The 109,318-nt window shown below is 41.7% G+C and overlaps 1 protein-coding gene and 1 long non-coding RNA gene across 3 annotated transcripts; both read left to right on the top strand.

The window, feature by feature from the left end:
• Positions 1–15,752: 15,752 nt before the first annotated feature.
• On the top strand, positions 15,753–18,005 carry LOC149976631 (uncharacterized). The gene is made up of 2 exons (XR_016487209.1): positions 15,753–16,146; positions 16,833–18,005. It is a non-coding gene; the product is annotated as an uncharacterized LOC149976631 (long non-coding RNA).
• Positions 18,006–27,643: 9,638 nt separating this feature from the next.
• On the top strand, positions 27,644–97,884 carry si:ch211-180a12.2 (uncharacterized). 2 transcript variants are annotated; one of them, XM_036946698.2, is made up of 13 exons: positions 27,644–27,756; positions 36,097–36,408; positions 36,764–37,066; positions 47,945–48,253; positions 48,749–48,859; positions 68,961–69,122; positions 70,570–70,803; positions 72,339–72,389; positions 72,678–72,932; positions 83,700–84,041; positions 84,296–84,574; positions 84,988–85,260; positions 97,533–97,884. In XM_036946698.2, the coding sequence occupies exons 1-13, from the start codon at positions 27,705–27,707 to the stop codon at positions 97,562–97,564; spliced, it is 2,715 nt and encodes a 904-aa protein (XP_036802593.2). In that variant the 5' UTR covers positions 27,644–27,704; the 3' UTR covers positions 97,565–97,884. The 2 variants fall into 2 exon arrangements, with proteins under 2 accessions (XP_036802593.2, XP_036802592.2); XM_036946697.2 differs by having other exon boundaries at positions 70,468–70,803.
• The last annotated feature ends 11,434 nt before the right edge of the window (positions 97,885–109,318 follow it).

The raw sequence follows: 109,318 nt of genomic DNA, 5'->3' as shown, positions 1-109,318 counted from the left end.
TACTCATTCAAGGGCTTTTCTTTATTTTTACTATTTTCTACATTGTAGAATAATAGTGAAGACATCAAAACTATGAAATAACACATATGGAATCATGTAGTAACCAAAAAAGTGTTAAACGAATCGAAATATAATTTATATTTGAGATTCTTCAAATGGCCACCCTTTGCCTTGATGACAGCTTTCCACACTCTTGGCATTATCTCAACCAGCTTCATGAAAAAGTCACCTGGAATGCATTTCCATTAACAGGTGTGCCTTCTTTAAAGTGAATTTGTGGAATTTCTTTCCTTCTTAAAGAGTTTGAGCCCATCAGTTGTGTTGTGACAAGGTAGGGGGGTATACAGAAGATTGCCCTATTTGGTAAAAGACCATAGTATGGCAAGAACAGCTCAAATAAGGAAGGTGAAACAACAATCCATCATTACTTTTAGACATGAAGGTCAGTCAATACGGAACATTTCAAGAAAGTGCAGTCACAAAAACATTGAGCCCTATGATGAAACTTGCTTTTATGAGGACAGCCACAGGAATGGAAGACCCAGAGTTACCTCGGCTGCAGAGGATAAGTTCATTAGAGTTATCAGCCTCAGAAATTGCAGAGTTCAATAACAGACACATCTCAACATCAACTGTTCAGAGTAGACTGCGTGAATCAGGCATTCATGGTTGAATTGCTGCAAAGAAACCACTACTAACGGACAACAATAAGAAGAAGAGACTTGCTTGGGCCACGAAACACGAGCAATGGACATTTGACCAATGGAAAATTGTAGAATCATGCTAGAATCATGTAGTACCCAAAAAATATATTTTTGATTTTTTAAAGGAGCCACCCTTTGCCTTTGACAGCTTTGCACACTCTTGGCATTCTCTCAACCACCCTCACCTGGAATGCTTTTCCAACAGTCTTGAAGGATGCTTAGCACATGTTGGTTGCTTTTCCTTCACTCTGTGGGCTAATTCATCTCAATTTAGTTGAGGTCAGGTGATTGTGGAGGCCAGGTCATCTGATGCAGCACTCCATCACTCTCCTTCTTAGTCAAATAGCCCTTACGCAGCCTGGAGGTGTGTTGGGTCATTGGCCGCTAATAAAAAGATGAGGATTCCATCAGCTTTCTATAGGCTAGGCCTACTATATTTATTTCTCAACTTTCCTAATATTAAGCACATTGCTTATATTTACAACAGGAGTATAGCCTACCTGGCTGGCATGAAAATAAACCACGGGGAAAAGCGTCCTCCATTTGATATTTAAGTGTCACGTTCTGACCTTTATTTTCCTTTGTTTTGTCTTTATTTAATATGGTCAGGGCGTGAGTTGGGGTGGGCAGTCTATGTTTTGTGTTTCTATGTTTGTGTTTCTGTTTCGGCCTAGTATGGTTCTCAATCAGAGGCAGGAGTTAGTTGTCTCTGATTGAGAATCAAATCAAATCAAATTTTATTTGTCACATACACATGGTTAGCAGATGTTAATGCGAGTGTAGCGAAATGCTTGTGCTTCTAGTTCCGACAATGTAGTAATAACCAACAAGTAATCTAACTAACAATTCCAAAACTACTGTCTTATACACAGTGTAAGGGGATAAAGAATATGTACATAAGGATATATGAATGAGTGATGGTACAGAGCAGCATAGGCAGGATACAGTAGATGGTATCGAGTACAGTATATACATGAGGTGAGTATGTAAACAAAGTGGCATAGTTAAAGTGGCTAGTGATACATGTATTACATAAGGATGCAGTCGATGATATAGAGTACAGTATATACGTATGCATATGAGATGAATAATGTAGGGTAAGTAACATTATATAAGGTAGCATTGTTTAAAGTGGCTAATGATATATTTACATAATTTCCCATCAATTCCCATTATTAAAGTGGCTGGAGTTGAGTCAGTGTCAGTGTCAGTGTGTTGGCAGCAGCCACTCAATGTTAGTGGTGGCTGTTTAACAGTCTGATGGCCTTGAGATAGAAGCTGTTTTTCAGTCTCTCGGTCATACTTAGGTAGCCTGGGTTTCACTGTTGGTTTGTGGGTGTTTGTTTCCGTGTCTGTATTTGTCGCCACACGGTACTGTTTCGGTTTGGTTATTCACGTCATCGTTTATTGTTTTTGTATTCTTAGTGTTCAGTTTATGTTTTTAAAATAAAATGAACACTTTAAAATGAACACTTACCACGGCGCATCTTGGTCCGATCCTTACTCCTCTTCAGACGAAGAGGAGGAAATCTGCCATTACATTAAGTGCATAGTGTAGCCCATTGTTAGATTACTTGTTAGATATTACTGCACTGTCAGAACTAGAAGCACAAGCATTTCGCTACACTCGCATTAACGTCTGCTAACCATGTGTATGTGACCAATAAAATTTGATTTGATTTGAGATGACGTACTATTTCCCGCTGCCCCTGTTTCGATACAAGTGCATGATAATGGTCCATTCTAAATCAAAACAAATGTCACACATATTATTTAGTATATGTAAAGACAAGATTAAATCAAGAATAATCTGATGGTTGACAATATTAACCTATCACTTGTGAATTGTATATTATCACTTGTGAATGATGCCAAGCATAAAAAAAAAAAAAAAATTTAGCGACTTTTTTAATCATAGTTGCACACAATCATGTAGCCTAGCCCATAGGCCTATATGTTTTAATAAGGTTTGTATTCCAACTAAATTGGCCAAATAACCTCTTGAAATAAAGCACATTAATCCACTTTACAAGAGGTGTAGAGCCTAGCTGGCATATAAATTGTAAGAAGCCTGTGAGTTTCAAGTTTGGGGAAGATCATTTTTACCATAAAAATGCACCGTTATAATAAAAGTATTACATGCATGATTGCATTTGCTGTCACTTTTGATAATGGTGTTTTCTGCTAATGTAACATTTGCGCTTACAGCCTATGTGTGCATTGGTGCGCTTATAATGTGAAGAAATAGCCTAATAGTTTATCAACATTTTAAGCTAAATGTTCTGATCTGTTGTGTCAGCCACATTGCATAAAACATTTTTTTTGATACTAATGGTTGTATAAACTTGGGATCTATCGCATCCCACAACTGTCCCAGACTATGTTTGGAATATTTATTTCTCGCACAGAATAGAATAGGTCGACTTTTGTACTATCGGGGATAGTAGATTGACATAGGCTAGTGCTTTTGCTGTTTGTTAGGCATACTCATCTTGTTGGTTGACGAAAAGTAAATGTGGACAGTTCTTCCAATATCTTCAATATACACCTCGTAATTGAATAAGGAAAAACGCAGTTACATCCCCGATTTGTCTGTCTCCACTTGTAAGCCTATGAAAAAGAACCTATCACTTGACAGAAAGCCATGTGAGTGAGAGGCGCTTCTGATTGTGCAGCACATCTAGGGAGAAGGCATGGATCTTTTTATGGTGGATTATGGCCACAAAGGTGATGCCTCCGTGAAATTCTAGGCATTATCAAGTGCTTGTCAAATTGTGAATGAGAGACTATTGGAGTGTGCACAGCCTGTGCAAAAAAACAAAGCAGAGCTCATGCCTTTCAAGCAACTTTTTTCAAACCATCATTGGAGTCTCATCATACAGCCCAACGTTTGTAGAACAAATAAAGTTACATGAATAACTCTAAAGTAAGAATATAGGAGTACCCATTTCTTTGGTAACCGCTCAACACAGAATAGCTGCATGTGCGCACTCCCTCAAATCGTCTGGAGAAAATATGTAGATTTTATGTTTTTTTTGTATTCTTCATACTATAAAATAACATGAAATGATGTCACGGAATTATAGGCAAATATTGTCTGCTAAATGAACTAGTGTAGCCCACAGCCATTTGGCATAGCCACATCAGGACCTAACATAAGGACAGCTTCTGCTGAAATAGACTACATTTTCTTCATATCATGCTTCTTTAGACCTGTCTAAAACAAATAATGGATTTATTGTGAAGGAGTAGGCTATATTACATGGATTTATTCTACTTTTGAAAATGACACACATAGCTTGTAGGCTATGTGTGTAAGCCAGGAAATGCTAAATGTGTTTGTTAATTAACGGTCAATTACCGTGAGACCGATAGTTATTTTCTTGACAATCCCCGGCTGATGAAATTTAGTGACTGCCACAGCCCTAGTTATAACAATATATTACTGATTCATAAAATGTTTTGTTCATTAGTTTCATAGAATGATTAATCCTCTCCCGAGTGGCGCAGCGCTCTAAGGCACTGCATCGCTGTGCTTGGGGTGTCACTACAGCCCCTGGTTCAATCCCAAGCTGTGTCACAGCTGGCCGTGACCGGGAGACCCATGAGGCGGCGCACAATTGTCCAGCGTCGTCAGGTTAGGGGAGGGTTTGGCCACCCGGGATTTCCTTGTCCAATCACTCTCTAGCGACCCCTTGTGGTGAGCCAGGCTTATGCAGGCTGAATTTGGTCGCCAGCTGGATGGTGTTTCCTCCGATGCATTGGTGTGGCTGGCTTCTGGGTTAAACGAGCAGTATGTCAAGAAGCAGGTTTGGCAGGTTTTTATTTTGAAGGACGCATAGCTCTCGACATCCCAAGTCTGTAGGGGAGTTGCAGCGATTGGACAAGACTGTCACTACCAATTTGCTATCATAAAATTGGGAGGAAAAGTGCCTAAAAAAAAGATTATTCCTGACATTCACGTTTTTGTCAAATTGCTAGTTTGTTTCTTTGGTACCACAAATGTAAACATTACGTTTCATTACCCTGGTTGTGGAGCGGAAAGTTATATTTTCACGGTTCACGCTACATAGTGATGTTATATACTGTATATATCATAGAAGAGTATAATTGTCTTTAGGACAGCTGTTTTTTTAGTCAAGACTTTTGTGTTTTGTAATGTAATATGTAATTGTTGTACTGTATGTGTGTTTACAGTTTTGTTTAATGTTGTGTTAGTGTATGTAAGTTGTTTTGTCTGAAACATTGTTTCCCCTGCTGCTATTGGACCAGGTCTCTCTTGAAAAAGAGATATTATCTCAATGAGAAAAACCTGTATAAATAAAGGTTAAATAAAATAAAAAATAATAACCTTGTTCACTTTAAGTGCATTAATAAAGTTTCTTGACACTGCCAAACAGAGAGATTGTAGGAACTACCAGCCTGACAGCAAGAACATGGAGAAAAATGGGGAGAAAAAGAGAAAAGAAGAGCTGGGGGAGACATGACCTGTGTTGATGTTAGGGGCAGTGGTTGTTGCCGGGAAGGAGAAGTCAATGACCATCTTATTAAAAAAGTACCCGAATCTGGAAGTTTTGGCAAAAACATGAATCTCAGTCGCTCAAGAATTGGTACCATTTACATGCTCATTCATTGTTATCACTCCAGTCTTGAACCATGCTTGGCTGGACTTACAGAACAGTGGGCCACCTGTAGAGCAAACAACATTAAATGAGAATCACTTAAACAGGGAGAGAATATTCCTGACCTGCACCCACATTCACAGCCTACCTCACCACACAGCAATGACAAGGACATATCAGTAACACCTTACTTAAAGCATCTCGGTAATCATGGGTTGCATGTTTAGTCACAATACTGTTTTGAACATTCGTTTTAGGATTGATGCCCGACTGAGCATTCTACTCAATGAGCACTGATGAAGATTTGCATTACAGTGCCTTGGAAAATTATTTATACAGAAAACCTTTTGTCATCATTTTTAAGTTGCCAAATTTAGTTTAGATGCAGTATAAATCAGATCAAATTTGATTGGTCACATACACATGGTAAGCAGATGTTATTGCGAGTGTAGTGAAATGCTTGCGCTTGTAGTTCCAACAGTTCAGCAATATCTATCAAGTAATATCTAACAATTCTACAACAAATACCCAATACACACATCTAAGTAAAGGAATGGAGTAAGACTATATAAATATTATTATTATACCTTTATTTCAACAAGGAACACAGACTGAGACCAAGGTCTCTTTTACAGCTGGGCCCTGCGTATACATGTTTACACATACAGTTTAGCTACAATGAAGAAATTACAGAAGACAAGCAATCAAAAAATACAACAGCAGATTGTTACATTCACATACAGGTTATTCCCCTAATAGCACACGAACTTGCATTACCCGAAGCAGTTACAAGCAATACTAAAATAAAAATCCTCCAATAAATGTTTAAAATGGGCAAGGGGTGTCACGGCTTCAAAAAGTAGTGAGTGCAGGAGTCAGGCGCAGAGAGCAGGGTAGTTCAAAAGATGTGGATCTGTAATATTCCCAAAAAAACAGAGAGACGGTCACACTACACACACAAGGGCACGTAAAGTCCCAGTCCAAACAAACAGGACGAAACTGATCGGAACAAAGAAACCACAAGAATAATCAAACACCATAAACAGAAAAACAAGCCCGCACAAAAGCCGACGGGCCAACAGGGTTTAAATAGTCCACAACCAAAACCTAAACACGAAACAGGTGCAACAAATCAGACACAACTAAATGAAACAAAAAAAGGGGATCGGTGGCAGCTAGTAGGCTGGCTATGACGACCGCCGACCCCCGCCCGAACAGGAAGAGGCATCATCTTCAGTGGGATTCGTGAGAAGGGGGACAAGAGTCTCAAGTTAAAGTTTGGTCTGCAGGCTATTCCATAAGCAAGGAGCGAAACAGGAAAAGGCAGCCATACCCAACTCTGTGGAGATCGCAGGGGCCTCAAGTGCAATCCTTAATTATAATTCTAATGTTGATAAGTGATGAAAAATAAGAAGGTAGTTTATTCAGAAGTGCTTTAGAGACAAACACGAAAGCATGCTGTTCTCCTCTCATGGACAGCGAAGTCCAACTCACATTTGGATATAAAACACAGTGGTGAGTTCTGTAGCTAGCACCCGTAATACATTTAAGTGCGCAATGATAAATACAATCCAGCGGTTTAAGTGTGAATGCCGTAGCATGCATGTAAATAATATCCCCATAATCTATAACAGACATAAAAGTAGCTTGCACAATTTGTCTTCTATTTGTGGAGGACAAACATGTCCTGTTTCTATAGAGGAAGCCTAGCTTGGTTTTTAGTCATTTACAAAGTTTGTAAAAATGCATTTTAAAAGACAGATTATCATCCAGCCACAACCCTAATCATTTACAATGTGGCAAAAAAGTATTTAGTCAGCCACCAATTTTGCAAGTTCTCCCACTTAAAAAGATGAGAGAGGCCTGTAATTTTCATCATAGGTACACTTCAACTATGACAGACAAAATGAGAAAAAAAATCCAGAAAATCACATTGTAGGATTTTTAATGAATTTATTTGCAAATTATGGTGGAAAATAAGTATTTGGTCACCTACAAACAAGCCAGATTTCTGGCTCTCACAGACCTGTAACTTGTTCTTTAAGAGGCTCGGTGGAAAATAAGTATTTTGTCAATAACAAAAGTTTATCTCAATACTTTGTTATATACCCTTTGTTGGCAATGACAGTGGTCAAACGTTTTCTGTAAGTCTTCACAAGGTTTTCACACACTGTTGCTGGTATTTTGGCCAATTTCTCCATGCAGATCTCCTCTAGAGCAGTGATGTTTTGGGGCTGTTGCTGGGCAACATGGACTTTCAACTCCCTCCAAAGATTTTCTATGGGGTTGAGATCTGGAGACTGGCTAGGCAACTCCAGGACCTTGAAATGCTTCTTACGAAGCCACTCCTTCGTTGCCCGCGCGGTGTGTTTGGGATCATTGTCATGCTGAAAGACCCAGCCACGTTTCATCTTCAATGCCCTTGCTGATGGAAGGAGGTTTTCACTCAAAATCTCACGATACATGGCCCCATTCATTCTTTCCTTTACACGGATCAGTCGTCCTGGTCCCTTTGCAGAAAAACAGCCCCAAAGCATGATGTTTCCACCCCCATGCTTCACAGTAAGTATGGTGTTCTTTGGATGCAACTCAGCATTCTTTATCCTCCAAACATGAGTTGCGTTTTACCAAAAAGTTATATTTTGGTTTCATCTGACCATATGACATTCTCCCAATCTTCTTCTGCATCATCCAAATGCTCTGTAGCAAACTTCAGACAGGCCTGGACATGAACTGTATTGATTTCTTCAAACCTATTGCAGATTCAGTCTTCCCAGCCTGGTGCAGGTCTACAATTTCGTTTCTGGTGTCCTTTGACAGCTCTTTGGTCTTGGCCATAGTGGAGTTTGGAGTGTGACTGTTTGAGGTTGTGGACAGGTGTCTTTAATACTGATAACAAGTTCAAACAGGTGCCATTAATACAGGTAACGAATGGAGGACAGCGGAGCCTCTTAAAGAAGAAGTTACAGGTCTGTGAGAGCCAGAAATCTGGCTTGTTTGTAGGTGACCAAATACTTATTTTCCACCATAATTTGCAAATAAATTCATAAAAAATCCTACAATGTGATTTTATGGATTTTTTTCTCATTTTGTCTGTCATAGTTGAAGTGTACCTATGATGAAAATTACAGGCCTCTCTCATCTTTTTTAAGTGGGACATCTTGCACAGTTGGTGGCTGACTAAATACTTTTTTGCCCCACTGTATATGCAGAACCTGATTAATAATTCAAGAGCCATCTAAGCTCGTAAGTGCAAGTGTATTTTTAACCAACGTTTTGGACTTGTGTTTTCTTTGCATTTAAAACAAGTTTCAACTGTAAAAAATAACCTTGTAATATCTTAAAATATGTCTCCAGCTACGATAAAGCTTAGTCCTCCGTTAAAGCAATAGAGTAATGTACAGTTGAAGTCGGAAGTTTACATACACCTTAGGCAAATACATTTCAACTCAGTTTTTCACAATTCCTGACATTTAATCAGAGTAAAAATTCTCTGTCTTAGGTCAGTTAGGATAACCACTTTAATTTAAGAATGTGAAATGTCAGAATAATAGTTGAGAAAATGATTTATTTCAGCTTTTATTTCTTTCATCACATTCCCAGTGGGTCAGAAGTTTACTACATACACTCAATTAGTATTTCGTAGCATTGCCTTTAAATTGTTTAACTTGGGCCAAATGTTTCAGGTAGCCTTCCACAACCTTCCCACAATAAGTTGGATGATTTTTGGCCCATTCCTCCTGACAGAGCTGGTGTAACTGAGTCAGGTTTTGTAGGCCACTTTGCTCGCATACTCTTTTTCAGTTCTGCCCACACATTTTCTATAGGAATGAGGTCAGGGCTTTGTGATGGCCACTCCAATACCTTGACTTTGTTGTCCTTAAACCATTTTGCTTAACTTTGAAAGTATGCTTGGGGTCATTATCCATTTGGAAGACCCATTTGCAACCAAGCTTTAATCTTCTGACTGATGTCTTGAGATGTTGCTTTAATATATCCACACAATTGTCCTACCTCATGATGCCATCTATTTTGTGAAGTGCACCAGACCTCCTGCAGCAAAGCACCCCCACAACATGATGCTGCCACCCCCGTGCTTCACGGTTGGGATGGTGTTCTTCTTTCAACTTGCAAGCCTCCCCCTTTTTCCTCCGTACATAACAATGGTCATTATGGCCAAACAGTTCTATTTTGGTTCATCAGACTAGAGGACATTTCTTCAAAAAGTACAATCTTTGTCATAATGTGCAGTTGCAAACCATAGTCTAGCTTTTTTATGGTAGTTTTGGAGCAGTGACTTCTTCCTTGCTGGGCGGCCATTCAGGTTATGTCTAAATTTGATTTGTTTTATTGTGGATATAGATACTTTTGTGCCTGTTTCCTCCAGCATCTTCACAAGGTCCTTTGCTGTTGTTCTGGCATTGATTTGCACTTATCGCACCAAAGTACGTTCATCTCTAGGAGAAAGAACACGTCACCTTTCTGAGCGGTATGACGGCTGCGTGGTCCCATGGTGTTTATACTTGCGTACTATTGTTTGTACAGATGAACGTGGTCTGGTTCATCCCAAGGATGAACCAGACTTGTGGAGGTCTACAATTTTTTTCTGAGGTCTTGGCTGATATCTTTTGATTATCCCATGATGTCAAGCAAAGAGGCCCTCAGTTTGAAGGTATGCCTTGAAATACATCCACAGGTACACCTCCAATTGACTCAAATTATGTCAATTAGCTTATCAGAAGCTTCTAAAGCCATGAAATCATTTTTGGGAATTTTCCAAGTTGTTTAAATGCAAAGTCAACTTAGTGTATGTAAACTTCTGACCCACTGGAATTGTGATACAGTGAATTATAAGTGAAATAATCTGTCTGTTAACAATTGTTGGAAAAATTACTTGTGTCATGCACACAGTAGATGTCCTAACCGACTTGCCAAAACTATAATTTGTTAACAAGACATTTGTGGAGTGGTTGAAAAATGAGTTTTAATGACTCCAACCTAAGTGCAAGTAAACTTCCCAACTTCAACTGTACATGACAGTGTCATCAGCATATAGATTAATTTATACTTTCTTACCTCATCACCGATATTGTTTTTGTTGAGAGTAAACAGTAATGAACCAAGTATAGAAACGTGTGGCACCCCTTTAACCAACTCCAATGGCTCTGACTAGATGCCGTAGACTCTAACAGCCTGACTTCTATCCTTTAGCTAGTCATGAAACCAACGACAGGCATCCGATCCCAGTCCTATTGATGACAGTTTACGCAAAAGTATTGCATAGTCTACAGTGTCAAAATCTTTAGACAAATCTATGAACAAAGGGGGCACAGTACTTTCAATTATCTAGGGCATTAGCAATATCATTTACAACACGTATAATGGCCATAGTGGTACTGTGTTTAGGTCTGAAGCCAGATTGATTGCTAGAAAGAGTATTGTTAACAGTTAAAAATGATTGTAGTTGCCTATTCACCAATGGCTCAATAATTTTTGCCAAACAGGAGAGCTTAGAGATGGGACAATAAATATCAAATTCACTACCATCACCTCCCTTGAGGAGTGGTAAAACAAAATATGTTTTCCAAGCTTTAGGGATCTTTCCTACGACTGTTTGATTAAAGATGTGCGTCACTGCACAAGACCTCATCTTCTGTGACTTTTTGGAAATTAAAAACCGTCTTACTGTTTTCCACATCAGCTGGGGGCCGAGGGGCTGAAACAATAGACCGGTCAGGATCATATAGGCCATTTTTTCTTCTTTCAAAAAGAAAACCAGCAGAAATAAAGTGCCTATTAAAAACACCACAAATTTCAGTCTAGTCACTGACGATCCCAGATTCCGATATAATTTGCTTTGACAGGGACGTCGAGGAGTTTCTTCGTTTAAGTGAGTTAACGGTTTTCCAGAATTTAGAGGGATCACCAGCAGACTCTGTCATAGCACTAAGAATATACCTAGATTTTGCCTTTTTTGTTCCTCCGGTCAATTTATTTCTCAATTGCCTAAAAAGGAGCCAATCAGCTGTTTTACCAGTTTTCCTCGCCAAGGCCCATGCTTGATTCTTTTGCAGGAAAGGGATTTTCAAATCAGAGGAGAAACAAGGATTAGTTAGATTTTTTTACCCTAAGTCGCTTTAATGGGGCGTGTTTATCCGCCAAGGAGGTAAACATTTATGAAAAGAACATGTATGGCAATAACTCCACCTTTACCCACTCTGTCTGCTCTGTAGATATTTTGTACCCAGCTAACAGAACATCTGAGTCTGGAACAGAGACACAGAGCCAGGATACAGATATAATCAATATGTCAGCATTTGATTGTGAGACCAATATTTCAATAACATCTAACTTTTGGATCGAGCTTCTAGCATTCAAATAAATAATGTTTGGGGCTAGTAGTAGGGCTGTTTCGTTGTAAATTGTTTAGATGGCGGGGGATCCACTTGCTTCCGGGCAGAGTTGTTTGTTCCTTTGGGGCCAGCGGCAAAGACCTCCTACTCTTCCAATACCCGGTATCTGTTTCCCAGTTCCAAGGCATCACATTGCCTTGTCGTTTTCCTGCCAGGGTTTTTTGGTTTCCGTACAGTAATCCAATGACAGAGCGGCAGGCTAAAATGCAATAGATACTATAGAATAGAGTATATACATATGAGATGAGTAATGCAAGATATGTGAACATTATTAAAGTGGCATTTAACATTAGCTAGCTAGCTAAGATTGAGGGGACATCACCAGACTTTAGTTACTAGCTATTTTTGAGGAACTTAAGTCGTATCCTACTAATATTTGGCTACTTTAGCAATGTCATCGCATTTCCAGGGAGTGGCGTCAGTTCAGCTAAACCTAGGGTATGGCAAGGTTTGGTGTGGGAGGGGGTGGAAGGAATTATTTTAAAAGCTAATTTACTGCATTTCTACACAATTTCAATACTCAAAAATGCTATTTGGAAAACATGTCACCTTTTATAAACACATTTCATACAATTCTACTACGCTTTATATGACTGGAGACATGAGCAACATGTTTTTTTATACGACAGAAATTGGTAGCCTTGTTCCGTCTTCTGCCTCTAGGTCACCAGGCTGCTCGTCAGGGCGCACACCTGTCACCAGCATCAAGCGCATAAAGACACTCACCTGGACTCCATCACCTCCTTGTTTACCTGCCCTATATATGTCACTCCCGTTGGTTTTTTCCCCAGTCGTCATTGTTGCTGTTTCATGTCAGTGCGCTGTTTGCGTTTCTTGTTTTGTTCTTTTATTTATTAAATGTATTCACTACCTGAACTTGCTTCCCGACTCTCAGCGTACATTGTTACAAGCCTACTCTGCTGACACTAAAAAAACAGATTAGTAAAAATGACTTTGTCTTGAACATCTAACCTAGGCCTACGAAAAGGGGAGACACAAATTGTACAATATGATGTCAATCTAGCTCGGAGGAGGAACTAATTCTCCCCCAAAAAAGTTTTCTCCAAATGTAATTCAATTTACTGTAGGGGAAGCGTATCTTTTCCTAGCCTGTTTGGCACTCCGCATATGCCAACAGCTGTTGGCTAGGCTTACAAGGCCTACATCAAATTCAAAGCAATCTGTCTAAACGGCTGACTGGCAAAGCAAACTGTCTGGCACAGCCGCTGCTCTCTGCTTTCCAAAGGTAAGAGAAAGTTGGCGCTGGGTGGCAGCTTCTCTCTGAGCGATACTCCACATGGTCCTAAAGCCAGCCATAAACAGCCATTGCACTCTTATAGGGATTTGATTGATTTTACTCAACTTTTTTGAAGCCGTCTTTAAACATTTTGTTCTTTAGCTGGCATACCCACCTGACACCTGTTTTCAGGTCACTATAGTGTAAATTAGCCTGTGTTCAGAATGACTGGGTTTAGAGCTTAAGAACCTTCATAACAATGGCATGACGCGGCCGAGTGACGGAGGTGCTACCTATGAATAACGCTTTATAACTTGTACATACTTTTTTGAAGAAACAAACATGAGAAGTATGGGTAACACTTAAAGTATCCATTTGTGAGCCTTTATAATGTCTTAAAACAAGGCTTATAATATACAGCATGTAATGCCTCTCTATGCATAAAATTGGCAACTGTCTCAAACTGGATGTTATTTTATCTCGATCATTAAGAGCTCTTTATAATACATTATTAAGGGATCATACATGACGAGTCTTACAATGCATTATAACTGCATCATACTGCATTTATACCTGGATGCTTTAACTGAAGTAACCCTTGTTACCTGCTCTAGGTTCATTGCTCCAGTGCAGATGTTCTCAGTGGAGGAGATGTTGCCACAGCTCATCACAGTCTGCTGCTCTCATAATCCTGTCCCGGTGCAATTCACTTGGATATTTGAATTTACTTGGGTTAACATCAGTTAATATACACTATATATACAAAAGTATGTGGACACGCCCATCAAATTACTGGATTTGGCTATTTCAGCCACATCCATTGCTAACAGAGGTATAAAATCGAGCACACAGCCATGCAATCTCTATAGACAAACATTGACAGTATAATGAATGGCCTTACTGAATCACTCAGTGACTTTCAATGTTGCATAGGATGCCACCTTTCCAACAAGTCAGTACATCAAATTTCTGCCCTGCTAGAGCGGCCCCGGTCAACTGTAAGTGCTGTTATTGTGAAGTGTAAACGTCTAGGAACAACAACAGATCAGTGGTAGGCCACACAAGCTTACAGAACGGGACCGCCGAGTGTTGAAGTGTGTAGCGCATAAAAGTAGTCTCTGTCCTTGGTTGCAACACTAATTATCGAGTTCCAAACTACCTCTGTAAGAAACTTCAGCACAATAACTGTTTGTCTAGAGCTTCATGAAATGGGATTCCATGGCTGAGCAGCCGCACACAAGCCTAAGATCACCATGCGCAATGCCAAGCGTCAGCTGAAGTGGTATAAAGCTTGAGTAAAGGGTCTGAATACTTATGTAAATATGATATTTCCATTTTTATTTTTAATACATCTGCAAACATTTCTAAAAACCTTTTCTTGCTATGTCATTATGGGGTACTGTATGTAAATGATGAGGGGAAAAAACAACGTAATACATTTAAGAATAAGGCTTTATCGTAACAAAATGTGGAAAAAGTCGAGGGATTTGAATACTTTCCGAATGCACTGTATATACAGACATTTTTAGCAGGACGTAACATATCAAATCAAATGTTATTTGTAACATTCTTTGTAAACAACAGGTGTAGACTAACAGTGAAATGCTTATTTACGGGCCCTTCTCAACAAGGCAGAAAGAAAAATGTAAAAATAATAACACAAGGAATAAATTCACAATGAGTGGCTATATATCTTGGCTATATACACGGGGTACCATTATCGAGTCAATGTGAAGGGGTATAGTGACCAGGCAACACGATAGATAATAAGCAGTATCAGCAGAGTATGTGATGAATCAAAAGTGGTGTCAATCCAGATTGTCCGGGTAGCTACTTAGTTAAGTATTTAGCAGTCTTACGGCTTGGGGTTAAGAAGCTGTTCAGCTTCCTTTTGGTTCCTGGCTATTTTTAGGGCCTTCCTCTGACACTGCCTGGTATAGAGGTCCTGGATGATAGGACTTTTGGCCCCCGTGATGCACTGGTCTGTACACACTACCCTCTGTAGAGCCTTGCGGTCGATTGCCAAGCAGTTGCCATACCAAGTCGTTAGGAATCCAGTCAAGAAGCTCTCAATTGTGCAGCTGCCCATGCCAAATCTTTTCAGCCTCCTGATGGAGAAGCGACGCTCTCATGCCTTCTTCACGACTGTGTTGGTGTGTGTGGACCGTGTTAATTCCTTAGTGATGTGGACACAGAGAAACTTGAAGCTCTTGAACCACTCCACTACAGCCCCGTCGATGTGGATGGCGGAGTGCTCAGATGTCCGTTTCCTGTAGTCAGCTCTTTTGTCTTGCTGACGTTGAGAGAGAGGTTGTTGTCCTGTCACCGCTGAACTATTTTTTTCTACTGTCAAACAAAAGGCACAATGTATTTCTGAATAAGAAGTCCAGTTTTTATATCAGTTTCTATGTTCGCTCATCCACATGTGTTTTAACCCTTTCATGCGTGAGTTCCAAATATCTCTAACGGTCGCCCCAGCGTGAGTTTTTTTATGCATGTGATGTTAGAATGTCCTCTCCATTCCAGAATGTGATTGATATGTAACAGTACATTTTATCCGCGCTGCCCTCAAACTAAAGCACACAGACTGTTTATATGTATAGGTTGTTTTAACTTCAATTTCAAATGATTTTCTAACAAGTTTTTATTTTCTAAAAACAGTTTGAATTTAGGTGTGTTCCGCCTCCTCATTCATTCACATAAAATTAGTCATTTTTACTTTTGCGGATAATTACATTTTTGGGACATTTCTGACACGGACAAAATTCCCCAAGCACTTCCCAATTGTTTGTGCAGTTCACGTCTGCAGCTCATCTCCCGTCTGCACACGTGTTCACATTTTCCATTCCACATTTCTATTGTAGCGTACTGCATGTATGGAGCATAATATATTTGTGTATATTCTTTATCACCGCGGACACGTGAGGTAACGTTACTCATTGTATAACCTTTATGGTGTTATAGTCAATCGTGCTTATGTAGCCACATTCTTCTATTAGCTCTGTAAAACAATGCTAAATGCGTCAGAGAAGTATTATCTTGTGTTGCATTTTGAAGCTACCATGGCCTCATGACTCCCAAGTGGCGCAGCGGTCTATGGCACTACATCTCAGTGCTAGAGGCGTCACTACAGACTCCCTGGTTCAAATCCAGGCTGCGTTTCTATCAAAGTAAGTGCCTTATTACGTTATAATAGTTATAATAATAGTTTCCGTATGCCGTTTCTGCTGTAGCTGTAGATCATAATATATTCCTTATAACTGCGGACACGTGAGGTAACGTTACACATTTTATAACCTTTGTGGTGTTATTGTCAATCATGCTTACCTAGCTACATTATTCTATTAGCTCTGTAAAACAATGCTAGTTGCGTCAGAAAACTATTAGCTTGTGTTGTATTTTGAAGCTACCCTGGCCTTATGACTCTCAAGTGGCGCAGCGGTCTATGGCACTACAGACACCCTGGTTCAAATCCAGGCTGTATCACAACTGGCTGTGATTGGGAGTCCCATAGTGCAGTGCACAATTGGCCCAGCGTTGTCCGAGTGGCCGGTGTAGGCCATCATTGTAAATAATAATTTGTTCTTAAATTACTTGCCTAGTTAAATAAATAAAAATATGACCATGGTTTGTTTATATGGTCTATTCAGCATAGCTCTGTTCTGCCCTGCCTTGCCCCCTTGTGGAGCTCAAAAGTTAGTTTCTTACTGTTATAACTCAAATCTGTGATTTTGTCAATGCAATAAACTATTTTTTATAGCAGTGTTTATTATGTTACTTCTTTGTAGTATTGTTTTATTGCTATATCCTTATATTGTATTCTAATGAATAATTCCTCTTTATTCTGTACTTTCAGAAACCAGAAACATTATTTGCCAATATTATAACTGGAGCTGGACATCTTTGGAGCTGAAGAATGAGGACAGCTTTTGTATGCTAACGTACACTCTTTAACAGTTTTACTGGATGAAAACACAGCAAGAAAACACATATGCCAATATGTAATAGTAATCTATTTTATTGCAGTATTGGTAGTTGGTTCAACAACTTGTTTTACTAGAGGACAAAAAACTGAATATGCATAACCCATATTTAATATTCATGCAGTGACTGAACAACAACTGCATTTCCACCCCCATCTCTAAAGGCATAGTATCATGGCAAGTCACATGTCAGATCACCTGTCAGGTCAGTCAGTCACTTATTGCTGCAGATGCTGGAAGAGTGTGGGACTGCTGTACCAATTGTCCACGTACAAAGTGTGTCCCTTGCCGAGATGAGGAGCCAGCATGGTCATCACCACGGACCCGGACACCCCAAGCCCCTCATAATGTTGGATGTCAGTGGTGGACCCTGTGTAAACCAGTATTCTCTTAGGGAGTTCTTCTTTACTATTCCAATGAGAAGGACTGTCACCAGGAAGGTATACATTTCACTAATTGTGGTTGTCACCCATTTAGCGAGTTTCCCCCTCACTCCTGTCTCTCTCTTCTCCTGTAGCTCTAAGGCATAGCGATTGGTCTCCTCAACTATGTCTCCCACCAGCTCCTCTGTCAGAAACAACTTGAAGCACTCTGCCTCAGTTGGAAATGGCAAGGGGCGTTGCACTCCAGACTGGGACTCGTCAAAGCAAACAGCAGGGCCAGGAGGGGAGAAATGACTGGTGGCCTTCCAGCTACCACAGAACTCCTGTACTTTATCCACTGTCGGTCTGCCTCCATCACCACCAGCATCTTCAAAGGGAACTGGTACTTCCTCAATGGACAAGGGAAATTCAGATTCAGGGTTCTCAATGACTACAAGGTTGGGGGGCAGCTCCTCTGTCAGATTCTGATTCCTGACTTTCATTTAAAAAAATCTCCAGAATTTCCACATTTGTGAGTTGTCTCCTTTTGAAAGACATTGTTAATGCTACAGCTTAGCTCACTAGCAACATACATAAACAACAACACTGAATGGCGCAGAGTGGGAGGTTATGTGGTTGACTGCCAGCACGTGCCACTTGTATCAATAAATCACTATCAGAAAATGTTTTGTGTGGCAATTGTTTGTGTATTTACGGTTTTATTCACATGTTTTCAATTCTAGGTGACAAATCATGCATTCCGATTCTTGCACAGATTGTAATGGGCACATATTATGTGTGTAAAATACTTTTTTGAAGGTTGTACTGATTATGATGAGCTAAGCTAATTCCAGCTGTGTAGCCATGTTTGTTGACATACAATGCATTCTGGGATTCAAGTCTGTTTGACCAAAGATGTTATAACAAAATGAGGTGAGTAAGAGTTCACAAATTTTTTGAGGACTTCCGGAAATTAATGATGGGATGTGAACGACGGTAGATGACACACCCCTTCAACATGCATACTATAAACAGACCAAACTCATCTCGTCTTCTCTTATTATCTTCGGTTTCTGTGAGGAAAAAATGCATGGCTGCGCGCTGAAACTAATCGTCGGATTACTTTCGATTTCTATAAAGTGTTTTACCTAGTTATTTCGATCAATGGTGAGCTCACCCGTGATGTGATTAATTATATATTGCTATTAGCTAATTCATATTGTAGTTTATGTCAGCCGAGAGTTAGAAAATATGACTGCTTGTGTTGGGTCAATCTTTCCTCAGCGCTAGGACAAATGTAGCCTACATTTTTCCGGTTAGGATGATTGTGTTATGCTATATTTACTTCTGTGAATATCTGAACAATGCATCCAAAAATAAACTGCTGACATTCTGGACATAACTTTGTAAAGACTGTGTTTGTGTAAATAGTTTCTGAAAAAAAGTGTGGTCAGCTCAAACGCTGATTGTTGCGTCATTCGAAACTGCCGTTCTAAACGAGCATTCTAAATGAGTGTTCTAAACACACGGGTGTGATCGTACGCTTCAGGGACCACTGTAGAACGATCACACCCGTGTGATGGTACGTGTGAAAGGGTTAAATGCCAAAGTATTTCTATGAGGGGAATCACTCAATTTGGGCACCATTCAATGTGCAGATATTAATGTCTGTGCACAAAGTCTGATTACACTGTGCTGTACTCTTCTGCCTACTCTGTGAAACAGGCTATAGCTGATATTTGTCATACAAAAAGCTATTGTTGACAAACCGGTACTGAATACAGATAAAACAATGTAATGCTATTTTCAATAGCCCACAACATTGACTGCACAGACATTAAAACTTGTCATGGCTAGGCGTTCCCCTAGGGGAACTCCCCCCCCCATTCAGCTGAAAAGGTGGCGCGGGAAATTCAAAAAATATTATTTAGAAATATTTAACTTTCACACATTAACAAGTCCAATACAGCAAATGAAAGATAAACATCTTGTTAATCTACCCATCGTGTCCGATTTTTGTTTTACAGCGAAAACATAACATATATTTATGTTAGATCACCACCAAATTCAAAAACACACAGCCATTTTTCACAGCCAAAGATAGTCACAAAAGCAGAATTATAGATAAAATGAATCACTAACCTTTGATTATCTCCATCACTCATAGGACATCATGTTATACATGTATTGTGTGTTTTGTTCGATAATGTGCATATATACAGTATATATATAAAAAATCTCAGTTTACATTGGCGCGTTACGTGCAGTAATGTTTTGATTCCAAAACATCTGGTGATTTTGCAGAAATACTCACAATAAACATTGATAAAAGATGCAAGTGTTATTCACAGAATTAAAGATAAACGTATCCTCTATGCAACAGATTCTCTACGCTGTGACAGATTTCAAAAAAACTTTATGGAAAAGTAATAATCTGAGAACGGCGCTCAGAACCCAAAGAAATAGCCGCCATTTTGGCGTCAACAGAAGCTACAAAAAACAGTATAAATATTCACTTACCTTTGAATATCTTCATCAGAAGGCAGTTCCAGGAATTCCAGTTTGAAAATAAATGACTGATTTGTTCCATAAAGTTCCATAAAGCCCATCATTTAGCCGCTTGTTCAGCCCAGCATTCAAACCTCAAAAAGCACGAGCAAATTCCTCCAGACAAAAACTCAAAAAGTTCCGTTACAGATCGTAGAAACAAGTCACATGATGTATGCAATCCATATTTAGGATGTTTTAAACATTAATCAGCAATAAGCTTCCAACCGGAGAATTTCATTGTCTGAAGAAATGCATTGGAACGTGAGGACACTCTCTCGTGACCGCGCGCAATGACAACGAGGCTTTCTGCCAGACCACTCACTCAAAGAGCTATTATGAACTCCTCCTTTATAGTAGTATCATACAACCAGAATCTAAAGACGGTGACATCTTGTGGAAGCCCTAGGAAGTGCATGCACATCCACATCTAAAATGGACATCAAATGGCACTGTTTTCAAAATCGAGTTCTCACTTCCTGTTTGGATTTCTTCTCAGGTTTTTGTCTGCCATATGAGTTCTGTTATACTCACAGACATAATTCAAACCGTTTTAAAAACGTCAGAGTGTTTTCTATCCACCAGTAATAATAATATGCATATATTCCCATTTGGGAAAGAGTAGGAGGCAGTTTACTCTGGGCACGCCTTTCATCCAAAAGTGAAAATGCTGTCCCCTAGCCCCAACAGGATTTATTAATATCTGCACATTGAATGGTGCCCAACTTGACCGAGTCCTCTCATATACAGTGCCTCAGAAAGTATTCATACCCTTTTACTTTTTCCACATTTTGGAATAGGTTGTTACAACCTGAATTCAAAACCGATGCAATATTTTTTTTCCTACACATAATACCCCATAATTGTGAAAACATGCTTTTGAAAATGAAATACAGAAATAAATCATTTACATAAATAGTCAATACTTTGTAGAATGACCTTTGGTGGTGATTACAGCTGTGAGCCTTTTTGGGTAAGAGTCTAAGAGCTTTGCACACCTGGATTGTATGATATTTATCCATTATTCTTGAAAATATTCTTCAAGCTCTGGAAAATTATACACAAGCACTGTTTGGTGTGGTGGTAACAAATTCACCTTTTGATTAGACAACCGGAGCTCGAATTGCAGACAGCATCATCATTCATGAAATCTCATTCTACTCAATATAAATACATTGTGATTTAGATTTGGTATCAGACTAACTTTTCTTATGATATTGTTTGCAGAGCATACAGGCTGGCAGCTTATCGCCAGTTCACCCTATGGGGACAAGGGACATTTGGAAGAGGTGTACGGGCATGTCATCCCTTTGTTTGTCATCTCTTCCGTAAGGCGCACATACCCAGAAGTAAAAGGAATTTACATAGGGTTTGAGTTTGTATCAGAACTCAGGATAAGACCCAGACGCAGACAGCTAGAGCCACAGATGTTTATTGACCCAAACAGGGGGCAGGCAAAAGACAGGTCAAAGTCAGGCAGGGGTCCGTAATTCAGGGCAGAGTCAATAAGGTACAGAACAGCATGCAGGCTCGGGGTCAGGATGGGCAGAGGTTCGTAAACGGGTCAGAGTCAGGCAGGTACAGAACGGCAGGCAGGCTCGGGTTCAGGGCAGGCAGAATGGTCAGAACCTGGGGAAACTAGGAAACAGAACTTGAGAAAGCAGGGAGATGGGAAACCACGCCTGTAAGACCTGACACAAGACAAGACAAACTGGCAACAGACAAACAGGGGACACTGGGGATGAGGAAAATGGGAGACACCAGGAGGGGTGTGGAGACAAGCACAAAGACAGTTGAAACAGATCTAGGTGTGACAGTTTGAATAGAACCAGTTAATTTAGTAAATCTAGCCTTCTGTAATTTTTTTAAGATAGAATGCCTGAGCCTTATGTAAAAATATAATTAGTTAGCTTGCCCACTATAACAAGTTCAAGTGTAACCAGAGAAACCTGCTTTAAAAATCTGTTTGAGCCCATCAGTTGTGTTGTGACAAGGTAGGATTGTATACAGAAGATAGCCCTATTTGGTAAAAGACCAACTCCATATTATGGCAAGAACAGCTCAAATAAGCAAAGAGAAATGAGAATCCATCATTATTACTTTAAGACATGAAGGTCAGTAAATACATTTCAAGAACTTTGAAAGTTTCTTCAAGATTTCAAATAAAAATTACAGTTAAGAATCAGTTAACTGATTCTTAACTGAATTGGTTCTTAACTGATTCCATATGTGTTTTTTCATAGTTGTGATGTCTTCACTATTATTCTACAATGTAGACAATTGTAAAAATAAAGAAAAATACTGGAATGAGTAGGTGTTCAAACTTTTAACTGGTACTTGCTTAATTAATTTGATACATTTTATGGTGTTTCTATTCCATGAAAAACCAAAAAACCTCTTGGTTTCTTTTAGAATGGAGCGGAAAATATGGTGCTGTACAACGTGATGGTAGGCAGTACAGTACTGGGCTATTTAGCTAAAGAATCCCTGTGTTGTGCAGAGAACAGCGATGGAGAGGAAGGAGTAGGCTGTCTTTGTTCTTAACTGATTCCATATTTGTTATTTTTATGGTTGTGATGTCTTCACAACATAGTTGTGATGTCTACTACAGAATGCGGGACAAGTGGGAGACCGAGGTTCAAATTCCCGCTTGTTTTCATTTAACCTAGAGTGAGCGAGAAAAAGGCCATTCTTGAACATGGGGTGAGACATTCTCACTAATTTGTAAATAAAGCCAGTGAAACGTGATGGTCGGGAGTAGGCAACAGGATTGCAAGATTGTAAATTGTTTGCCTTCATTAGACATTACTCAACACAAGTGAGACTCATTTCGCCTACGGTAGGTCTACAGTATATTGAAAAATAATTTTTTCAATGACGTAACTCTCCGCCTATAATTACATTTTGAGGATTGGAGGACTCTAAATAAATATCTAAGGGGCACTTTCCATTAGGATCTGTGAGAATATCTGAGAATATCTAAGGGGATTTTATATCATTCTAAATTAATTAATAATAATAATAATCACTTTGTTTAAAAAGTTACAATATTTTTTTCATTTAACCTAGAGTGAGCAAGAAAAAGGCAAAACAAGCAGACATCACTTGCTTATATTCAGTCAACACATATCTCAAGAATATAATGGCATACTTGAACAAGTTATTATAATTTTTATGTTATTTCCTTTCCCGGAAAGGGGATGTATCTCAGTGGTAGAGTGCATGCTTTGCATGTATGACGTCCTGGGTTCAATCCCCAGCTTCTCTTAAATAGTTTTACATTTTCATTTACACAACTCCTACTTTCCAGAATGTTGAAATTCTAAGGAGGAAACAGAGATGTGCTAAGTCATTTGGTCTTGTAATCTGAAGAGCATGCGTTCAATCCCTGTTTGTATATTTATAGGACAGAAGTGGTATTGTTTGTATTTTTATTGAATATCCCGAAACAGAGAATGAACTAAAGAGAAGAAAACAGAAAACAACAAAGCAAAAAAATATATAAAACAAAATAATACATTTAAAACAAAAGACATTAAGGTCAACTAAAATCATAACAGCAATGCCAATTGTATATGTTTGTGTGCATGTCTGGCACTATTACATGTGCCAGCATGCACATGTAATAGTATATGTATATGTTTATTTGAATGAGAGTGTGTGTATATGCATGTGTACAAACACCTGCACGGCATCAGCCTCAGGCAATCCGGCATTAGTTGAAAAACACTGCCCCTCAGTGTAATTCAAACTGACTTGTAATTGTGTTTTATTTTTACTTAAAAATAAATAAAAAAACGTTTTTCTTTGACCATCATTCTATCTCCCACACAGCAACTCCACTCACACGTGTCTCCAATTCCACATCCCAACCCTCAGCTTCCCTCAGCCCATCCCATCGATCTCTGCTGGCCACCCACTTCGGGTTTCTACGCAACCCATATCTTTCAACTATGCTGTGATGCGTTGTTTAATATATCAACTCATACACCCTGTACCATGGAATCTGTACATCAAAAATCTCTTCCCAACTATTTTGCAATCTGTATGGCACAGTTGTCAACATCCTGGTCCTCAAATGAAACTGGTATACTTTCCTATTTATGCTATTTTTATTCCCCCACCAATTTTGATCCTTTATATTGGGCAGACAGACCAGTTCACTACCTCCTCCCGCTGCCACATGCCTCCTCCATTTTTGGGGTAATGCTGTAATCAATTGGTTGTGCTCTAGGATTGAGCAGACCTTCCCGTACAATTCTGATAACTCCATGAAGGACATAACTCTACCATTCCAATTTACAATATAATTTAAGAACAAAATACCCTTTTCAGACATTTACCATAAATACAGGTATTTTATCAACCAGCACATTTGAGTTCAGCCATAATATTTGTTCTATCTTTTCAGGGGGATGAAACTGAAATTGTAGCCAGCTCTGCAATGCTTTTTTGAAAAAGAGAGATACTTTGAAAAAAGTATAATTTTCAATTCATTCAAAATGAGACATGGCAATCTGCACAAAGGCAAAAAGGCCATTTTTTAAACAATGGATGAGCTTTTCTTAGTAATCTATTTAGTAATCTACTTTAGGGTTAAACAAACTTTTGAATGAGTGAAGCTTTTAGAGAGAGGATTAGTGCTTTTATATTTAATAATCTCAACCCATAAGTAAGTGAGTAAACTGAGATATGACTAAGGAGTTAATCTGGGCAAGTTTTCTATTGAAATTGATTGTGGAGAGCTTATTTCTATATTTTGTGATATGAATAGCGAGTATGTCTACTTCACCATCAGCCCATTTTATAGGTAAACTGCATGGGTAATGTAAAAGTTGTATTTTTTAAAGATCCAATGTTCCAAAGTTATCTTGATCTTCAATGAGACATTGCAGGTATCTAGCTTGCGGACTTAATATAAAACTTGAGTCATCGGCATACATGGACACCTTTGTTTTTAAGCCTTGGATTTCCTCAAAGTTCTTTGCCATGAGGTGCCATGTTGAACTTCCAGTGACCAGTCAGTATGAGGGAGTGTGAGAGCGATGACACCAAATTTAACACACCTGCTCCCCATTCACACCTGAGACCTTGTAACACTGATGAGTCACATGACACCGGGGAGGGAAAATGGCTAATTGGGCCCAATTTGGACATTTTCACTTAAGGGTGTATTCACTTTTGTTGCCAGCGGTTTAGACATTAATGGCTGTGTGTTGAGTTATTTTGAGGGGACAGCAAATTTACACTGTTATACAAGCTGGAAACTCACTACTTTACGTTGTAGCAAAGTGTCATTTCTTCAGTGTTGTCACATGAAAAGATATACTCAAATATTTACAGAAATGTGAGGGTTGTACTCACTTTTGTGATATACTGTATATATATAGTTAAAGTCGGAAGTTTACCTACACCTTAGCCAAATACAATTAAACTCAGTTTTCCACAATTTCCAGAAATCTCACTTTTGCCTCCTGTTATAGACCCCCTCAGCTCCCAGCTTTTCCCTGGACACCATATGTGAATTGATATGTGAATTGATGCCCCCCATCTATCTTCAGAGTTCGTTCTGTTAGGTGACCTAAACTGGGATATGCTTAACACCCCAGCAGTCCTACAATCTAAATTAGGTGCCCTAAATCAAAAATAAACATATCCAGGTGTTAGAATGGCCAAGTCAAAGTCCAGACCTGAATCCAATCGAGAATCTGTGGAAAGAACTGAAAACTGCTGTTCACAAATGCTCTCCATCCAACCTCACTGAGCTCGAGCTGTTTTGCAAGGAGGAATGGGAAAAAATGTCAGTCTCTCGATGTGCAAAACTGATAGAGACATACCCCAAGCGACTTACAGCTCTAATCGCAGCAAAAGGTGGCGCTACAAAGTATTAACTTAAGGGGGCTGAATCATTTTGCACGCCCAATTTTTCAGTTTTTGATTTGTTAAACAAGTTTGAAATATCCAATAAATGTCGTTCCACTTCATGATTGTGTCCCACTTGTTGTTGAGTCTTCACAAAAAAATACAGTTTTATATCTTTATGTTTGAAGCCTGAAATGTGGCAAAAGGTCGCAAAGTTCAAGGGGGCCGAATACTTTCGCAAGGCACTGTAAATATGACCTTGGCATCCCATAATCTGAACCATTAATTGTACATTTTAAGTTTGTTAACAGACTGTATTTAACGCCAATTAAATGTTTTACAATGAAACTGGCCCCAACTCCACACTGTTCACTGTGTCCCCTAAATCAGGTAGGAACATTCCTTCATATGATGTGGGAGTGCCCTGCAGTTGAATGCTTCCGGGGAAAAGTTACGGAATTCAATTTTGAAGTGCAAAAATTTTAATATTCCATGCTTGCCATTATGTTACTTAACATTGGTATTGTTGTGTGGGTGGGCAGGGGGGGATTTGGGGGAACCTAAGAGGAGACTCAGGGGATGGATGGGTGGGAGGGGAATTGATAAGTATGGGTGGAATAGGAATGGGTGGGCGGCATGCGTTCTTCGGGGGGGAGAATGTGTCAGGGTTATCTTTGTATGCATTTATTTAAAAAATGTTTTTACCTGTAACCCAAAACTAAATAAAGAAACGAGACTAAGAAAGAAACGTGTGTCAAATACAACATTGAGTAAATGACAGAGAGTAATTGAAAACACAAACTAGCTAGACTGATCATCGTATAATCTCCAAACAGGGATTAACACACCTTTCGTGTGTGATTGGAGTTAAGTAATAATAACGACTGTCTAGTTACTGTCACACTCTGATCTGTTTCACCTGTCTTTGTGCTTGTCTCCACCCCCTCCAGGTGTCGCCGATCTTCCCATTATCCCCTGTGTACTTATACCTGTGTTCTCTGTTTGTCTGTTGCCAGTTTGTTTTGTTTCGTCAAGGCTACCAGCGGTTTTCCCGTGCTCCTGTCTGTCTCTAGTTCCTGTTTTCTAGCCTTCCCGGTTTTTGACCATTCTGCCTGCCTTGACCCTGAGCCTGCCTATCGTTCTGTACCTTGTTATACCACCCTGGATTACTGACCACTGCCTGCCTGCCCTGACCCTGGGCCTGCCTGCCGTTCTGTACCTTTCGGACTCTGCTCTGGACTACTGCCCTCTGCCTGCCCTTGACCTGTCGATTGCCTGCCCTCCTGTTTTTGTAATAAACTTTTGTCACTTCGAAACTCTCTGCATCTGGGTCTTCTCCTGAACCTTGACAGTTACAGCTAATAAAGTTAATGAATAATTGGTGAGGGAGGTAGTAAATACTTTATTGTTAAAAATTCAAGCAGTGGGTCTGGCTAATGGTTAACCACAATCAAAATGAAAGATCATTATAGGGGCTGGCCAGATAGCTGGAACAGGGACGGATCAGGAAAGAAAGGTGTGAACTGCTCTCACTGCTCTCTCCCTTTCTCCCCCATCAAATTGGCAATACAGTCCTTTCCCTTCATTCAAATCCAAGGGTAGCCTTCCTTGGGTGTTTGCCTACATAAGCTCAGTGGGGTTACCCACCAGCATTTGGCCATCGCAACGCAGCACCAATGTAAAGTAGCCCAAAAACCTTGGCCGTAGGCCCAAATGAATTTTAAGTGACTGCTATCTCATTTGTGTGTCTTTGCACATTACTCTCACTCTTCCTTTGCTTTTTCTCTCCATCTGTCAGTGTGACGGGGGGGGGGCACAAACCCCCTCTTTTCTCTCCTGAGGGGCTTCGGGACAAAATGTCTTATCCCCCTGTGTCTCCTCATGGGTAAAAGCCCGCCCACTGCCCCCCACCCCCCATATAAGAGCCGGTGAGGGAGAGATGATAAGAAGTTAGTCTTGGGACAAGCTCAGACCATGCAGTGTAAAGTCCTTCTCTGCCTCTACTTCCTGACAATCATAAAGCATGGTGAGTGTTGTGCCACTGCCCTCACACTCATGATAACAAACAAGCCACATTGATTTGCATGTTTGCCCTAGTTTCACATTAAATCCAGGTGACAATCTGCGAGTGTGGCGTTGTGTGCGTTCAACTATCTCAGATAGCTGAATGATTGCTGTAATGTCGTTTTCTGATAGTGTCAATAGCAGTAGTAATAGTTAAATGAGGATTGGGTAAGTGTTAGACCATTATTCTGGTAAGCATTGGATTTACATGATGTTAGCATGCAGGTAAAACTAAAATGTTGGTAATTTTGTTTATGGAGAATTCTAAGGTTTATATGTCAGACATTGGATTGTTTTTTCAGCAACACCTAATTTTGACAGTTGTCGGACTAGGATTCAGTATAGGCCTACAGTACGGTGGTGACTGAATATGCGTAGTTGCACATTATAGGGAATACATAAATTATTGCTTTTACTATGTGAATATATAATTGATGTTTGTTGGTAACCATTTTCTTTTTCTTTAAATGTGATACATGTCCATGTAAAGAGTTGTTTTAAAACGAATTAAAGGGCACAATCTAACGTTTTTCAGCCAAAAGGCAGTCCTGCCACTTGGTTTGCTACAAAGCTAATGGATGGGGTTGGAGAAATGTAACCACTTTCTGATTAGAGCTATGATGCAAGTACTGACCACTGTCCATGAGATCAACATGTTTAAGCTAGACATTGTCAGTGGTGTGTATTCATGGTAAAAACGTAATACATTTTATTTAGTCTCTTTGTCCTCCATAATTTTCCTTCAATTTACAAGAGACTGAATATATCTCACTGAAGAAAACATCAGAGCGAACAAAATAGCGCCTCTCTGTCTCTTTATGTGTAGCCCATCTATTTGATGCTATCCGGTCAAAAATAATATGATATTGTTGCTCTCCATAGCATTGAATACAAAGGAAGCCAGCATTTGGCCTCCCTTGTTAAACATTTTTTATAAGAATAATAGCCCATCAGCGTTGAGCTGAACTGAGTGAGCTCAACTGTAAATGGTTCTGGCTTTGGATTCACACCAATCACATCACACCAAAAGCCAAACGGAATTTAGAGAAAAAACTTGAATTGTTGCATCTTGTTATGTTGTTGTCCTCCAGTGGCTATAGCTAGCTAGCTTAGCTAAAATGGACCCTTTCCACAATTTATCCAGGGATGGAGATAGGGATTTGAACTTATGGTTTTACTGAATTCTCCGTACTGGCCATATTGGCGATTCTGATCCAACCTTAAATACGTACATTGTTCCCCTTGCCTGAGAGGATGGAAGTTTAATATGTAACTAGATTAGATTAGATTAATTAGCTGGTTCATCGTTGCACATGAAAGGAAGTTAGGCAAACAAGCATTTTAGCCAGGTAGCCTAGAACAATAAACTAAAATCATGTACTGTATGATAGTTATAGACCGTTTTGGCAACATGAAAGAGAGGAGGATGGCATTTGCACTTTTCTACAAGTAGGGCGAGTCAACATGTTACGGCCCTGGATCGCTATTGATTCACTTTGACTGAATGAGCTGCAGAAGATCCTGAAACAAACTAATTGTGTTTCCATCTATGCTCAAAAGTGCTTAGGGTTAATGACAGACTCTTGAACTTGCCGAGTACAGTGTATTTGTAATGTCTTATCATCTTATCACTTCTTACCATGGTCATTCATCTGCATAGTTTGCTTGAATGCTTCTTGGGCTGTGTATAAGGCCTCTCACTATTGTTTTACGTTGCCAGAATGAGCTGCAAAATATTCTGAAACAAACTTAATTGGATTTCCATCTTGCCTGCGGGCAACCAACATCACACTGTGTTGAATGTACACTGATATTGTTTTGAATTATCAACTGAATAAATTCAATGCACACCCAACTAACAAAACACAACTAAATGTGCATGTTGAAACTCTTGTACTTGCCTGGTATTTGCTTTTTGCAATGCCTGATCATCTTCCATCATCTTATACTTTGTCACGACTTCCGCCGAGGTCGGCTCCTCTCCTTGTTCGGGCGACGTTCGGCGGTCGACGTCACCGGCTTTCTAGCCATCGCCGCTCCATTTTTCATTTATCCATTTGTTTTGTCTTGTTCCCTGCACACCTGGTTTTCATTCCCAATCACACATCATGTATTTATTACTCTGTTCCCCCTCATGTCTTTGTGTGAAATTGTTTGTTTGTTTTTTACTTGTAGCCCGTATTAGTCTGGTTAGCACCGGGTCTGTGTTTGGCCCGTGTGTGTTAGTTATTTTGTACCATTTCGTGTACTTTGGGCGTATATGACTATTTTCATTGGATATGAATAAAGTGTGCCTATTATCACCCATGTCTGCTCTCCTGCACCTGACTTACCTTCAACCAGTAGCCCACACCGTGACACACTTCTTACCGTGATCAAACATTTGCATATCTTGTTTGAATTATTGTACTGTTTTATTGCATTGTTGTGTATTAGGCCAATATAAAGGCCAGGACATTACTGTAAATGAGCGCATTATTTCCTATTTTAAATTAATCAGAGAGCAAACAAAGAGACCAAAGATAACCCTGAATCAATCAATCAATCAAATTTATTTTATATAGCCCTTCGTACATCAGCTGATATCTCAAAGTGCTGTACAGAAACCCCAGCCTAAAACCCCAAACAGCAAGCAATGCAGGTGAAGAAGCACGGTGGCTAGGAAAAACTCCCTAGAAAGGCCAAAACCTAGGAAGAAACCTAGAGAGGAACCAGGCTATGTGGGGTGGCCAGTCCTCTTTTGGCTTTTGAAGAAGCTACAAAGCTCCACAGCGTGGATTGAAGTGTCTGTCCATAGGACCACTTTAAGCCATACACTCCACAGAGCTCGGCTTTACGGAAGAGTGGCCAGAAAAAAAGCCGTTGCTTAAAGAAAAAAACACGTTTGGTGTTCGCCAAAAGGCATGTGGGAGACTCCCCAAACATATGGAAGAAGGTACTCTAAAATGTATCTTTTTGGCCATCAAGGAAAATGCTATGTCTGGTGCAAACCCAACACCTTTCATCACCCTGAGAACACCATTCCCACAGTGAAGCATGGTGGTGGCAGCATCATGCTGTAGGGAAGTTTTCATCAGCACGAACTGGAAAACTGGTCAGAATTGAGGGAATGATGGATGGTGCTAAATACAGGGAAATTCTTGAGGGAAAACTTTTTCAGTCTTCCAGAGATTTGAGACTGGGAAGGAGATTCACCTTCCAGCAGGACAATGACCCTAAGCGTACTGTTACAGCAACACTCGAGTGATTTAAGGGGAGACATTTACATTTCTTGGAATGGCCTAGTCAAAGCACAGACCTCAATCCAGTTCAGAATCTGTGGTATGATCTAAGGATCGGTGTCCCATCAACAGGACCGTTGTAAATCATGCAGCGCGTTATGTCAAGACCGCACATTTTTGAGAAACGAAAGATGTCGGTACATATAAGTGTCTTATATCGGCTGAAAGCTTAAATTCTTCTTAACATACCAGCACCGTCCAATTTACAGTAGCTATTACGACAAAATGCCACGCTATTGTTTGAGGAGAGCTCCTAACAACAAAACACTTTTTTCACCACGATAGGTTTGATAAGTTCACCTCTGAAGGTGAAATGTGTACTTACATTCTGAAATCTTGCTCTTATCTCTCCCAGAGATAACATAAAAAGGTCCATGTAGCATGCACGATCAATTTTTTATTTCCACTCATTCAATTTGAAAAGAAAGGAATCTGTGAAAATCTCACCCTAAAAGTTATTTCAACAAGTCAAATCACGTTCGTATATATTCCTCAGAGATCCTAGAAGGTAACAAGACTTCACTATATCATTAGGGGTGTAGTATATCCTATAGGACACCATATTTGGTCAGAAAGCGACGCCTTCATGGCACGCCGATGACGCGGGCGGTCATCACTTGAACGACTGTATCTTTGTCAAACAAGCACCATTCGGGGTCAAACAAAGCTAGCTAGATAGCCAATGAGCTGGGCTATATGGGAGTTTATGACTTTATATGTCATAAAATGTAGCTATTAACCTTGTACGACAGCATGCCTTTTCAATTTGGACAAGAATTATAAGGATATTCAGAGTTATGAAGTTATGAAACTGGTTGTTTTGCAAATGTTGAACTTATAATACTTGCTAATACTTGGAAAGCCAAATCAAAGTCTGAGTATATAGATTTGACTATATTCTTGCAGAGAAATGTTATATGAATGCGAATGTCTCCTTCACGATTTGCCCAAATGTACCTGGGAACTTCACACTAAAAGTATTGCAGTTCACTCATACTTCAAGTTATCCATCTGAAACTTTGCACACACACTTCTGCCATCTTGTGGGCACTGTCGGAATTACAACCAGGGTGATGGCTTTAACTGTGACCTTTCTCTTGCATTTCAAAGATGGTGGTAGAAAAAGATTGGTTGTTTTTTTTCTTTGTATTTTCTTCTACCTGATCTATTGTGTTATATTCTCCTACATTCAATTCACATTTCCACAAACTTAAAAGTGTTTCCTTTCAAATGGTACCAATAATATGTATATCCTTGCTTCAGGGCCTGAGCTACAGGCAGTTAGATGTGGGTATGTCATTTAGGCGAACATTGAAAAAAAGGGGGCTATCGCTGAGAAGTTTTTTAAGGATTGATGTACACCAGTGGAACACATCCAACTTGAGGAGCTGGAGAAGCTTTGCCTTGAAGAATGGGCACAAATCCCAGTGACTAGATGTGCCCAGCTCATAGAGACATACCCCAAGAGACTTGCAACTGTAATTGCTGTAAAAGGTGGCTCTACAAAGTATTGACTTTGGGGGGTGAATAGTTATGCACAGTTATCTTTTCTTTTTTGTCTTATTTCTTGTTTGTTTCACAATAAAAAATATTTTGCATCTTCAAAGTGGTAAGCATGCTGTGCAAATCAAATGATACAAACCCCCCAAAAATACATTTTCATTCCAGGTTGTAAGGCAACAAAATATGAAAAATGCCAAGGGGTGTGAATACTTTCACAAGCCACTGTACTCCAAAAGCACAACATCAACAGTCATAACACAATGTAATCTTGTTTTGCTCTATCCAACTCCCTAAAAACATTTTCTTAGAGAATAGTATTGTATTAGAATAGTTCAGAATAGTTTTCAGATCTTTCTTTACTTTTTAGGAACATGCAGCAAATATATTTCACTCATAATTCACATTCAAACCCCATGTTTATAGGGATAGTTTATGCATCATGTATTCTGTTTGTTGTCACTCATTACCTATCTTGTCGTCTCTCTTCTTACAGGTCAGACACTGATCTTAGGAGTCTTAGGGTCCACTAATCAGATCTTTCTCTTTATCAAGATTCCTACTATGCATATTGCCTTTTAGCAGGCACTTTTATCCAAAGCAATTTACGGTAGTGCACGCATACATTTTCGAATGGGTTGCCCCAGTGGGATTCGAATCCACAACCCTACCAACTAAGCAACACAGCTCTATGTTCTTTTTCTCTCAACCTCTCCTCTCCTGGTCACTCCACCCATCATCCATCCATCATTCTGAAAGTTGTGCTAATATTAACACTTCACCTTCTCCTCAAGTATCAAACTTCACGGCTTGTCTTTAATCCTATCTAATAATATTTATAGCGCTTGTTATTTATTAATATAGGGAACCAGCCTTACCAGTGTTCCTGTAGTGGAACATTGTCTCCCAAGCCTTCCTATTGTATTTAGCTATATTTACCCTATATATAGCATTCTGCAAAATTGAGGCAAAATGTACCTTTTGAGAGAGATGCTGGTCAGAGGTGAGAAGAAAGCCTGGAAAGAAAGTATGAAATGGAATTTCACCAACCCTCCTCCTTTTTAACTTGATGGTTTAGATTTGTGTGTTGTGAAATTGCATACATGTACTGTAGGCCTACTGTGTGTTCAAAGCCAATAGGAATGCATTCTTTTCACAACAATAATTTGCTGTTCTAACATTTTGTTGTAAGTTGTAGTAAGTTATCGCTGTGGTTTGTGTTTCTCTTGATTGCTTGACAATGGCTGTTATATGTATTTCTCAAGAAATTCCACTCGTGGAACAAGCAACAGTCAGGAATGTAGTTTGCCATAGGATACATACATCTGATACCATTCTGCAGGTTAACGTTTTTCATCATGAAGCTTGTTCTGGAAGCAGCTCTGCAGAGTGGTCAGTAGCTGGCACAGCCACAAAGTCATGAAATATCATTTTAAATCTAACTCTGACCTTAATCCTAACCTTAATTACACTGCTAACCCTAATGCCTAACCCTGAATTTAAAAAAAAGTATTACAATTTCGCCAATTTGTACTTTGCAGCTGGCCTATCTCAGGGGAAATCACTCAGTTATGCCGCCAGGACAAGATTCATGCCAATAAACGTCAACCTGCTACCATTCTTACGTTGCGGTTTGAATGTCTGACTATGAAAAGCCAACTGACACTGAATCTTGAAGCGTTGAAGTGTTGCACCCTCTATAGCCATCATGGATATTATTTGACACTGCTGGTAATCTACTAGGCAGCAAGTAGCCTAGTGGTTAGAGTGTTGGACTAGTAACTGGAAAGTAACTGCAATATCAAATCCCTGAGCTGACAAGGTAAATAAATATCTGTTGTTCTGCCCTTGAACAAGGCAGTTAACCCACTGCTCTTACGCTGTCATTGAAAACAAGAATTTGTTCTTAACTGACTTGCCTGGTAAAAAATTTAAATCTATGAACATTTGAATGTCTTGAAAAATGATTTGGCCACATGTAGTCTTAAATCTATACCTGGTACAGCCAGAAAAGAACCCCCCCCCCCCCCCCCCCCCTTGGAGCCTGATTCTTCTTAGGTTCTTGCCTTTTAGGGAGTTTTCCATAGCCACTGTGCTCTGCATTGATTGCTCTTTGGGGTTTTAGGCTGTGAATCTGTAAAACACTTTGTGACAACTGCTGATGTAAAAAGGGCTTTATAAAATACATCTGATTGATTTATTGATTGATTGTGGTCTGCTGGGATAAGTAAATCTGCTCTAAACTCACTGAATTAACTCATGTTTCATCAACTGAGCTTTCAGTGAGTTGACCAAGATGTATATATAGCTATTGATCTTACAGGTTATGTTGAACTTTACATAACTTCATAATTAAGACGTTGCTGATACTCAGAGATGGTAGTATCTCTATTTCTAGTATTTCTATTATGGTAGTATTTCTATGTATTTGACATATGTATTTCAATTACTTTTGAGTATTTGGTCATTTGTATTTGAAACGTCTAAAAAAACATGTAATTGTAGTAAGATACTTCAGGGAATGGTATTTTGCATTTTCAAATTACTAAAAATACTTTTCTACCATTGTTTATAGCACTTCAAAATGTTGTGGCCCCCGTCATGCCAAATTTGCTGCATTGGTATCAAAAGTCTGATGGCACTATCGTGTGAGGCCATGAGAGGTGTTGATGGATGAGTGGAGTTCCTTGAAATAAAGTTGTATGCACAGGGATGCACTTCCAGAGTGAGGATAATGGGGTGAATTTAGACCAAAAGTGGGAAGTGAACTCAACTTTGAAAGCAAACACACACAATGTTATTGCCACACAATCACTACACTCACTCTCATTCGGGTAATGAGTGCCATGCCTCTCATTTCTTTCAAACCGCTTTCTACCTGCACCTCTGATATCTAATTTCTGACACCAGTGCAGTGAATTTGGACTTAAAGGGTGCCACAAAGCTCTGAAGATTAACACGCCATGAACTGTGCCAATTAACTGGACTTTTGGTACTGCTCATAGCGTGTTAGCCAAGGGTCGCAAGTTTATTTATAACTAATTTAAAGCTGAAATCTGTCAAGTGGGAAACACCGCCACTGTTCGACCCAGCACCTTTGTTATTGTTTTAGTTTTATTGATGAAACAGAGGAGAGGAGTGTCTAGCAGCATGGTAAAAATAATTGTAGTACATATTCTGGTGTTCTATCGCGTGTGCAATGATGTCCGAGGGGGAAAAAAACAGTGTTTGTTGTTTGAAGTAACTTGTTTTTTTTGTTGTAATATCCCAAAAGGGCATTTTTCCCCCTTTACAGATTAGAAAATACAAAATACATTTATTTTAATAGCATAATTTTTTCGGTACTAGTATTTTGTATTTTACTTTGGTACGTTAGTCTTAAGCGTGTTTTGTAACTAGATACATTTTGATGTAACTTCATCCATCTCTGATGATACTTTTGTTTGTCAATAAGGACAAAACCTTTATGAACATGTATATAGACCACTGATATTTTCAATTTCTTTCACTCTTTCTTTCAGTCTCCCCAACTGAAGTTTGGGTCCGGCCACATACGTCTGCCCTTCTCCCCTGTTCTATCTCAGTCCCTCCTGTAGGCGACTCTCTCCTGGGGATCAGTTGGACCTTCAACGGATCTCATATAGCCTCCTTCGGGACGACAGACGACAACCATGTCGACAAAGGCTTCAGTTGGGACACCAGTTTATTTGTCAATGGGACCTTCTCTCTGACTGTGCTTAATGCCACTCTTGACCAACAGGGCGTGTATGAGTGTCAAGTCAGATACAACGTCTCCGAGCTACACTCCAGCAATGTTACATTGGACATCAAAGGTAAGTCTTTCGTAGTCCTTTCAGTTTTAAATTAGGTCTAAGGCCCTGCTCAAATACCTCTCTTCCACACTTCCGTGATGTATTGAATGATCTAACATGTTTGGATAGGTAAAAACATGAGGTCCTCTTCACAGCGTTCACCAATCCAATAACATTCACTAAAGGGAGAAAGGAAAGGATGCCATGAAGTAGTTTCTAATTTGTAGTTGTTCCCTCATATGACATTCATGTATCCAGTTCTCTCAGACAAGTAAGGGAAACAGGAAGTTAAGTAAAAAAACATTGGACACAACTGGTCATGTGAATCTGAATGCTTCACCATGAAACAAATAAATGAATATCTCTCATTTCTTAGTTCCACCCACTCTCTCCATTCCCTCCACGATGGTGGTACTGGATGTGAAGAGTGAGCTTCACTGTATTGCAGAGGGTTTTAGCCCTCCACTCATCTACTTCTCCTGGACCAGAGCTGGGGAGGTGGTCCAGCTAGAGCAAGCGGTCACAGCAGTCGACCGCACCCCAGAAGGGACCTACTGGGCGGTCAACATCTTGAAATTTATCCCTTTGGTGGACGACCAGAATGTGATCTATGGCTGTGTGGTCACTCACGCAGCCCTGGACAAACTGCTGAGCTTAGAGTTTCAACTCAGCTTCGTCTGTAAGTGTCAACTTTTTCAATTAATTACTATCATTTGATTAATACAATACATGGTTATCAACATGATACATGTCAAGAGACCATTTTCAGATTGTTTTATATGGTATAGAAGTTCATTGAAAAATATAGGATGTTTTTGTATGCTATTTTAATACATGAGAATTAACCAATGATATCAGGCCACACCCGGCCATGAACACAGACACCTGTGTGTGTCTTTTGACACTATATAAATGAGTTATCCTTCAGTGTTTGTCATTATACCCTGATGAAGACAACTTGTCTGTCGAAAAGTTGGACATAAATATTGTTGCATCTGAGCTCCTAGAGTGTGCGGCTCTCCTTTATTTTGTAAGTGTTCCACTCCGCTAGCCAGCACCTTGCTTGAATACTGTAGGTGTGCGTTTCTTTCACCTCTAGATTGTAGAAGTTCATTGAACATTAACAATTTGTAATTTAGAATTATCACTATCCATTTCCATCCACAGTTTGTGAGTAAAGTCATACCATATATAAAAAATGTATGACAGCTATGATGGGAACAGAACATTTCTGTGCAATTTTATAAATGCCGACAGATCATTTGTTCGTTCGACATGGTGGGATCTTTTTGTGCCAGTAAAGTTAATCATGCGAGAAATTTGTGAAAATGCCTTTATGTGCAAATATTGATATAACCATATTGAAGTAAGTCACGAGATGACATGGTTTGTGGTCCACCCACTACAATTTCGGAAACCATGCAATTTAAATTAGGCTACAGATAAAATACGTGATGAATTTCACAGGGTGGTGAAAGTGCATGGTATGAGCTTGATGCTGCTTTCTGATAAATATCAAGGGTCTTATTCTGCTGACAAAATAAATACTTGACTGCAGTTTTGACAAATAAAAACACCATTCCCACTTATTCATAATCCCATTATGTAGACTAGCCTAACCACACAGCCTACAAGGACTGTATCTGAGAGCTGTTGCCTAGAGCGCAAGTGCCAAGACCAGAGTAGGGCCATTTGATATTTAACGCAACAGTTTGACAAAACTAATCGGTAGAGTTGAAAAGGCACTGGAAACACAATGAACATTAGATTTTAGTCGGTACTTGAAAACTTAAGTGAATTGTGTGCACTATCACCACACTGATTTTTATCTGCAACAAGTCAGTTTGATGGAAACACCACTGGTGGGAAAATGTACATATTTTCTTTATGCTTACTTGAATAGTCGCATAAAAATGTTGCCAATTAGATGGAAACCTAGCTACTAACCAGGTTTCCAGCCAACCTTTGTGACTTAAGTAAATATCAGATAAAATGGAAACAGAAAACATTTCGGTAAACTTTCCAAATGTTAAGAAACAAAATACACTACACAAGGTTAGATATTCTTGTGTCTGTAAAATTAATTATGTGAGAAAACATTTAGGTGGAAACACTTATAACCAAATATTGATATAATATTGCTAGTAGAGGGGCAGGCAAAACGACAGGTCAAGGGCAGGCAGAGGTCAGTAATCCAGATAGGGTGCAAAAGGTTCAGAATGGCAGGCAGTTTCAGGGTCAGAGCAGGCAGGGGTGAATAATCCAGTGTGGTGTGGCAAGGTACAGAACGGCAGACAGGCAAACAGAACGGGTCTAAATACACTGGGGGTAATGGGGAAGATTGGCGACACTTGGAGTGTGGAGACAAGCACCAAGACAGGTGAAACAGAAAGGGGTGTGACAGTACCTCCTCCCCCAAGGGTGCCACCTGGCCTCCTCCCTGGGCACCTACCTGGTTGAGTGGGCATTGGAAATAAAGTAAGGCTTGGGTCCAGGATGTCCCTAGCGGGGACCCAGCACCTCTCCTCTGGGCCATGACCCTCCCAGTCAACTAGGTACTGGAACCCCCTGCCCCAAGGTCGAATCTTCAGGAGACCTCACCATGTACACCGGTTGGCCATCGATGAGACGGGGGAGAGGGATGGGTCTGGAAACAGGAGACAAAGGGCTGTGAGACATTCTGGAAACATGAAAAGTGAGATGTATATGGAGGGTACGAGGCAACAGAAGATGAACAGCAGAGGGGTTAATGATCTTGGAGATGTGGAAGGGTCGATAAACCGGGGGGGGGGGGGGTTTGCAGGATTCCACCAGGAGGGGCAGATCCCGAGTGGACAGCCATACCTTCTGCCCCTGACGATACCGGGGCACCGGAGTCAATCCGCTTGTCATCAATATCTGGAGGTGGTTTTGAGAAGGTCCAACCAGGCATTTGTCCAGGTATGACAGCAGAGGACAAACATCTGGCCCGAAGGTATGCTGACATCTTCCTCATGCTCAGGGAAGAGCAGGGGCTGATACCCCAGGGAACACTCAAAGGGCGATAGACCCGTGGCAGAGCAAGGAAGGGTGTTGTGGGCGTTTTCAACACTAGTTGCTGGCTCCAGGTGGTTGTAGAGTCGTCTCCGGGTCTTGGTTGGCTCGGGCCGACTGGCCGTTGGACTGGGAGTGAAACCCGGAAGACAGGCTGGCCGATGACCCAATGAGTGTACAGACCACCTTCCAGAACCGGGACGAGAACTGAGGACCACTGTCAGAGACCATGTCCATGGATCCGGAAGACGTCCTGGCAGAGGAATGCGGGCGGCTTATCCACTATGGTCAGGATGGCGGTGTTGCCATCGAACGGGAGGAGGGCCATCAAACGGGGGGGACCCATCACAATGTGAAACCAGGGACGGTGAGGGACAGGCAGAGGTTGAAGCAGAGCTTGCCGAAGAGTCTTGTTCTGTGGACAGATCGTACATGCGGCGACGAACACCGAGATGCCAGGAACCATGGTAGGCCACCAAAAGTATTGTTGCATAAAGGCCATGGTCCACCAGGAGCCCGGGAGGCAGGCAAGCCTCCAGGACCAAGGAGCGGACCGCATCAGGAACGAACATCTGCACCCCCCCCCCCCCCCCCCCCCTGGTTCCTCTCTAGTTCCTCTCTTTGGCATTGAGGCGGTGGGAGAAGACGTAGGAATGCAACTTGAGATCCAGGCCAGAACGCTGGGACAGGACAGCCGTTACCCGAAACAATCGGCCTCAACCATGGACTGGCAGGTCAGGATGAACCAAGATGGGAGCTGTGGTGAAGCGGTGGTTGAGATCCTGGAATGCACGGTTAGCAGCTGGGGACCAAGTGAATGGAACCTTGGGAGAGGTGAGTGCAGACAGGCGGGAAGCCAGGGTGCTGTACCCCGGATAAAAGATGGCGAATCCCAGGAAACATTGCAGTTGCACCCTGGATGGTAGGCTGGGGCCAATCCACCACCGATCCAGGAACCATCTGTACACTCCATGCAACGATGATGTAACCCAGAAAGGGGATGATGGAGCACTAGAATTCGCACTTCCCTGCTTTCTCCAGGAGGTGTAGGAGAACCTGTCGGAAGTGGAGCACGTGTTTTTTGGCGAAGCGGGAGAACACAAGGATGTCATCAAGGTAGACAAAGATTAACCGGTTCAACATGTCCCGGATAGCATCATTAACCAGAGCCTGGAACAGAGCAGAGGCGTTGGTAAGGCCAAACTGTATGACCAGATACTCGTAGTGACAGCGTTGAAGGCAGTTTTCCACTCGTCCCCTTCCCGTAGCCGCACCAGGTGGTAGGCGTTCCGTAGGTCCAGCTTGGAGAACACTGGAGCGACTCAAAGTCCGAGGAGATAAGGGTTAGGGGGTAGCGGTTCTTCACCGTTTTGTTGAGACCTTGGTAGTTGATGCATGGGCACAGGGTTTTGTCCTTCTCCACAAAGAAGAACACTGCGTTAGCAGCGGAAGGCAGAAGGACGGAGGAACACTGCAGCTAGGGAGTCCTCAATGTAGATTGTCAGATCCGGAGACCAAGGTTATGGCAGAGTACAGTAGTCCCCAAGGCGGAGTGGTGCCTGGGAGAAGGTCAAACATAAAGATATAAAACTGTATTTTTTTGTGAAGAATCAACAACAAGTGGGACACAATCATTAAGTGGAACGACATTTATTGGATATTTCAAACTTTTTTAACAAATCAAAAACTGAAAAATTGGGCGTGCAAAATTATTCAGCCCCTTTACTTTCAGTGCAGCAAACTCTCTCCAGAAGTTCAGTGAGGATCTCTGAATGATCCAATGTTGACCTAAATGACTAATGATGATAAATACAATCCACCTGTGTGTAATCAAGTCTCTGTATAAATGCACCTGCACTGTGATAGTCTCAGAGGTCCGTTAAAAGCGCAGAGAGCATCATGAAGAACAAGGAACACACCAGGCAGGTCCGAGATACTGTTGTGAAGAAGTTTTGGATACAAAAAGATTTCCTAAGCTTTAAACATCCCAAGGAGCACTGTGCAAGCGATAATATTGAAATGGAAGGAGTATCAGACCACTGCAAATCTACCAAGACCTGGCCGTCCCTCTAAACTTTCAGCTCATACAAGGAGAAGACTGATCAGAGATGCAGCCAAGAGGCCCATGATCACTCTGGATGAACTGCAGAGATCTACAGCTGAGGTGGGAGACTCTGTCCATAGGACAACAATCAGTTGTATATTGCACAAATCTGGCCTTTATGGAAGAGTGGCAAGAAGAAAGCCATTTCTTAAAGATATCCATAAAAAGTGTTGTTTAAAGTTTGCCACAAGCCACCTGGGAGACACACCAAACATGTGGAAGAAGGTGCTCTGGTCAGATGAAACCAAAATTGAACTTTTTGGCAACAATGCAAAACGTTATGTTTGGCGTAAAATTAAAACAGCTCATCACCCTGAACACACCATCCCCACTGTCAAACATGGTGGTGGCAGCATCATGGTTTGGGCCTGCTTTTCTTCAGCAGGGACAGGGAAGATGGTTAAAATTGATGGGAAGATGGATGGAGCCAAATACAGGACCATTCTGGAAGAAAACCTGATAGAGTCTGCAAAAGACCTGAGACTGGGACGGAGATTTGTCTTCCAACAAGACAAAGATCCAAAACATAAAGCAAAATCTACAATGGAATGGTTCAAAAATAAACATATCCAGGTGTTAGAATGGCCAAGTCAAAGTCCAGACCTGAATCCAATCGAGAATCTGTGGAAAGAACTGAAAACTGCTGTTCACAAATGCTCTCCATCACACCTCACTGAGCGCGAGCTGTTTTGCAAGGAGGAATGGGAAAAAATGTCAGTCTCTCGATGTGCAAAACTGATAGAGACATACCCCAAGCGACTTACAGCTGTAATTGCAGCAAAAGGTGGTGCTACAAAGTATTAACTTAAGGGGGCTGAATAATTTTGCACGCCCAATTTTTCAGTTTTTGATTTGTTAAAAATGTTTGAAATATCCAATAAATGTCGTTCCACTTCATGATTGTGTCCCACTTGTTGTTGATTCTTCACAAAAAAATACAGTTTTATATCTTTATGTTTGAAGCCTGAAATGTGGCAAAAGGTCGCAAAGTTCAAGGGGGCCGAATACTTTCGCAAGGCACTGTATATTAGCAACTGACACTGAGGAGCTGGCCGTTTACTCTGGGCACCTTTTCATCCAAGCTTCTCAATTACTGCCCCTGCAGCCAAAGAAGTTAATAAGCAGGAATAGGATCGTCTCGCTATGGTTCCCTGACACACGTAGGTTGATGGGGGTGGTATTGTGGGTGACCCGGCCTACAGAGCGGCCGTCCAGTGCTCTAACATCCATGGGAATGGAGAGGGGCTGAAGGGATGTCCAGCTTAGAAGCCAAGGTAGCGTCCATAAATCTCTCAGCCACAGAGTTAATGAGTACCTTGAGCGATTGACTGATTCCCTCATAGCAAAATTGCATGAAAAGGGGTGCGAATAAGGGGAGAGGAAAAGTTCTCCGTGTGGCCCACCAGATTTCTCGCTCCTACCAGTGAGCCAAGTGTTTTAGTGGACAGGTGGAGACGAAATGACCGGTAGTCCTGCTGGAGACAGCCTAGCGCTGTCTAGTTGAATAGGCGACTAGGCAGCCTTCGGGGACTCTCGGGGGAACTCAGGTAGCCTCGGGTTCTCTCGGCAACAGAGACTTCCGGGATGCCTTGGAGGCGAGGTGGAATCCGTGGCCGCCCATTGAAACGAATGGTCAAGGCAATGAGCGAGTCGAGAGCCGTCAGTAGTTCCCGGTTTGCAAGCTCGTCCTTTACTTCCTCCGATACTCCGTGCAGGTACATGTCAAACAGCGCTTCCGGGTTCCAGGCACACAGTTGCAAATGTGCAGAAATCCACCGCATAGTCTGCCACATTGCGGGAGTCTTGCTGAAGCTGATGTAACTTCCGGGCAGCCTCTCTCCTGGACAATGGAGCATCAAAAACTTTCACCTCTGCCACGAACTCCTCCAGACTGAATCATACGGCCGACTGTTGTACTGCTGTAGCACAGGCGTGAGCCCTCCTGGACATCCGTGTAATGAGCTATGCTATCTTAGAGCGGCCCAAGGTGAAGGAGGAGGGCTGCAGCACAATGATGAGGGAACACTGAGCGAGAAACGCCCAGCAGGCCCGACTCTCCATCGAAGCATTCTGGGGAGAGGTAAGAGGGTTCTTTGGAAACCGGGGTGACCGGGGAGGCAGTGCTGCTTACAGCCGGGTTATTGAGGGGCTGGGAGGTTACCGTCGTGGTAGATTGCCTAACAGACAACACGCAGAATTGCTCCAGCAATGTGTTCAATGCTTGGTCATGGCATTCGGCCAAGGTCTGGAAGCCATAAATCCATAAATCCATAAGACCCCGAAGCACCTCCTCGTACCTTCCAATGGTGGCTCCTTGGGAGGAGATGCGGTTGTGGAGCTGGTCCGAGTTTGCTGGGTCAGTCTTGGCCAGTTTGTTTTAGGTAAGACCCAGATGCAGACAGTGTTGAAGTAACAAAAGTGTATTACTAGGTCAAGGGCAGGCAGAGGTCGGTAATCCAGATAGGGTGCAAAAGGTCCAGAACTGCAGGCACTCTCATAGTCAGAGCAGGCAGGGGTCAATAATCCAATGTGGTGTGGCAAAGTACAGAACTGCAGGCAGACTCGGGGTAGGCAGACTGGTAAAAACTGGGATAAACTAGAAAACAGGCACTAGAACATACAGGCGCAAGTGGAATACTACTAATAGGTTTCCCGAAACAAAACGAACTGGCAACAAACAAACAGAGAACACAGGTATAAATACACTGGGGATAATGGGGAAGATTGGCGACATCTGGAAGGGGGTGGAGACAAGCACAAAGACAGGTGAAACAGATCAGGGTGTGACACCACCATATCAATGTAAACTTGGAGTGTGGTTCTCCCATTACAACTTGTAGGGAAAGCATGCAGTTTATTAAAATCTACTAATTCCTTTAATTTGCCATGTTAAATAACACTAATAGGTGAGAACAATATATTTTGTGAACAAATGTTTTATTTTCCCGTTATAATGAGGTTGGTAGCAACATGGAAAATCGTTGTGGAAATCTGTTGCAGGTCAAGTCGACTACAAAATCCACAATGCTCTCTATGGTCTGGCTGGCGAGCTAGGTAGCAACAGTGGTCGAAAAAGTACTCAATTGTCATACTTGAGTAAAAGTAAAGATACCTTAATAGAAAATGACTCAAGTAAAAGTCACCCAGTAAAATATTACCTGAGTAAAAGTCTAAAATTATTTGGTTTTAAATATACTTAAGTATCAAAAGTAAAAGTATAAACCATTTCAAATTCCTTATATTAAGCGAACCAGACAGCATGATTATTTTTTTATTGACGATAGCCAGGGGCACACTCCAACACTCAGACACAATTTACAAATGAAGCATTTGTGTTTAGTTTGTCCTCCAGATCAGAGGCAGTAGCGTAACTAGTTAGCTGTAAAATCGCCTAAACAAACTGCATTAGCAGATTTTGGAGTCTACAATTTGCACGAAGTACAAATTTGCTAATCTTTTCCCGAGATGTGAGATAATGAACTTACTCTCTGTATTATTGTATAGCTCTGGAATCGTGGCGTTACATACATTTGAGGAAAATAAGAACTTTTCTATACATTTCCACTGACTTTGAGAAGGTACTGCGCAATGATTAGCTTAGAAACCGCGTGAAGGGGCATGACAACGTGAACGCGATTGGTCAGCAGTATGTTGGGTGTGGTGTTTTACATTAATTTATTTGATTCCTATCTCGTTTCTATAATAACTCTGTCAACGGCACCAAAAAAATGTAAAATAAAATACCGGCCAGATTGCTGCCTGTTTGAACGCCAATAACTCATGAAACGACCCAGGGAGTGTGCAAAACTGTCATCAAAGGGCAAAGGGTGGCTATTTGAAGAATCTCCAATATAAAATATATATTTTATTTGTTTAACACTTCTTATGGTTACTACGTGATTCCACATGTGTTATTTCATAGTTTTGATGTCTTCACTATTCTACAATGTAGAAAATAGTATAAATAAAGAAAAACCCTTGAATGAGTAGGTGTTCTTAGGCTTTTGACCGGTAGTGTAGATGGATAATTTCAAATATGTTATTGGACCATAAACAGATATGGCTCATTAACCTATACGGTCCAAATAATGATGATCCGCGCTTTGAAAATATAATAATTTTTCAACCTTACAAGCAATACAATATATTATTATTTTATGGTGGAAGTTTATAATACGGTTTTCAATACCTCTATGGACCGTAAAGGAAATCACAATACAAACTATCACCCTCATGCACTTAAGGAAATCAGGAATGTCATGGATATGCTGGAACTAGTGGATATATGGAGGCTTAAATTTCCTGATGTCACGTCTACTCCCGCTCGACGTCGCCAGTTTACTAATCACTGGCTCTGACAACCATTACACACACCTGGCACCATCGTTATGCGCACCTGTGACTTATTATCAGACTTTCCTGGACTCCATCACTTTACTGATTACCTCACCTATATCTGTATCTATATCTATACACTTTGGTTCATTCCGCAGACAGTATTAGTTATGTTTCATGTCCAGACGCTGCTCTTGTTTTGTCTCGTTCCATGTCACCCCCTTGCTTCTTGATTCCCAGCATCTCCGTTACACCTGACCTAGGGAGATATGCATGGCGGAAGCTCAATCAAGTTAGTCACCTTGACTACCTTCTATTGTCATTCTCTCTGGCACCAAAAGTTTAAAAAGTGTTGATTGGGGACAGAATGAGGTCAGACCATCAAATAATTGGTATATATATTACTCTGACAGAATTTCCACGTGCAAGAGGATATTGGACATTTTATCAAAGCCTATTGGATGATAAGTTGTTTTTAACTAGGGCAGAAGAATTTATAACTGACTTTTTCCGACATAATATACGTACACAGATCCCCTTAATGTATAGGACACTTTTAAATGTGCCTTTGGAGGCCATGCAATTCAGTACTCATCTCAAAAGCAAAAGTAATTTAGGTCAAGAGTCCATATTAACAAAGGAAAGGGAAGAACAAACAGTACAGATAGCAATCAAAACTGTACCATAAGAGGCTCAGAATAAGTTAGAGGAAAAGCAAAAAGAAATGGAAGAACTTATTCAAGAAGGATCAAGTGTAATATATTATAAAAATAAAGCAAACTCGATGGAATATGGGGGAAAATGCACCAAATAATTGTTTTATCTTTAACATAGACATGCTTCCAAAAATAATTTTCTGAAAGTTGTTACAAATGACGGAGTCACCCATGATTCACCAAACAATATTTTGAAAGAGGAAGTAAAGTACTTTAAGCATATGTTTACATTTGTCTCCATCTCCACGAACCGAAGCTAATTGTATGGATTTCCTTTCTATTAATAATGTAAAATTGACAGCTGTACAGAAAGACTGATGTGAAGGCCAAATTACAGAGGAAGAACTTCTTGACGCAAGTAATGCCTTTAAGTCCGGGAAAACTAGGGCTGGATGGCATACCAGTGGAAGTATACCAAAGTTTTTGATATACTCAGGGGGCCGTTATTAGCATGTTTTAACCGCTCCTATAAAAATGGTACATTATTAGACACATACCAAGAAGGTTTGATTTCATTATTACTGAAACACAATCCAAGTGGTAAATATAAAGATCCAGTCCATTAAAAATCTTCAGCGTTGTGGTGCAAAAATTATAGGAAAATGCATAGAATTAAAAAGCTATTGTCTGATGTTATACAGTGTAGACAATATAAGACAAGTACTGGAAACAATAGAACACTATGAAAAATATGGGAAACCAGGCCAGGTATTCATAGCTGACTTTAAAAAGGCTTTTGATAAAGTATGACTGGAGTGTGTGTATATATATATATATATATATATATATGTAAATGCTTGGAATATTTCAATTTTGGAGAATCTCTTATAAAATGGGTTACACCTGGCTACTAGAAATGAAGACTATTACAAGATCTTCAGTTTCTTGGCAATTTCTCACCACGAATAGTCTTCATTTCTCAGAACAAGAATAGACTGACAAGTTTCAGAAGAAAGTTATTTGTTTTTGGCCATTTGAGCCTGTAATCAAACCCAGAAATGCTGATGCTCCAGATACTCAACTAGTCTAAAGAAGGCCAGTTTTATTGCTTCCCTAATCAGGACAACCGTTTTCAGCTGTGCTAACATAATTGCAAAAGGGTTTTCTAATGATCAATTAGCCTTTTAAAATGATCAACTTGGATGAGCTAACACAGCGTGCCATTGGAACACATGGTTGCTAATAATGGGCCTCTGTACGCCTATGTAGATATTCCATAGAAAAATCTTCCCTTTCCAGCTTCAATAGTCATTTACAACATTAACAATGTCTACACCGTATTTCTGATCAATTTGATGTCATTTTAAAAACATTTCTAAGTGACCCCAAACTTTTGAACGGTAGTGTATAATTACTCTTTCCTCCCCAGACCTCCCGACTGTCACCCTCTCCGCAATGCCTTTGCCCTCCCGCGACTCCCCACTCACCCTCTCCTGCGACATCGAGGGCTTCTATCCAGAGGATGTCTCCGTTTCCTGGCTACAGAATGGCACGGAGCTCCCCGCACCTCTGCTGAGCGAGTCGGGCCCGGACGGCACCTTCAGAACCAGGCGCTACTACACCCTGAGCCCCGAGCAGAGGGAGCTAGCCGGGGAGGTAGAGTGTGTCGTCCATCTGCCCAGCATCACTGAACCTGTGGTCACCTCCGCAGCCCTGGCCGACATCGACCCCATCATAGGTAAGAAAGAGAGGGGGGGGGGGATAGGGAGAGAGAAGAGGGGAAGGGGACAGAGAGAATGTTCACAAATTCAAGAAATCCCAACATTGGGTTTGATCAAATTCTTAGCTGGGTTTCCACCATAACCTGCTCTTAGAAACAGCAGAGGGTGGTAAGAGGTTGGAGAGATGGACCAGTAAACAAAAGGATTACTTAAAGCGTGGACTGAACTGGCCACTGGAGGGCTTCTGGTGTAAATCATTACTAACAATGCTGTTGTTCCCTTGAGCTAGGCACTTAACCCCAAAACTAGCTCTCCATCCAGGGCCGCTGTAAGACGGTTGACACTGTGCCTCTCAACGTGTGTGTGTGTGTGTGTCTGAGGTTGGAGAAAAGGCAGAGAACAAATGTATGTTCTTACTAAAAGGACAATAAAGTATATATTCTATTCATGGCCTGGCCTCAAACATATTCAAACATATTCTACCCTCCTCCCTTGTGTATCTCCTCTCCCAGAGACACAAACTGCGCTGACCAAGTCTGCCAAGGCATCTGTGGCTCTGATGTGCATCTCTCTGGTGCTGGTCTTTCTGCTCTGCTTTGGCTTCTCCTGGAGAAGGCGGGATGGTGAGTAAAACAGAATATTATTTCACTTTATTAATAATGTACATCATATTTAAATATTCATATATTTCCATATGTATCTGAATATAAATACAGTGTATATAATCAATGATGTGTTCATGCACTGTGTACTGTAATACCTGTTAATGCTATCTTAATGAAAGTAGTATACACAGTATATAGATTGGTTGGTGCAACATATACCGCCGTTCAAAAGTTTGTTGTCAGTTAGAAATTCTTGTTTTTTTAAAGAAATGCAAAAAATGTTGTCCATTAAAATAACATCAAATTGATCAGAAATAATATGTTATTGTTGTAAATGACTATTGAAGCTGGAAATTGAATATCTACAGAGGCCCATTATCAGCAACCATTAGTCCTGTGTTATAATGGCACGCAGTGTTAGCTAATCTAGTTAGTTAGTTTATAATTTTAAAAAGCTAATTGATAATTAGAAAACCCTTTTGCAATTATGTTAGCACAGCTGAAACTGGCCTTCTTTAAACTTGAAGAGTATCTGGAGCATCACGGTTCAATTCTTGGACCAACTCTCTTCTGTGTACATACATCAATGATGTCGCTCTTGCTGCTGGTGAGTCTCTGATCCACCTCTAAACTCTCCTTCCAGACTCACATCAAACATCTCCAATCCAAAGTTAAATCTAGAATTGGCTTCCTATTTCGCAACAAAGCCTCCTTCACTCATACTGCCAAACATACCCTTGTAAAACTGACCATCCTACCGATCCTCGACTTCGGCGATGTCATTTACAAAATAGCCTCCAATACCCTACTCAATAAATTGGATGCAGTCTATCACAGTGCCATCCGTTCTGTCACCAAAGCCCCATATACTACCCATCACTGCGACCTGTACGCTCTCATTGGCTGGCCCTCGCTTCATACTCGTCGCCAAACCCACTGGCTCCAGGTCATCTACAAGACCCTGCTAGGTAAAGTCCCCCCTTATCTCAGCTCGCTGGTCACCATAGCAGCACCCACCTGTAGCACGCGCTCCAGCAGGTATATCTCTCTGGTCACCCCCAAAACCTATTCTTCCTTTGCCTGCCTCTCCTCCCAGTTCTCTGCTGCCAATGAATGACTGGAACGAACTACAAAAATCTCCCTCACTAGCTTTAAGCACCAGCTGTCAGAGCAGCTCACAGATTACTGCACCTGTACATAGCCCATCTATAATTTTGCCCAAACAACTACCTCTCCCCCTACTTTCTTTATTTATTTTGCTACTTTGCACCCCTACTTTGCATATTCATCCACTGCAAATCTACCATTCCAGTGTTTTACTTGCTACAGTGGGGCAAAAAAGTATTTAGTCAGCCACCAATTATGAAAGTTCTCCCACTTAAAAAGATGAGAGGCCTGTAATTTTCAACATAGATAAACTTCAACCAAGAAAATCACATTGTAGGATTTTTTTATGAATTTATTTGCAAATGATGGTGGAAAATAAGTACATTCATTACATTTTGTGTGTTTTATTTAACTTTTGTACACCTCTGGTGGTCCCGGTCAAGAATGACCGGTCATTAGAAATGAATGGGTGAGACTACAATTTTGGGTATAAAATTTAGTTCAGACACATGCCCATTCATCAGATGGACACACTTCCTCTCCCAGACCCCCACATGCATATGTGTTTGAACGCACGCACACACACACCTCACTCCCCTTCTTGGGGTTGCCAATACACAGTTGAAGTTGGAAGTTTACATACACTTCCGTTGGAGTCATTAAAACTTGTTTTTCAACCGTTCCACAAATTTCTTGTTAACAAACTATAGTTTTGGCAAGTCGGTTAGGACATCTACTTTGTGCATGACACAAGTAATTTTTCCACAAATAATGTTTACACACATTATTTCACTTATAGTTCACTGTATCACAATTCCAGTGGGTCAGAAGGTTAGATACACTAAGTTGACTGTGCCTTTTAAACAGCTTGGAAAATTCCAGAAAACGATGTCATGGATTTAGAAGCTTCTGATAGGCTAATTGACATCCTTTGAGTCAATTGGAGGTGTACCTGTGGATGTATTTCAAGGCCTACCTTCAAACTCGGTGCCTCTTTGCTTGACATCATGGGAAAATCAAAAGAAATCAGCAAAGACTTTAGAAAAAAATGTACATGTCTGGTTTATCCTTGGGCGCAAGTTCCAAATGCCTGAAGGTACCATGTTCATCTGTTCAAACAATAGTACGCAAGTATAAACACCATGGGATCACGCAGCCGTCATACCGCTCAAGAAGGAGATGAGTTCTGTCTCCTAGAGATTAACGTACTTTGGTACGAAAGTGCAAATCAATCCCAGAACAGCAAATTACCTTGGGAAGATGCTGGAGGAAACAGGTACAAAAGTATCTGTTTCCACAGTAAAACGAGTCCTATATCACCATAACCTGAAAGGCCACTCAGCAAGGAAGAAGCCACTGCTTCAAAACCACCATAAAAAAAGCCAGACTGCGGCTTGCAACTGATCATGGGGACAAAGATTGTACTTTTTGGAGAAATGTCCTCTGGTCTGATGAAACAAAAATAAAACTGTTTGGCCATAATGACCATCGTTATGTTTGGAGGAAAAAGAGGGAGGCTTGCAAGCAGAAAATCACCATCCCAACCGTGAAGCACAGGAGTGGCCGCATCATGTTGTGGGGGTGTTTTGCTGCAGGAGGGACTGGTGCACTTCACAAAATAGATGGCTTCATGAGGAAGGAACATTATGTGGATATATTGAAGCAACATCTCAAGTCATCAGTCAGGAAGTTAAAGCTTGGTCGCAAATGGATCTTCCAATTTCACAATGACCCCAAGCATACTTCCAAAGTTGTGGCAAAATGGCTTAAGGACAACCAAGTCAAGGTATTGGAATTGCCATCACAAAGCCCTGACCTTAATCCTATAAAAATTTGTGGGCAGAACTGAAAAAGCGTGTGCAAGCAAAGAGGCTTACAAACCTGACTCAGTTACACCAGCTCTGTCAGTAGGAATGGGCCAAAATTCACCCAGCTTATTGTGGGAAGGTTGTGGAAGGCTACCTGAAACGTTTGCGCCAAGTTAAAAAATTTAACGGCAATGCTACCAAATACTAAATGAGTGTATGTAATCTTCTGACCCACTGGGAATGTGATGAAAGAAATAAAATCTGAAATAAATCATTCTCTCTACTATTATTCTGACATTTCACATTATTAAAATAAAGTGGTGATCCTACCTGACCAAAGACAGGGAATTTTTATTAGGATTAAATGTCAGGAATTGGGAAACTGAGTTTAAATCCATTTGGCTTAGGTGTATGTAAACTTCTGACTTCAACTGTAATCTTTCCCCCATTAGAACTACACCTGTTGACATTCTCACAAACAATCACAACATTGTTTCAGTAATATATAGAACTTTTCTCGCAGCTCTGGTATATAAAGCTTTTTTGAGGCCTTGCAAACAATTAATTCTGTGGCAACACAATGACCAAATGATATACTGTATGTGAGGCTCTTGATCATATCTTTGATCACGACACTGGTGAGGATGAGAGAGGCCAGGAAACTGACAGTGAAGATGCATTAGAGGAGGAAGTGTCAGTAGTTGATGACAACAAAGAATATGATCCAGACCAAGAGACATCCGATGTGGAACAATTTAGTGATGAGAAAGAGGGCCCTGTTGAGGTTTTTGTTACATTCCGGTCAAAAATGGGAATTTGTCCTGGTCTTCATCCCCACCTGAGAGGAGAGGTCGGCTGAAATGTTATCTGGATGACCCCAGAGCCAACGAGATACGCCATATCCCGGGTTGATTACATAAAATCCTGCCACTATTTCGAAACAAATGTCATTGTTTAACTTTGACACAAAGTACTCTGTGATAAATAGCACAATGTGTTTAATCTGAGTATTTGTTATAGTCAAAATAATCCATACATTATGCAACTCAAAAACGAGTTGTATGAGCTCTGGTCAATGAGGCCTACAGGCCATAAATAGCAAATTGAAGTTCAAAACTTCTGTCATTTGAGATGGACTGGTGCTACATATAGAGCCGGTTTCCCGGAAACAGATTAAGACTAGTCCTGGACTAAAAAGCATGTTCAATGGAAATTATTGGCACCCCTGTTTTCAATACCTCACCTTGCGAGGTTAACAGCATTGAGCCTTTCTCTAAAATGTTTTATGAGATTGGAGAACACTTGGGAGGGGTCTTAGACCATTCCTCCATACAGAATATTTCCAGATCCTTGATAGATTTTTTCTGTACTTATGGGCTGCCCTCTCCAATTCAAACCACAATGGGCTTTAAGTCCAGAGGCAGAGATGGCCATTGAAAAATGTTTATTTTGTGGTCAATTATGGCATTTCTTTGTGGATTTGGATGTGTGCTTGGGGTTATTGTCTTGCTAAAAGATATACTTGCGGCCAAGTTTCAGCCTCCTGCCAGAGGCAACCAGATTTTTAGCTAACATGTCCTGGTGCTGGGTAGTTCATAATGCTGTTGACCTTGAAGGATAAGTTTTACAATGAAATCTCTATTTTGGATGTAAATGGCATGTTATAGAAAGGTTCAGACACATTGTTTTGGTGACTTCACTTGATTTTGAGAAGCTTACCCCAAACTGCAAATCAACTCCTCATCCTAATTGTGTAGTATGGGTGCCCTTAAAAACATGAACAAATACGTCCTTTTAGAAAAAGCAAAGCTCTCATCATAGTGATGCAGGTCTGTAGTTGTACACATGAAATTGTGTCATTCCGAACTTTATCCGCAATGTCATATTCCCTTTTGTGCAACTAGAGCCATTTCCTCAATACAGCTGTTCCATTCTCCGTGTAGCCTGCTACTACAGGTAACTGCCAAAATAAAGAAAACACCAACATAAAGTGTCTTAATAGGCGTTAACCCAAAATGAGCTGCCAGAACAGCATCAATGCGCCTTGGCATAGATTCTAGACGTGTATAGATTCTCAATGTGTATAAGCGCCCCATGCTTTCAATATGCTTTTCCTTTATTTTGGCAGTTACCTGTAGAATAAGGGAGAGCTATTGCTCAAGTCGCAACAAAATGGAATATAACGCTACGGATAAAGTTCGAAATTACACAATAAAAATGTAAAAATTACGATTTGATTTGATCTTTTATAAACAGTACAATACATACACATACAAATGACAACATCAACTACATCAAACCTGCTCAGACCCACTAACACACAGCCCATCTCCAGCGCCCGCATCATTTTCCGCCACATGGCCTGAAACTGCACCATTTTTTGTTTCTCTAAGTAGCCTACACACTTTCAATATTTAAATAATAAATCATTTTATTTTTCCATTGTGTTAATGATGGCAGATTTATTGATTTCCAAATCTTTAGTATACGCTTTTTTAAAGATAAGTTATGAGAAGAGGATCGTCCAACCCATCGGGTATCTCACTACACGCCACTGTGCCACGTCTTGAAACATGCAGACCGATGGATTAAAAGTACGTTTACATTGTAATACTTCTGACAGCCAACTTTCTTACTCCGCCCACAATTTCTGGACGTTGAAGTATTCCTTGAAAGCATTGGTTAATTAGTCATTATTAGTTTTACACTTAAGACATGACTCTGCTGTTGTGCTGTATAATTTCTGAATTTTGTCTCTTGTATCATACATTCTTGGATATGATATCTGCAAGGTGTTATATATCTTCCCTATCATATGAACATCCTATTCTGACTCAAATAGTATTCCCTCAAGGTTGCACTGATGTCTGAATGATTTCAAAATGAAATGTAGTTACAGTATATGTAACATTTAAGTTGTATGTATTTTAAACCATCTACATTGGTCAGTCCAAAATTACTTTTTAATACTGTCTTGGAAATAAAGGTATTTCCTATTACCAAGTCATTTACAGTTTCTATGCCTTTAGTTTCCATGTGCACCAATTTATTGGTGAATTCTGAAAAGTGGATTGTTTTATAAGGTGTTTTTAGGAAGACATATTGGTTTTTGTCAAATATGTTTTATTTGATTCCATATTGTTATACCGTTCTTACCTATGACGTTGTTAATGTTCTTAGCTTAATCTTTTGAAAATAGACATGTCAAAATATTCTGGGGATGAGCATGCATGTCTAAAATATGTAACCATTGCTCCTCTTTAGTGCATTTTATATATGTCGCAAGTAAAAGCCTTGGGTAGCGAGTTGATCCAATTCCAAGGTTAAAACCACCCTCAGACTTAGGGAGATGTAAAATGTTCCTTTTTATTCTTTAAATTTTATTTGCCCACACGAACTCTGTTATGACGGAGTATACTTTTTTGGAGTATACTTTTTCGGTGGGGTAATTGGTATTACTGAAAATAAATACAAAAACTTTGGTTGCCATGCTGTTCTAAAAGAAGTTTATTATACCTGTAAGATTTATTGGAAGATGTATTCTATTTAATTAGATCTGCTTTCATATTGTTGACTAATGGAATACAATCATCTTTATATATTTCGTTTGTTGTCACTGATTAAGATCCTAAGTTGTTATTTCGTTTTTTCCACCTACATTTTATATCCAGAATTTTTTGGGTATTCAGATTTATTTATTTTTAGCAAAGGGGGTATTGAGTTTTCAATATTGGTCAGGTATATCAAGACCATCATCATCATCATCATCATCATCATCATCATCATCATCATCATCATCAAACAGTTTTAGTTTATAGGGGCCTCTCGAGTGGCACAGTGGTCTAGCTGTGCCACTAGAGATCCTGGTTCGAGTCCAGGCTCTGTTGCAGCCGGCCGCGACTGGGAGACCCATGGGGCGACGCACAATTAGCCCAGCGTCATCCGAGTTAGGGGAGGGTTTGGCCGGCAGGGATGCTCCTGTACCATTGCGCACTAGCGACTCCTGTGGCGGGCCGGGTGCAATGCATGCTGACATGGTTGGCAGGTGTACGGTGTTTCCTTTGACACATTGGTGCGGCAGGCTTCTGGGTTAAGCGGGCTTTGTGTCAAGAAGTTGTGTTTCGGAGGACTCTCCTGAGTCCGTTCGGGAGTTGCAGCGATGGGACAAGACTACCAATTTGGATATCACGAAAAAGGGGTAAAAAAAGCTTTATTTTAATTCATGTTTACCAATACTGTCACGTTTGGATCCTGTCTAATTCTTTCTGCAAGTGATTCAATGAGGGGGGATAGGGGACATTCCAGCCTTGTGCCCCTTTCTAAAGCATTTTTTTTCTTTAGGGCATTTATACAAGAAGGCACTCTCCAGTTATACAGTAAGGCACTCTCCAGATTTTCTTGTTTTAAATATAACTGAAATTACTGTTTCATACATGGAACTGGGAATTAGTCAATTGAGTGACGTGTTGTCATTTGTGTAAATAGGGGGGCTACTTTGTCCCAAAATGTTGAATAGAATTATATGGGAAAGCCATCCATTCCTGGTGCTTTTCTCCGTGTGAATGTTTTAACAGTATCTAATATTACTTATTGGGTAAAGATTTTTTATGGACTTTATTTAAGATAGTGATTTATTTTTCTTTCATTTTAATTTCTAAATCAGATTAAATTTTTGCAGAGCATGAGATTGTAATCCCCCTAATATATGCCTTAGCTTCCCAAATTATATCGGGGGTCTGCTTTTCTCTGTTCTCCATGTCTACATTTGTAATGGTAAAAGTGTAGATTTTTTTTTTTTTATGTACATTTCGGGTCCAGAAGATGCATTCTGTTCATTCTCCAAACTCAGTTGCTAAGTGTATGTTTTATTGCTGTAATTAAATATGATACTGGAGAATGATCCGATCACTATATGATACATTTTTTTATCTAGTAAATTGTTTAGTGCATTTTTGGAAATATAAATGTAGTCAGTTCTTCAATAGCTTTTCTTACTTTGAGAAATAAAGGAATAGTATTTTGTAATTAAGTGATAATGTCTGAGAAGACAATTTTTTGAGGATTTATTGGCATGGGTGTTGTTAGGCCTGAGGCGAACTTGAGGGCTGGCAAACCGTGCCAATATATCCTCCAAACATCAGCTTCATCACTTTTATACAACGGGTCACCTAAATATTCAAATAATGATTGACATTTTCAATAAAAACTTTATTTTAAATGTATTAAAACTATTTAATCATTCCACAAGATATAGTCCCGATACAAATCTAAGGTTGCTACCCAAGCCGGCTGGTCGTTCGTTCTATCGGTTCGGTTGCTGGAGAAGCGACCCAGTCGTTCAGTCTTTTTGTTCTGTATCTATGAACCCGACCCAGTTGTTCATTCTAAATGTTCCATTGCCATTCTGGCTGACAACATTCTTATCCCTTGCTTGTTAGCTAGCCAGCTACGGCTAATTTACAGTCACATCAAATATTGCAGCCAGAATAACAACAAAGTAACTGCATTTGCATTTGTTTAAGTAGTTATCTAGTGACATTTAATTGGATACATCCATAACAATGAGCTAATGAGGCATGACATCGCCAGGCATAGAAAATGTGCTCGCTCGTCAGGACACTGTTGTTCAGAGTAGCTATCCAACAACACAGCTAACACAATCACTTCAAACTGAAGCTGAAAGACGGCAAACTAGCTGCACTTTGTTTCGTAATAAAAAAAATTAAATTGACATTTCTTTGTAAATATCCATAAAAATTATGCCAGCTGATTCATGATTTCGACTGGTTAAGAAACGCTGGCTGCCTGTCTGTTTCGTCCCGACTCCCGACATGTTCATTACCACAGTATGGGACAGCTGGAGAACGAATTTGAATATTGAAACAATTTTGCAAATGTCAGAGAGACAGACAGCAAGGTTTATACAAATCTATGCTTTTAAAAGCAAAATGTTAGTCTAAAAGAAATGAGATCATGTCTAGATGCTTTTAATAGTGGAGATCAAGTTTATAAATTGCTTGGCTAGGCTGAGACAGTGGATTGCACAGTCAGATGGAACAAAGTAAATAGGAATTTTAACGTCATAGATTTATCCGGTGGTGACTTGTGTAATAGACCGGCTGGAATGCGGTTTTAACCAATCAGCATTCAGGATTAGACCCACCCATTGTATATTTGGAAATGAATGCCCTAAAGTTGGTATATCCACACCTCGTGGAAATCTAATTAGCGTAATACACAATTCCTTGTAAAAATCTGTCAGTTTAAGCTAGAGACATCTGCGTCTCAATCCACTGCATCCGCCGATGTCGCACTTCTGCATCTGCCATGAAAGGTGACAGAGCTAGAGTGATATTTGTCAGACCATGAGACATCCCGAATTCGGTCTTCTCACAAAATTGTCTGTGGTGTCCGAACAGTCTGACCGAACACAATGATGCTCTCCATTTTGCTCTACGACCCCCACAAAGTCTTGGGACTGTCTGAAGTTGGTACAGCCGATCTGCCAACTTCTGGCTGTATCATTCAAACCGTTTAGGTGACACACTAATATATTAGTGGAAAGGTGAGGCTCTCACAAACACGTCAGTTGTTTTGGTCTAAGATGCCCACAGGCCTCAGGCCTCAGGATTCGTCTGAAGGTTCCTAGGTAGCAGTTGAAAAAAAGCATGGAAGTAAAGACCGTTTAGTGCCAAAAATAAGGGGTTAAATACATTAAGGGGTATTTAGGGGTTAAATACATCTTTCTTATATCTCTCAGATATCTCTCAGATATAGGACAGACTCATCAGAACAAACTTCCTTTAGGGGGGGGGACTATCTGATCTTCCATGTAGTGAATCTGTTATTCAATGCGTTTGTATAGGATAATAGCAGTAAAGCAAAATTATCCTTGGTATGACCTTCTTAAAACAGTTTCATATAGCTTAGTATGACCAGGTTTAAACAGGGCTTTGACTGTAATGGGATAATAATCTCCAGGGGTCCTGTAAATTATTTGTAGAAATGACATTTTTCAGCCTCTTTGGAGGCTCCCACAATGTGCCTTTTTTATTATTACGTCTGTCAATCTAATCGAATGTATAATTTAGGTCACCTGCTAAAATAATATTTCCCATCTGGATTTGATCTAATATAGCTTAGATTTGCAATGAGAACAATGTCTATTTTCACCATTTTAAGGTAAAATTCAACATTCAAAAACATCCTTCTTGGTCAATGTGCTGGGATATAAGGGAATTGTATAGTCTTCTTTTTCAGGATGCCTACACCTCTGCTGATACAACAGTAGGTGGCATCATAGGTCTCTCCAACCCAGCTCCTCTTTGAATGTTCATTTTCTGCGTTTTAAAAATGTAATTCTTGCAAGAAAACCACATCTACTGAGAATATCTTTAAGTGTTTGAGACCCATATGCTTTCTTTTTTCATCGTGGAGCCCGTGCACATTCCCTGTGATAAATTGGATTTTGTTGGTCTTGTATCAAATCAAAGTTAACCTTATTTGTTCCGTCTATCATTGAAAAACCAAGTACAACATTTTAGCAGACGTGACATATGAGCGTGGTCGGCATTCCATAAAATGGGAGGATAATAGAATAAAAACATAGTTATTGTAAACATTACATAAATAGAGCATGTGGGCTGAGAAGACATATTTTATGTCTTTGTACTTGAGGCGCCATGCCTTTTTTTAGGGCTTTTTAGCTTGGACTGACCACCTTGATTCGGTCTTATGTAGCAACATTTGAAATTGTGTTTTTTTGCATTGGATAAAAGTAGAGACTCAGAGCTAGAAAATTGTATTTCATACACTGCAGTTGAGGAACAATTGGAAAGAACTTATGCTTTGAAAGTTTATAAACTTGTAACCCAACTTTTGAGAAAATGGCCCTTGAATGTTTCAATACACCTACTGGAGAGCTCTTCTTTGTCTACACCCACTCAGCATCGCTCACACCCATCTCGTTAAGGATTCACATGTGAGGCCATGTGGTAAACACTAGCTATATACAGTGCCTTGCGAAAGTATTCGGCCCCCTTGAACTTTGCAACCTTTTGCCACATTTCAGGCTTCAAACATAAAGATATAAAACTGTATTTTTTTGTGAAGAATCAACAACAAGTGGGACACAATCATGAAGTGGAACGACATTTATTGGATATTTCAAACTTTTTTAACAAATCAAAAACTGAAAAATTGGGCGTGCAAAATTATTCAGCCCCTTTACTTTCAGTGCAGCAAACTCGCTCCAGAAGTTCAGTGAGGATCTCTGAATGATCCAATGTTGACCTAAATGACTAATGATGATAAATACAATCCACCTGTGTGTAATCAAGTCTCCGTATAAATGCACCTGCACTGTGATAGTCTCAGAGGTCCGTTAAAAGCGCAGAGAGCATCATGAAGAACAAGGAACACACCAGGCAGGTCCGAGATACTGTTGTGAAGAAGTTTTGGATACAAAAAGATTTCCTAAGCTTTAAACATCCCAAGGAGCACTGTGCAAGCGATAATATTGAAATGGAAGGAGTATCAGACCATTGCAAATCTACCAAGACCTGGCCGTCCCTCTAAACTTTCAGCTCATACAAGGAGAAGACTGATCAGAGATGCAGCCAAGAGGCCCATGATCACTCTGGATGAACTGCAGAGATCTACAGCTGAGGTGGGAGACTCTGTCCATAGGACAACAATCAGTCATATATTGCACAAATCTGGCCTTTATGGAAGAGTGGCAAGAAGAAAGCCATTTCTTAAAGATATCCATAAAAAGTGTAATTTAAAGTTTGCCACAAGCCACCTGGGAGACACACCAAACATGTGGAAGAAGGTGCTCTGGTCAGATGAAACCAAAATTGAACTTTTTGGCAACAATGCAAGACGTTATGTTTGGCGTAAAAGCAACACAGCTGAACACACCATCCCCACTGTCAAACATGGTGGCAGCATCATGGTTTGGGCCTGCTTTTCTTCAGCAGGGACAGGGAAGATGGTTAAAATTGATGGGTAGATGGATGGAGCCAAATACAGGACCATTCTGGAAGAACCTGATGGAGTCTGCAAAAGACCTGAGACTGGGACGGAGATTTGTCTTCCAACAAGACAATGATCCAAAACATAAAGCAAAATCTACAATGGAATGGTTCAAAAATAAACATATCCAGGTGTTAGAATGGCCAAGTCAAAGTCCAGACCTGAATCCAATCGAGAATCTGTGGAAAGAACTGAAAACTGCTGTTCACAAATGCTCTCCATCACACCTCACTGAGCGCGAGCTGTTTTGCAAGGAGGAATGGGAAAAAATGTCAGTCTCTCGATGTGCAAAACTGATAGACATACCCCAAGCGACTTACAGCTGTAATCGCAGCAAAAGGTGGCGCTACAAAGTATTAACTTAAGGGGGCTGAATAATTTTGCACGCCCAATTTTTCAGTTTTTGATTTGTTAAACAAGTTTGAAATATCCAATAAATGTCGTTCCACTTCATGATTGTGTCCCACTTGTTGTTGATTCTTCACAAAAAAATACAGTTTTATATATTTATGTTTGAAGCCTGAAATGTGGCAAAAGGTCGCAAAGTTCAAGGGGGACGAATACTTTCGCAAGGCACAGTACACCTTTGCCAAATACATTTAAACTCCGTTTTTCATAAATCCTGACATATAATCCAAGTAAAAATTCCCTGTTTTAGGTCAGTTAGGATCACCACTTTATTTTAAGATTGTGAAATGTCAGATTAATACTAGAGATTTTTTTTTTTATTTCAGCATTTATTTTTCATCACATTCCCAGTGGGTCAGAAGATTACATACACTCAATTACTATTTGGAAGCATTGCCTTTAAATTTAACTTGGGTCAAATATTTTGGGTAGCCTTCCACAAGCTTCCCACAATAAGTTGGGTGTCACGACTTCCGCCGAAGTCCGGTCCTCCTTGTTCGGGCGGCGGTTGGCGTCGCCGGTCTTCTAGCCATCATCGATCCACTTTTCATTTTTCATGTGTTTTGTCTTGTTTTTCCTCACACCTGGTCTCAATTCCCTCAATTACTTGTTGTATATTTAACCCTCTGTTCCCCCCATGTCTTTGTGTGGGATTGTTTATTGTAAGTGCACGTTTTCTCTGGTGCGCAACGGGTTTAGTACCCATTTGTTTGTTTTTCTGGATTCCGGTGGTTTTCTGAATAAAACTGCTCCGTTGATTACCCTGTTTTGCTTTCCTGCGCCTGACTTCCCTGCCGCCAGTTACACACTCCCTTACATTGGGTGAATTTTGGCCCATTCCTCCTGGCAGAGCTGGTATAATTGAGTCCGATTTGTAGGCCTCCTTGCTTTTTCACGCTTTTTCAGTTCTGCCCAAACAATTTCTATAGGATTGAGATCAGGGCTTTGTGATGGCCACTCCAAAACCTTGACTTTGTTGTCCTTTAGCCATTTTGCCACAACTTTGGAAGTATGCTTGGGGTCATTGGCCATTTGGAAGAACAATTTGCAACCAAGCTTTAACTTCCTGACTGATGTCTTGAGACCTTTCAATATATCCACATAATGTTCCTACCTCATGATGCCATCTATTTTGAGAAGTGCACCAGGCCCTCCTGCAGCAAAGCACCCCCACAACATGATGCTGCCACTCCCGTGCTTCACGGTTGGGATGGTGTTCTTCGGCTTGCAAGCATCCCCCCTTTTTCCTCCAAACATAACAATGCTCATTATGGCCAAACAGTTCTATTTTTGTTTCATCAGACCAGAGGACATTTCTCCAAAAAGTACGATCTTTGTCCCCATGAGCAGTTGCAAACCGTAGTCTGGCTTTTTTATGACGGTTTTGGAGCCGTGGCTTCTTCCTTGCTGAGCGGCCTTTCAGGTTATATTGATATAGGACGCATTTTACTGTGGATATAGATACTTTTGTACCTTTTCCTCCAGCATCTTCACAAGGTCCTTTGCTGTTGTTCTGGCATGGATTTGCACTTTTCGCACCAAAGTACGTTCATTTCTAGGAGACAGAACGTGTCTCCTTCCTGAGCGGTATGACGGCTGCATGGTCCCATGGTGTTTATTCTTGCGTACTATTGTTTGTACCGATGAACGTGGTGCCTTCAGGCATTTGGAAATTGCTCCCAAGGATGAACCAGACTTGTGGAGGTCTACAATTATTTTTCTGAGGTCTTGGCTGGTTTCTTTTGATTTTCCCATGATGTCAAGCAAGTTTGAAGGTAGGCCTTGAAATACATCTACAGGTACACCTCCAATTGACTCAAAGGATGTAATTTAGCTTATTAGAAGTATCTAAAGCCATGACATCTTTTTCTGGAATTTTCCAAGCTGTTTAAAGGCACAGTCAACTTAGTGTATGTAAACTTCTGACCCACTGGAATTGTGATAGTGAATACAAAGTGAAATAATCTGTCTGTAGATGTCCTAACCGACTTGCCAAAACTATAGTTTGTTAACAAGAAATTTGTGGAGTGGTTGAAACACGAGTTTTAATGACTCTAACCTAAGTGTATGTAAACTTCTGACTTCAACTGTACATCAATCAATTATTGACAATGAATGACTTACATAGCATATATTTCCTCTTTTATACTGTATTTTCAGTGTCTGTGTATATCTCATTGGCATTGGCTAATTCTATCGTTACATCCTAGAGAAGAACAGTTACTTGGGGACAATATAGTTTAGATTGTGTTAGGGGGAGAGGGAAGGAATATGGTCTCAATTAACGATAAGCTGGTTTTGGGCATCACTGTATGCAGCCTAGTGTTCTTATCAGTTTTTTTTTCCAGTTTTACCTCTCCTCAGGGTACTAGGCTCTCTCTCAACTTGCAAGGTTTCCTGCAGCCTGTTCTGGGCTTCATCGGTGCTTGTGTACTCCATTCTCTGTTTCTTCGCCTTCGGGTATGCACAATATTTTCATATTATTTTGTCTTGATCAGTTCATCTTCTAAAGTTTGTTTGTTTGTACCTTTTGTTTCCAGAAGGCCAATTTTTGTTATCTTGTTCGTCCACACGCCCACCCTGTATATGCATATCTGACACAATAGACTACTTTCTTTTCGAGCAAATCGTATTTTTTAACAACAGATTGTAACAATTTGTTTGTTTTGGTGAGCATTGACAGCATTTTAGCTATGCTTTCCTGGATATCCTTTATCTGTGTGTTGCTTTCATTTGCATCTGCAAGTTGTTCTTTGTCTTTTCCTCTAAGGGAAGCCATGGCAAATTGGGTTCGAGGCTCAGCGTCACTTTAATTAAAGATTGGTTCGCTATTGTGTATAACTGACCGCTCACTCTATCCTGTTGCAGTACACCATATTAACGCCGTAAAATTGTACATGACGGTAGAGTTACAGTCACCTCCTCTTATGCACTCTGAACATGTTTTAGCAGTACTCAACTCGTTTATGATTATCAGGTCACTAATAGACTGGTACTCTGGGCTCTATTGTCCCTCTAAGCACTCTGATATCTATGCAAATGAAATTGAAAATCACGTCAAACACTTATCATCAAAACACTATGTGCTTTTAAAACTGACCTCACTGTGATTGATACATTTGAAGTAAGAAGTTCAACAACAGGTTGAAACGGAGTGGAAAAAGTAGGCTTTGAAACAACATCCACAAGGACTAACACAACAAAATGTACAGTGCTTTCTAAGGTGATGATTAATGCAAAAGACCCATATGCATGTTAGAGCGTAGGCATACACAGGCCTATAATTATTGTGCATTTGTATTTGATTTTGTATTTGATTTTGAATAGGGGCATTTTTCTAAATATTTTCATGATTAATAGGCTGACAGTTAACTTTAGCAACAGAATATCTCACCACTGTGCATTTCCATCCCCTCCCCTCTCTCCTTAATTTCTTTCTCCAGCGAGAGACAGTTAACAGTTTAATTAAATATGTTTCGTTGTTACTAGCGATGTTCCCAAACAGATTTCACTTGGATTCCCTAATTAAGCAATGGGTAGCTGCAGGAATAGGTTTGAGAGACCATGGAATAGCCTACAGAGTTTGGGCAAAATATGACCTGTCGCTTAGCGAAATAACCAGAGTAGCCTACCTGACATGAGTGAAAAGCATGGGCGGGAAAGTGGCCTCCATTCTGTATTCAAGTGCATATGGATGACATACCTTTTTTCTCTTGCATCTGTTCCAGCCCATTTAATAATGGGCTATTCTAAATCTAAACTAATTTGACATATTAGTAAAGACGAGATATGATCTCTTGAAGAGAGAACAGCTGTGCAGCCTAAGGCAAGGAACAGAGCATAAGCTTTTTTTGCGACTTCTCAAATCATCAATAGCCTATAGTCGCATCATGCAGCCCATATACTGTATATTTTGATTTCTAAGGCATTCTATGGTTTAAATCCTTCACAACTAAAGTAGCCAAATAACTCAATCTAACATCTAGAACCTGTTTCAAATGATCACTTTTACGCTCAACATAGGCACTTCATATGTGCACTACCATACAGTGGGGCAAAAAAGTATTTAGTCAGCCACCAATTGTGACTAAATACTTTTTTGCCCCACTGTATGGTAGGCCAAGTCATGTTCTGTTCTTCTGAAATACATTTTCTTCATGTCATAATGTTTCTTTAGAGCTGCCTAAAATAAATAATGGATTTATTGTGATGGTGTATATTATCAAATAGATTTATTCAAATATTTTAATGTAGATGTCCCAAAGGCGCCAATCAGCAGTTTCTATGCGTGGAGGCTAAATGTGTTCATGTTAATTAACGGTCAATTACCTTGAAACGGGCAGACCTTTGCATGACAGCCACAGCCGTAATCCCGGTTGCTCTGGGATATATTGTTCTATCGATTTTAAAGACTTAAACTATGTTGTCTGGTTTCTGCATATAATCATACTTTTGATGGTACAAAACGGAGATACTATCTCCCATGTGTCCTATCGGTACAACATCTTAAGACCTGCATCATTATACTGAGAACTTTGCAGTTTCTTAAAGGACATATTTCACTGTTTTTGGAGACTTTATTCATGTTTTTCCATACCACACAATGAGGATGAGTAAGGGATTTCCTGTTTGGTAAGTTTCTCCAAAAGTGAAATCACTAAAAGTTATCTGGACCCTTCTATAACATTCAAAAAATATTTTGTTGTAAAAAAAAAGGGAACTTCTCCTTTAACAGTGGAACCGCCATAGGCCAACCCCCACTGAAGTTTTTTTTTTTTTTTTTTGACTTTTCCAAAATGTTTATTTTAAATTGAATTTTTTTCAGAAGGACATTGGTACCCTAATTAGCATTGGTACCCTAATGTTAATGCACCTTTCTCACCTCACTGAATGAAAAAAAATGGATGAATGGGCGATAATTATGCACATTACTTCACAATTGAATTTAAATTAGCCTAAATGAATGATAAGGAGGGTGAAGAGGTTGATTTTAATTTAGAAAGTGTAATGATGAGTTTGTTATGCCTATTTATCATTGGCGCTCATGTTAATAATTTGACTGCGCGTCTTGCAGGTTGATACCATTCTTTGTTGTACTTTGTAAAAAAAAAAAAGAGGCTGTTACGGGACTGCTTTATTAACTATAAAGCCATTACAAATCACATTTATTGTAAAAAAAAAACTACAACATGCTACGTGTTTTTTCGGATTTTGGCTACATGCTACATACAGGCTACATACATTGTTTTTTGGTTTTCTAATGTTACCTAAGACCAACCAAATTATTATTCTTCCGATAGCATAAATTACATTTATTTATTAGACTGTTAGAATGTTGATGCGTCATTGGCTAGAAGAATTAGCTTTTTTCACTAGGACTTTGTAGAATTATACAAATATATCAAATGTATTTATATAGCCCTTATTACATCAGCTCATATATCAAAGTGCTGTACAGAAACCCAGCCTAAAACCCCAAACAATAAGCAATGCAGGTGTAGAAGCACGGTGGCTAGGAAAAACTCCCTAGAAAGGCCAAAACCTAGGAAGAAAACAGGCTATGAGGGGTGGCCAGTCCTCTTCTGGCTGTGCCGGGTGGAGATTGTAACAGAACATGGCCAAGATGTTCAAATGTTCATAAATGACCAGCATGGTCTAAAAATAATAATAATCACAGTAGTTGTCGAGGGTGCAACAAGTCAGCACCTCAGGAGTAAATGTCAGTTAGCTTTTCATAGCCGATCATTCAGTGTCATGTTCGTTGTATGGATGAGACCAAGGTGCAGCGTGACATGAATACATCTTCTTATTTAATGAAACGAAGAACACTTAAACAAACCTACAAAACAACAAAACTAACGTGAAGATATATATGATAAGTGCAGACACAGGCAACTAACACATAGACGTAGATAATCACCCACGAAATACTCAAGGACTATGGCTGTCCAAATATGGTTCCCAATCAGAGACAACAATAAACAGCTGCCTCTAATTGAGAACCAATCTAGGCAACCATAGACATACAAACCCCTAGACTGTTCCCAACCCTGAGAGAGAGAGAGAGAGAGAGAGAGAGAGAGAGAGAGAGAGAGAGAGAGAGAGAGAGAGAGAGAGAGAGAGAGAGAGAGAGAGAGAGAGAGAGAGAGAGAGAGAGAGAGAGAGAGAGAGAGAGAGAGAGAGAGAGAGAGAGAGAGAGAGAGAGAGAGAGAGAGAGAGAGAGAGAGAGAGAGAGAGAGAGAGAGAGAGAGAGAGAGAGAGAGAGAGAGAGAGAGAGAGAGAGAGAGAGAGAGAGAGAGAGAGAGAGAGAGAGAGAGAGAGAGAGAGAGAGAGAGAGAGAGAGAGAGAGAGAGAGAGAGAGAGAGAGAGAGAGAGAGAGAGAGAGAGAGAGAGAGAGAGAGAGAGAGAGAGAGAACTTAAATTCACACAGGACACCGGATAAGACAGGAGAAATGCTCCAGATATAAGACTGACCCTAGCCCCCCGACACACCAACTACTGCAGCATAAATACTGGAGGCTGAGACAGGAGAGGTCAGGAGACACTGTGGCCCCATCCGATGATACCCCCGCACAGGGCCAAACAGGCAGGATATAACCCCACTCACTTGGCCAAAGCACAGCCCCCACACCACTAGAGGGATATCTTCCACCACCAACTTACCATCCTGAGACGAGGCCGAGTATAGCCCAGAAAGATCTCCGCCATGGCACAACCCAAGGAGGGGCGCCAACCCCCCCAATATCCTTGACTCTATTTAGGGAAATAACCATTCTTGTTATATTTTTACACTAATATATTTCCACAAATATTTCTTGATACAATTCATGGTTTACAATTGCTTATCTGCAATTTATTGAGCCTTGGTGCTTATGTTTGCTCACCTTGTGTGTTGATATGCATCTGATCAGTATGCTAAATAGGACGCCCGGCAATGTTGTCTAGTGGATACTTAAAGGCTGAAAGGCCAGGTGGTTCTAGTGTTAACAAGGGCCCCAGGACCACTGGAAGCAAGATGGCCCCATAATATTAAAGATACACCACCTGATTTTACAGTAGGTGTGGGCTACTTTTCTGCATATGCATCTTTCTTTTGAAGCAAAACCCAGCACTGGTGTGAGTGGCCAAAGGGCTATATTTTCATGGTGCTATGGTCAGATTACATGAAAATAGAGCTCTTTGGTCATGCACACCAGTGGTGGATTTTGTGTCGAAGGAAAGATGCATATGCAGAAAAAGTACCCCATACTTACTGTAACATCATGTGGTGGATCTCTGATGTTATGGTGCTATTTTGTGCTACCGGTCTTGGGGCCCTTGTTAATGTCAACAGCATCATGAATCTTACCCAGTACCAGGACATTTTAGCCAAAAACCTGGTTGCCTCTGCCAGGAAGCTAAAGCTTGGCCTCAAGTGAATCTTCCAGCAAGACAATAACTCCAAGCACACGTCAAAATCCACAAATAAATTGTTAATTAACCACAAAATCAACATTTTGCAATGGTCATTTCAATCTCTGGACTTGTAGTTTGAACCTGTAGTTTGAGTTGAAGAGAGCAGTCCATAAACGCAGATGCAGGATAGTATTTTTTTCCCTCATCTTTATCAAGGGTGCCATAATTTCAGACCCCACTGTATGTATATAATTGCACTTTTATTATGAAGTTTTGTAACATGACTAGTCTCAGAAAATTGTGTTCATATCACCACTGACATATATCTCCCTCTCCTCTCTCTCTGTCCCTCGTTCCCTCCCCAGAGAAGCAGAAGTTTCTAAATGTATCGGGGATCATTCTGCCTCCCCGGGTCATTGTGGGTCAGAAGGGCAGGGTGACCATCAGTGTGGAGGGGAGGAGGGTGGACAGGGTCCAGACCACCTGGTTTCTCAATGACACCCCCATTTCAGACACCTCACACACAGGTAGAGCCAAACCACAATATGTTACATAACATATTGTAAGCTTTATTCTAAGACATTTTAGAGGCCCATTCATGATTATAATATGTTATAAAGCATTATACTATTATAAAGCATCATAGCATTATATACACTCTATAACATGTATTTGGACAGTGAAGTTACATGTTTTAATGGGGCTTTAATGTGGCTATGTATATTAACTAGTCAAAAGTTTAGCATTTGGTCCCATATTCCTTGCACACAATGGCTACATCAAGCTTGTTGGATGCATTTGCAGTTTGTTTTGGTTGTGTTTCAGATTATGTCTTGTGTCATTTTGGAGCCACTTTTATTGTTAGAGTAAGAATAAGAAATGTTTCTGAACACTTACATTCATGTGGATGCTACTATGATTATGAAAAATCATGACTAGATCGTGAAAAATGATGAGTGAGAAAGTTAGAGTCACATATATCATACTGCCCCCCCCCCCCCCCCTGAAAAAATTGCGAACCTCCCCTGTTAGTAATAGTGAGAGGTTAGCATGTTTTGTTGTAGCCTCTTTAACATTAACCCTCATCGTTATTCATGATTCATTCATGAGTTTTCCTAATTATGGCATAAGAGGAATTAATTTAGATGTGTTCAGAAACATTTGATCTACTCACTTAGAAAGAATATTACTGCTTATTCACCCTTCAGTTACGATTGGGCAAAAAACGATTGGACTTCTTCAAGTAGGGGGGGGGGGGGGGTAGATGCATAAAATAAGTGCTTTCAATTTAAAATGGTAAACGGATATGTATGAAAATATCTTCAAATTAATGGTGACACTCTGTACTGTTGCCTCATATGAAACATTTGATTTCAAATCCAAAATGCTGGAGTATAGAGACAAATTGAAAATGCTTCACTGTCCAAATGCATATTGTGTTGAGTGTATATACACATAGAGCCAGACCACAATTTCTCTTTCGGTAACACTTTAATTACAGCCTACAGGTATAAAACATTATTATACAGTTAGAATGTATTGTAAGACATGTCATATGCATGTATTATGTCTTATTATCATCTCATAATGATCCTGACTGAATAACTGACAGAATTTGTATAGAATTTTCAGCCAGTTTAAAATGTCCTTCATAGAGAGACAACAGTAGGCACCATAAAGGCACATACAAGTTATAAAGTATTATACAAGTAATTATACAAGGACTTTTAATTAAGTGAAGTATTACTTTATTTTGTCATTTATTTAGCATTTTGCCTTTGTTCAGTACATTATCTTAAGTAACTCGTTGCCTTTTGTTTTTTTTCATGACATAATTCTACTAACAAATATTGTCCAACATCAAATGACCAGAATCCCGTCCCACATTCAAAGCGTACGCTAACAACACTAACTTTCTCCGTAACCAACTAAGCACCATGCTTCTACCCTACGGTCTCACTTTCACCTCCCCAGTCTCGGAGAAGGGTCCTCTGCTGCCCTCTGGTGGCGACGTGGGCTATTACAAACTGCACACCCAGGGCCCGCTGCACTCGACGGGGGACAGCAGCAAGCAGCGACTGCTGTCCTCGCTCTCCTTCATCCCCCTGATCTCCATCCACAAGGGTGCGGTGTTCAAGTGCCAGGTGTCTTATGTGGGGAAAGACCAGGTTGTGGTGGAGAGGGTGTCAGACAAGTTCACCATATTAGGTAAGGGACAGCTCTCGCAACAGGGTTTGTGTCAATTTTCTTCAATTCAGGAAATTTTATTGAATTAAAATGGAATTGAATACATCCCTGTCTCTTTTACAGAAACACTGTATTTTACTTTTTCTCTTCCTTCTGTCTCAGTCTACAGTGTCTTCAGAAAGTATTCATACCCCTGGACTTATTCCACATTATAGCCTGAATTCAAAATGGATTAAATAAAATAAAAATGGCACCCATGTACACACAATACCCCATAATGAGAAAGTGAAAACATGTTTTTATATATTTTTGCAAATTGATTGATCGAGAAATAACTCATTTACATATTAAAATCACCTTTGGCAGTGATTACAGCTGTGAGTCTTTCTGGTTAAGTCTCTAAGAGCTTTCCACTCTCGGATTGTACAAAACTAGCATATTATTATTTTTTAAATTCTTCAGGCTCTCTCAAGTTGGTTGTTGATCATTGCTAGAAAGCCATTTTCAAATCTTGCCATAGATTTTCAAGTAGATTTAAGTAAAAACTGTAACTAAGGCACTTAGGAACATTCAATGTTGTCTTTCTTGGTAAGCAACCCCAGTGTATATTTGACTTTGTGTTTTAGGTTATTGTCCTGCTGAAATAAAAATTTGTCTCAGTGTCTGTTGGAAAGCACACTGAACCAGGCTTTCATCTAGGATTTTGCCTGTGCTTAGCTCTATTCCATTTATTTTTATCCCACCCAAAAACCCTAGTCCTTGTCGATGATAAGCATACCCATAACATGATGCAGCCACCACAATGCTTGAAAATATGATGTTGTGTTAGATTTGCCCCAAAATTAATGTTTTGTATTCAGGACAAAGTTAATTTCTTTGGCACATTTTTCTGCAGTTCTACTTTAGTGTCTTATTGCAAATAGGATGCATGTTTTGGAATATTTTTATTCTGTACAGGCTTCATTCTTTTCACTCAGTCATTTAGGTTGCTATTGTGGAGTAACTACAATGATCCATCCTCAGGTTTCTCCTATCACAGCCATTAAACTGTAACTGTTTTAAAGTCACCATTGGCCTCTTGGTGAAATCCCTAAGCGGTTTCCTTACTCTCCGGCAGCTGAGGTAGGAAGGATGCCTGTATCTTTGCAGTGACTGTGTGTATTGATATACCATCCAAAGTGTAATTAATAACTTCACCATGCTCATGTGTCTTTGAATCTGTCTTTGAAATTCACTGTTCGCCTGTGGGACCTTAAAATTATCTGTATGTGTGGGGTACAGAGATGAGGTAGCCATTCAAAAATCATGTTAAACACTATTATTGTCGAGAGTGAGTCCATGCAACTTACTATGTTACGTGTTAAGCACATTTTTACTCCTGAACTTCCTTTTTTTTTCTAAGAAACATAATTCCACTTTGACATTATGGGGTATTGTGTGTAGGTCAGAGACGACAAATCTCAATTTCATCAATTTTAATTTCAGATTGTAACACAACAAAATGTGGAAAAAATACTTTCAAATTACTTGTCCTGTCCTCTCTTACTTTTCTTCAGCTCCCCCCAAGGTCTCAGAGATTCAGCTCACAGAGGCAGGTGATGACTCCAGTAAGATGAACTCAAGTTAATTTTAAATTCAAATTAAAGTACATTGCATATCAGGATTGGAGTCAATTCCATTTCTACTTGACCAATAGTGTTTTTTTTACAGTTTTGACAATATAGCAGACATTTTTATCCAAAACAACTTACCATTCAGTCCGTGCAAAAAATGTTGTGTGTGTATGATCCCTGTGGTAATTGAACACACAACCTTGGCTTTGCCAGTGCTGCACTGTTACTAACTGAACCACACAAGTCTATACGCTTCATGTCTCTTTCCACTCTCTCCTCCAGGTGTGGTCACCCTGACCACCCAGGCCTTGTGCTTCCATCCAGACATCATCACCTTCCGTTGGTTCTGCCAGGGGGGCGAACTGAGCCCCGTGGCTTCTCAGGCCCTATCTGCCCCACGGCCCGACACCCAGGGCTTCTTCTCGGCCATGAGCCAGTGCAAGCTGCCCCGCGCCGAGCTGGAGCATGGCGGCACCAAGGTGTGGGTGAGCGTCCATCACATCGCTCTCAAGCACCCCGTCACCCGCGAGACCCGAGGTGAGAGGAAGGTGGTGTTTGTGAGGGTTAAAGGTGTATTATTTGTTATCTTAAATATAGTTTATGGAAAAGGAGAGACTGCAATCCAAGCTTTGGTTTTATTTACCTAAGCTTTTAGGCTAAGGAAACAAATACATAACTTCATAATTTGGGTCAACTACCCCTTTAAGGGAGGAGGGGCAGGAGTAATGACATATTTTGTGTCTTTTTCCACAGAAGTTTCATAAATGTAACATAAATGGGTGTGAGAAATGACCAATGTTCCCTCTAAACTGCCAACATGCGCACATACAGTAGTCTTAAGATTGTTGCACAGCTCCTTTGGACTGCCACCCAGAAATAGACCTATCAGCCCAAAGATTGTAATTCACTCAACTTTCTGGAGCTGTGGTCACCAACCGGTCGATCTCCAAGGCATCCCTAGTCAATCTGCAAACATTCCTGTAAAAAAAAAACTACGATAAAGCCTTCTGTTCATATTTTCTTTTTTCTCTCTCGGGCTGTTGGTAGTAGGTGCACCCGATTCAGCTGCACTGCAGTGCTGGGTAGGTGAACTGTTGCCATTTTGAACCATATCATTTGTCTGAAGGTACAAACTCTACCTTTCCTGCAGGCCCAGAGAGCAAATCAACTGCACTACATGCCTACCTCTGACCAATCAGATGGTTCAGATGACCTGTCTGCAGTAACGTAGCAGGCACAAAAGAAAGCTACAAAACGTTTACAACCATGACTAGAGAGACTGTCAACGAATACAGCAAAGAGATGCTGTTTTTAATTTGAATTCAACACTTTTATAAGCCATAAAATCGCTTTCTTCCTATTTCCTCTCAGTGCTACAACAAGTACTGCAGCAGTAACATGCTGAAGATTTAACAATATAGAATTATCTTTGAAAGACAGGGTCCTGAAAAAGGAACGTTTCATTTTTAGTTTATATTAATTTGGGGACAGGTCGAAACGTGTCACGTGTAACTGACCACAACGCTCGCGTTACGTGTGCGAGCATTGAAAAATTAATGTACACATACATGTTATTCAATAATTTCATCCAAACTGCTAGCGGCATTTTGATTTAGTCCATTCACACCAGACGCGATCAAGACATGCAGGTTGAAATATCAAAACGAACTCCGAACCAAATATATTAATTAAATCAAATCAAATGTATTTATATAGCCCTTCGTACATCAGCTGATATCTCAAAGTGCTGTACAGAAACCCAGCCTAAAACCCCAAACAGCAAGCAACGCAGGTGTAGAAGCACGGTGGCTAGGAAAAACTCCCTAGAAAGGCCCAAACCTAGCAAGAAACCTAGAGAGGAACCAGGCTATGTGGGGTGGCCAGTCCTCTTCTGGCTGTGCCGGGTGGAGATTATAACAGAACATGGCCAAGATGTTCAAATGTTCATAAATGACCAGCATGGTCCAATAATAATAAGGCAGAACAGTTGAAACTGGAGCAGCAGCACAGCCAGGTGGACTGGGGACAGCAAGGAGTCATCATGTCAGGTAGTCCTGAGGCATGGTCCTAGGGCAGGATGATCACATCAGTGACTCAACCCACTCAACCCACTCAGGTGACGCACCCCTCCCAGGGACGGTATGAGAGAGCCCCAATAAGCCAGTAACTCAGCCCCTGTAATAGGGTTAGAGGCAGAGAATCCCAGTGGAATGAGGGGAACTGGCCAGGCAGAGACAGCAAGGGCGGTTCGTTGCTCCAGAGCCTTTCCGTTCACCTTCCCACTCCTGGGCCAGACTACACTCAATCATATGACCCACTGAAGAGATGAGTCTTCAGTAAAGACTTAAAGGTTGAGACTGAGTTTGCGTCTCTGACATGGGTAGGCAGACCGTTCCATAAAAATGGAGCTCTATAGGAGAAAGCCCTGCCTCCAGCTGTTTGCTTAGAAATTCTAGGGACAATTAGGAGGCCTGCGTCTTGTGACCGTAGCGTACGTGTAGGTATGTACGGCAGGACCAAATCAGAGAGATAGGTAGGAGCAAGCCCATGTAATGCTTTGTAGGTTAGCAGTAAAACCTTGAAATCAGCCCTTGCTTTGACAGGAAGCCAGTGTAGGGAGGCTAGAACTGGAGTAATATGATTCAATTTTTTGGTTCTAGTCAGGATTCTAGCAGCCGTATTTAGCACTGAAGTTTATTTAGTGCTTTATCCGGGTAGCCGGAAAGTAGAGCATTGCAGTAGTCTAACCTAGAAGTGACAAAAGCATGGATTAATTTTTCTGCATCATTTTTGGACAGAAAGTTTCTGATTTTTGCAATGTTACGTAGATGGAAAAAATCTGTCCTTGAAATGGTCTTGATGTGTTCTTCAAAAGAGAGATCAGGGTCCAGAGTAACGCTGAGGTCCTTCACAGTTTTATTTGAGACCACTGTACAACCATTAAGATTAATTGTCAGATTCAACAGAAGATCTCTTTGTTTCTTGGGACCTAGAACAAGCATCTCTGTTTTGTCCGAGTTTAAAAATAGAAAGTTTGCAGCCATCCACTTCCTTATGTCTGAAACACATGCTTCTAGCGAGGGCAATTTTGGGGCTTCACCATGTTTCATTGAAATGTACAGCTGTGTGTCATGCGCATAGCAGTGAAAGTTAACATTATGTTTTCGAATGACATCCCCAAGAGGTAAAATATATAGTGAAAACAATAGTGGTCCTAAAACGGAACCTTGAGGAACACCGAAATTTACAGTTGATTTGTCAGAGGACAAACCATTCACAGAGACAAACTGATATCTTTCCGACAAATAAGATCTAAACCAGGCCAGAACTTGTCCGTGTAGACCAATTAATTTGTCGACAGGTCTAAACGCATGAAACATACATGGCAATTTAGCTAGCAAGCTTGCTGTTGCTAGCTAATTTGTCCTTGGATGGAAACATTGGGTTCTTATTTCACCTGAAATGCACAAGGTCCTCTAGTCTGACAATTAATTCACAGATAAAAGGGTAAAACAAGTTAGTTTCTAGTAATCTGTCCTCCTTCAGTCTTCTTCTTCTTTGGATTTTTTATGGCGGTTGGCAATCAACTTTAAGGTGCATTAACACTACTAACTGGACTGGAGTGTGGACCTCTGTTCATCTGTCTATAACGCACGTGGGTATATGCTCCTATGCTCCAGTTACACGTTTCAAAATTAATATCAACTCAGCAAAAAAAAACTTTCCTTTTTCAGGACCCTGTCTTTCAAAGAGAAATTTGCAAAAATCCAAATAACTTCAAAGATCTATATTGTAAAATCTTCACTGTTTCCCAAGCTTGTTCAATGAACCATAAACAATAAATGAACATGCACCTGTGGAACGGTCGTTAAGACACTAACAGCTTGCAGACTGTAGGCAACTAAGGTCACAGTTATGAAAACTTAGGACAATAAAGAGGCCTTTCTACTGACTCTGAAAAACACCAAAAGAAAGATGCCCAGGGTCCCTGCTCATCTGCGTGAACGTGCCTTAGGCATGCTGCAAGGAGGCATGAGGACTGCAGATGTGGCCAGGGCAATACATTTCAATGCCCGTACTGTGAGACGTCTAAGACAGTGCTACAGGGAGACAGGATGGATAGCTGATTGTCCTCGCAGTGGCAGACACGTGTAACAACACCTGCACAGGATCGGTACATCCGAACATCACACCTCCAGGACAGGTACAGGATGGCAACAACAACTGCCCGAGTTACATCAGGAATGCACAATCCCATCAGTGCTCAGACTGTTTACAATAGGCTGAGAGAGGCCTGACTGAGGGCGTGTAGGCCTGATGTAAGGCAGGTCCTCACCAGACATCACCAGCAACAACGTTGCCTATGGGCACAAACCCATCGTTGCTGGACCAGACTTGACTGGCAAAAAGTGCTCTTCACTGACGAATCGCGGTTTTGTCTCACCAGGGGATGGACTGCAGTACATAATGCAGCTGGTGGCCACACCAGATGTTCACTTTTACTTTTGACACCCCCCATCAGACAATAAACCAAGGTATGAGGTCGAAGGAATAGTCCATAGAGCTCCGAGACAGGATTGTGTCGAGGCACAGATCTGGGGATGGGTACCAAAAAATGTCTGCAGCATTGAAAGTCCCCAAGAACATAGTGGCCTCCATCATTTTTAAATGGAAGAAGTTGGGAGCCACCAAGAATCTTCCTAGAGCTGCACCTTCCTGAGCAATCAGGGGAGAAGGGCCTTGGTCAGTGAGGTGGCCAAGAACCCGATGGTCACTCTTACAGAGATCCTGAGTTCCTCTGTGGAGATGGGAGAACCTTCCAGAAGGACAACCATCTCTGCAGCACCACCAATCAGGCCTTTATGGTAAAGTGGCCAGACGGAAGCCACTGCTCCGTAAAAGGCACGTTGCTAAAAGGCACCTAAAGGACTCTCAGACCATGAGAAACCAGATTCTCTGGCCTGATGAAACCAAGATGGAACTCTTTGGCCTGAAAGCCAAGAGTCACATCTGGAGGAAACCTTGCACCATCCCTACGGTGAAGCATGGTGGTGGCAGCATCATGCTGTTGGGATGTTTTTCAGCGGCAAGGACAGGGAAACTAGTCAGGATTGAGAGAAAGATGAACGGAGCATAGTACAGAGAGATCTACAACCCCCTTACCTGGAAAATCACAGAACAACAGACAGGGACTTTGGACCATCGAAGAGGTGCAAATATGATGAGAACTACATTGATTTGGGGTTCACTTATATTGGGAGTAGTGCCTTTCCTCAGCCAGAGTGTGTTTATATGTGCAAAAGTACTATCTCACAACTTGATGAAACCTTCACTCTTGCGCAGACATTTAGAAATAAAACATGCCAATTTGAAAAATAAGCCACAGGAGTTGTTTGAGTGAGAATAAAGACTACTTTTGAGTAGTAAGACGTATAAAAGCAACAGATACCATTAAGAAGGGCTAGAAGCGTTTTGTATGATGAGCAACTGAGTGGCTAGGACAGGCAAGACTCATACTATTATGGAGGACTTAATTATTCCTGCTGCCGTGGATATGGCTGGGACAATGCTGGGGGAAAAGGCCCCAAAAACTATACAGACAATGTCTTCATCAAACAACTGTTTCACGACTCATCAGTGACATGGCAGGAGATGTTGTGAAACAATTACTTGTATATTTTCTGCACTAAGGAATGATATGGGCAGCGACCATGTGACACTTTTACAACATACCGTGTGCTGGTTTTCAAGAGGCAAAGTATTGACACATTTTTTTAAATTGAGAGACGAGCTTAAAGTTTTCTTTACTGACCATCCTTTTCACTTGTCTGACCGCTTGCATGATGACGAGTTTCTCACATGACTGGCCTATCTGGGTGATGTTTTTTCTCGCCTGAATGTTCTGAATCTAGGATTACAGGGACTCTCCGCAACTACAGTTGAAGCTGGAAGTTTACATACACTTTGGTTGGAGTCACTAAAACTAGTTTTTCAACCACTCCACAAATGTCTTGTTAACAAACTATAGTTTTGGCAAGTCGGTTAGGACATCTACTTTGTGCATGACACAAGTAATTTTTCCAACAATTGTTTACAGACAGATTATTTCACTTATAATTCACTGTATCACAATTCCAGTGGGTCAGAAGTTTACATACACTAAGTTGACTTTGCCTTTAATCAACTTGGACAATTCCAGACAATGATGTCATGGCTTTAGAAGCTTCTGATAGGCTAAATTACATAATTTGAGCCAACTGGAGGTGTACCTGTGGATGCATTTCAAGGCCTACCTTCAAACTCAGTGCCTCTTTGTGGGATCGTGGGAAAATCAAAAGAAATCAGCCAAGACCTCCAAAAAATTGTAGACCTCCACAAGTCTGGTTCATCCTTGGGAGCAATTTCCAAATGCCTGAAGGTACCACGTTCATCTATACAAACAATAGTATGCAAGTATAAACACAATGGGACCACGCAGGCCGTCATACCGCTTAGGAAAGAGACACGTTCTGTCTCATAGAGATGAACATACTTTTGTGCGAAAAGTGCAAATCAATGCCAGAACAACAGCAAAGGACCTTGTGAAGATGCTGGAGGAAACAGGTACAAAAGTATCTATATCCACAGTAAAACGAGTCCTATATCAACATTAATCTAAAAGGCCGCTCAGCAAGGAAGAAGCCACTGCTTCAAAACTACCATAAAAAAGCCAGACTACGGTTTGCAACTGCGCATGGGGACAAAGATCGTACTTTTTGGAGAAATGTCCTCTGGTCTGATGAAACAAATATAGAACTGTTTGGTCATAATGACCATTGTTATGTTTGGAGGAAAAAGGGGGTTACTTGCAAGCCGAAGAACACCATCCCAACCGTGAAGCACGGGGGTGGCAGCATTATGTTGTGTGGGTGCTTTTCTGCAGGAGGGATCTGGTGCACTTCACAAAATAGATGGCATCAAGAGGTAAGGAACATTATGTGGATATATTGAAGCAACATGCCAAGACATCAATCAGGAAGTTAAAACTTGGTCGCAAACGGGTCTTCCATATGGACAATGACCCCAAGCATACTTCCAAAGTTGTGGCAAAATGGCTTAAGGACAACAAAGTCAAGGTATTGGAGTGGCCATCACAAAGCCCTGACCTCAATCCTATAGAACATACCTACAAACCTGACTCAGTTGCAGCTTTGTCAGGAGGAATGGGCCAAAATTCAGCCAACTTATTGTGGGAAGCTTGTGGAAGGCTACCCAAAACATTTGACTCAAGTTAAATAATTTAAAGGCAATACTACCAAATACTAATTGAGTGTATGTAAACTTCTGACCCACTGGGAATGTGGTGAAAGAAAGAAATGCTGAAATAAATCATTCCCTCCTACTATTATTCTGACATTTCACATTCTTAAAATAAAGTGGTGATCCTAACTGACCAAAGACGGGGAATTTTTACTAGGATTAAATGTCAGGAATTGTGAAACTGAGTTTAAATGTATTTGGCTAAGGTGTTTGTAAACGTCCAACTTCAGCTGTATATTCAATGTGCGGGACAAAATTCAATAAAATGCTAATTAATTACTTAAAAATCATACAATGTGATTTTCTGGATTTTTGTTTTAGATTCCGTCTCTCACAGTTGAAGTGTACCTATGATAAAAAATGACAGACCTCTACATGCTTTGTAAGTAGGAAAACCTGCAACATCGGCAGTGTATCAAATACTTGTTCTCCCCACTGTATGTGAGAGTAGATTCTCGCCCCTCACTAGCATGAAAACTAAATACAGGCACAGACTGTGTGTGGAAAATGATTTTAAGACTAAGATTCCCTCCAATACCGCCAAACATTGCAGTTACATGCATCCTTTCAAGCACACCCTTCTCATTAACCTGTGGTGAGTTATTCACAGTTTTCAACAAATAAGGTTTAATATGTAAGATGGTTAAATAAAGAGCAAGATTATTGATTATTATTATATTATTATTTGTGCCCTGGTCCTATAAGAGCTATTTGTCACTTCCCATGAGCCAGGTTGTGACAAACTCACACTCATTCTTACGTTTAATAACTGTGTCGTATAGTGTGTGTGTGTGTGTGTGGCAGGCTTACAATGAAGGCAAAAAAACAACATTTGACGGTGTGCTGATCCTGGTTGAATGTTTGAAGGGGTACGGGACTATAAAATGTTTGGGAACCACTGTTCTACCGTATCAAAAGCTTTGACCAAGTAAATTAAAATTACACCACATTGCTTAGAATCCAGGGCAATGGTGACCTCATTGAGGACATTTTAAGGTTGCAGTGACATGGAGCGGAAACCAGATTGCATACCAGAGAGAATACTATAGACATCAAGAAAGCCAGTCAGTTGATTATTGACAAGCTTTTCAAACACTTTTGATGAACATGGCAAAATAGGCCTATAACAGCTAGGATCAGCCCCTTATAATAAAAGAGGAACCGTGGCTGCCTTCCAAGCAATGGGAACTTCCCCAGAGAAAAGAGACAGGCTTGGCGATAATAGGGGCAGCAGAAAGGGTCTAAACCATCTGACCCAGAAGTTTTTTGGGGGTCAAGTTTAAGGAGCTCCTTTAGCACCTCGGACTCAGTGACTGCCTGCATGGTGAAACTTTGTAGTGTGACAGAGGGAGGATCATCAGGACTAGTCGCATTAGAATGGGTGGGAGATGAGGAAATGTTGGATGGGCAAGGAGGCGTGGCTGAGTCAAATAGGAATGCTGACTTAATGAAGTGGTGATTTAAAAGCTCAGCCATGTGCTTCTTGTCAGTAACAACCACATCATCAACTTTAAGGGATATGTGCAGCTGTGAGGAGGAGGGTTTATTCTCCAGGTCTTTAACCATTTTCCAGAACTTCTTGGGGTTAGGGCCCACAGAGAGAGAACTGCTCCTTAAAGTAACTAACTTTGGCCTTCCGGATAGCCTGAGTGCACTTATTTCTCATTTGCCTGAAAGAGAGCCAGTCAGCCTGAGTATGCGTGTGCCGAGCCTTTCACCAAATGAAATTCTTGAGGTGGAGTAACTCTGCAAGATCACCGTCGAACCAGGGGCTGAACCTGTTTTTCATTCTCATTTTCTTTATGGGGATGTGTTTGTTAACAATATCAGTGAACATATTTTTTTTAAAGGTCCAAGCCTCTTCGAAAGACGGGATCAAGCTGATTCTATACCAATTTAAAGAGGCCAGTTCATGAAGGATGGCTTGCTCATTAAAGTTTTTTAGAAAGCATCTACGACAAATCAGGACATGTTGTTTCACTGAGCAGCCATTATGAACACAGGCTGTAAAATAGTGATCACTAAGGTCATTACAGAAAACACTAGACTAATACCTATCAGGATTATTTGTGAGGATAACATCGAGGAGAAAGTCAAAATTGGGGCTAGTAACAGTAAATGGGCCAGGGTGTAAATGCACATTTCCAGATATCATCAACACTAATACAATCAATGCACAGCAGAGGACAGGGAGAGCTCTGCAGTGCTGATTTATGACATTTGAATGTGCATTAGATGGAAACGATCATATTATACAGCAATTTCATCAGGTAACATGAATGCAAAGCCGGAGAGACATGGTTCGAATAGGATGGGAGGCCAAGAGTCCATGTAACCAATAGAGAGTCAGAGTACCGAGTGTGGGAACAAACAATCTGTCCCACAGTTGGGTAAACAAGAAAGTTCATAGTCAACAAAGCATGCAGGAGTCATGAGGCAAATAGCAAAATATACAAGAAAAAAAATATAACGACTTTGGGCTAGCCATTGTAAGTTCAGAGTCACTCGCCCCAACAGTGCCTGTGTGCTGGAGGTGAGCGAAAGCTCGGGAAAGAGGGGGGAGTGTGGTGGGGGTACCTGTACCAGACGGGGGGAGACAACCAGGGCAGACGGAGAACAGATCGCCAGGTGGAATCCAAGCAGCAGTGCAGCAGGCAACGGGAGTAGGTGTCACACCCACTTGGGAGAAGCTTTTTTCTGGAGGCAGATTTCTTGTAGAAAATTTGTTGAGTAGAGTGTTGGCGGCTATTTTGCTAATGACATCGCTGAAGTCAAGGATCGGTAGGATGGTCAGTTTTACAAGGGTATGTTTGGCAGCATGAGTGAAAGATGCTTTGTTGCGAAATAGGAAGCCAATTCTAGATTTAATTTTGCATTGGAGATTCTTAATGTGAGTCTGGAAGGAGAGTTTACAGTCTAACCAGACACCTAGGTATTTGTAGTTGTCCACATATTCTAAGTCAGAACCGTCCAGAGTAGGGATGCTGGACGGGCAGGCAGGTGCGGGCAAGGATCGGTTGAAGAGCATGCATTTAGTTTTACTTGCATTTAAGAGCCGTTGGAGACCACGGAAGAGTTATATGGCATTGAAGCTCGTCTGGAGGTTAGTTAACAGTGTCCATTGAAGGGCCAGAAGTATACAGAATGGTGTTGTCTGCGTAGAAGTGGATCAGAGAATCACCAGCAGTAAGAGCGACAACATTGATGTATACAAAGAAAAGAGTCGGCCCGAGAATAGAACCCTGTGGCACCCCCATAGAGACTGCCAGAGGTCCGGACAACAGGCCCTCCGATTTGACACACTGAACTCTATCTGAGAAGTAGTTGGTGAACCAGATCATTTGTAGTCAGCAGTAGGGGAGTGATTGCTTCCTGCAAGAGCACAAAACAAATACATTTCTAGACATCTTTGAAAAGCTTTGTCTTAATGGGGTACTGTTGTATTTTGAGGCGGTCTTGAATAAGCTAAGTAGCCAATAGGCAGAGGGTAGCATCATTTGTCTGATTCTCTGTAGTAATGGTATCAGAATAATAATGCATTTTATTTGGTAAAGTGGTTTCTTCCAAAAAAACAACACAACATTTTCAGGCGCCTCCTTGTCTGAAGGATAAGTGGATAAACAGGTTAATGTCAACCCCTGCATGTTTTTTTTTCAAAAGTTTCATTGAATGTCAGCCTAAATTGAACACCACACATTGGCTGCTACTGTAGGCTGAATGATAGAACAGCTATTTCCATGTTAAAATGTTATGGGAAGCATTTATTCCATTGTTTTTGATGGTAGGCCACACTGGTTAGACGTACATTATGATCAAATAGCCACAGTAGCCTACATGGCTGTTAAAACTAATTTAAAGCGGGTACAGCCTCGGTGGTCACAGTAAACGTGCGCTGGAAGTTGCACAGAATGTTCAATTTTGCACTCAACAGACCTGAAATTTGCTCAGTGTATAATTTTTTGAACATTGGTCCACTCATCTTCAATTACATCTTGTTCCTTGCAGGTTTCATAAAGAGGCCCAATGTGTCCGAGATCATCAGCTCTGCCTCCTTCCCTGGTCAACATTTGACATTGGGCTGTGACATGACTGGGTTCTACCCTCCAGGCATCTCAGTCACCTGGCTCCATCTGAGAGAAGGAGAGGTGGATGACCGAGAGGAAGAGGTGATAGAAGGAGGAGAAGTCTGGGGGCCCCTGCTGAGCGGTCCCAGTACCTACCGTGCCAACGCCACTCTGAGGAAGAGGGGAACAAATGAAGAGAAGGAGAGCGCAGGAGGGGTGGTGTGCCGAGTGGAGCACTGTTCGCTGGAGGAGCCCATCGAGAGACGGTGGAGAAATAATATCGGTACCTGTCTCTCTTTAGTCTACATTCATGTAATGTGAACATTGTTAGTATAGACTTCATTTAAATGATGTTTAGCAGTACACCAACTGTTTTAAGACTAACTGGTCGTATGCACTTTCTTATATAAATTATCAAACAGTATATATATATGTATATTTGAAAGTATATGTTATATTCAAGGAATTCTATCTACTATACATTTTCAAAATACTTTGACCTTTAATCCTCCCTCTTTCTCGCTCTCTTTTTCCCAGCTGCTCCCTCCATCCCCTCCTCTCTTACTGTCCATTGGACCAGCGAGGGTGTTGGGGTTTTCAATCTCCTGTTGACGGGAGGCCACCCAAAAGCTAAAGTGCTCTGGGCAGCAGGGTGCACCACCCTCATACCGCTGGTGTCCAACGAGACAGGCGGGAAAGGAGTGGACGGACAGAGAGAGTTTAGGAGCGTGTGCGCTTTGGAGAGATCCACTTGCTGGATCAGTCAGACAGACGGAAATGGTCAGATGGACAGTCGGAAAAACGGACACACACTTAGTGGGTTTATATTAACACTAGTGAAATAGTACCTGTCCATGTTAGAACTGGATTGTGTTCATTAAGCATCAAATGGAAGAAAACGGACTGAAAAGGGAGGGACTACAAGCATTTGTCTAATAAGAAACGCTCATTTAGTTTTCAGTTTCAAAACTATTTGCAATGATTTGCCTTATTGAACATCTCCCTGTTTCGACCTAAGCTAATGCTATTGTGGCTAATTAAGTCAAGGTTATGTGTGCTTATGCAAACTCATTGCGTCTATGATTTAAGTTTAAACATTAGCTGGAAGTGTGCAACATTTCATAAGCAGATTCATTAGTAATACAAATCCTATGCAGTACTTGTACATGCATTCACATTTTATCCAGTAAAGTGACTAAATATCTCTTTATATCTATTAATGTCTGTAGAAACAAAAGCTGCAGTCGCTGACCCCGAAACGGAAGGAATAGAGTACATTGACGAAAGAGACGGAGAGAACAACAACGTGGAAAGGAAGGTGACTCAGATGGAGGTGGAGGATGAGAGTAGGGAAGAGGAAGAAGAAGAAGGAGTGGAAACGTTGCACATAAACAGGGTGAACGTGAGAAAGGGGCCCAGAGGGGAGGAGAGAGCACAACTGAGAGTGAGCGTGGAGATCACCCACCCGGCCCTTAAGCTACCTGTGCACCGAACATGGACAGGTACTGTATTACACTGCTTATCCTATAAAATCATTCAAATGTAATATTTCTATACCATATCACATACAGGCCTATCCAATGAAACGTATACTATAACATTGCTATATGCTGTCAAAGTAACAGCATATATGAACTAAATGGTAACTTTAAAAGTAAAGTTGTTGGGCTTGCTTTAGCTCTTTACAAGTATTTTTGTGGTTATGGAAGAAGTTTAAAAAAATTTACTTTACTATTTAAAGCAAATCATACATATAGACAAAGTAAAATATTTGGTCTAATTATTTGATAATTATTTTGATAGACTACTTTATTTCTTTCGATTGTGTGGCAGTTAGATCGCAAAAATGGCTAAAAAACAGTTGATGTGTGTGAAAACTGATACAAGAAAGATACAGAACAAAGCGATCTTCTGTCAGCAGATGGGAATAAAAGGCAGGATCATGTGGACAACACTCTTAGGAAAGCAAAGCAACTCAATCATTCATGCTGTGGGTTTCAGATAAATAGATGCGCGATTTACTTTTGTGAAACGTTTAGTGTAAATTAAATTTGATTTTAGTTGAATGATGATGTAATGAAAATAGAGTTACGCTATTTGTGGAAAGAAATATGATGGTGCATCTAGTGATGGCAGCTCTTTAAAAGTATTTTTGTGGTAGTTGAAGAACTATGTAGAATAGGTTTGTACATTGCATTCGGAAAGTATTCAGACCCCTTGACTTTTTCCAGATTTTGTTACATTACAGCCTTGTTGTTTTTTTTCGTCATCAATCTACACACAACACCCCATAATGACAAAGCAAAATCATTCAAATAAAAACTGAAATATCACATTTACATAATGTGATTTACACCCTTTACTCAGTACTTTGTTGAAGCACCTTTGGCAGTTATTACAGCCTTGAGTCTTCTTGGGTATGACGCTACAAGTTGGCACGCCTGTATTTGGGGAGTTTCTCCCAGTCTTTCCTGCAGATCCTCTCAAGCTCTGTCAGTTTGGATGGAGAGCGTCACAGCACAGCGATTTTCAGTTCTCTCTAGAGATGTAAGATAGGATTCAAGTCCGGGCTCTGGCTGGGCCACTCAATGACATTCAGAGACTTGTCCCGAAGCCACTCCTGCGTTGTCTTGACTGTGCTTAGGGTCGTTGTCCTGTTGGAAGTTGAACCTTCTGGAGCTCTGTCAGAGTGACCATCGGGTTCTTGATCACTCCCCTGACCAAGACCCTTCTCCCCTGATTGCTCTGTTTGGCCTGGCAGCCAGCTCTAGGAAGAGTCTTGGTGGTTCCCAACTTCTTCCATTTCAGAATGATGGAGGCCACTGTGTTCATGGGGACCTTCAATACTTCAAGATACCCTTCCCCAGATCTGTGCCTCGACACAATTTTGAGACTCATAGCAAAGGATCTGAATCAAATCAAAGTTTATTTGTCACGTGCGCCGAATACAACAGGTGTACAGTGAAATGCTTACTTACAGGCTCTAACCAATAGTGCAAAAAAAGGTATTAGGTGAACAATAAGTAAGTAAAGAAATAAAAACAACAGTAGAAAGACAGTGAAAGACAGTAGCGAGGCTATATACAGTAGGGAAGCTATAAAAGTAGCGAGGCTACATACAGACACCGGTTAGTCAGGCTGATTGAGGTAGTATGTACATGTAGATATGGTTAAAGTGTCTATGCATATATGATGAACAGAGAGTATCAGTAGCGTTAAGAGGGGTTGGCGGGTGGCGGGACACAATGAAGATAGCCCGGTTAGCCAATGTGCGGGAGCACTGGTTGGTCGGGCCAATTGAGGTAGTATGTACATATGTACATGAATGTATAGTTAAAGTGACTATGCATATATAAACAGAGAGTAGCAGCAGCGTAAAAGAGGGGTTGGGGGGGCACACAATGCAAATAGTCCATTAAGCCATTTGATTACCTGTTCAGGACTCTATGGCTTGGTGGTAAAAACTGTTGAGAAGCCTTTTTGTTCTAGACTTGGCACTCCGGTACCGCTTGCCATGCGGTAGTAGAGAGAACAGTCTATGACTGGGGTGGCTGGGGTCTTTACAGCCTTCCTCTGACACCGCCTGGTGTAGAGGTCCTGGATGGCAGGCAGCTTAGCCCCAGTGACGTACTGGGCCGTATGCACTACCCTATGTAGTGCCTTGCGGTCAGAGGCCGAGCAATTTTCGTACCAGGCAGTGATGCAACCAGTCAGGATGCTCTCGATGTTGCAGCTGTAGAACCTTTTGAGGATCTCAGGAGATAGTAGATATGTAGATTGATGTGGACAATTGTTTAAATACATTTTAGGATAACGTAACAAAATGTGGAAAAAGTCAAGGGATCTGAATACTTTCCGAATGCACTGTATGTATAGCTACTGATATCTAGCTGTAGTTCTAGCTAATAAATACAATTTTCAGGATAACAGTCATCACTGAAAAGTACATTTCCTGAAGAAAATGTGGTGTGCTTGCTAGTGTGTTTTAAAGTATTTATGGTTTTGAAATAAGTTATAGTAGTTTTGGCAGATTATACTTGAAAAAGTAGGCAGATTAAAATATTGATTGATTGATATGATAGAATAGCCTGAACTTGTGGAAGTTGGTTTGGTGTCTCTAGCTTGAATGGTTCAAAGGTTACATTTAATCTTAGTGGGTATTATATGCTAATTTATGCACATTTAAGTAGTTTTAATTCATAGTGCAAACCAGAACTTGACCAGAGCTAGAGTGAAGCTAGTGCAGACTAGAGAAGTAGTTGTGGTCAGTAATTTTGTGGTTGTGGTCATTATTTGTGGTTTAGTCGTTGTGGTCAGTAGTTGTGGTAGTGGTCAGTTTTGTGGTTGTGGTCAATAGTTGTGTGGTTGTGATCATTATTTGTGTGGTTCAGTAGTTGCGTGTCTAGTAGTTATGTAGTTACAGTGCCTTGCGAAAGTATTCGGCCCCCTTGAACTTTGCGACCTTTTGCCACATTTCAGGCTTCAAACATAAAGATATAAAACTGTATTTTTTTGTGAAGAATCAACAAGTGGGACACAATCATGAAGTGGAACGACATTTATTGGATATTTCAAACTTTTTTAACAAATCAAAAACTGAAAAATTTGGCGTGCAAAATTATTCAGCCCCTTTACTTTCAGTGCAGCAAACTCTCTCCAGAAGTTCAGTGAGGATCTCTGAATGATCCAATGTTGACCTAAATGACTAATGATGATAAATACAATCCACCTGTGTGTAATCAAGTCTCCGTATAAATGCACCTGCACTGTGATAGTCTCAGAGGTCCGTTAAAAGCGCAGAGAGCATCATGAAGAACAAGGAACACACCAGGCAGGTCCGAGATACTGTTGTGAAGAAGTTTAAAGCCGGATTTGGATACAAAAAGATTTCCCAAGCTTTAAACATCCCAAGGAGCACTGTGCAAGCGATAATATTGAAATGGAAGGAGTATCAGACCACTGCAAATCTACCAAGACCTAGCCGTCCCTCTAAACTTTCAGCTCATACAAGGAGAAGACTGATCAGAGATGCAGCCAAGATGCCCATGATCACTCTGGATGAACTGCAGAGATCTACAGCTGAGGTGGGAGACTCTGTCCATAGGACAACAATCAGTCATATATTGCACAAATCTGGCCTTCATGGAAGAGTGGCAAGAAGAAAGCCATTTCTTAAAGATATCCATAAAAAGTGTTGTTTTAAAGTTTGCCACAAGACACCTGGGAGACACACCAAACATGTGGAAGAAGGTGCTCTGGTCAGATGAAACCAAAATTGAACTTTTTGGTGTCACACCCTGGTCGAAGTATTTTGTGTTTATCTTTATTTATTTGGTCAGGCCAGGGTGTGGCATGGGTTTTTGTAGGTGGTATGTATGGGGATTGTAGCTAGTGGGGTGTTCTAGCTAAGTCTATGGCTGTCTGAAGTGGTTCTCAATCAGAGGCAGGTGTTTATCGTTGTCTCTGATTGGGAACCATATTTAGGCAGCCATATTCTTTGAGTTTGTCGTGGGTGATTGTCCTTAGTGTCCTGATGTCATTGTTTCTGTGTTAGGATACACAAGTATAGGCTGTTTCGGTTTTCGTTAAGTTTATTGTTTTGGTAGTGTTTGTGTTTAGTGTGTTTCTTCATTAAACATGGATTGCAATAGACACGCCGCATTTTGGTCCTACTCTCCTTCACACCTAGAAAACCGTGACAGAATCACCCACCACAAAAGGACCAAGCAGCGTGTCAACAGGCAGGAGCAGCGCGAGGAGATGCGCAATAAGGATTTCTGGACATGGGAGGAAATCCTCGACGGGAGAGGACCCTGGGCTAAACCAGGGGAGTGTAGCCGCCCAAAGGTGCAGCGGGAGAAGAAACAACAGGAGCAGCCCAAAGAGGAGTACAGTATGGAGTATACGACTTGGGAGGAGATCGACAGGTGGGCGGCCGACCCAGGGAGAGTGCCGGAGCCCGCCTGGGATTCGATGGAGCAGTGCGCGGAAGGATATAGGAGAATGGAGTTTGCGAAGCAAGCAAGGCGGCGCGGACGGAGGCCCCATAGTCAGCCCCAAAAATTTATTGGGATGGGGGCTCAGGGAGAGTGTGGCAGAGTCAGGAGCCAGACCTGAGCCAACTCTCCCTGTTTATCGTGAGGAGCCAAGGAGGAGACCAGAACCAGAGCCGGTGTTGGAGGTGAGTGAAACAGAGACTGTGAAGGAGTTAATGGGGAAATTGGAGGAGAGAGAAATGAGGGAGTTGCTGTGTTGGTGCATTTTGCATAGAATTCGCCTGACGGAACGTGTCAGAGATTTGATGGCACCTGGGTTAGCGCTCCATACTCGTCCTGAGGTCCGTTTTAGTCGGCTGGTGAAGTTGGTTCCAGTCTCACGCATCACGCCTCCTGTGCCCATCCCTAGCCTTGCACGTCCTGTGCCAGCACTATGCATCAGGCCTACAGTGCGCCTCGCCTGTTCAGCGCAGCCAGAGCCTCTCTCATCTCATGCGCTATCGGAGTCTCCTGCCTGTTCAGCGCAGCCAGAGCTTTTCTCCTCTCCTGCGCTGCCGGAGTCTCCCGCCTGTTCAGCGCAGCCAGAGCCTCTCTTCTCTACTGCGCTATCGGAGTCTCCCGACTGTTCAGCGCAGCCAGAGCCTTTCTACTCTCCTGCGCTGCCGGAGTCTCCCGCCTGTTCAGCGCAGCCAGAGCCTTTCTGCTCTCCTGCGCTGCCGGAATCTCCCGCCTGTTCAGCGCAGCCAGAGCCTCTCTTCTCTACTGCGCTATCGGAGTCTCCTGCCTGTTCAGCGCAGCCAGAGCTTTTCTCCTCTCCTGCGCTGCCGGAGTCTCCCGCCTGTTCAGCGCAGCCAGAACTGCCAGTCTACATGAAGCAGCCAGAGCTGCCAGTCTGCAAGGAGCTGCCAGTCTGCAAGGAGCTGCCAGTCTGCAAGGAGCTGCCAGCCTGCAAGGAGCTGCCAGCCTGCAAGGAGCTGTCAGTCTGCATGGAGCTGCCAGTCTGCAAGGAGCCGCCAGAGCTGCCTGTCTGCAGGATGCCGCTAAAGCTGCCAGCCTGCAAGGAGCTGCCAGCCTGCAAGGAGCTGCCAGCCTGCAAGGAGCTGCCAGCCTGCAAGGAGCTGTCAGTCTGCATGGAGCAGCCTGAGCTGTCAGTCTGCATGGAGCAGCCTGAGCTGTCCGTCTGCATGAAGCAGCCCGAGCTGTCAGTTTGCAAGGAGCAGCCAGAGCTGTCAGTCTACATGAAGCAGCCAGAGCTGCCAGTCTGCAAGGAGCTGCCAGTCTGCAAGGAGCTGCCAGTCTGCAAGGAGCTGCCAGTCTGCAAGGAGCTGCCAGCCTGCAAGGAGCTGTCAGTCTGCATGGAGCTGCCAGTCTGCAAGGAGCCGCCAGAGCTGCCTGTCTGCAGGATGCCGCTAAAGCTGCCAGTCTGCAAGGAGCCGCCAGAGCTGCCAGTCTGCAAGGAGCCGCCAGAGCTGCCAGTTAGCATGGAGCAGCCAGGGCCGCCAGTCAGCATGGAGCAGCCAGTCAGCATGGAGCAGCCAGAGCTGCCAGTCGGCATGGAGCTGCCAGTCGGCATGGAGCTGCCAGTCAGTATGGAGCAGCCAGAGCCGCCAGTCAGCATGGAGCAGCCAGTCAGCATGGAGCAGCCAGAGCTGCCAGTCGACCAGACTCTCCCAGATCTGCTAGTCGACCAGACTCTCCCAGATCTGCCAGTCGACCAGACTCTTCCAGATCTGCCAGTCGACCAGACTCTTCCAGATCTGCCAGTCGACCAGACTCTTCCAGATCTGCCAGTCGACCAGACTCTTCCAGATCTGCCAGTCGACCAGACTCTTCCAGATCTGCCAGTCGACCAGACTCTTCCAGATCTGCCAGTCGGCCAGACTCTTCCAGATCTGCCAGCCGGCCAGGATCTGGTAGATTCATCAACCTGCCTGAGCTTCCCCTCAGTCCCGAGCTGCCTCAGTCCCGAGCTGCCCCTCAGTCCCGAGCTGCTCCTCAGTCCAGTGGGGTCTGGGTGAGGACTACTAGGCCATGGTCGGCAGCGAGGGTGGACTATCCAGGGACGCGAGGAGAGGGGACTAAGACATTGATTGAGTGGGGTCCACATCCCGCGCCGGAGCCGCCACCATGGACAGACGCCCACCCGGACCCTCCCTATTGTTTTGAGGTGCGTTCGGGAGTCCGCACCTTAGGGGGGGGGGTTCTGTCACACCCTGGTCGAAGTATTTTGTGTTTATCTTTATTTATTTGGTCAGGCCAGGGTGTGGCATGGGTTTTTGTAGGTGGTATGTATGGGGATTGTAGCTAGTGGGGTGTTCTAGCTAAGTCTATGGCTGTCTGAAGTGGTTCTCAATCAGAGGCAGGTGTTTATCGTTGTCTCTGATTGGGAACCATATTTAGGCAGCCATATTCTTTGAGTTTGTCGTGGGTGATTGTCCTTAGTGTCCTGATGTCATTGTTTCTGTGTTAGGATACACAAGTATAGGCTGTTTCGGTTTTCGTTAAGTTTATTGTTTTGGTAGTGTTTGTGTTTAGTGTGTTTCTTCATTAAACATGGATTGCAATAGACACGTCGCATTTTGGTCCGACTCTCCTTCACACCTAGAAAACCGTGACATTTGGCAACAATGCAAAACGTTATGTTTGGCGTAAAAGCAACACAGCTCATCACCCTGAACACACCATCCCCACTGTCAAACATGGTGGTGGCAGCATCATGGTTTGGGCCTGCTTTTCTTCAGCAGGGACAGGGAAGATGGTTCAAATTGATGGGAAGATGGATGGAGCAAAATACAGGACCATTCTGGAAGAAACCCTGATGGAGTCTGCAAAAGACCTGAGACTGGGACGGAGATTTGTCTTCCAACAAGACAATGATCCAAAACATAAAGCAAAATCTACAATGGAATGGTTCAAAAATTAACATATCCAGGTGTTAGAATGGCCAAGTCAAAGTCCAGACCTGAATCCAATCGAGAATCTGTGGAAAGAACTGAAAACTGCTGTTCACAAATGCTCTCCATCCAACCTCACTGAGCTCGAGCTGTTTTGCAAGGAGGAATGGGAAAAAATGTCAGTCTCTCGATGTGCAAAACTGATAGACATACCCCAAGCGACTTACAGCTGTAATCGCAGCAAAAGGTGGCGCTACAAAGTATTAACTTAAGGGGGCTGAATAATTTTGCACGGCCAATTTTTCAGTTTTTGATTTGTTAAAAAAGTTTGAAATATCCAATAAATGTCGTTCCACTTCATGATTGTGTCCCACTTGTTGTTGATTCTTCACAAAAAAATACAGTTTTATATCTTTATGTTTGAAGACTGAAATGTGGCAAAAGGTCGCAAAGTTCAAGGGGGCCGAATACTTTCGCAAGGCACTGTATGTCAGTAGTTATGTGATTGTGTTCAGTAAATGTGGTCAGAAGTTTTAGTAAGTAAGTGTGTGGTCAGTAGTTGTGTGGTTGTGGTCAGTAGCTGTGGTCAGTGTAATATTCATATGTGTAAACATACTGAATTGTAATTGGATGCATTTTACCGCCATATCATACTATGGTTAAGATCACCCAGATGGTTAGGTCATGGTCAGTTGATCATGGTTGGAGATACATGAACATTCCAGTTGTAGCTAGCTAATAAAGAGTTAAGAAATATCCTGTAGTACTGCATTTTATTATTTTGTGCAAAACAAGACAGTCAGTAGTTGTGGTCAATAGTATTGTGATTGTTGTTAGTAGTTGTGCTCAAAAAGTGTGTGGTTGGATGTCACGTGACCAACTGGCGTTATGGTTGCAGTCACTAGAGCGCTTCAAACCCAATACCTTTCTTTTCCATATTTTATTACATTATTAAGGAACTCTTAAAAAACAAACCCGACTGACAAACAATACCGACTACCCAAGGAGGCAAGAAAAACGGCGCTACTCTGAATTCGTCCCCTGTAGTTAAGCGTCAGAAGACAGCCCTCAGCACTGAAACTGAGGCCTTCATAGCTGGTGTGATTTCTGAGGCATTAGCCAAACAACAGAACTCTCTCAAGGATATGCTACAACAGGTGTTAGCTGAGGCGGTGGAACCACTCAACAGAAAACATCAAGACTTTTGCGGCTGTTGAAGCTCTTACAATCGACATTGAGAGAAGGATGAAAGTGATTGACAACCTGTCTGCTAAAGTGGACAATCTGCAAGCTGAAAATAGGGAAAGCAAATGGAAAATCAACGACTGTTCGTCACAACTGGAGAAGATGCAGCTCAAGATGGCTGAAATGGAGGACCGTTCACGTCGCTCAAATGTAAAATTAATATCTTTAAAAGGAGGAGACAAGACTGACGATCCCATCGAATTCCTACAGAGAATGAGCCCATCCATATCTCACAAGGTTGAGATTAGAAAGAGCCCATCGCACCTACTCGGGACCTGGGACTAGTAATGCTTCAGACAGACAAAGAATGCTGATCTTCAAGGTCCTCCGGTACATCGACTGCCAAGCCATTCTACAAGGAGCCAGAGCAGCAGAGCTCATTCACCACGCTGGTAATGTAATGCTGTGAGGAGGAAGACTCAACAACGGGGCCATGCAAGCACCAGGGAACCTATGGAATAAGTAAACTGGTCAGGAGGATTTATCCACTACTCCAAGGAGTTTTGACAAACATTTTATCTAACTACTTGGGATCATTATGAACTTTGACAATGGAGTATCAGCTTTCCAGCCAGCAGGGTGATTAGGACAGTAACTGGGACAGCTTGGGACAGGTAGCTAAGTAAGTCATCATCACAACTGTTAGCTAGCTAACTGATTATCTATTCAGTAGTGTTCAGTATTACCTAAATGTCGTTGAAAGTTTATCTAGTTTCTATAAAATAAAATTGTATTTTATAGCTAAGTTACGTTTACAACGTTCGTGTGATTACTTGTCTCATGTTGCTGTGACAACGACAGCATAGCTAGTGAAGTCAACTATCACCACTGAATTATTTAGCAAATTAGTTCTCCATTTTTGTGCTACGTTAAGGCTCAATCATTCAGTCAATTGAGCATTTCTTGCAAGATATTTAGGAAATGGAGTGAGACGTACAGGGGTATTTGGGGGGGTTTAGTGATAGACACCGCTGCGTTCAGTCATAGGTCTTAACATTGAGTGGAGAGGGAGGACTTTTGTGTCCTAACCTGTCAGGGAGGGGAGGGATTCTTTGTTTCAACTGTTTTGATACATTTGTCAGGGTTATTGGGGTGGAATGGCAATCTGAAGGGTTTTGTAATTTTATCCAACAATGGATATGTTTACAGTTTTTTTTTTTCTCAGGAATATCTGATATACAGTTCTTTAGTTGGAAACTAAATTGTCATTTTATAGTTATCATAAATTACTTTTCTCCCCTTTTATCCATCAAACTGGTATTCACATTACCACAGATGGATCATGGCTAATTTTGTGATAATTTCTTGTAATCTGAGGGGTTCTACTGAGCCAAATAAGCAAATGTCTTGACGTATTACATAGGAATAAAGTTGACATTACTCTATTGCAAGAGACATCTTTTAGAGGGTGATGTCCATTGACTTCAAAACAAATACGACAAACGGGCAGCTGTTTCCTTCCTTTAAATCTAAAGGGGTATTATTCTACATAATAATACCCCTTTAGATTTACACAATCTACCCCTTACAATTGAAAAAAGTGGAAATTATAAACAGGGCTGATTTACTAACATATGTTCCACTCTGTATGTGTTTAAATAGCATTTGTATCTATTTATGCTCCTATAACAAAGATTTTGTCCCTTCAGATTATACGCATATTATTGGAGCTGACATGAATGCTATTATTGATTCTTAGCTAGATAGATCTGGACCTTCTCATAGCTCATCACAAGTGATTGCTTCCAATGCACTTAAACCATTTCTTAAAGATCTTAGTTTTAGTAACTGTTGGAAATGTCATAATCCCAAAACTAAGGACTATACATGATTTTCTGCTAGATTTAAGACTTTCTCGAAAATGTACTGTTTTGTACTGTTTTAACATCTACTGATATTACAGGTAACATGGAATTACTGGCCATTCTATCTGATCATAATCCCATTCTTTGTCAATTAAAAATCTTACCAATGAATATGTGTGCACTGAGATGGAGGTTTAATAATACTTTACTACACAACTCTGATTTCATCTTCAAGTTTAGATCTTAAAAAAATTTTTTTTAAATAAGTTACCACTCAGTGGAGGACTCAACTATGGTATGGTTAGCTGTACAAGGTTTCATACGAGGAAACACTACACATCTTCCCTCTAATTTACAGAAATTAAGACTTTAGAAGATCAGTGAATTGGAAAATCATTGGGAAATGCTGGAAGACTCTTAAACAACCATTCAACAGAGAGAGAAATGTATCTAAAAAAAAACAAGTAGACTGGAACTTAATGACTTGTTGTGACGTAGAGCAGAATTCCTTATGCAGAGGGTGCGACAAAAATATTATTTTCAAGGGAGTAGGCCTAGCCACTTACTGGCGCTGCAGCTTAAACATGCTTTAACAAGCCCATCAATACAGCTGATCAGATCTCCTACTAAGGGACTATTATCTTATCCTACAGAAATAAATACAAATACAAGCATATTATTCAGATTTATACAGTTCCTCACGTAGCTTTGATACTTCTGCTTGTTCGGCAGTTCCTGGAGAACCTTACATTGCCCGAAATTTCTCAAGAAGAAACAGTTTTATTAGAGGAATCTGTCACTATCTCAACTGAAAGCTGCTCTTTTAAATATGAAGAAAGATAAAGTGCCTGGTATTGATGGAATTCCTCCTGAACTCATTCTCATTTTTGGGATGACCTAGGACCAGTTATTCTTGAATTGCTTAACATTGCTATTGAAAAAGGACAACTCCACAACGACATCAATACAGCTATTATATCCCTAATCCCTAAGAAAGGAGAAGACCTCACAAATTGTGCACATTTTCGGCCAATCAGTTTAATCGGAACAGAAATGAAGATGGATGCCAAAGTAGAGGAACATTTGGGAAACAATGTGCCAATGCAGTTACTAAAACAGCTGTATTGTTGGATTGGTAACAGATATTTTTTTTGTTACGACGACAGATTTGAATAACAGAAGTAGACGAAGATGTTCTGACCTCTACATTTTTGTTTAACTTGTTGGGAAAGTGGCCAAAATGCCAGTTGTTTATAAAAAGTTAGATGAAAATGTCTTTGACATTACTTCTGAGTTCAGATTTGAAAAGCAGATAAGTAGAGGAAGATTTTACATGTTCTAACCTTTTGTCTAAGAAGTAGTTGGCAAAGTGGTCAAAGTAGCTGATTTTGTGTTAAGAGTTGCATCATAGCATTTACATTGAATGGAATGTTGAAAGTGATGATGTCACAATGGGGCCTTTAGAATGCTGAGGAAATCCTAGGAAAAGTAAAAAGATATCTATGTTCTACAAGCACACTATTCCAGACCGATCTGCATGTCTTGACGTTTGAATGACGTTTCTAGCTTAAACAGTGTAGGAGGAATCACGTTCCAAAGAAAAATAAGAAGTGTGTCAAAGATTTCAAATGGGGGTTGTGCGTCACAAACCCCACTAATAATACATTGTAACTACAGTATAATAAGTCAGAAGTTTGTCAAAGATTTAAAGTTGGCGCTTTCGCAAGCCCCATTAATTAATATAATGCATCACAAGAAATACACTTAACTTATATGCAACATATAGTATATCACAGGACATAACTCTAACTCCTGTCTTTTTTTGTTGTTGCAGAGCCCAAGGAAGAGGTTTCATCTTCACTGTGAAGGGGGCCTACAAAATGTGTTTATTTTTTATAACATAGATATAAAATACTTATGGTATACGACTCCTCAGGATGTCACACTTTATCCTATAAGTAAGCATTTCACTGTTAGTCTACACCTATTATTTACAAAGCTTATGACAAATACATTTGATTTGATGCTTGTTCCTGCATAATGTCATTTGTAATTGTATGATTCATACATTTCATATTCAAGTCATATTTCGTTTCAGGTTCCGCACAACGTGTGTCGCATAATCTTCTAAAAACACATACATTTTTGAAAATGTAATTTTGTCAATAAAATCTTGGTTCACTTTTTGTGCAGAATCTCATTTAAGTTGGGGGGACAAAACAGTTCTATCTTCCTTTACACTGACATTGTACTGTGTTCTTTGTTTTTACATGGGGACAAAATGTGTGAGCCTGATGCGTTTCAAAAATAGACGTGGTTCTCTGTCTCTTGCTTTCACCTCAACCACAATTGAAACAAGGGGAGTGCATTTCACATGCCTTCACATTGCACATTTCACACACTTCTGCCTTGATCTCAGTGTTAATAGTTAAGTATTCACTTTTTAATTATTTATAATTATATTACTTATGTTCTGTGCAATGTCAATGCATAATCTGTATTATTGGGTTGGTTCTTGTGTAGCCAAAGCCACATTTAACATATTAATTTAGTTTACATTGTTTGCCCTTATAGATTTGGACTCTTATACAAAAAAGGAACAAGGTTATTGTCTTTTTATAGTCAAGCAGACATGGGTCAGTGAAAAAATGTTCCAATTGCCAGGTGATTAAGAATCCATGTGGTATAGCACTGTCTACAACTAATTTTGATATAATAATATAGTAATAGATTTAGACATAGTTTTAAAATATTAATATAGCCTACATTACAGCCGTACACTATCGATCCTATTGATCACGCTTCCCGCAATGATGCGCATGCAACGTGCCAAAATTAGTAATGCGTTCAGTTATCTTCTTCCTCATATGGATGTATACTGGACATCTCAGCCTCAAGAACAACATTTCTACAAGCTATTACCGAAATGCCCATTTTTAAATTTGCTCACGTTTGGACCGCTCATCAGAAAAGTTATTTGTAGGACAATTAATAGGCCTATTTTACAACTGACTAATGGGATTTTATGTTGTCTCTGCGTTTGACAAAATAATAAATACCAAGAAGTAGTTTACCTCAGATTCCAGTTTGATGTAGGCCTACTCTGATCTGAAGTTTATCATCTTATCGAAGAAGCCACTGAAACACCAAAATATGGACTCACCAGCAAGCCCCCTTTCTCATGCTGGGAGGACTTTCTGGACAGTTTGGGTGAGTTTATGCGCTGAAAAAAATTACTGAAGGACACCGTTTCTATAGCCTACAGAGAATGATATATTATGCACAATTGTCCATGGTACTAGCTTTTGTTACTATTACTGGGTCGTTCCACCAATTCTGTGCCTTTTGAGAAGTCTAACTTGGACCAAAAAAGTTTCACCTAATTTTAACATTCTACATTCTATCATAAAGAGCACAAGTTCAACTTTATGAAAAACATGTTTCCCGTCTCAAAATGTTAAATAAAAACGTACAAGTAAGTGTCTATTAACTAGAGTCGATTGACGGACCAGTGCGTTATAAAAAAAATACCCATCATAATCTGTCAGTTTTTTTTGCATTGGATGCATCTAAATCCACCACATCCGCCGATGTCGCACTTAGACATCTGAGGAAACCAGGCACCATCCTTATGGTGAAGCATGGTGGTGGCAGCATCATTACTGTGGGTATGTTTTTCGGCGGCAGGGACTTGGTGACTAGTCAGGATCGAGGGAAAGATGAACGGAGCAAAGTACAGAGAGATCCTTGATGAAAACCTGCTCCAGAGCGCTCAGGACCTCAAACTGGGGCGAAGGTTCACCTTCCAACAGGACAGCGACCTTAAGCACACAGCCAAGACAATACAGGAGTGTGTCATGTATTGTCATGTTGTGTCTTGTTTCTGTCCTTTCCCTTCACCCTGTCTCCCTCTGCTGGTCGTTATTAGGTTACCTTTTCTCCCCCTCTTTCCCCCAGCTGTTCCTTGTCTCCTCCTAACTACCTCGTCACCCCTTTTCCCACCTGTTCCCTTTTTCCCTCTGATTAGTCCTCTATATCTCTCTCTGTTTTTGTTTCTGTCTTTGTCGGATTCTTGTTTGTGTTATTCATGCCTGAACCAGACTATCGTCATGTTTGCTGCAACCTTGTCCTGTCCTGTCGGAATCTGCCGGTCCATCTGAGCCTACGTATGTTTTGTATTAAAGAAGCTCTGTTTACGTTAATTCGCTTTTGGGTCCTCATTCACGCACCGTAACAGAAGAATCCGACCAAGAATGGACCCAGCGACTTCGGATCCTCTCCACTCAGCCGTCGAGATCCAGGGAGCGATGCTAGGCAGACACGAGCAGGAATTGTCTGCTGCTCGACATGCCGTTGAGACCCTGGCCACCCAAGTCTCCAACCTCACAGAACAGGTTCACCATCTCCGCCTCGATCCACCGGCCACTTCCAGGGCTTTCGAATCTCCGGAGCCCAGAATCAATAACCCGCCGTGTTACTCTGGGGAGCCCACTGAATGCCGCTCGTTCCTCACCCAGTGTGATATTGTGTTTTCTCTCCAGCCCAACACTTACTCCAGGAGCACTGCTCGTGTCGCCTACGTCATATCTCTCCTTACTGGACGGGCTCGTGAGTGGGGCACGGCAATCTGGGAGGCAAGGGCTGAGTGTACTAACCAGTATCAGGACTTTAAGGAGGAGATGATACGGGTTTTTGATCGATCTGTTTTTGGGGAGGAGGCTTCCAGGGTCCTGTCTTCCCTATGTCAAGGTAATCGATCCATAACAGACTACTCTATTGAGTTTCGCACTCTTGCTGCCTCCAGTGGCTGGAACGAGCCGGCTTTGCTCGCTCGTTTTCTGGAGGGTCTCCGCGCAGAGGTAAAGGATGAGATTCTCTCCCGGGAGGTTCCTTCCAGCGTGGATTCCTTGATTGAACTCGCTATTCGCATTGAGCGATGGGTTGATCTTCGTCACCGAGCTTGTGGAAAGGAGCTCGCGTTCTCCGTTGCCCCCCTCTCCGCATCACTACCATCTTCCTCTGCCGGCTCGGGTGCTGAGCCTATGCAGCTGGGAGGTATCCGCATCTCGACTAAGGAGAGGGAACGGAGAATCACCAACCGCCTCTGTCTCTATTGCGGTTCTGCTGGTCATTTTGTCACTTCATGTCCAGTAAAAGCCAGAGCTCATCAGTAAGCGGAGGGCTACTGGTGAGCGCTACTACTCCTGTCTCTCCTTCAAGATCCTGCACTACCTTGTCGGTCCATCTACGCTGGACCGGTTCGTCAGCTTCCTGCAGTGCCTTAATAGACTCTGGGGCGGAGGGCTGTTTTATGGACGAGACCTGGGCTCGGGAACATGACATTCCTCTCAGACAGTTAAGGGAGTCCACGGCCTTGTTCGCCCTGGATGGTAGTCCTCTCCCCAGGATTCAGCGTGAGACGCTACCTTTAACCCTCACTGTTTCTGGTAATCATAGCGAAACCATTTCTTTTTTAATTTTTCGTTCACCTTTTACACCTGTTGTTTTGGGCCATCCCTGGCTAGTTTGTCATACTCCTTCTATTAATTGGTCTAGTAATTCTATCCTCTCCTGGAACGTCTCTTGTCATGTGAAATGTTTAATGTCTGCTATCCCTCCTGTTTCCTCTATCTCTTCTTCACAGGAGGAGCCTGGTGATTTGACAGGGGTGCCGGAGGAATATCACGATCTGCGCACGGTGTTCAGTCGGTCCAGGGCCACCTCTCTTCCTCCACACCGGTCGTATGATTGTAGTATTGATCTCCTTCCGGGAACCACTCCCCCCCGGGGTAGACTATACTCTCTGTCGGCTCCCGAACGTAAGGCTCTCGAAGATTATTTGTCTGTAGCTCTTGCCGCCGGTACCATAGTCCCCTCCTCCTCTCCCGCCGGAGCGGGGTTTTTTTTTGTTAAGAAGAAGGACGGGTCCCTGCACCCCTGCATAGATTATCGAGGGCTGAATGACATAACAGTGAAGAATCGTTATCCGCTTCCTCTTATGTCTTCAGCCTTCGAGATCCTGCAGGGAGCCAGGTTTTTCACTAAGTTGGACCTTCGTAACGCTTACCATCTCGTGCGCATCAGGGAGGGGGACGAGTGGAAGACGGCGTTTAACACTCCGTTAGGGCACTTTGAATACCGGGTTCTTCCTTTCGGCCTCGCTAACGCTCCAGCTGTCTTTCAGGCATTAGTCAATGATGTCCTGAGAGACATGCTGAACATCTTTGTTTTCGTTTACCTTGACGATATCCTGATTTTTTCACCGTCACTCCAGATTCATGTTCAGCACGTTCGACGTGTCCTCCAGCGCCTTTTAGAGAATTGTCTTTTTGTGAAGGCTGAGAAGTGCACTTTTCATGCCTCCTCCGTCACATTTCTCGGTTCTGTTATTTCCGCTGAAGGCATTAAGATGGATCCCGCTAAGGTCCAAGCTGTCATTGATTGGCCCGTCCCTAAGTCACGCGTCGAGCTGCAGCGCTTTCTCGGCTTCGCGAACTTCTATCGTCGTTTCATCCGTAATTTCGGTCAGGTGGCAGCTCCTCTCACAGCCCTTACTTCTGTCAAGACGTGCTTTAAGTGGTCCGTTTCCGCCCAGGGAGCTTTTGATCTCCTCAAGAATCGTTTTACATCCGCACCTATCCTTGTTACACCTGACGTCTCTAGACAGTTCGTTGTCGAGGTTGACGCGTCAGAGGTGGGCGTGGGAGCCATTCTTTCTCAGCGCTCCCTCTCTGACGACAAGGTCCACCCTTGCGCGTATTTTTCTCATCGCCTGTCGCCGTCGGAACGTAACTATGATGTGGGAAACCGCGAACTGCTCGCCATCCGCTTAGCCCTAGGCGAATGGCGACAGTGGTTGGAGGGGGCGACCGTTCCTTTTGTCGTTTGGACCGACCATAGGAACCTTGAGTACATCCGTTCTGCCAAACGACTTAATGCGCGTCAGGCACGCTGGGCGCTGTTTTTCGCTCGTTTCGAGTTCGTGATTTCTTATCGTCCGGGCTCTAAGAACACCAAGCCTGATGCTTTATCTCGTCTCTTCAGTTCTTCAGTAGCCTCCACTGACCCCGAGGGGATTCTCCCTGAGGGGCGTGTTGTCGGGTTGACTGTCTGGGGAATTGAGAGGCAGGTAAAGCAAGCACTCACTCACACTCCGTCGCCGCGCGCTTGTCCTAGGAACCTTCTTTTCGTTCCCGTTCCTACTCGTCTGGCCGTTCTTCAGTGGGCTCACTATGCCAAGTTAGCCGGCCACCCTGGCGTTCGGGGTACGCTTGCTTCCATTCGCCAGCGTTTTTGGTGGCCCACCCGGGAGCATGACACGCGTCGTTTCGTGGCTGCTTGTTCGGTCTGCGCGCAGACTAAGTCCGGTAACTCCCCTCCTGCCGGCCGTCTCAGGCCGCTTCCTATTCCCTCTCGACCGTGGTCTCACATCGCCTTAGATTTTGTCACCGGACTGCCTTCGTCAGCGGGGAAGACTGTTATTCTTACGGTTGTCGACAGGTTCTCTAAGGCGGCTCATTTTATTCCCCTTGCTAAGCTTCCTTCTGCTAAAGAGGGCACAAATCATCATCGAGAATGTTTTCAGAATTCATGGCCTTCCGTCAGACGTCGTTTCGGACAGAGGTCCGCAATTCACGTCTCAATTTTGGAGGGAGTTTTGCCGTTTGATTGGGGCTTCCGTCAGTCTCTCTTCCGGCTTTCACCCCCAGTCTAACGGTCAAGCAGAACGGGCCAATCAGACTATTGGTCGCATCTTACGCAGTCTTTCTTTTCGCAACCCTGCGTCTTGGTCAGAACAGCTCCCCTGGGCAGAATACGCCCACAACTCGCTTCCTTCGTCTGCGACCGGGCTATCTCCTTTTCAGAGTAGCCTCGGGTACCAGCCTCCGCTGTTCTCATCTCAGTTCGCCGAGTCCAGCGTCCCCTCCGCTCAGGCTTTTGTCCAACGTTGCGAGCGCACCTGGAAGAGGGTCAGGTCTGCACTTTGCCGTTATAGGGCGCAGACTGTGAGGGCTGCTAATAAGCGTAGAACTAAGAGTCCTAGATATTGTCGCGGTCAGAGAGTTTGGCTCTCCACTCAGAACCTTCCCCTTAAGACCGCTTCTCGCAAGTTGACCCCGCGGTTCATTGGTCCGTTCCGTATTTCTCAGATCATTAATCCTGTCGCAGTTCGACTTCTTCTTCCGCGATATCTTCGTTGCGTCCACCCGGTCTTCCATGTCTCCTGTGTCAAGCCCGTTCTTCGCGCCCCCGCTCGTCTTCCCCCCCCCCCCCATCCTTGTCGAGGGCGCACCCATCTACCGGGTCCGTAGGATTTTGGACATGCGTCCTCGGGGCCGTGGTCATCAGTACCTAGTAGATTGGGAGGGGTACGGTCCTGAGGAGAGGAGTTGGGTTCCCTCTCGGGACGTGCTGGACCGTGCGCTGATCGATGATTTCCTCCGTTGCCGCCAGGTTTCCTCCTCGAGTGCGCCAGGAGGCGCTCGGTGAGTGGGGGGGTACTGTCATGTATTGTCATGTTGTGTCTTGTTTCTGTCCTTTCCCTTCACCCTGTCTCCCTCTGCTGGTCGTTATTAGGTTACCTTTTCTCCCCCTCTTTCCCCCAGCTGTTCCTTGTCTCCTCCTAACTACCTCGTCACCCCTTTTCCCACCTGTTCCCTTTTTCCCTCTGATTAGTCCTCTATATCTCTCTCTGTTTTTGTTTCTGTCTTTGTCGGATTCTTGTTTGTGTTATTCATGCCTGAACCAGACTATCGTCATGTTTGCTGCAACCTTGTCCTGTCCTGTCGGAATCTGCCGGTCCATCTGAGCCTACGTATGTTTTGTATTAAAGAAGCTCTGTTTACGTTAATTCGCTTTTGGGTCCTCATTCACGCACCGTAACAGAGTGGCTTGGGGAAAAGTCTCTGAATGTCCTTGAACCCGATCGAACATCTCTGGAGAGACCTGAAAATAGCTGTGCAGCCAATCTCCCCATCCAACATGACAGAGCTTGAGAGGATCTGCAGAGAGCAATGGGAGAAACTTGTAACGTCATACCCAATAAGATTTGAGGCTGTAATCAATGCCAAATGTGCTTCAACAAAGTACTGAGTAAAGGGTCTGAATGCTTATGTGAATCTGATATATAATTAGCAAAAATTTCCCAAAACATGTTTTTGCTTTGTCATTATAAGGAATTGTGTATAGATTGATGAGGAAAAAAATGACAATCCATTTAAGAATAAGGCTGTAACATAACAGAATGTAGAAAAAGTCTAGGGGTCAACATAACAACATGTGGAAAAAGTCCAAGGGGTCTGAAAAAATATTTCGGAAAGTATTCAGACCCCTTGACTTTTTCCACATGTTGTTATGTTGTTATTATTATTCTAAAATTGATTAACTAAAACATTTCCCTCCTAAATCTACACACAATACCCCATAATGACAAAGTGAAAACAGAAATACCTGATGTACATAAGTATTCAGATCCTTTGCTATGAGACTCGAAATTGAGCTCAGGTGCATCCTGGTTCCATTGATCATCCTTGAGTGTTTCTACAACTTGATTGGAGTCCACCTGTGGTAAATTCAATTGATTGGACATGATTTGGAAAGGCACACACCTGTCTATATAAGGTCCCACAGTTGACAGTGCATGTCAGAGCAAATACCAAGCCATGAGGTCGAAGGAATTGCCAGTAGAGCTCTGAGACTTTTTATTGTTTATTTTATTTCCCCTTTATTTAACTAGGTAGGCCAGTTGAGAACAAGTTCTCATTTACAACTGCGACCTGGCCAAGATAAAGCAAAGCAGTTCGACACAAACAACAGAGTTACACATGGAAAAAACAAACGTACAGTCAATAACACAATAGAAAAAGTCTATATACAGTGTGTGCAAAGGAGGTAAGATTAGGGAGGTAAGGCAAAAAATAGGCTATAGTGGCAAAGTAATTACAATTTAGCAATTAAACACTGAAGTGATAGATGTACAGAAGATGAATGTGCAAGTAGAGATACTGGGGTGCAAAGGAGCAAAAATAAATAAATAACAAAATGGGGATGAGGTAGTTGGATGGCCTATTTACAGATGGGCTATGTACAGGTGCAATGATCTGTGCGCTGCTCTGACAGCTGATGCTTAAAGTTAGTGAGGGAGATATGAGTCTCCAGCTTCAGTGATTTTTGCAATTCGTTCCAGTCATTGGCAGCAGAGAAGTGGAAGGAAAGGCGGCCAAAGGAGGAATTGGCTTTGGGGGTGACCAGTGATGTATACCTGCTGGAGCGTGTGCCAAGGGTGGGTGCTGCTATGGTGACCAGTGAGCTGAGATAAGGCGGGGCTTTACCTAGCAAAGACTTATAGATGACCTGGAGCCCAGTGGGTTTGGAGACGAATATGAGCGAGGGCCAGTCAACGAGAGCATACAAGTCGCAGTGGTGGGTAGTATATGGGGCTTCAGTGACAAAACGGATGGCACTGTGATAGACTACATTCAGATTGCTGAATTGAGTGTTGGAGGCTATTTTGTAAATTACATTGCCAAAGTCAAGGATCGGTCGAATAGTCAGTTTTACGAGGGTATGTTTAGCAGCATGAATGAAGCCGACTTTGTTGCAAAATAGGAAGCTAATTCTAGATTTACTTTTGGATTGGAGATGCTTAATGTGAGTCTGCAAGGAGAGTTTACAGTCCAACCAGACACCTAGGTATTTGTCGTGGTCCACATATTCTAAGTTAGAACCGCCCAGAATAGTGATGCTAGACGAGTAGGCGTGAGAGCATGAATTTAGTTTTACTAGCATTTAAGAGCAGTTGGAGGCCACGGAAGGAGAGTTGTATGGCATTGAAGCTCGTCTGGAGGTTAGTTAACACAGTGTCCAAAGAAGGGCCAGAAGTATACAGAATGGTGTCGTCTGTGTAGAGGCGGATCAGAGAATCACCGGCAGCAAATGTGACATTGTTGTATACAGAGGAAAGAGTCGGCCCGAGAATTGAACACTGTGGCACCCCCATAGAGGTCGCCAGAGGTCCAGACAACAGACCCTCCGATTTGACACACTGAACTCTATCTTATAAGTAGTTGGTGAACCAGGCGAGGCAGTCATTTCAGAAACGAAGGCTGTTGAGTCTGCCGATAAGAATGTGGTGATTGACAGAGTCGAAAGCCTTGGCCAGGTCAATGAATACGGCTGCCCAGTATTGTCTTTTATCGATGCTGGTTATGATATCGTTTAGGACCTTGAGCGTGGCTGAGATGCACCCATGACCAGCTTGGAAACAAGATTATATAGTAGAGAAGGTAATCGGTGATCTGTTTGTTAACTTGGCTTTCAAAGACCTTAGACTTGGGCGAGTTGCTGTGGGGGGTGCAGGACTGTTGACCGGGGTAGGGGTAGCCAGGTGGAAAGCATGGCCAGCCGTAGAAAAATGCTTATTGAAATTCTCAATTATCGTGGATTTATCGGTGGTGACAGTGGTTCCTAGGCTCGGTGCAGTGGGCAGCTTGGAGGAGGTGCTCTTATTCTCCTTGGCCCTTACAGTTTCCCAGAACCTTTTGGTGTTTGTGCTACTGGATGCAAATTTCTGTTTGAAAAAACGAGCCTTTGCTTTCCTAACTGCCTGTGTATATTGGTTCCTAACTTCCCTGAAAAGTTGCATATCGCAGGGGCTTTTTGATGCTAATGCAGAACGCCACAGGATGTTTTTGTGCTGGTCAAGGGCAGTCAGTTCTGGAGTGAACCAAGGGCTATATCTGTTCCTGGTTCTACACTTTTTCAATGGGGCTTGCTTATTTAAGATGGTGAGGAAAGCACTTTTAAAGAATAACCCAGCATCCTCTACTGCCGGGATGAGTACAATATCCTTCCAGGATACCCAGGCCAGGTCCATTAGAAAGGCCTGCTCACTGAAGTGTTTTAGGAAGCGTTTGACAGTGATGAGGGGTGACCGCAGACCCATTACGGACACAGGCAATGAGTCAGTGATCGCTGAGATCCTGGTTGAAGACAGCAGAGGTGTATATCCTTCCTGTTTTGGCCCTGTCCGGGAGGGCATCGGATGGGGCCACAGTGTCTCCTGACCCCTCCTGTCTCAGCCTCCAGTATTTATGCTGCAGTAGTTTGTGTCGGGGGCTAGGGTCAGTTTGTTATATCTGGAGTACTTCTCCTGTCCTATCCGGTGTCCTGTCTGAATTTAAGTATGCTCTCTCTAATTCTCTCTTTCTTTCTCTCTCTCGAAGGACCTGAGCCCTAAGACCATGCCTCAGGACTACCTGACATGATGACTCCTTGCTGTCCCCAGTCCACCTGGCCGTGCTGCTGCTCCAGTTTCAACTGTTCTGCCTGTGATTATTATTATTTGACCATGCTGGTCATTTATGAACATTTGAACATCTTGGCCATGTTCTGTTATAATCTCCACCCGGCACAGCCAGAAGAGGACTGGCCACCCCACATAGCCTGGTTCCTCTCTAGGTTTCTTCCTAGGTTTTGGCCTTTCTAGGGAGTTTTTCCTAGCCACGGTGCTTCTACACCTATATTGCTTGCTGTTTGGAGTTTTAGGCTGGGTTTCTGTACAGCACTTTGAGATATCAGCTGATGTACGAAGGGCTATATAAAATACATTTGATTTGATTTAGAGGGCAGGTTGGTCAGGATGACATCTATGAGGGTGCCTGTGTTTACAGATTTGGGGTTGTACCTAGTAGGTTCATTGATCATTTGTGTGAGTTTGAGGGCATCTAGCTTAGATTGTATTACAGCCGGGGTGTTAAGAATGTCCCAGTTTAGGTCACCTAACAGCACAAGCTTTGAAGATAGATGGGGGACAATCAATTCACATATGGTGTCCAGGGAACAGTTGCGGGAAGAAGGTGGTCTATAACAAGTGGCAACGGTGGGAGACTTGTTTTTGGAAAGGTGGATTTTTAGAAGTAGAAGCTCAAATTATTTGGGCACAGACCTGGATAGTATGACAGAACTCTGCAGGCTCTCTCTGCAGTAGATTACAACTCTGCCCCCTTTGGCAGTTCATGGATAATCTTGGGGTCAAGATCAGCCTCACCATGGCAATCTAACGGGCAGGTGGCGAGGACGAACCAGGACACTCCTCCACCGGCTGACTCCCTTCCAGTTTGTTCTGGGTTATCAGCCGGCCCTGGCTCCGTTGGCTACAAGCCAGACCAACGCTTCTGCAGTGGGCGAGTGGTTCAGGCAAGCAGAAGAGGTATGGAATGATGCCCTTGTGATCCGCCATCAGAAAGAGCAAGCGGCTCACCACCGCAGTGAGGCTCCCGTGTTCCATCCTGATGTTGACGTCTGGCTCTCCACCAGGAACCTCCCGCTCTCTCTGCCCTGTAAGAAGTGGAGTTCCCGGTTTGTGGGGCCAGTCAAGGTCATACAGAGGGTCAACAAGGTAACATACAGATTACAACTCCCCACTAACTACCGTATCTCACCATGTTTTCCTTCTCAGGCCGGTGGTTCCTGGTCCTCTGGCTGATGCCGTCCACCATGACACACTTCCGCCTCCCTTAGACAATGAGGGGAGCCCTGCCTATGTCGTCAGATCACTCCTGGATTCCCAACGTCGTAGGGCTTGGCTCCAGTACCAGGTGGACTGGGAGGGGTGCAGTG

This window comes from Oncorhynchus mykiss, chromosome 16, assembly GCF_057628025.1.
Source record: "Oncorhynchus mykiss isolate SJ-2025 chromosome 16, ASM5762802v1, whole genome shotgun sequence".
Classification (NCBI taxonomy): domain Eukaryota; kingdom Metazoa; phylum Chordata; class Actinopteri; order Salmoniformes; family Salmonidae; genus Oncorhynchus; species Oncorhynchus mykiss.
This window is presented reverse-complemented; position numbering and strand designations above follow the sequence as displayed.

Coding starts and splice junctions, on each gene's coding strand:
- si:ch211-180a12.2 (XM_036946697.2), top strand. CDS start 27,705: ATGCAGTGTAAAGTCCTTCTCTGCCTCTACTTCCTGACAATCATAAAG. Junction 27,757..36,096: donor CCTGACAATCATAAAGCATG/GTGAGTGTTGTG, acceptor TCTTTCTTTCAG/TCTCCCCAACTGAAGTTTGG. Junction 37,067..47,944: donor GTTTCAACTCAGCTTCGTCT/GTAAGTGTCAAC, acceptor TTTCCTCCCCAG/ACCTCCCGACTGTCACCCTC.